This window comes from Leishmania martiniquensis, chromosome 7 (assembly GCF_017916325.1).
Source record: "Leishmania martiniquensis isolate LSCM1 chromosome 7, whole genome shotgun sequence".
Lineage (NCBI taxonomy): Eukaryota > Euglenozoa > Kinetoplastea > Trypanosomatida > Trypanosomatidae > Leishmania > Leishmania martiniquensis.
In genome coordinates, this window is record NC_090142.1 from 299,627 (window position 1) to 435,737 (window position 136,111).

General features: G+C 62.0%; 23 protein-coding genes across 23 annotated transcripts; all 23 read left to right on the plus strand.

Annotated features, from left to right (window-relative positions):
• Positions 1–2,525: 2,525 nt before the first annotated feature.
• On the plus strand, positions 2,526–12,404 carry LSCM1_07327 (uncharacterized protein; the record flags this gene model as incomplete). The annotated part of the gene is made up of 1 exon (XM_067324702.1): positions 2,526–12,404. The coding sequence occupies one exon, from the start codon at positions 2,526–2,528 to the stop codon at positions 12,402–12,404; it is 9,879 nt and encodes a 3,292-aa protein (XP_067181059.1).
• Positions 12,405–13,762: 1,358 nt separating this feature from the next.
• Positions 13,763–14,269, plus strand: LSCM1_07328 (uncharacterized protein; the record flags this gene model as incomplete). The annotated part of the gene is made up of 1 exon (XM_067324703.1): positions 13,763–14,269. One exon carries the CDS (start codon positions 13,763–13,765, stop codon positions 14,267–14,269), a length of 507 nt encoding a protein of 168 aa, XP_067181060.1.
• A 1,289-nt stretch (positions 14,270–15,558) lies between these two features.
• Positions 15,559–16,128, plus strand: LSCM1_07329 (uncharacterized protein; the record flags this gene model as incomplete). The annotated part of the gene is made up of 1 exon (XM_067324704.1): positions 15,559–16,128. The coding sequence occupies one exon, from the start codon at positions 15,559–15,561 to the stop codon at positions 16,126–16,128; it is 570 nt and encodes a 189-aa protein (XP_067181061.1).
• Positions 16,129–18,185: 2,057 nt separating this feature from the next.
• On the plus strand, positions 18,186–23,627 carry LSCM1_07330 (uncharacterized protein; the record flags this gene model as incomplete). Its single annotated transcript, XM_067324705.1, has 1 exon — positions 18,186–23,627. One exon carries the CDS (start codon positions 18,186–18,188, stop codon positions 23,625–23,627), a length of 5,442 nt encoding a protein of 1,813 aa, XP_067181062.1.
• A 1,943-nt stretch (positions 23,628–25,570) lies between these two features.
• On the plus strand, positions 25,571–28,303 carry LSCM1_07331 (uncharacterized protein; the record flags this gene model as incomplete). The annotated part of the gene is made up of 1 exon (XM_067324706.1): positions 25,571–28,303. The coding sequence occupies one exon, from the start codon at positions 25,571–25,573 to the stop codon at positions 28,301–28,303; it is 2,733 nt and encodes a 910-aa protein (XP_067181063.1).
• A 663-nt stretch (positions 28,304–28,966) lies between these two features.
• LSCM1_07332 (uncharacterized protein) lies at positions 28,967–29,545 on the plus strand (the record flags this gene model as incomplete). The annotated part of the gene is made up of 1 exon (XM_067324707.1): positions 28,967–29,545. The coding sequence occupies one exon, from the start codon at positions 28,967–28,969 to the stop codon at positions 29,543–29,545; it is 579 nt and encodes a 192-aa protein (XP_067181064.1).
• A 1,059-nt stretch (positions 29,546–30,604) lies between these two features.
• On the plus strand, positions 30,605–32,377 carry LSCM1_07333 (uncharacterized protein; the record flags this gene model as incomplete). Its single annotated transcript, XM_067324708.1, has 1 exon — positions 30,605–32,377. One exon carries the CDS (start codon positions 30,605–30,607, stop codon positions 32,375–32,377), a length of 1,773 nt encoding a protein of 590 aa, XP_067181065.1.
• A 1,031-nt stretch (positions 32,378–33,408) lies between these two features.
• LSCM1_07334 (uncharacterized protein) lies at positions 33,409–37,188 on the plus strand (the record flags this gene model as incomplete). The annotated part of the gene is made up of 1 exon (XM_067324709.1): positions 33,409–37,188. One exon carries the CDS (start codon positions 33,409–33,411, stop codon positions 37,186–37,188), a length of 3,780 nt encoding a protein of 1,259 aa, XP_067181066.1.
• A 765-nt stretch (positions 37,189–37,953) lies between these two features.
• Positions 37,954–40,320, plus strand: LSCM1_07335 (uncharacterized protein; the record flags this gene model as incomplete). Its single annotated transcript, XM_067324710.1, has 1 exon — positions 37,954–40,320. The coding sequence occupies one exon, from the start codon at positions 37,954–37,956 to the stop codon at positions 40,318–40,320; it is 2,367 nt and encodes a 788-aa protein (XP_067181067.1).
• A 1,929-nt stretch (positions 40,321–42,249) lies between these two features.
• Positions 42,250–54,015, plus strand: LSCM1_07336 (uncharacterized protein; the record flags this gene model as incomplete). The annotated part of the gene is made up of 1 exon (XM_067324711.1): positions 42,250–54,015. The coding sequence occupies one exon, from the start codon at positions 42,250–42,252 to the stop codon at positions 54,013–54,015; it is 11,766 nt and encodes a 3,921-aa protein (XP_067181068.1).
• Positions 54,016–55,065: 1,050 nt separating this feature from the next.
• On the plus strand, positions 55,066–55,527 carry LSCM1_07337 (uncharacterized protein; the record flags this gene model as incomplete). Its single annotated transcript, XM_067324712.1, has 1 exon — positions 55,066–55,527. The coding sequence occupies one exon, from the start codon at positions 55,066–55,068 to the stop codon at positions 55,525–55,527; it is 462 nt and encodes a 153-aa protein (XP_067181069.1).
• Positions 55,528–57,217: 1,690 nt separating this feature from the next.
• Positions 57,218–58,483, plus strand: LSCM1_07338 (uncharacterized protein; the record flags this gene model as incomplete). Its single annotated transcript, XM_067324713.1, has 1 exon — positions 57,218–58,483. The coding sequence occupies one exon, from the start codon at positions 57,218–57,220 to the stop codon at positions 58,481–58,483; it is 1,266 nt and encodes a 421-aa protein (XP_067181070.1).
• Positions 58,484–60,051: 1,568 nt separating this feature from the next.
• LSCM1_07339 (uncharacterized protein) lies at positions 60,052–63,987 on the plus strand (the record flags this gene model as incomplete). Its single annotated transcript, XM_067324714.1, has 1 exon — positions 60,052–63,987. The coding sequence occupies one exon, from the start codon at positions 60,052–60,054 to the stop codon at positions 63,985–63,987; it is 3,936 nt and encodes a 1,311-aa protein (XP_067181071.1).
• A 2,578-nt stretch (positions 63,988–66,565) lies between these two features.
• Positions 66,566–68,326, plus strand: LSCM1_07340 (uncharacterized protein; the record flags this gene model as incomplete). The annotated part of the gene is made up of 1 exon (XM_067324715.1): positions 66,566–68,326. The coding sequence occupies one exon, from the start codon at positions 66,566–66,568 to the stop codon at positions 68,324–68,326; it is 1,761 nt and encodes a 586-aa protein (XP_067181072.1).
• A 3,114-nt stretch (positions 68,327–71,440) lies between these two features.
• LSCM1_07341 (uncharacterized protein) lies at positions 71,441–73,135 on the plus strand (the record flags this gene model as incomplete). Its single annotated transcript, XM_067324716.1, has 1 exon — positions 71,441–73,135. The coding sequence occupies one exon, from the start codon at positions 71,441–71,443 to the stop codon at positions 73,133–73,135; it is 1,695 nt and encodes a 564-aa protein (XP_067181073.1).
• Positions 73,136–73,937: 802 nt separating this feature from the next.
• Positions 73,938–74,900, plus strand: LSCM1_07342 (uncharacterized protein; the record flags this gene model as incomplete). The annotated part of the gene is made up of 1 exon (XM_067324717.1): positions 73,938–74,900. One exon carries the CDS (start codon positions 73,938–73,940, stop codon positions 74,898–74,900), a length of 963 nt encoding a protein of 320 aa, XP_067181074.1.
• Positions 74,901–77,841: 2,941 nt separating this feature from the next.
• LSCM1_07343 (uncharacterized protein) lies at positions 77,842–78,894 on the plus strand (the record flags this gene model as incomplete). The annotated part of the gene is made up of 1 exon (XM_067324718.1): positions 77,842–78,894. The coding sequence occupies one exon, from the start codon at positions 77,842–77,844 to the stop codon at positions 78,892–78,894; it is 1,053 nt and encodes a 350-aa protein (XP_067181075.1).
• An 861-nt stretch (positions 78,895–79,755) lies between these two features.
• On the plus strand, positions 79,756–81,549 carry LSCM1_07344 (uncharacterized protein; the record flags this gene model as incomplete). The annotated part of the gene is made up of 1 exon (XM_067324719.1): positions 79,756–81,549. One exon carries the CDS (start codon positions 79,756–79,758, stop codon positions 81,547–81,549), a length of 1,794 nt encoding a protein of 597 aa, XP_067181076.1.
• A 20,758-nt stretch (positions 81,550–102,307) lies between these two features.
• On the plus strand, positions 102,308–106,351 carry LSCM1_07347 (uncharacterized protein; the record flags this gene model as incomplete). Its single annotated transcript, XM_067324720.1, has 1 exon — positions 102,308–106,351. One exon carries the CDS (start codon positions 102,308–102,310, stop codon positions 106,349–106,351), a length of 4,044 nt encoding a protein of 1,347 aa, XP_067181077.1.
• Positions 106,352–106,485: 134 nt separating this feature from the next.
• On the plus strand, positions 106,486–108,201 carry LSCM1_07348 (uncharacterized protein; the record flags this gene model as incomplete). The annotated part of the gene is made up of 1 exon (XM_067324721.1): positions 106,486–108,201. The coding sequence occupies one exon, from the start codon at positions 106,486–106,488 to the stop codon at positions 108,199–108,201; it is 1,716 nt and encodes a 571-aa protein (XP_067181078.1).
• A 2,719-nt stretch (positions 108,202–110,920) lies between these two features.
• LSCM1_07349 (uncharacterized protein) lies at positions 110,921–117,715 on the plus strand (the record flags this gene model as incomplete). Its single annotated transcript, XM_067324722.1, has 1 exon — positions 110,921–117,715. One exon carries the CDS (start codon positions 110,921–110,923, stop codon positions 117,713–117,715), a length of 6,795 nt encoding a protein of 2,264 aa, XP_067181079.1.
• A 4,010-nt stretch (positions 117,716–121,725) lies between these two features.
• Positions 121,726–122,265, plus strand: LSCM1_07350 (uncharacterized protein; the record flags this gene model as incomplete). Its single annotated transcript, XM_067324723.1, has 1 exon — positions 121,726–122,265. One exon carries the CDS (start codon positions 121,726–121,728, stop codon positions 122,263–122,265), a length of 540 nt encoding a protein of 179 aa, XP_067181080.1.
• Positions 122,266–130,508: 8,243 nt separating this feature from the next.
• Positions 130,509–134,699, plus strand: LSCM1_07351 (uncharacterized protein; the record flags this gene model as incomplete). Its single annotated transcript, XM_067324724.1, has 1 exon — positions 130,509–134,699. One exon carries the CDS (start codon positions 130,509–130,511, stop codon positions 134,697–134,699), a length of 4,191 nt encoding a protein of 1,396 aa, XP_067181081.1.
• Positions 134,700–136,111: the final 1,412 nt, after the last annotated feature.

A 136,111-nucleotide genomic window follows, 5' to 3' on the forward strand; every position in this document is an offset into this window, starting at 1 on the left:
GAGGGTCTGGAGCCGACGCCATCCGCACCAACGCCATACTTGAAGGACACGATTCGGTTGCCTCCCTGTAAGCCGCCTGTCTCTCTCAGGTGCGTGTGCTCTGCCCCCTTTTTTCTGTTCGATGCTCGACGTGTATGTGTCTCTGTTTGCCGTGTCTCAGCGCCTTTTCCATCTTGTTCATGGCCGAGTTCACTGCAGGGTACCACACCACACCACCCGCACTCGCCTTGTGCTCATCCACGGCATCCATCGTCACAGCCCCTCCCTCCCCTTCCCCCCTCCCCCTCTGCAGGTGAGCACCGTGCCGCCTCAGGATGCTTTCGTCAATCCTCCTGTAGGGCACGGCGAGGGGCCCAACCCATGCAGGAATGGAGGGGGGACCGCGTTCCATCAAAAGCTCCCTTCATGAGCAGCGACGGCAGCAGCACGCATGATACACACGCACACACACAGTAAGAGGAAGCGGAGGGCGCGAAAAGGCGCTTGACGGACCTGAGTGTGCCCCCATTGCCCCCCTCCCTCTGCCCTTTTTCTCGCCATAAGCTGGAGTCCGGGACGAGAGAGACCCTCCCCGCCTGCGGCCCATTGAAGCACGCGTACCTGCGCACATGATCATACGTGCGTGGCCTCTCTCTTCTATGTACGGGTGCCTCGTCTCTCTCTCTTCGACTGCACATCACTGTTGCACCCCCCTCTCTTCCTCTCTCTTTACACACACACACACACATCTTCGGCCTCCCCACAGCGAAACGGCAAAGCGCGACAGACGAAAAACACATACGAACATACACGAAGCAGTACCGCAACGCTCTTGTGTTCGCCTGTTCCACAGGAGTGTGTACTCTCCCCCCTTCTCCCGTGGGCGACAGGAGCTGCAGAGAAGAAGAGGAAGAAGAGCAAAACCCATCGAAAGCAGCAACAGCAACAGCAGCCGCTGCCCTACGATTGCATCCGCCGTGGTGGCTCTGCAGTTCGCCGCGGCCAAATCCCTTCCCTCTTCTCTCCGCAAACAGCGCGAAGACCGGCTTGTCTGTGCGCGTGCCGCTTTGTCTCTCCCTCATTCTCTTTCAATACGATCCCCTCATCACAGCAGGCCCCCCTCCACCTCTCTGTATCTGTGGCACCCACCGCGTCTTACCTCTACGCGTCTTTTTTTTCTCGCACGCGTCTGCGCCGTCTAACGTTCCCATTGCTGTGCCCTTCATCACTTTCTGCACGCTGTGCTCTTTTGCGGCACTCCACTTCTCTACCCCTCCCCTTTCCTCAAACCATCTCTGTGTGTACACGTCTTTTTCCCCTCCTCTGTACTTCCGCTAGTACGTTCACGGTGAGCTGGTGAGCTCGCGCTGCCGCCGCCACCGCCGTCGTCGTCGTCATACCAATTCTCCTCTCTCTCTGCTCGGCTTCCTTTCATGGCCCTCGGCGCTTATCTATTTCACACGCAGCTGCACCATCACCATCAAAGAAATTTTTCTTTCGCATAAGGGCGACGCCCAACGCTACCACGCACACGAGTACCCGCACGGACACCATTATCATCACCAAAGTCGTCATGACTGGCGCTGGCCATTGTGCACTGCCTATTGAACCGCGTGCTGTGGTGCCCCGCTTTCTCGGCCCTCTCGCGTCGCGCACTTTCGGTTGGGCGGGCTCGCTGTCTGGTCGACTGTTGCCCTTCTCGTCTTGAGGTTTTATTGCCGTTGCTCTTTACTGGGCGCCGTTCGGAACCGCCGCACAGCTCTTCCCCCCCTCTGCTTTTGTGTATAGCCCTCTTCTCTGCCGTCTGCGTGCTGCACACGCCTCCCCCCTCTTTCCCCTTCCCCTTTCCCCCCTTCCCCCCTTCCCCCCTTCCCCGCTGCTCCCCTCTCTTCCAGGATCTGTGTGGTGTGCCCTCCCTACGTGCCATTGGTGTGTGGGCGTCTCTTCTCCTCTTCTTCCCTCATTCTTCCCGTCTTGGGTGTGCAGAGGACCACATCGTGTTGCACCCGCGCCGAAACTCCGAGGCGCGGACGCGAAAAGAGACCTCTGCCACCCCCTCTCCACTCCCCCTCCCTTTTCCCATTTTAGCCACTGTAAAAAGAAAGCCGCACTGTGTGTGTGTGCGGCCGCTTCGACCTCTCTCTCTCACCGCTTGTGGGGGCTCCGCGCACTCCTCTACCATTTCTGTTACGTCTTTGCGCATCATTGGACGGCCGCGCGTGCTCTCTCCCCGTAAGGACACACACTTTTACACACGCGCACGCACACACAGGCAGACAGGCGCACGCACACATACACACACACATATGTACACACATTCAAACGCATCAACGATTGCCTCGCTTCGTGGTGTGCGTCTGCGTTTTTTCGCGCTGGAGACTCGTGCGTGCCCGCCGACGGACCTCCCTCTCCCTCTCCCTCCCCGAATACCGTATCACGAAGGTGCCTCTACAGGCGCTGCTTTATTCTTTGCGAGGGCGCCTCCGTAGCCCTCCCTTTTCCTCTTTTTTTCACGTTTGCGCCTCCTCCCTCCCTCCTGCTCCTCGATGAATGCGCTTACGCGTGACGAGCGGCGAGATGACTACCTTCAGCGCTTCGCCCTTCGCGAGCTCGTGGAGCACTGGCTGGATCGCGCTAGTCTCGAGCGTCCAGAGGACCCGTACCAGTACCTGATAGACGAGGCGCTGGCTCAGCGCCGCAGCGGTGGCGGTATTGTCAGCTGCCCAAACTCATGGTGCAACATGACAATGCCGGCCTCACAGTTCGAGACACACCAGAAATCCTGCAACAACGCGAGTAGCTGGGTGCGTTGTGTCCGCTGCAACATGCGGGTCGACGTGTCAAAGATGTCGCACCATCGGCTTTATTGCCGGCTCGAGCGATGTGCCTTGTGTGGGGAGGTGGTGCTGCCGCGCATGCTGCTCATGTGCCCATACCGCCTTATATCTGAAGCAGAGCGTGATCGACAGGCAGCCATGCACCGTCTGGAACGGTGCCGTGAGGGTGTACAGCTGGGCCCGGAAGCCGAGGCGGCGTCGCTTGCCGAAGCGGCTACCGCACCGACATTACTTTCGCCTCCGCAAAGCCCAAAGAGGGCGATGATGTCGGCAGTCAACAGCTTCGTCAGCCGCGGTGATACTCGTCGTGCGTCCTCTGCGACGCCCACCGCACCTCTCCAGGGCGCCGTCGCCCCCCCCTCACTTCCCCCCACCGAGAGAAGAACGACGCGGACGGCGGCCAGTGGTGACCACGAACGCTCGGCTGTCCCCAGCGCATCTGCGTCACAGTCTGCCATTACTGCCCGTAGCGCCGACGCCTCAGCATCCAGTAGCGACGCCGCCACAGCGCCGTTGTTAGCGACCTGCTCAGGGTGTACGTTAGGTGCCTCCGGGAGCATCCTATCGAGCTCGACAACGCGGTCGCTGACCTGCCCGTCGACCTCTGCGGCGCTGGAAAGCACGCTCGTCATGAGGACCTCTTCCGGTGGCAACGAGCGCGACCCTCCTCATCAGCTCGACAGTGAAAGCCATAGCGGGAGTCAGACGGCGATGCTGTCGGCCTCAGCAACAGCGGGGCGGCGTCCCTCCTTCGGGGCCCTCGGCGCCGCCGACAGCGGCCTGCGTGACCAGCTCGACCGCTATCCAAACCACTTGCTCCCCGCCATCCGCTCGCTTCAGCGCCGATGGCGGCGGAACTTCTTTGTGCACCTTTTCCGGAAGGAGGTGCTGGGTGGGGTGTGGCGGCAGCTGGACAGCGCGCAGGAGAAGGCGGCAGGCAAGAATGCGTACGGCATCGCTAACCGCATCGTGGACCGCAGGCTGCGCGAGCAGTGCCATTCCTGCTCGCAGGACATGGCAAGCGGTGCCAATGGCGTGGGTAGAGACGGTGGCGGTTGCGCTGATCGCGGGGTCGGCTTGCGGTCCTCGTCGGTCTTGTCCGTCCCGGCCGACGACCTTGTCGGGGATGAGACAATAAGCGCCTCCTTCGAGGCTGACCCGGTAGCTGTGTCACACGAGGAGTTGGAGAGCGGCGGCTACATGGGTGCGTGCGATCTCGAGGCGCTCACCCGCCACTTGGCGGCGCGCGAGGTACTTCCCCTCTCCCTGGTGCTGAAGATCGTGCGGGCGGCGTCGAAGCTGCTTGGAAAGCGCCCAGTCGTGCAGCACCTCTCTATCCCAGCGAGCGGCTCCCTCGTCGTCGTCGGTGACATCCACGGGCAGATGAAAGATCTTGAGCACATCCTGTGCTTTATGGGACCGCCCACAGCGGAGCGGTACTACCTCTTCAACGGCGACTTCATTGATCGCGGCCCGTACGGGTGTGAGGTGCTTGTGTACATCTTCTCCCTTCTCTGCACGTACCCCGATTACGTTTTTCTTAACCGCGGCAATCACGAGAACTACTCGACGAACACCGAGTACGGCTTCATGGCTGAGCTCTACGCCAAGTACGGCGCCCGCTCCTCCTACTTACTGAGCGCTATGGTCGACAGCTACGAGTGTATGCCGCTGCTAAGCATTGTTGACCACCGCGTCGCCGTCGTACACGGCGGTGCGCCGCGACTCATGTGCACGCTGGACGAGATTGAGGCGATTGGCCACGTACGCGACATCCCGGTAGAGCGCCAAACCACTCGCGCAGAGCAGTTGCTAGCGGAGCTGCTGTGGAACGACCCGGTCGAAAAGTTTCGCTCACGCCAGCTCGGAACAAGTCAGCAAGGGCCGGGGTGGCGCTCGAGCAGCCGCGGCTGCGGGGTGGAGTACCTGTCGAACATCACAGAACAGTTCCTCAAGAGGAACGGTCTGACCCTTCTGATCCGCTCGCACGATGTCAAGACCGCCGGGTTCGAGCTAGCCCACAGGAACAAGTCAATCACAGTCTTCAGTGCCTCGAACTACGGTGGCGTCTCTGGCAACCGCGGCGCCGTCGCCGTGCTGACGCGGAAGTCGGCGCAGCCCGTCTTCCACACGTGGTTTCTGCGAGAAGATTATCGCCAACTCCGCGCAGAGGCGCTGCTGAGCGAGGAAGAGAACGCCTCGTCCATGACGGCTCTGCCGCGCCACAACGACGCGGCGGACGTGTGCTCGGGCGACACTCTCGATGGACTGGGCAGCAACAAGATCGACTTGAACGCTGTGCTCGCGACACCGCCGTCGGCCCCGCCGAGCGCTGGATTTGTGCCGATCGTGCCACAGAAGCTCATTAGCGTCACCCACGTGACCGACTCCGCGCTCATGATGGATGATGAGTTCATTCAGGCGTATTACCTCCACAGCGACTTTGTGCTGCCCGAGGCGGAAGACATCATGAGCGTGCCGAGTGGTGGCTGCAGCCGCGCGAGCGCCCTCTCAGACGCGGGAAGGACGAGTGCGGAGTCGATCTCGGCCATGGCGTGCATCTCGGCAGACAAGAGGCTTAGGGCGCTGCTTCCGCAGCCGCTGGCACCCTCGCTGCCAAAGCAGTCGAAGCCGGACAGCGGCAGTGCTAACGCGAGAGGTTGGCGGGCGATACAGGGACTGCCGGACAGCGGAGGCCCATGGCGTGCAGCGCAGAGCGCCACTGCCAGCAGCACGAGTAGAGACGCCTTGCAGGCGCATCGCGGCACCATGGCTTCCATTTCGTCCCACTTCAGCCACTGCAGCGCACAACCCATGGCCCGTATTGGCCTCGGACTCAGCCAGGACCTCTCCATCGCCCTCCAGCTGCAGACGATTCAGCAAATACGAGAGCTCGTGTACTTCAACCGCTACGCCCTCCTTGCCGCCTTTAATCAGGTAGACGAGATGCGTACCGGCACGGTATACAAGGCCGAGTGGTGTGTCGTCACGCGCGACGTCTTGAAGCTCGATATACCTTGGTACTACCTCTGCCAGCACCTTGTGCCGAGGCTGGAGGTGAACGGCGTGCCGTCCGTCGAGTACATGCGCTTTCTCCGCCACTTCGATGCGCGCTTCGCCCTGGAGTCGCGCCTCAGCTGGCAGCGGGCAACTATCTTGCGCATCAGCGCCGACCTCGACATCCCGGAGGACATTATCAACACTTTCTGCGATCGATCGATGAAGGCAGTGAGTAGCGCCTCCAGTCAAGTCCACAGCACCGGCGGCGGACTGAGCCAGAACTCCTCTCTCCACTCTCCGCTGCCGACCATCTTGTCTCCTGCCACGGTATCCTTGACCGTCAGTGCTGCTGCCTTGACCGACTCCCCCCGCAGCGCGGTATCTTCGCTCGCACTCGGCTCGACACCCCCGGCTTCCACGCTGTCCCCGCTGCTTCCTCCGAGGTCGCTCTCCTCTCCCATCCCTTCAGCGACCACCCTGCTGGCGGCGGCGGCGCTACCGCCGGCCACCGCGAATGCCGCGCGGTGGGACGGCGACGATGCCGAGAGCGCCGCACACGCGAGACCTGCTAGCGAGGCGGAGAGGCACGCTCTCCTCCAGAGTGGCGCGCCTTCGTCGGACGACAGCTGGTGGCATGAGGTTCAGATCGGCTTCAACATGTTCGCGAACAAAGTCCGTGCGCTTTCGCCGGCGGCGGCCGCTATGGAGGACAACGAAGTCTTTGCCCTCTTCTGTTACTTTGATGTCGGCATGCAGGGGCACGTGCGCGTGGGCGACATCGTGAGGCGGACGACGGAGCTGCTCCAGGAGAGCGGTGAGGAAGAGGCCATGCTGCTCATGAGCGGTGAGCTGGACTTCTCTGCCATCCCTGGCGGGCCGCCGCGCGGGGCCGCAGCAGGCCCACCGGCCATGTCCTCCCTAAGCTCCTTGTCGACCTCCTCCCCATCCTCAGCGACGGACGTCGACGTGGGTGATGGCAAACAGGGTGCCACGGCAAGCGGCGCACCGGAAGCCGACGCTGGCAATGGCGGTGGCGGAGGCGGCGAACTGGCACCGCCACCGGGCAAACGGAGCAGCCGAGCGACGAACAGCGGCCTCGCGCGCTTTGGCAAAGGCGGGCTCGCTGCGAAGTGTCACGTGACAAGGTGCGGTGGTGGGGCCGGTGGCAGCAGCGCCGTCGATGGAACCGCATCGGATAGCAGCTCCGACACCGGTCGCCGCTGTGCTGGCAATCCTGTAGAGCATACGAGTGGTCCGGGGGAGGCCAAGAAAATGATGAAGTGGCCGGCAAGCATTGGCGGGCGTGGCACACCACACCGCAAGTCCACCTTAGACGGCGCCATTGGTGACCACGGCGACAAGGAGCCTGGCAGCAGCTTGGTGCGATACTCCCCTTCCGCAACGAAGCGGTCCCTGCCGTCATCCGTTCCACGCAAGATCAGTCGACAGCTGAGGACAACGCTGCCAACCCCAGCGATGGTGCTGCCGTTTGAGCCCGAGGACGACGGCAGGCGTCGCTCAAGCCAACAGGTGCACGCTGCGGCTGCAGGTGAGGCCAGTGGCGAAGTTAGCATGGACCTGAGTTGCGGCGCGAGCAAGTCAGGCCTCTCGTCTCTGGCCTTCGCCGCGGACCGAAGCAGCACACACGCAGCGGGGGTGGCACACACAGTTGCGCTCCCTCGCCTGCAAGCCGGCCGCAGCACAGGCAGGCCAGCAGAGGGGAGTGGTGGCAGTGCTCGGAAGAGCACCGAGTCCAGCCTCACTGTCATGTTCGGCGTCCCGAAGCCGCCATCCTCCGAGGTGAAGCGGGAGCCAAGCGTTTTGGGCCATGACGTCCCGACGTATAGACAGCCCTCCTGCGCCAGCGACTCGGCTCTGTCGGTGTCAAAGCCCTTCGACGACTACTGCGGCCCCGGCGACTTCGATGGGCGCCTCGCCTTCGACGCTGCAGGTGGCAGCGGCGTCAGCGCCACCGACAGTGACACGTTCCGCCCGCACTGCTCCTCTCAAGAGCACTCGATGCAGCATCAACAGCCACCGCGGCAGCAACGGGCACCGTCGCTGCGAAGCAAGCACTTGGCGACGCCACCATGGATCTTCTCAGCGTTGCTGCGGGTGCAGGAACAACTGCTTGGCGGCCACTCGCGTCTTCGACTCCTCTTCGCCGCGCTGAATCAAAGCAAAAATGGCCGTCTCTCAGAGAAGGAGTTCGTGTCCCTCATTCAGTTCATGAATCTCCTTCTGGAGCACCCCCTCTCCGATGAGCAGGCGCGTGAGTTGTTTCATTTTGTGCATGAGTCAGCCATCAACTGTGTGCAGTCCATGCTGAACCGCCAACAACGGGCCTCCGCTGCTGGCCCCCTTGGCCGCAAACGGGGCCACCACGCGGGCAGCACCATGTGGGGCGATGTGAGGCGGATGCCTGGCGACATTCATCTGAGTGTCTCGCCGATGCTGGCTGGGGCGTCGTGCGAGGCGGACACACAGGCCTATGCGCAGTCTCGCTTGCAGGCGGAGCTGCAGCGAGGGGGCGCCTATATCCTACTCATCGAGTTCATGGCCTTCTTCGGCGTGAGGCCAGTGCCGCACGGGGAGGAGGTCACGGCCACTGAAGAGCTCCTTCGAACCGGAACTGCGAGTGCGACCAGCGGCGGCGCCGAAGCGACTCGCTCTTCCACGACCGCACCGTCGGCGCTGACAATGTCTCTCTCTGGCGACTTGGCAAGTTCCCATCACCAGCAACTCCAGGGCTGTCGAAGCACCGTCCCGCGTTGCCAGCCGCCCGACGCTGACTCATCGGAGGGTCCGATGGTGCCGGGGGAGGGTGCCGCCACCTCGGTGGATCGCTCCTCGCTAGCCATGCAGCCAGCTATCGGCTCACTCGAGGCACCAGCGATCGTGCACGTGGGTGGCAGTCATGTTGGTGGAGCAGGTGAGCGACTCAGCAACGCCGCGAAGGCAACAGCAAATCTAGGCCCGCCTTCCTGCGATTTGCTTCACCGCCGGCTCGTAGGCAGCAAGGGAGATCCCGATCAGATACGTGGTGCCAGTGCGGTGCCGCAGCGGCCCCGCGAGCTTCTACTGACACCTTCTGCGACCGGTGGTGGCATGCTACGCGGACCAGGACGCATCAGCTTTTTGTCGCTAAGCACAGCCGAGCAGGAACTATCGGCGAGCGCAGAGGACAGAGGTGGTGCACCTCCCCCGGCGCACCTGCTGCTTCGGCCCGCTGAGAGTGTGCGGTCCGCCTCTGCGATGCTGACGGAGAGCACAAAAGAGGCGATAGCTTTACCCTCCTCATCCCTTGCCTCGTGGGGCAGCCTGCTCAACAGCCTTGATGCCACCCCTGTGACGCTGACGACACACACAACGGACCTTCTGAGTGTGCTCGCTGAGCTGCGCAACGTCTACGGTGAGCACGCCACGCTGAGAGAGCTGCTGCAGAAGCTGAGCAGCTCCTTACTGCCCACTTCCCATCCCGAGGCTACCGCCTCCCATTCGCAGACGCCGCTCTGCGGCACATCGACGTCGCTGTCGCTGCTGACAGGCCATTCATGCCCCCGCAACTCGTGCAGTCTAGCAGCCCTCGGCGGTGTGGCGACGCGGGCGGCAGGCTCCCCACAGCAACCGCCTGACCTGGCCGTGAGCGGGGCCCCTCGCCTTTCCGCCGCACCCACCTCCGCGGTAGCACCGGCTGTGCACCTCTCTTCAGTTATCAGCGCTGGTGCCTGCCACGAGGAGGCCGTAGTGGCGACGCAGAGCCACCATCTGGCTCAAAACTGCGGCATCCGCCTCGAGGGGGAGGTGGCTTCTCTTCTAGTGCCGAACAGCTTGCCCGGCGGTGCGGGGCCGCGGCGGCGTACCGTGCGCAGTCACAGCGGTTGTGAGGGAGACACGGGAGCGCCTTACTCGCCGCGCGTGCCCAACCCGCCGGCGGTGTGGATTGCGGCGGACAGCACTGTGTGGCGCTTCAGCACCAGGCTGGAGCCTAGCATCACGTCCACGACTCGGCCGTACATGCTGAACCAGCCGACTGAACTTCGGGTGACGCGGATGGCGGTGCACTCATGCTCGCTGCTGCCCATCCCGCTTGACGTTCCGCTTCCCTCAGAGCCTCTCATGGCGGCGCACATCACGGAGCTCGGCAATGGAAGTACAAGTACCAGTGTCGTTACAGCTGGCAGCCGTGGTTGCCCTCGGAGGTATTTCCACGGACATGACCGCAGGAGCCGGCAGCGCTTGAGCAGCGTGTCGCGGGCTAAACAGCCGTTGGAAAGCAAGTGGCTCCCTATGCCTCTGGCGCCGTACATGACGACCACACTGGCGCAGCGGCCGCGCGCCTGCACGTTCGAGGTGCTGGGCTCTGCCGCCTTCTCCAACTCCAGCTCATCCGACGCCTTTGTGGGGTCGAGAGTCGCGACTTCCGCCAACATGCATCTCCCTGGCAGCGGCAGCGATGAGGCAGGAAAGGGCTGCGCCTGCGAGGGTGGCGGCGGCGGCATCGCTGCTCCCACGTACGAGAACGCCAGCGACAAAAATGTAGCTCGCGGCGAGCCGTTTATCAGAAGCGGCCAAGGCCTGGGGCTCGGGCGTTGTGCGGAGCGGCCTCCGCCGCAGACGGATGAGAGGGTCGCGCCGAGCACCCCGGAGACACCCTCAGCGATCCCAAACTCTCTGCCTCGGGCAAAGTCCGCCGCCTCCGCGCTCTCTTTGAAGCAGTCGCAGCCGCTGCCTAAAGCGGTAACCCCTCCACAGCCGCGGGGAGTCGCGCTGGCGAACGCGCCCGCAGCCGTGAATGCCAGTGACCCACAGCGAAGCGCCGCGGCCGCGTCGATGCCGCTCCTCTCTCCGTGTCACGTTACCACACCCTCCCAGAGAGCCTCTGCCGCCCCAAAGGGTGAGCCGTCACTTCCAGCAGCTGCACCGGCTATGGCGTCGACGCCGCCGTCGCTTGACCGGCCGCTGCGGCCGCAGCCGAGACCTCCCAAGGAGAACGAGGCGTTGGCCGGGCCCGCGAATGGTACCCGCGTCGCCTTGGCGCCGGCGGTTGCGATGCCCGCCTTTCCAGCGCCTGGTTGGATGGGGTCGAAGGCCGCGGCGGCCGTCATTCCAGCACCGCCGCCGATGCGCACGATGCCTTGCATGACGGTGGCGACCTCCATCTCATCCTTTGCTGAGGCCGACCCGAGTTTGCCCGCCTCGCCGCACAGCGGAGCTCAGAGAGCGGCCTCTGGTCCTCTTAGTCATGATTCCAGCCAGCCAACCGGGGCGGTGTCGCTGGCCCCGGTACCGTATCGCGCAGACTCAGCGGAGGTGTCTGAAGTGCTTGCGGCAAAGCACGCGTCGAGCATCGTCATCGGCGTCAGTGCCGCCGCAGGAGACGCGACAGCCAACTGCCGCGACGCTGGTAGCTTCATATCGCTTAGCAGCTCCTTCGCTACACGACTGAGCAACACCGGCACCCTCCCTCCCATCGTACCCTCGCAGCCGCCTTCCGGGAGCACGAGCGCGATGAACAGCAATGTTTGGCTGACGACGCCGACGTCTACGGATCAACTGCCGTCTCTGCAGGCGAGTCATCCGCAGGGCTCCGCTGTGTTCAACTTGCCCGACGCCTTCGTGCTAGCGGCGCCGGGTGCGCGTACACCAGCGGAGGCACTTGTGTGCTGCATAAACAAGGACAGCAGTGAAATCGTCAGCAGTACTCAAACCGTGGCAATGTCAGCCACATCACAGACTTCGACTGGAGGGCTCGAGGGCACAGCGGTGCCTGCCCGCCCGGCCAAGGGCATCGGTGCCGGAGGAGTTCTTCGCAGCAGGAGGCACGGGGAGGAGTCTACGAGCCGCGCTTTCGGTGACGCAGCGAAGCGAATCGGAAAAGACGAGGTTTCATTGACGATGACTACGCCGCCTTTGTCTTCTGTGCAGGCAGTGCCGCCGCATCCATGCGCTACTGCTCCTGCATCGGCGGCGAACACCGTGCCGACAACGCCGATAACATGGGAGCGACTACCCGCTCTCTCTTCAGACACGGAAGCGTCGACTGCCACCCAGCAGACCGTTCTAACGGCTTCCACGAACACCGCCGCTGACGCAGGGGCTGCTGCAGCCCTCACCGGAGGCATATCGATGAGGGAAAGCAAAGCCAAGACCGCGCGTATTCCAGCCGCAGCTGCGGCCGAGTCGTCGACGGCGCCGCTGGAGGTGGAGGGCAGGCATACGCTTGCTCAATCGACACGAAAGGATGCCGGCAAGACGCGGCCGCCGCGTTCAAGTGGGGCGCGGGAGCAAGAAGGGGCATCTTCGCCGCCCAGTGTGACTCCGAAGCCGCGAGCTAAGGCCGACAGCGGTCATGCTGGCAACGGGGTGGCCGAGGATGTGATGGCTAAGGCAGCCACTGCAGCGTGCACCCTGGCGCCACCCCCACCCCCACTCCCGCCCGCTACCATTGCTCCCTCAGTAGCGGGGAAGGTACAGACACCCGTGACGACACCCGATCCGGTGAGCGTTAAACGGGGGTTAGCCGCGCGGGCGCGTGATCTTCCGTGGCGCGGCACAGCCTGGACTAGCACCGGCGGCGCGATGTAGCGCATCGACGGCACGGCAGATGGTAGTGGCGTCCCCGGTGGTGTCGCCAGGGGCTCGTTGACGGCCATACGCGCGAAGGCGTCTGCTGCTCTTGTCCTTGACGAGGGGTCCAGCCCAGCTGCTGTGGGGCACGGTGGAGCGACGCGCGTTGGCGAAGCGAAAACCACCCGGTTGCTGCGGCAGCCCCAGCCGCCTCCATAGCGAGCGGCTCGGTGTAGCGGCGGTGCTCACAATGCCCCCGCCGCCCTCGCAGGAGCAGCCGTCCGTGCCAGGCGTCGCGTGTCACAGCTCTACGTTCTCATCTCGCCCTGGGCCACGCATCCTCTCCCACAGTTCCGCCCTCATGCCCCCCTTGGCATGCGATACATCTGTAAGTGAAGAAAGTGCTGAGTGGCCGCGTGAAATCTCACTTGCTATGTATATATATATATATGAATGTGTACATGTGTATGAGCGTGTGTGTGTGTGTGTGTAGATGTGTGCCGGCCTCGCCTCTGGAGCCTGGCAAGCTGCGGCATGGAAGGGATGAGGGAGGGCTGCTGCACCACGACTGCCTCCGTCTGTTTTCTCTGTCTCTTCGCCTCCCTATTCCGGCCAGCCCGACCGCCTGCCTTCCCCCCAGCGCTTCACCTCCTCGGGCGACAGACGACGCTGCGCTGACTTTCTTGAGAGAGACCGATATGAGCAGTGCGGTGGTGGAGCGAACACCACTCAAAGCAGCAGGGCGGGAGACACCCGGATGGCCCCTTTGTGTCGGTGCGGTGCGCGTTCACCGGCGAAGCAGCCGCTTCCACCACTCCCCTCCCCACGGGTACTTCTCTCTCCACCTCCATCTCTACCGCATGGGCTGTATGTGCGCAGATGGCTTGTGTGAATGGATGCGTACGCACATGCACGTGGACACACAGACCGCGCCCACCCACTGGGCTGACTGTGACATGGCGCTGGTGCGCGTTATGGACTTCGACTGCCTCTCTCCCTCTCTCACAATCGCCCGTCGGCACTGGTCCCTCACACCTCTGTTCCTCCTACGCCTCTCTCCCCCTCTCTTTCCCTGCGCCTGTGCGTGGCTGTCCCCACAACGCTCCTTTGCCTCTATTGCATTCTTCGATTGTGGTGCTCGGCTTCGTGCTGGTGTCGACGCCGGTGCACTTGTTTGTGTGCGCGCACGTGGGACGTGACCGCTGCTCACTTGTGCACGCTGCGCAAGCAACAGGAAATACTGCAACAGCTCTGTTCAGGCACCTTTTTCTGCATCTCCTTTCACCTCCCACCACCGCAACGACCCACCAGCGCCGACGTTGCTTATTCCCAGAAGAAAAAAGTACGCGCCTACACGCACGGCCCTGTCCTTCGAAATGCGCGCAGGGGAGAAGGCGAGGCTGAGTGGCGGCTATGAGGGCACACTCATTGACCACATGAAGGCCTCTGTGCAGCCGTCCACGTCGACGGCAGCGGCGAGGAGTGGGGGCGCATCTCAATTCACGCCTTCTGCAAATCTCCGAAGCGGCTACAGCGACATTGGCGGCGGCTCCGGCGCAGCGGTGCCGCCGTCCAACACCATCGCCACCTCCTCTACGGCTGCGCAGCAGACCAGAGAGAACATCGAGCGTGCACTTCGCATAAACGAATCCACGAACAGCTCCGGCTACGCCACCCTGCAGTCGCTGGGGAAGCAGCGAGAGGTCATTCAAAACAGTCTGAACACGGTGGATCTGACTCAGCAGCATCTTAGCGACTCACGCCACGTCCTTCGAGACATCCGCATGGGCGTATACAAGGAGTGGCTCGTCAAGGGGTGCGTCATTTCATTTCTGCTGCTGCTGATCGTTCTCATCATCTATTCCAAGTTCATCCGGAAGTAGGGCGGAGCGCCGGCGCATGCGTCCAGCGCTCCGTGTGTGTGCGAAAGAGCGGAGGGGATGGGGAGGGGGGCGGTGCGTGGAGGGACAAGCGGTCGACGAGTCGCTCAGGCCGAAGGAGCAAGGGGCGGGGGCGCACGCAGGGAGGCCGCGGGGTGGGTGGGCGGGGGGGCGCATGGAGAGCAACGTGCTTTCCCATGGATATAGGAGCCAGGGGGGAAACATGTGCAGAGCGAGCGAGCGAGCATAAAGTTGTGTCCACTGGTTGCTCACCCGCCACATCAGCTTCATGCCGGCGGCGTGAACGCGAGCCCTCGTACCCTCTTTTGCCTCTCTCCATGCGTCCCTCGTCCTCTGCATGTCGCCTCTTTCGATTTCTCCTGAAATCGGCGTTCGGGGGTGCCTCGCTGGCAGCTCCGTCCACACAGTGCACCTTCACTCTCAGCGCGCCTTCCACCACCGCCACCAGCGCATTTTTCGCATCCTCCTCTCACTGCCTCTGCTCTTCTTTGCTTTGTGCTTTCCGTTTCTCTCTCTCGCTCTCTCTGCGTATGTGTGCGTGTGCGCCCGTCCCACTCTGCCCTCGTGTGTCTCTGCGTGTTTGCTGCCGTGTAGAGTGCTCCCCCGTGCGTGCGAAGCAATGACGCTGTTAGGAGGAGCGGGGGGAGGGAGTGGTGGTGGTGGTGGCGCAGCCAACGCTGCTAATCGCGAGAGGGGTGTGCCCGCGGACACGAGCGAAAGGAAATCGAACCAGCGCGTGACTATGCAGGCAGGGACGTAGTTATGCACACCCGCGGGAGTGCGAGGGGGGGACCTGTTATGGTGGGCTCACACGCCTCTGCCCTTTCCCACAGAGCGTTGGGCGCTTGCGAGAGGTGTGGCTGTGACGCAGCCCCCTGCGCTGCGCGTGTGCGGTCGCTTGCGAGTAGGAGGTCACAGAGGTGCATCCATCGCCGCCACGCAACGGGTGGTGGTGGTGGTGCCGGGCGGGTGGACAGGACGATTGCACCCTCTTCTCTGTTTCTCCCGACGCTGTGCACCACCGGCCACTCGATCCTCTGTCGTACCGCTTCATCGGCACCGATGCCGTCCGTTTGTCCATCATCTCGCCTGCTCTTTTCTGTTTCGTCTAAAACATTTTCTGTGCGCTCATCATCTTGGGCGAACACACTGTACACATATTCTTTCTCTCTCGTTGCGTGTCTGACGGCACTCCAATTACCGCCCTTCCATGCGGCAAGGTGACCCGTCTGTGTCGTCCCTCCCGCTTCTCAAGTCATCCCGTCAGCAGAATGCGCAACTACAACAACTTCAACCGCGTGTGGAAGGCGCCGCGCCGTCCGTTTGAGAAGGAGCGTCTGGACCGCGAGATGAAGCTGTGCGGACAGTATGGTCTACGCTGCAAGCGCGAGATTTGGCGCGTGAACATGACGCTCTCCAAGATGCGCCGCACGGCCCGTCTGCTGCTGACGCTGCCCGAGAACCACCCCCGCCGCCTTCTGGAAGGCTCCGCGATCATGCGCCGCTGCCACGAGTACGGCTTCCTCGACGAAGAGAAGGACAAGCTCGATTATGTGCTGTCGCTGACGGTACCAGATATCCTTGAGCGCCGCCTGCAGACCATTGTCTTCAAGGCCGGCCTCGCCAAGTCCGTGCACCACGCCCGCGTCCTCATCCAGCAGCGCCACATCGCTGTCGCCAAGCAGATTGTGACCATTCCCTCTTTCATGGTGCGCGTGAGCAGCGAGCGCCACATCGCCTTCGCGGATGCCTCGCCGTTCGGCAACGGCCGCCCCGGCCGCGTCAAGCGCGTGCGCGCGAAGGCGGCCAAGCGCAAGGCCGCTGGCGGTGACGACGAGTAAACCCCTCAGGTAGAGAATCCCGATGGCACGTGTCTCGCAGCCAAGTAGGGAGCAGAGGGGCAGAGGAGGGGAAGGGCTGCGATTGTGGCCGCCGTGAAGAGACGAGGAAACTAATTTAGTGAAAGATGCTGTGAGGTGGGACGCGTCTGCGCACGTATATGTGCCAGGTGTTCTGCCTGTTTGTGTCGAGGCCACTGCCCACGTTGCTCTGCGTGTCGTGCTCGCCGCCCCATTCCTTTCGCATTCTTGTACGCCCACCCATGGCGCTTGACGTGCCGTGGAAGGCCGCCCCGTCTTACAGCCCCCCTCCGCCTTCCCCCCTTCCCCACTGCCTGCGGTGACGGCGATGGACAGCCGAACGTTTTTTTTCCGTCCTTTCCATTCGTTTCGTCTCCGTTCACTGATTTTCGTTAAAAAAAAAGAAATGTGCTTGCGCTGCCTTCAGCGAAGCAAGCGAGAAATGCTGTCGCAACGCGAAACGGCGCGAGAGAACGTTTTCCCCGAGAGCGCACACACACAGAGAAAAGAAGGCGGGGACCACTTCGCACATCAGCCTCTCCCCTCTCCACCCCTCTTGACACAGAGGGGTATGCGCCGCTGAATACGAGCCATGGACTCGCCACGCACGCGCGCGCGCCATGGAGCAGGAGGTGGCTGTGGTGGTGGGGAGAAGCAGCAGGGATGACAATGGTCTTAACCAGCGGCTCTGCGGCACTGGGTGGCTTGTGTGTGTGCATGAAGGGGGCAACGGGGCTCATTGATTGCCATGCAGCGCATGAAAGGCGACAAGGGCGGCCCTCCCCCTTCTTTTTTCGCAGCGCTCTTAGTCTGCTCTTGCGCGACGCACACGACTGCCGTCCGGAAGAGAAAGGACAAAAATCTCTCTCTCCCCCTCTCCTGGCTTCATCTTTGTGCTCCCTCATGCATGCACGCACACCTGTCTAGAGTTCACCGCGACGTTTTTTTTTTCGCGTCATACTTATTCACAATCCGCCTTCCTCCTTTGCGAAAGGAGGTGCGTCCAGGCTGAAACGGCAGACAAGGGCAACAGCCTGCGTGCCTGCCTCCTTGCGTACGCTTACGCGTGTCAGTGTGTCTCCCATCTATCGCGCATTCATTCCCCCCTCCTCCTCTGGCTGTGTTTCTGTCACGTTTCTGTGGACGTCCGCCCCCCTCCTTCCCTCGCATAGTCGGCAGACGCAGACGCACACCCACCCACATCTCTCTCCATCTCTCTATATGTAGACGCGCACGCACATATTTTATTTTCGCTCACGTCGGTTGCTCCTCTGTCTCACTGCCGCGTCTCCCCTCCCCTGTCTGTCTGTGAAATGTAATCACATTTGTCCCTCTTTTAGTGTCTCTCTGTCTGTCTGTGTGTGTCTGTGTGGGTGGGTGTGCTCGCAACAAGCAATTAAAGAGGGTGTCAGAAAGGGCCGCGTGGAGGAGCACATTAGCGCTGATTTTTTTTTGTTTCGTTCGTCTCACCGCTTTGTTTTTTTCTTCTTCCCTGACGCTCGTTCACTGGGACGCGTCTCTTCCTCCGTCTCTCACCGCCAGCGAGAGTGCAGAGGGTGCGCGTGGCCGCGTCTGCTCTCGCACGGGGTCGTATACACCGGCCTCTCGGAAGCCGGCATTCAGTACACCTCTGCTGCGAGTAGAGCACAGAAACATTGCCGGCAGCGGCCGCACCCTGAACCAATCCTTTCTACGCCCTCTCATACGTGCACACGAGAGAGTCTTGCGCAACAGGTGCGCACAAGTCAGCGTCAGAGGGAAGTGGGTGGGGGGGAGCGGGGGAGGCGGAGTTTAGTCACCCGCCGCAGAGCACTGTCGTCATCCGCTTGCACGCGTGCGCTCGCCGAAGCGAAGTGGCCCACTGCGAACGCGACCCTGGCAGAGGGGGAGGCCCCGTGAATAATAATAAAAAAAGGTAGAGGACTGTACCGTGTTGCCTTCTTGCTCTCGCTGGGCGCCCTCACAGCTCACTCTCCTCCTCGCGCCGATCTTTTTTCTGCTGCGTTTGGGGCTGCTTGGAAAGATTTTGACGGGGAGCCATGCCCATGGATCCCTCGACAGCGTCGCCTGCGCCTTCGCCACTGGCCACCACTCTAGAGGCTCACGTCTCAAGATGGCAGACGTGTGGGCTGAAACAGGCCGGCCAGAGCGGCAGCGATGGAGGCGCCGCCGCCGCTACTACCAGCTCCTCGAATGCCTCAGCGGCACCGCCGAGCGTGTCGGTGCGATTCGTGATCCTGGCCGCGTTGGGCGCTGTGACGGCCTCTGCTGCAGTCCACTCCTATCAGGCGTTGACACGTAGCAGCTACCAGCGCCGCAGTCCCTCTGCGCCCCGTTCCCGCCCACGCATGGGGTGCAGAGAGGCCTCAAGCCCTTCGCTGGCGGGCAAGAACGCAACGGAGAGCGCCGGAGGCGCCGCACCGCTGCCGCCCGGCGTGGAAAGGAGGGCTTCGTCAACGGGTCGGCGCAGCAGCTTACCTGCTGCCTGCCTCTCTGCAGCCAACCGTGTTGCCCCTCGCGCGAATCCGTCGCCTACCGCGGCGTCAGCCAGCGAGCTCGGCCAGGGCCGCGCGCGCGTGGGGGACGTGAGGGCCGATTCCTTTTCGGTGACCCCCGCCACAGATACCGCCACTGGCGCTGTTGGGCGCTCCGACAACAATGAGATGCCCTTCACTCACTTTGGGGCGCCTCCCTCGCAGCTGGCGCACGACCACATTGCTGCAGTGGATGCGTGGCACACGACACCACCCGCCGCTGCCGCCCCATCGCCGCCGCCGCCGGCGACTTCCAAGGCGCACCTCAGTCATCAGTATGACTTGGAGCCGTACGCGCTGCAGGGCCTCGCTGGTGGCGCACACGGGTGGAAACGCGTTTTTGGCCTGCTGAAACCCCAGACGCGCCAGCGCGGCGGACACGATGGCGCAGGCGCCACGGATGGAGAAGCAGCCGCCACCGGCTCGGCTGATCCACACGTGCCGCGGTCACTGACGCGCACGTACGAGGATTCCCGCGTCACCACCATCGAATACCCGGCACTGGTGCGGGGGAGTCTGAGCCCAGCGGCGCCGGTGACGGCCGCTGCCGAGACGGTGTCGCCGGCGCGGTGTGCATGCACTGCCGCAAGCAGCAGCAGGGCTGTGGACAGCGACGTCTCACTGCACAGCAGGACACCGGGCCCATCGACGGTGGTAACGAAGCCGCGCCCGGCTCAGCCCTGCGAGGCCGAGAGGCGTCGCTCTTCCGTGTCCGAATCCTCCGCCAGGTCGAAAAGCGCTTCCCCACAGCGTCTGCACCCGTCACAGATCGCCGTCCCGCCGGCTGCAGCGGCAGCGGCGCCGCCGCCGCCAAGCCGCTTTCTCAGCTCCCTCTCTTTGCATGTTCTACAGCACCTCAACTTCTGCGCGAGCCGCGGCGGAGGAAGCGGCCCCGGCGGCAGTACCATCGCCGATGCGGTGGCCTCCAGGGTGGCCTGGAGAGGGGTGCATACGGCGCCTACTGCTAACACTTTCCCCGCTTCGGCGGCGTTAGCGCTCGCGCATCGCAATCTGCAGCGCGACATCTCCACCTTGGTGGCCGCGACAGCATCAGTGCGGCCGATGACTTCCGCACCTTCGCCCCTATCGCCCTCCTGCGCGCACACCGCGCGCTGCTCCGCCTTGCCGCCCGCGTCTGTGTCTCTGCAGGGCGCTTCCATAGCGTCGTGCAAGTCGCAGCAGCAACACTCAGAGGCTACGGCAGCGGAGCCCTGCCGGCTGCTCGAGACAGCATACAAGAGTGGCAGCTGCAGCAGCAAGCAGCGGGAGAAAGGCTTGCCAGCGGAGGGCGAGGCGGGGGTGGCCGAGGACGCTGCCAAGTCAGCTGCGCTTGCTGCGTCGGAGGAGGATGGGCAGCAACACGGTACGAGCAGCAGTCTTCGCCATGAGCCCGACAGCGAGCAGCGGTGCGACATCCATGTGATGGGGAGCGTTGTGGGACAGTGTGAACTGACAGCACGGGAGTCGGGGTGGGAGCACGACATACTGCTACTGCTGCCGCTCCCGGCACCCGCCGCCGCCGCAGCAGCAGCCGGCACTGCGGTCGAGGCGGTGCCCACGGCGGCATCCCACAATGCAGCGACCGAGTTGACAGGGGCAGCCTTTCCCCCTACGAGCAGAGCGCACCGCTCCACCATCGCTGAGCAGCTGGCCGTGCTAACGAGCCGTCGGGAGCAGCAGCATCGCTACACTCAGCAGCTGCAGGCGAGCAGAGGGTCCACTGGGCTGGCCACGGGCATCGAGAAGGCGCTGCCGTCATCTTTGTCCACCCTATCGCCTCCTAATTATGCGGACGGCGCTGCCGCATCGACAGCCATGGGCTTCCTCGGCGCCGAGCTCAGCAGGGACGCCAGTGGTGCGCACAGGATTCCCTCCGGGGCTTCGCTGTACTACACAGACACGACTTCAGGTACACTCTTTCCTTCCCGGTTGCTGCCGTACCACTTCGAAAGTCACGCCTACTCCGACGTTACGACGGAGGTGCAGCAGTGCAAGCGGCGGCGCCAGCAGGATCGCGCCACGAGCCTTGGCGCATGTACCCTCGCTGCTCCAGAGGGGGACTTAGAGGATGAGGATAAGGGGCGCGAGACGCGTTCTGCGGCGACGATGATGACGGCAACTGCAGCACCAAGGCGCCCCATGGAGGGTGCGGCAACTGAGGCAAGCCTCACAGCTGCAACGCAGGCGACGTCAGTGCAGAAGGCTTCTGCATCGGCAGGCGCTGCTCTACTGACATCCGTCGAGGAGATCGTGGCCCCGCTGAGCCAACCAAAGCCAGCGCAGCCTTGCAACGAGCGCCGCGTCGACGACTTGACTGTGAAGCACGAGGAGGATGGCTCAGCCTCGTACTCCATCTCCCTTACTTACCACGACAGCGAAACCGGCACCTCGCGCACGGTGAACACGTGCGCGCTGCCGCCGCTGCGCCGCTGCGACGCCGGCGCGCCGATCCCTGGACTTCTATCTCTCGCAGGCGGTGCCACGGTGCATGCGGCTACCCGCACAATGCTCCCAGCCACGACAGCAACGCTGGCCTCCAGTGCGCGTGGCACCACGTCCCCCGCTCACTCGCGCAGCGTCAGCGTTGGCGCAGTCTCTCCCGCACGCACTGCACGCTCGTCACCGGAGTCCTCCGCGGCTGTCACCACGACAGGGAAGTCACCGCTCCACTGGCGCCCGCGCCGAGCATCCGATGCAGAGGACAAGGAAGTCGCGTCGACGGCTCTTGGTCTCGCACAGGTGGCGAGGGCAGCCGCTGAGTGGCCGTGGCCGGCGACGCGCAGCGGCGGCCTCAAGCACTATAACTCCGTCTCGGCGGCGGCGGCGACGGCAGCTGGTGTGGCAAGCGGTAACTCCACGGGCGACGCGGTACCTACTGCTACCACCGGCGGCAAGGTGAGCCCCTTTGCTGCCCCATTGCCGCCAATGGAGCCGCAGCATGGCCCCCGGCTGCGAGGGGTCGCGGGGCGGAACGGTGAGATGGCGATCGGTGCCTTCCTTGGCGGTGGTGCGTGCGGCAAGGTCTATGAGTGCCTCAACACTGAGACGGGGCAGGTGCTGGCAGCGAAGCAGATCGTCTTCGACGCAAAGGACAAGAAGCTGCGGACGCGATTGAGGCAGCTGGAGCTCGAGCTGGAGGTCCTGACGCTTGCATCGCGCCATCACGTGCGGTGGATTGTGGGCTTCTTTGGAGCCGAAAAGCGAGGCCATTCCGTCCTTATGTACCTCGAATACTGTCAGCGCGGCTCGCTGCTGGATTACATGATGGAGAGCGACGGTGCCGCTGCTGCAGGATGGAACGCTGGCAGTGCCGCGGAGGTGGCTGCCCCAGAGCCATCAGCTGCCCCTGCCAGCCGCTGCGCGGGCAGCAGCTTTGACGCCAATGAAAGCTCGCCAGTGGCTGCCGCAGAGGCGTGGCAGCGGCACCGTGAGCACCGGAGCGGCGCCGACAAGTGCCTGACGACGTGCTCCACACCCCAGGGGCAACATGGGGTGCGCCCGCGTAGCGCCTCGTCAAGGGCCGCACGAGCGCTGCGTGCCCAAGCGCAAGAGCGGCAGGAGCAGCCGCAGGCCATATGCGGCGGAGTCGCCGCTGCGGGGCAGACGGAGAGGGGGGAGGGGGAGGAGGCCGCCGCTGCCGCCTCTGCTTCCGTTTCTGTGGCAGGCAGCTCCGTCAACGTGCCCGGCTTGGCGTCGGACACGATGCCGATGAGCGAGGCGCTTCAGCCACAGATGCCTCCTTTGCCGATTGAGCAGGCACAGCGTTTTACGAGGCAAATTGTCGAGGGTCTTTGCTTTCTGCATGAGCACAACTACGCCCACCTTGACGTGAAGACAGCGAACGTACTCGTTGCGGCGGACGAGGAGTGCCGCTTGGCAGACCTCGGGTGCGCCATGCGCCTCCAGCCACCGCCACCGGCATCGTTGTGGCAACGAGGGGAACCGCCAGGGACGGATGGCGCTTTGAAAGGAGGTGCCCACAGGGATGTCGACGAGGCGTTTCCGCCGCCGTACCCTGTGCTCGTGGACCATGAAGCCATCACGGAGCTTCGCGGCACGGCCCTTTACATGGCGCCCGAGATGATCCGCTTCGAGAGCCGTGCCATTGGCAGTCCCGCTGACGTGTGGTCACTGGGATGCGTTGTGATGGAGATGACCACCGGCTGTGCCCCTTGGCGGCACATTGCGAAGGACAAACTCAGGGTGCTGTACCGCATCGGCTCAGCACGCGACGAGCTGCCGTTGCCGCCGCTCATGTGCGCACAAGCGGAGAAGGCGAGACAGTGGCTGGCGCAGAGAGGCCTGCTCGCAACGATTTCTACTTCTCCGGAGCAGGGCGAGGAGGCTGCGTGCGCGATGGGGGTGGATGACGTGGCGCAGGTGCCTCGCAGTGTCGCAGGAGCCAGAGAGGATCGCAGTGCCGGCCGCGTTGCGAGGAGTTGCGTCGTGTGCGGAGACCGTGAGAGTAGCGTTTCAGGCAGCTTTGCAGAGCCCCACGCACAGCGCCGGCGCGTTGATCGTGCCACGCATGATAGCGGTGGGAGCGGGGTGGGGGTGGGGGCGATGCCGCGCAGTGGTGAGCAAGGGTCGTGGCCTTTCAGTGTGGCGGACGAAAGTTGCAGCAGCTGCGTGAACACTGCCACGCCATGCTCCTTGCCGTCCTCCTCCCCGACGATACCAGCTGCGCTGAGCACCTCGTCAACTGCTGCTGGCGCCAACACATCATCCTCGTCTTTCGTGCGCGTCCTCTCTGCGACGACTGCTGGCCTGCCGCGTGACGAGGAGGCCGCGGCGGTGGAAGCCGAGGAGCCCCTCTTCCGAAGCCCATGCCGCATCATGCACCTCTACGCGGCGCTGGAGGACTTCGTAGCTGCATGTGTGAAGGTGCGACCGGAGGACCGCAGCAGCGCGGAGGAGCTTCTCCGCCATCCCTTCCTGACTCTCTAAAAGGATGACACGCCGGAGAAGCGGTGATGCGCCTCATTACAGAGGGGAATGCGTGCGTGTGTGGCGTGTCTTCCTGTCGAGCGCGGCTTCGTGCGTTGATCGCTTCTTTCTGCCTCTTGCTGTCGTGCCGCACTCTTCTCCGCCGCTACGGTGGTGGCGGCTACAGAGAGAGCAAGCGAGCAAAAAGGCCCCCCTCCCCCTCCTCCTCCCCTTCCCGTGCGGGCGCCGCGCCCCCCCCCGCCCGTCGTCTCCCTCCGTGTTTCTCTTGGCCGCCGGGACTTCGCTGACGCTTTTGCCTGTACACTGTTGAGCCTCTTTTCCTTTTTTTTGCCCCTTTCTTCCTCCTCCGCGTGTGCGTTCTCCGCACTGATCTTCCCTGACACCAGTGAGTGTGTGTGCGTGTGCGCGTGGGGACGGATGTTGCACCTCTGTAGGCGTGCATTCGCCGGTCACCCTTTCTCGCTTCCTCCTCGCCTCAACGCCTTGCTGCCTTCGTGCCGAAGCGCGCCCGTCAGCCTCTGGCTCGCCGGCACGGCATCATTCACTCGCGACGTAAGCGAATGGAAAGGAAGAGGCCGAGGGCGGATGCCGCTGCACAGTGAGCGCCGATAGAGAAGTGCGGGCGAGGATGAACCGAAGCACCTGCGCGCGTGAGCGGCAGGCCAAGCATCGCCTGCTCGGTCACCGCCTCCCTCACCTCGCTGCTCGCCCCTATTCCCCCCCTCCCCCCGCTCTGTCTGAGTGTATGCGAAGGGCAGAGGGAGCGATGCAGCCATCGCCTTGCAGGTGAACGCGATGAAGATGCACCACCTGGTGCTGACCTGCACAAGCAACACCGTACCGTCAGCGCGACGGCCTGAAGCGTGCAGACGGGTGCCTGTATCTGCATGAGCACCCAGAGATGCTTCTGTGTAGCCGCTCGCCTGCCCATTCCCCCCCTTGTGTGGGAGTGAGAGTCGTCTCGGCGCGACTGGGCGTGGCTGCGTTTTTTCTTTTTCATTTCTGCATTTTCTCCCACCTCGGGAGGTTTTCACGTGCCGTTCCTCGGCATTCCTCACGTCAGCTCCGTCTGCTTGGCTGCACGGCTCTTGTTATTCCGTTGTCTTGTCGATGTGCCCGTGTAGGGGATGGCCTGTGCACTCTCTTGGTGGTGCTCTTCACGCACCAATGGTCATATTCACGCCGTAGAGGAGCGCCAGCGCCGTCGGTGGTGTCTGCGGCGCATCAGCGTTGCTAGTGCTGCTGCTCACATCGTGCCGCGCCTATCTCGCTCTCTCGCGCTCTCCGCCACAGCTCTGCCGCTGGCCTTGCTAGGCTCCGCCGAGACCTCACAAGAAGAAGGGGGAAGAAGAGGAGAGGGCGTAGAGAAGACGGGGCTCAAGTGGCCTGCAAAGCACAGGAGCCCGCCTTCCTGTCCGTCTCCCGCGCACGCTGTCCGCATCTTTGCTCGATGCTCCCTCTCATGTGTCGGAATCCGTGGCGCGCGGCGGCGCTGGTTTTGGTGCTGGTGCTGCAGGGGAAGGACACACAAAGGCCTACGTGCGTACAATCTCATGTGCCATTTGTGCGCGGCAGAGCTCTCATCACACTCTCAACTCCCCCTCCCCCGCTGGCACACTGGCCCCACGTCCTTGGCATGGCAAGCGAGGCGGCTCTGTGTCTTGTCACCAGTGCAGCCGCTCGTGTCTGCGACTTCTCTCTCTCTCTGTCGCACTCGCGCTGTCTCTGACGGTTTTCGCTTCTGCGCTTTCGCCCTTCTCAGGAGCGTTAAAAAATTTTTTTTGCTTCCTTACACACAGGCACACACACACACACGCATAGCGCAACGGAAAGGAAACGCAGAGGGAGTCCATCGGCAGCCCCCACGCGACCCCGCCTCGCCCCGCCCTCTCTCTCCCTCTCCCTCTCTTTCTCGCGCGCGCGCGTCTCACGCACCATTCGTAATGAAGCGACGTGGTGGCCGTGTCGTCAGCTCTGACAGCACTGTAGTTGACATAGGAAAAGCTGCTGTGACGCCGTCAGCGTCTGGGCTTCCTACCACGGTTAACTGTAAGGATGCACCCATCACCACCGGTGCGGCTGCTGCTGCATCGTCGTCACCATCCGTGGCGTCACCGACGACACCCGTAGTGAGAGATGCATCAGGTGTTCCGGGCAGCCTTGAGGGGGCTGAAGGCGTCACCGCGATGGGATCACCTCCGCCTACACTGACGATACCGACGCTTGACATCTTCTCGCGCTTTCAAAGCAAGCGGGATGACTTTGATGCGGACTGGCTACTGCTGCAGGAGGATCCTGCGACGATGGAGGAGAAGCCGCGCATTGCCGCGCACGTTGCAGATAAGCTTCGACGTCATCAGGCGCAGCTCGGTGCGCACCGCGCCGCGGCAGCAGCAGATCGAACTCGGCAGGACAGTGATCGCGCCCTCGTTTCGCCTGCTACCGCGAAGGTGTCGGGCGCCGTGAGCGGCGACGACCTTGGCGTCGTTGCGACGGAGGACCATCGGCCGGCACGCCGTCAGCGGCGTCCTGAAACGTATGACTCGGCCGAGGAGAGCGGCAACGACGGCGTAGGGGACGACGGCGGCGACGATGACGTCGAGTACGTGCCGGAGGATCGCGCGGCTTCGCAGTACAAGCGACCGAAAATGTCGCAGAAGGCGTCCGCCAAGGATCAGGGATCTGCCGGTGTGGCTGTGAGCGGTGGCTCTCCGCCTGTGATAAGGTCTGCAGGGCGCCCTGCTGGCGTTGCCGCTGCTACGGCGCCTGCCACAGATGCCGGGACGGCTTCCGTCGATCCGCTCAAGCCGCTATCAGAGGGGGAGGAGCGGGGGGACTCGGAGGCCGAACGCGAAGGCCTCACTGGCGACTACCTAAATTTCCACGCCACCTCCGCAGCAGGAAGGAAGGCAGTCGGCGCGGATGAGGTGCAGGCCACCGTACACGTGCAGTCTTTTGCCTCTCGCGGCGAGCATCGAAACGCTGGCAGCGGCAGCTCCCCTCGCAGCCAGGAGCAGCGGCGTCAGACAACCCCGACATCTCAGCAGGCGGAACGTGACCGTGTGCTGGTGGTGCCGCTCTGGAGCATCGCGAGGATGGAGCAGCACGGCGGTTACTGCACCAGCAGCCCCCTCATCGCCCTCCACCAGGAAATCACGGACCTTGTCGACTACCTTCGCCCGACAGAGGCGGAGGTGACGATGCGGCGTTACATCGAGAAGGAAATCGGCCGGCTGGTCGATCGACTGTGGCCTGGCAGCTCTGTTCTCGTCTATGGTAGCATGTACACCCACCTTTTACTGCCGCTGTCGGACCTTGACGTGACGCTGCTGGATGTGCCAGTGCCGGCGGAGGAGGCGCTCACTGCTTTGGCGAAGGAGATCAGCACGGCGGGCCTGTGCGAGAGTGCCTATCCACAAGTGATACTCAAGACGAAGGTGCCGCTTATCAAGTTCGTCCACAAGGACTCGCTCATCGACGTCGACATCAGTGTTGGCGCTGTGGACGGCAGGCGCAACTCGGAGTGCGTTGTACAGTACATAAAAATGTACCCCGAGGCGCTGCCGCTTATCCTGACGGTAAAGTACTTTCTCATGCAGCGCGGTATGCACGAGCCATACCATGGCGGACTCGGCAGCTACGCCACGACGCTGCTCGTCGTCGCCTTCCTGCGGCAGCATCCCATCTACACCACACATCCGGAGCAGCGGGGAATGGCGGGGCTGGGCAAGTTGCTCGTTGATTTCTTCCGCATGTGCGGTCAGTATTGGAACTACAGAAGGGTGGCTGTCTGCCTGGATAATTACGCGGCGCCGGGTGACGAGGCCGGCGCGATGGGCGCGAGCGCCAACGGCGAAGGCGATTTCCGCGTGCGCGCTGACGGCGGCGGCAGAATACAGTCGCCGGTGTCGCCCAGCTCCCCGCGCGGCCCGATGGGCCCCGCGCAGGCGTGGATAGAGGACCCGGTCGACCCCTCTAACAACGCTGCCAGCTCGCTGCGGCTCTTCCACTCCCTCTCCTCGATGTTCGCCTATGCCTACCTCGCCCTCACGGGAGACGTCAACAGTGCCGCTGCGGACGAGTCGCAGTCACAGCCGCCTACGTCGGCATCGTCTCTGTCATCGCCGTCATCGGACGACATAAGCCGCCGCCCAACGCTGCTCTCGCGCATCTTCCATGCCGACGCGGAGATGGTGTACCGTCGGCGGGCGATCGCCGCGACGTATGAGCGGCTGAAGGCCGAAATGCCCGTGTACGTGAAGGAGGTGCGACGCTTCCGGCGTGCCGAGGACGAGGCGATGCTTCAACACAATTGCTGCCATACAGCGTTTAGTTGGCGTGCACGACGGTTGCTGCGGCGCGAGGGGACCTCCTTTCTGTTTCCACAGCAGCGGAGCGTTACGTCACTCGAGGAGCGCTTGGCGCTGTCGCGGCTGCACGAGTCATCCTCGCCGCATCCGCCGGAGTCAAAAGTTGGTGGCGAGAAGCGCCAGCGCGAAGGGGCGCGCGAAGAGCGTCGCATGAAGGCGCGAAAGGGTTGCCGAGAATATTCCGCGCCGCTTTCTGACCGCAGCTCGCCGTCGTCGGTCCGATCCTTTGACTCCGGCAGCAATGCCAGCTCGGTGCGTGTGAGTGCAATGCGAAGGACGGAGCGGAATCGAAAGCTGCACCGGTAGTCCAACACCTCTTCCCCTCCCTTCTCCGCACATCGGGGAGTGCAACGGTGAAATCCACTACACAGGCACCCCACAACCGTCGTGTAGGGCGCTGCCGCACGGAAGGAGGAGGGGGAGGGCTAGCGGCGACGTGGGACAACTATTCGCACCCTGACCGCACGCGCTCGCACCTTTTTGCTGTGCTCGCATCGCTGTCGAGTGCACCTCTGTGACGAGGAAGGGAAATGGGAGGGAGCGCGCTTTCGCAACGGATCCGTAAAGTAACGAAGCAACACACATTCGACTGAACTGCCGACGTCTCTCTCTCGCGCGTACGCATGGATGCTGTGTGTGTGTGTGTGTGATGGACCCCCTCCGTGGACGGGCCCCGCGCATATGCTGTGTCAAAGTGAGGTGTGGTCGTGGCACACTCGCTCTCTGTCTCTTGGCTGCCTCCCCTTTCTCCCTCCGACACACACACACACCCATGCAGGAAGTACAACACCTGTTGTTCCGTCCCTTCTCTGAGACCCCCCACCCTCTTTTCTTCCCCCCTTTTCTCCCCCCAGCACACACATGCACACACACAAGCATCCGCACGATTCGTCTCTCTCCTCCCCCCTCCTTCCCCACACGAGCTGAAGGGCATTCGGGCTTTCAAAAAAAAAACGGAAGCGCCACGACATGCAGCAGAAGGGGGGGAGCCTCCCCAGCACCGCGCTGGTGAGGTCGAGCGCCTCCGCATCGAGCGCGAATGCCGAGCTCAGCAAAGAACAGCTGGAGGAAATCCGTGAAGCGTTCGACTTGTTCGATACAGACGGCAGCGGCACGATGGATGTGCGAGAGCTCCGTATCGCCATGCGCGCGCTCGGCTTCGAGCCCCGTAAGGAGGAGCTTCAGCAGCTCATCAACAGCGTAACCGACGGTGGGGGCAGTGGCACGCCTTCTGGGCATCCAGCGAGCGCCGGCCATGCGAACGCGATCAGCGACGTTATCAGCTTCTCGCAGTTTGTGCAGATTATGACACACAAAATGTCTCAGCGGGACTCGCGCGAGGAGATGCTGAAGGCCTTTGTGCTCTTCGACACAGAGGGCACTGGAAAGATCTCCTTCCAAAATTTAAAGCGAGTTGCGATAGAGCTTGGCGAGAACATGACGGACGCTGAGCTGCAGGAGATGATCGATGAGGCGGACCGCGACGGGGACGGCGAGGTGAGCGAGGAAGAGTTTCTCCGTTTAATGAAGAAGACGTCTCTGTACTGAAGGGCGAGGAGATAGAGGGGGGCGGGGGGGTGGAGGAGAGGTGCGTCAAGCACGTTAGATGTGATAGCGAGGACTCACGTGGACACATTCAGAGGACGGCACTGCTAGAGGGAAGGCGACGATGGTAGCGGAGTGGCCGGCGCGCGACGGCACGCATATGTGCGCGTCTGTAGCCGAAGCCCCCCCCCGCACCCCGCGGGCGTGACTGCTCCGTCCTGCTGCGCGGCTCCTCCTCTTTTTTTTTGTTTGGACGCCCTCTCGCGTGTTCGCAGCGCCTGCTAATTTTTTTTTTCGCTTGGGCTTTGGCGACTGCGATGTCACCCCGCTCCTCTGCGCCTCACTTCACTCTCACACACACACACGTACACACACACGGAGCACACAAAGCCCCAAAGACAACACTCGATGTACACAGGTCCACTTGTATGTAACCTTTTACGTGCGTGCAACCGATCTTCACACCGCAGGTGGACACCGACAACCCTCCCCCCTTTCCTTCCTCCCCTCTGCGCGCCCCATTCCTTTTCACTTTGCCGGTGGCTACACCACATGTTGTGCGATGTGTGCGCGAGGGGGGCGGTGCGATGATGACCGGCAGCAAGTGTGTGTGTGTGGCTGTTAAGTGTTGCTTCTTCCACTTTTGCTCAGCCGCATCTCTCCCCCCTCTCCTCCCCCCACACACGCACTCACACACTTCGCTGCAGTGCCCGACACCCCCATGCCCACCCGCCTCACTTCTTCTTTCAAGCGTTCCTCTGGTAGACGCCCTCGATAAATCCCCGCTGCTGCATCACCCCACCATTGTGCTGCCCTAAGCATCAGGGTGGTGAGGGCTAGGCTGGGCAACGCATGACGGGCCGGCACTATACATGTACATACATACATATGTATGTATATATGTACGCTTAGATACATTCACCTGCTTCCCTTCCCCCCCTCTCTTCCTCTCCCGTGCGCACTGCTCAGGCTGTGGTGTTGCCAAGCGTGATAGGATAAAGCACAGACACATTCGAACGCGCGGTGCCGCCGCTCGCACGGCCGCCACCCACTGTTACCATCATGGAGTCTGCCGTGGACTCGCTTCACAATCAAATTCGGCGCATCCAGGCAGAACTTCTGCGCTTGGGATGGCACAAGCACACCGGAGATCGCATCGCGTTCCCGAGCACACCTGTCGCCAACCTGGCAAGCGCAAGTGATCCGCTTGATGGATCGCCAGTGGAGACGATACAGTCGTCGCTGGAAGCGACAGAGCGCCGTGCGGGGGGCAGGGCGACCGAAGCGCTGCGGCCGCCTAAAAGCGTCGCGCGTGCCCCACCTACCCCGGCACTACCCGAGGTACTGGGTGAGCATGATGTGAATCGGGCCTTCAGTGAGGGTGACAAGTCCTGCCGCACGAGCCCCCTGACCGCATGTGGCGGTGCCGATGGGTTGAGGCGTGCTGACCTGCAGTCTTCACACCGGTACCACGGTAACACTGCCCGAGCAGTAGCGCTACCCACTCACTGCGGCGGTGGCGGTACGTCCCGCGCTGCCGAGCCTCAGATGTTCGTTCGGTACGTATGCGGCGATGAGCGCGACTCTGCGCAAGACACGGATGGTGTCCCGGCGCACGCCTCCTCCGTCTCGGTACTATCTTCGTCCACGGGCTGTGTGGCGGCTACTGGTGCATTCGAGGATCTCATTGCAAGGGCATGGGGAGGGGGCGACGGCGCGAAAGCGACGAAGGCAGAAGAAGCGGTGCGTGTGAAAGATAGACGTATCACATCGGCAGCGCTTCGTACTGAAGCCAGCCGCCCGTGGAGTCGTGAAGGGTGTGCCGCTTCTCCTGTTGCAGCCCCGCCGTTCACGGCTGAGGTGCAGCATCCGGTGGCGTCTTCTCAGAGAGTGATATCCCCGCCGGCCGCGTCCGTGCCGGTATCGTCAATCTTGTCCTCCACGGCTGCGCAGCCTCCAACGGCGACGCGCCTTCACGGCAGCGGCCACCCATTCAGTCATTGGACACCGCCCGTACGAGCGCCAAACGCGCGGATAGCATCACTCGTAGGCGCTGATGCTGCTTACCGCTCTAGCACCCGTGCCGATTGCTCTCCAGACGCACGGTGTGCCCAAGGACGCGACTCGGCCGCGGCTTTCCATGCGCCACCACAAGCGTCAACATCAAAGCAAGTCGTGGATGTGTCGCAGCGTCAACAGCGTCTACTGCGTGCTGTGCAGCTAGTGGATGCTGCCTTACACGGCTCAAGCGGCGGCAGCAGTGGGGGAGCGGCTACCAAAAGACTCGACCGACTTCATCAGATCCTCTTGACACTGAGAGACGCTTGCGGAAGGTCGATTTCGCTGCCGAGTGGAACGACTACGGCCGAGCTGCACCGCTTGCGGAAGCGACTAGTGCACGAACTGCTGCTCGGCGAGTCGGCACCGGGCGTGCTGCGCAGCTCTTCCACATCCCTGCGGATACCGCCGCGACGGTCACCGCCATCTGCCCCTCAGGTGGCAATACGAGACAGCTTTGAAGGCGGTGGCGAGACCGACGCGCACAGTGGCGGTGCTCTTAGTCTGACGCATGCGGCAGGCGACGTGCGAGTTGCCAACCCTTCCTCTTCCCCAGTGCCGTCAGCTTCTCCCCTTCGCCTCGCGAGTACCCACTCTGCCATACCCGTCCACGCCGCCGACACCTCTGCGCCCTCTGTGCTTCCGCCTTCCCCTCCTTCGCCGGCAGCCCAAGACCCGTACATGGAGTCACAGCAGCGGTTTCAGCTCGAGATGGCGTCTCTGCATCAGGCGCAACAGCGACGGCTGCAACTGCAGCGACAGCGCACCGCCTGCTGACGATCAACGCATGCCCGTATGCAGTTTCGACATGAAGAGGGGAGGGGATAGAGCGCAGGGGGGGGGGCGGGGGCGTTGCTTGACAGGTATAAACTCAGCCATGCAGCAGTGACAGGTGCGCCACCGCTGTGGCGTTTCGTGCGGAGCTGTTGGTGCGGCTTGAGGCTGCACGTGATGTTGCCGTTGCGCTGGTTTGGCGCGTGCATGCTCACGCACGCGCGTTTGTCTATCTGCCCCTGTGCGCTCGATAGCGCGCATACACACACACACACGCACACGCGCACATAGACATATATTAATAGATGTATGTGCGTATATGCGAACGCAGGCGAGTTGGTCTTGAGCACGTCGCTAACAAAAAAATTTCACACCTCACTTTGGCGGATAGACACCGTCTTTTCCGTTGTTGTGCTTGCCGCGCTGCCCCTCTCTGCCCCCCCTCCCCACACACCCGACCCGCCATTGACGGTGCTCAGAGAGAGGGATGGAGGGAGGAAGAGTCTGTGTATGCCTGTCTGTCTCTCCCTGCCTGCGCGTATGTGCGCAGTTCACTGGGCTCTGGCGAGCTCGGACTCGAGAACGGTGCCGCTGGCAGTGCCGTGTGAGCGCCTTTTAGCGAATCGCTGAGGCGGGGCGCTGTGGGCAAAGAGGGGGCGCACTTGCTGTGAGCGCTCCGCAGCGGCAGTACCATTGCTTTTCTCCTCTCAACATGGCCTTCGCGGCTGCTCCTCCTCTTTGCATACGCCTCTGCCGACCATGCCGTGTAGCTCGTCAGCTTAACCGAAAGACAACTCACCCCCCCCCCCGCCCAGGCGCAAGGCCCGCGCGCGGTTCGGGATTACATTCGTAGCAGTCGAGTAGAACAACCTCTTGTGTCCCGCAGCGGAGGCGGAATCGCGGCGGAGCGGCGAACCACCTAAGCGCTATCGCCGCTGTGGATGAGGTGGGCCCCTCGCCTTCTTCCTCCTTCTCCCCTCCCTCTTGTTCTCCTCCTCTCCCCCTCCCCTCATTGAGCGCGCGTGAGGGCAGCGATGCAGCGCAGTGACACTCTGTTCACCGCTGACGAGCTGAGTGATATTATTTCGCACGTTTTGCACCTCGTCGACAACACTGAGCGTCGCCGCAACGAGGCATTACTTACGAACGCGCTTCGGCAGCCCCCAAACGTGGGCCAACTGGTGAAGATTCTGTGCGGCGCTCTCGATGACACGCAGCCTGCGGAGTCGGCCGGCGTTCGCCAGATGGCTGCGGTGCTGCTGCGCAAGCGCGTCTTTTCTCTCTGGCGTGTGCTGACGACGGCACAGCAGCAGGAGCTGCGTCAACTGCTGCTGCAGCGGCTGGGCAGCGAGACAGCACGCCCGGTACGCTTTGCCATTGCTCACGTCGTCACACGGCTGGCGAAGGCCGCCGCCAATAGCGGTGGCGACGGGTGGCCGGAGCTACAGCACGCGATTCGTGCCGCCGCGGACGACGTGCGAGTGGAGATGCGCGAGTTGGCGATGGTGCTGCTGTACAGCCTTGGGGAAGTGTTCGCGGAGGAGAACGCACTGAGCGGGCTGGCGGCCGAGTCCGTCATGCGGGGCCTGGGTGACAGCGACGTGGTGGTGCAGGCCGCAGCGGTGAAGGCGGCAATGATGTTGCTGCCGGCTCTGCACGAGCACCCCACCGTGCGTCAGGCTTTTCTCGGGCACCTTGTACCCACTTGCGTCGGCTTGCTCGAGAGCGGTGCGGCGACGGAGGCGAGGGTGCCGCTGTGCGTCAGCGTTCTCGACCTGCTCGAGCAGCTCTTCCATGACCTGCCCGTGAAGAAGCACGGTGCGCTGGTGCAGGATCTGGCGCAGGCGCTCATGCGACTCATGGCGAACCCGCAGCACCACCCCCGCGTCCGCGAGAACTGTGGGGCAGCACTCGAGAAGCTAGCCGCGCTCAAGCCAAAGTTTGTGGCTTCACCTACGCTGCTAGAGCCGCTGGTGCAGGTGTGCCTCAGGCTCATGTCGGAGGACAACACCATCTCCATCTCGGACCAGGGCAGTGATAGCATGGGGGACGAGGGCGTGGGCGACAGCGACGATGACGTGGACATGCTCCACGTTGCGTCCCCCTGCGTGGTTGGCGGCCGGCTGCTGAGTGCACTTGCCACGAAGGTGGCCAGCAAGGCCTTTACAACGGTGCTGCTGCCACACATTTCAGCAGTGACGGACGCTCCAGCGAGCGTGGATGCCCGCACCCGCAAGGCGGCGATCATCGCACTCGCCTGCCTTGCCGAGGGACACCCCAGCTTCCTGCGTCGCCGCGTCGGGTATGTGCTAACGGTGACGCGCGACTTCCTTCGCGACGCGGATTCGGTGCCCCGTGAGGCGGCTGCCTTTGCTGTTTCCTACTTCAGTGCGCACCTGCAGCCCGAAATTTTGCTCCACCACGACAAGCTGCTACCGATGGTAGTGCCGCTGCTCGAGGACACAAACGACCTCGTACGCCGCCGCGTCGCGCAGGCGCTGGACACCCTGTGTGAAAACCTACAGGAGAAGCTCGACCGCTACGTGCCAACGCTGCTACCGGCCTTGATGGCGGCCATCCCGATCAGCTCACTCGAGACGCAGTGCCGCTTGTGCGGCGTGCTCTCGTCGATGGGCATGACGCACTCGCCTACTTTCGCGAGCCGCGGGCCTGAGCTCCTCGAGGTTCTGCGGCAGCCTTTTGGGCTGAACTCGCCGGAAACGATGGCACTTCGGGCGCAGGCAACCGAGACCGTCGGCGTCGTGGGCTCCGCGATGGGCCGCGCCGCCTTCGCCAGCTACTTCCCCTTCTTCATGCAAGAGGTCGTGGCGAACCTGCAGACTCGCCATGCCGTCGTGCGGGAGCAGAGCTTCGGCTTCCTGGCCAATATGTGTGAGCTGTTTCGCGAGGATTTCGCACCGTACCTGAACGACTCTATCCGCTGCTCCCTGGAGACGATCTCCGAGGACCGGACAGTGTATGAGAATGCGCACCTGCTGGCCAGCGGCGGCACCGGGGACGCTCTGGCAGCATTGGCGGCGTGGAAGGACGACGGCGGCGACGATGTTGAGGAGAGTGACGAAGACGGAGGCGACGACGCGGAGGAGATTCACCTGCGTGTGCGCACCGCCGACGTTGAGGAGAAGTCGTCTGCCGTGTACTGCGTCGGCGTGTTCGCCGACGTCATGATGGGCCAACTTGGGGAGGCGCAGACGGCCGCGTGCTGGGAGGCACTGACAGGGCTGGACTCGCACTATGACCCGAGTATTCGCTCCAACGCCCTCATTGCGCTCGCGAAGCTCGCCAAGGCGTCTGCCGGTCTCCCAGCGGAGGAAATGCAGGCGCGCGGCCGGGCTGCCATAGAGGCGGGGCGCATCAGTGGCACTGGCGGCACCGGCAGCCTCGTGCAAGATATTCTTCCGCTGCCGGTGCGTGACCGCATCGACGAGTTGCTCAGTCTGCTGCTTCGCACCATTGAGGAGGAGGATGCGGAGAAGGAGGTCGTCAGCGCTGCGTGCGAGGCGGTGTCGATTTTGATGAACTATTTCGGCACTCAGTGCGCTCTTGATGGCCCAGATGCGGTGCTGCGGGATGTGGTGCAGCTGCTGCGCGGGACGATGCCGTGCCAGCGCGGCGGCGACGAACTGGAGGACGACGCGAGCAGCGAGGATGATGACGCGGAAACCATGAGCTACGAGCAGTACCAGCAGCTGCGACAGGAAAAGGGAGGGGGGGCTGCGGACACCGACAAAGCGTACCGCCGGCAGGGCAGGGATCCGTTCTTTCGGCGCGCCGATGAGGCGGCTGAGGCGCAGGCTTCCGCGATTGTTGCTGCGATGGTGCAGCATACCGAGAATGGCGCCGCGGCTGCCCCGCCATCCACGCAGCTGCCGACCGCCGCTGAGTTGCCACCGTGGTACACGCTTGTTGCACCGGATATGGTGACGCACAACGTCCACCTGCCTGAGGATCACGACGAGGTCGTCCTGGACGCTGCCGCTGAGATGCTCGAGAGTGTCGCCAAGGCTTACGGCCCGCTGCTGCAGCCCTACATGCCCTACCTCGTCCCGCTGCTCGTCATACACGCCAATGTGGAGACGCGGCCCCCGGAGGGACTCGTAACTGCCACGGGTACCCTCGCCGCCGTGCTGCAGGCGTACGCTGCGGTAGACGCCAATGGCGATAGTGTCGCGTCCGTAGTGTCGGAGCAGCTGCTAGCGCCATTCGTCGAGGCCGCTGTTCAGCTGAGCTTCAGCGTCATGACGGGCTCAGACGAGTCTACTGCGAGGGCGAACAGCGCTTATCTACTGCGCGTCCTCGTGGAGGGCTGTCCGAGCTTCTTCACTCAGCAGCTCCACATTGTGCCACAGTGCCTGCACGCGCTCTGGTCCATCGTCGGCAATGAGGAGGACGAGATCCCCGAAGCGGTCGACAATGCGGTCAGCGCCACCTGCTCCTTCGTCCGCTGCCTTCCGCTGTCGCTGCTGCCTGTTGATGGGGTTATCCCGGTGCTCATGGCACACCTGCCCATGAAGATGGACAAGGCAGAGAACCCTAACGCGGTGCGCACACTGTGCTATCTCCTGGGCGCTGACCACGCTGCCTCGGCTGCGGCAGTGTCAAGCTGGTTGCCGTCTGTGATTGGCGCCGTTGCGAACGTGCTCGGCGCGGAAACTGTTGAGGACGCGGAGAAGCAGCGGCTGGTACAGCAAGGGGTAGCACTCTTTGCGCGGGCGTACCCACAGTCATGGCAGCAGCAGCAGCAGCGCTTGTCGAATGAGCAGCGCGCGGCGCTTCAGGTATGGCATCTGTGAGGAAGAGGTGCGGCGAGGATCTCATAGGCTGGGCGGCGGTCGCTGGCAGTGGTCGGCTGCACTTGCTCTCCGCTTTTCTCGTTGCAGCACCACCAAGCGTCCCGCTGACGCTGTCGTCCTCCCCCCTCCCTCCCCATTCCTTCAGCGATGGCGCATGTGCGACTCCGTTGGCCCTCCCGTCCATGCCACAGCGCTGCCGACGCCCTCCTCACCACTGCCCGACCGTTTCTCTCTGCTCGAGACAGTCTTGAAATGCTCTTTGAAGTGTAACGCACCGTCGATAACGACGTCTAATTCAAGACAGTCCCCCGCCTCTCTCTCTGTGCCATACGCATCACGTCCCCCGCCTTGTCCTACGCGTACACGGGAGGATCTGCTCTGCACTTGTCTTCTACCGTCTCCTCACTTACGCGGACACATCTCTGCTCCCTCCCTCCTCCTCTCGTCCCCCCTCCTCGCATGTGCTTATGAACTTTGAGCTGTGCAGCTGTTGCGGTGTTTAACCGGTATTGCCATCTTCGTGCCGCGCACACCCGCACACGGGGCACAGCGCCTACAGTCCCTCCAACGGGACTCGTCTGCCTTGACGGAACGCAGCAACACCCGTCGACACACACACACACACACAGAATCGCACCCGCACGCACGCATACGTGCCGTGACCGTGGGCACAGGAACGCGGGAGCAGCGATAAGAGTGTGCCCATTTTCGTCTGTTTCGCAGTACAGAGACCACCCCCTTGCTGCGTCTGCAGCTGTAGCACAGATGCGCTACGCTTATCGGTCTGCTCGCGGTGCCCATGGTGCTGTCGCAGCCACTACTAACAGCAGCAGCTCCCTGTCTCCCGGCACCGTGGAATGCGCCTTGCGGCACTTCAGTGCGCCAACGCGCCTATCGCGGTCGCAGCGACCGCTACTGCCAGGGTCGGATGCCACGGCGAATGAGGTGCGTGTCGCGCGATGGTGTCGGAGGCTGTGGGACCTGACGCGCAAGTCCGTTGGCAGCGCGGCCTCTGCTCAGCTCACTCCGCAGCACCACCTCGCTTCTGGTAGCTCAGTGGCAGCGCAGCTGTCGTCGCCGTCACCCACCCTCGCCAAACTACCGCAGGCCGACGGGAGGGAGGAGGTGACAGGCGAGGCGGTGCTTTACCGCCTGCGCCGCGCCATCCGCGGCGATCAAGGCCGCATCCCCGGCGTCATCGTGGAGAGTGTGTGGGCCGCCTTCGACGTGCTTTTACCATCCGCCGTCCAGCACAGCGTCACAGGCGACAGCATCACACCGGCCATGGAGGATAACTTCTTCCTGTTTATTTCAACCCTGAACGAGCTTAATTTCGACCTGCAAACAGTAGTGAAGGCGAGCACGCAGTTGATGGCGAAGGTGGACGCCTACACAGCCCTGCTGCGGCAGGAAGAGGCCCAGGAAAGGCAGCAAGCAGCAGCCACTGCTGCCTCGGATGCTACACAGGCCGCTATTGATAGAGCGGAGCTCACGGAGAAGCTCATGAGGGCCAAGGGCGAGGTCATGCAGTACTGCTTCGAGGCCCGCAACGCCGGCTCTCCGCTGTACTACACGTGGCTGTGGCACACAGCCTCCATGCCAGATGGTCTGCGGCGGCTCATGCACTTTCGAAAGCTGACCCACTCCTTCGAGAACTTGTGCAAGCGACAGATCCACACTCTCACACAGGATCAGAAGCGCTTGCAGTCCTCGTCGGCGCCTGCCGCCGGGGAATCTGCGGCGTCGCCGCCAGCGGTGGTCGCGGACGCCACGGCGCGCCATCGCTGCGCCGGCGAGCTGGCCAAGTGGCGCAGGCGTCTCGTCGAGGTGGGCCTCATTGATGGTGCCATGTCGCTTATCTTCCACGACTTCTTCTCCAAGGAGTACTTGGTGATGGAGGAGCTAACGTGGCTCTCGACGCCGCCGTCGATGCTGGACCAGATCATGCGCGCAGAGTCTGTTCATCCCTTTTTCCGTGGACTCGAGGACATGCGCTGCCGCCTGCAGCCGGCCCACCACCGTCACCTGTTCGTCTTCCTGCACCCTGCCGTCGTCGAGGAGCCGCTCATCGCCGTGCAGGTGGCGCTGACGCACGGCATTGCTAGCTCTGTGGACCACATATTGGGTCGCCCTACACCGCTGTCCGACCCGGCGAACACGTCACGGGCGGCTCTCCAACTCCGCGAGGCGCTGAAGTCGACGGTGGCGGTCGGCTGCGCCGGAGCAGCGGACGATGGCGATGTCAATACAGCCATCTTCTACAGCATCAACTCTGCCCAGAGCGCGTTGCGCGGCATGGACATGGGCAACCGTCTCATCAAGCGTGTTGTGCAGGAGGTGGAGGGCAACATCAATGCTCGGCGGCAGGCGCGCGGCTTGACGCCAATTCGCACCTTCAGCACCCTCTCACCCATCCCACTCTATGTCAAGTGGCTGGCTGACGAGGTGGCCGTGCTGGTGGCTGCTGCTGCTGCCACAGCAACTACAGCGACCGCGTCGACGATGGCGAGCGGCATCTTTGGCAAGCAGATTTCTGCAACCGAGGAAGAGGTGCGCTACTTGACGCCGCTTCGAGAGGCCGTTGTGGGCTACGCCAAGCGGCACCCCGACGTGCTGCCGGAGGAGGCGCGCGCAGTAATTTCGGCGGCAACTGCTGGTAGCAGCGGCAACAACGACCACGCAACCGAAAATATAGCGGTACTGCAGTACTTCGTGCGCCTCCTCCAGCGTGCACCTTCTGCTTCCTCGTTGCCGGGGGGTGGCTGCGCAGCGCTCGCTGCGGCCAGCTCCTTCACACAGGAGCGCCAGCAGCCTTGGTGGATGGACCATGTCTTCACGATGGCTCTCGAGGCGCCCCTGCTGCGCTCCGTGGCCACGTACCTGTGCACCGCCAAGCGCAGCGGTGATGGCCGTATTCTTGACCCGGTTGGCAACTTCCACGTGTCTAACGGCGCCACCGTTTATCGGCTGAACTTCCTCGGGAACACCACCCCGAAGGCCAGCCGTGAGAGCGCCTGCGTCATGGTGAACTACTGGTACGACCTGCCAAAGGTTTCGGCCAACGCCGCGCAGTACGAGGTGAGCCACATCGTGTCCCTCGGTGAGCCAATCAGGGCGCTGCTGGACAGCTGATGGAGAGCGGCAGTACTGGGAAGGCCTGCCGGCGCTTCTTCGCCCCCCCCTTCCCCCTCCCTTCGCTGTTTCGCCACCCACGTTCGCGAGCGCACACGCCGCAGCAACGACTCCGCCTCTTCGGCGGAGTGAGCACATTTCCCTTCGGCTTCCTCCTTTGCGAGAAGGACTCTTCCGACACATGTGAATGATACGTAGACAGCGCTGCCATGCGCGCAACAAGTTGGTGTGACAGCCCTCGTACCCCCTTTCTCGCGCACGCACGCACGTGTGCCTACCACGGAGGGGGCCGCGCCTGAGAAAAGAAGAGGTATGGGGAGCGGATAGAAGAGAGAGCGAGGGGGGAGGAAAGCAGCGCACGGCAACGCCGCGGCGAAGACCGAGGCCGACAGCGCGGCCGCTCGCAGACAGGCAATCGCACGCATCGCCAGCTCTGCTTCTCGCTCCTGTCGTGGCCATGCTTCACCTGTGCGACCCCTTCTTCTTGCCTCTTTCACTCCCTCTCAGCCGAACCTCTTCCCGTTGCCGTACCCCTTCGTCGGTCTCCCGTGCCACGCCATCCGCGCAACGAAGTAAACGCACGCATCTTCTCGGGTCAGCGCACAACGCGTACGTGCAGGGAAGCGCGCAAGATGTGTGGCTCGTTGTTGTGGGCACTCGTGTTGCCACTCTCTCTAGGCGTCTGTGCTTCTCCTCTGCGTTGTGTCAGTGAACCGTCATCGGACCTTCTCTTACATCTGCTTCCCTTTATCACGCATGCGCACTTCGCAGAGTGCCGCCGATTTGGTCAACCCCCCCACTACAGCTCTCCTTTTCGCACGCCGCCTGTGGTCCGCCCCGCGTACGGGCTGCACATTCGTTGGTGTTTGCGGGCGGCGGCGGCGGGGAGAGGCCGAGCTGGGCTGGACTGGCGGCTGTGTTGCAGCGACGTGCGCTCGTGTGAATACTTCTATTCCCTCGCGATGAGTCGTGCGGGCGACTCGGCAACGTATGCTCATTCGCCGCTGCTGCGTGACGGCCCTGCTGAGTGTTTCCCTGACCCTTACGCCTGCGTTATGGATGGGGGGTGAAATTGCAGCAGGGCGAGTGGCGCCGGGGCAGTGCTGGCCTGTCTCCGGTTCCTCGGCAGAGTCACCGCAGGGCAACAGATGCGAGTGCGCGGTGGTGGCACGCGCGTGTATCACCTCTGATGTGTGTGCGTGTGAGCGCTTCTATTCTTGCCTGCGTGCCTGCCGCCCCGCCAGGGAGGCCGCTGTATGGCATACGCGACCTCGTGCGTGCCGAAGACAGTGCCTGCGCTCGCCCTCGCCGCTTCCGTTTTGTGTGCATGCGCGCCTCCTTGTGCGCGTGCAATGCTGCCTCCCATCCCCCCTCCTCTCCTCTCCGCCTCTTCACCCTTCCGCTGCTCGCACACGAATCTTTTCCTTCGCCGCCGCCGCCCTGCACTTCATCCCTTCCATGCACCTCCGGCTGATTCCTCACACTGGCGCAGCCACCTCAACGACCAACACTGTCGCCTGCCAACGCGCGTGCATGCCCAACTGTGGAGTGAGCGAAGCGTCTCTGCATGTACACTAGGCGCATCTTCCACTGCTTCCTCCCTCACCGCCACACACGCATACACAGACAAGCACACGCACTCCCACCAGCGCTTACAGACAAGTAGGCGTTCCACTGCCCCCATCCCATCGAGCCCCCCCTCCTCTCCCCCACCGCTCTTTACTTTGACGGCAGCGGCGGCTCATTGTGCCTTTCTCCCGACGTCTTTTTGGCCCCTTCTCCTGCTTGCCCTCATCTTCGGTACTGCTCCCTTGGCGAACGGGACGCACGGCCCAAGTCGGTGGATGCGTGCGGGAGGGCGCTGGCGCCAACAGTCACGCGCCCGCTGCGAACGCGAGGAAAGCAGCCGACGTCAAAGGAAGAGCGCCCATGTCCTTTGCCGCCGCCGCTGCCACCTCCGTCTCGCCGTTGCAAGCCGCTGCCGGCGCGGCGGCCATCGCGTCTGCTCGCCCAGCAGCCTCAGGTCTTGGAAGCACCTCGCATGAGACCCAGATGGGGCCTGTAGCGCCCGCTGAGGCAGCGCTGAAGTCGCGTCTCGCTCCGCTGCCATTGCCCTCGCACGACGAGACGACCGCCTTCGAAGGAGGCAACCAAAAGCGATCACAAGACCTTTCTAGGACGTCCTTGACAGCGGTGCCAGCAGCAGTGGCGCTGCCGCCGAGGCCTTTGCCGTCTTCTGCGTTGCACTCCTTGGCCTCTGCTGCGCCCCTGCCGCCGTCGCCGCTCGCGCGACCAACAAAGAAGACGCTCAAAGAGGACGGCGATGGCCGTTCCGCTAACGTCTTTGGTGGAGCCTCGCTCTTCCGTGAGTGGTCCACAAACGCGGCGCTGCTTGATAAGGTCCTGAGCACGCCGTTCTTTGACCTGCTTGCTGAGGGCGCGGGGAGCACGGCTGAGGCAGGGCCGAGGCCTGCGGCGGCAGCAGCGATGAGAGCAATACCAACAGCACTGCCGGCAGTGTCACCTCTCGACCCTCCGCTCTCAAGTGCGATTTTCACCACCTCCTCCGCTCTGGCGGACACCGCACCAGGAGTGGAGGTGGACGCTCCTGCCTGGAAGTCATCGCATCGTGTCGTCCCACTCACCACCACCGATGCGCAACGGCAGCCAGAGCCGGTGGCGCCAGTGCACGATCCGACATTCCAGTCGGTGACTCTGCCTACTAGCGATGCACCGGTGCCGTCTATTCTCCTCACGGCTCTTGCAGACATGGATGCGCTGCAGCTGTCTTTCTGCGCGCACACATCCGTCACCCCAGTGAAAGGTCACCTTGCTGAATTCAAGCGACTCGTAGCGGCCTCGATGCGGTCAGAGCTGAAGCATGAGCGTGAGCGACCGCGCGCGGGGAACTTTGCGGCAGACGAACAAGCAGCCGGCGCTGTGCCTGGGGACGTTCCTGCTGACCAGAGCACAGCCGCCGAAGAAGGCGAGAAGGTGGGCGGCGCTCTTCTGGGCCGCCCTGACGTGGCAAGTGATCCTGCCCCCATCGCCAGCTCCCCGCAGGCGCGCGACGCGGCCGCACGGGCGGCGTTACGCGCCGCGCACGGGTTTCTCTATGGTAATGAAATGGTACCCATCGGCGTCCCGGCAGTGCACTTGAAGCGCGCTCGCCGAGAGTGGATTGTGCGGTACCGCATTGAGCACGTTCAGCCGCGTCTACAGAAGTCCCAGCGACGCCGGTACGAGGCATGGGTGCAACAACAGCAGCTTAAGGGCTTCACCGGCGGCGGCGGCGGCACCGGTGATGGCGCTTTTCAACACGGCGCGTGTGCCTCGCCGAGTGCCATGACAGCTGCTTCTCTGTATGCGGGGGTGCAGCCTTCTTATTGGCGGAGCGTTTCAATGAAGCAGCGAAGCTGTGTGTCCGCCATGCAGAACGCGACCCACCCTGCCTCTGGCGATTCGCCGCCGGTCCAAGTAAATCGGGCTCCTGGCACTCACGCCTTCATCCCGCCGCCAGCACGTCGACCGTTGTCGCCCAGTTCCGCACGGTGCGCCGCGCCAGTGCACTCTCGATCGCCAGCGAGGGCAGCGAGGGAGCCGGTGTTGTACACGGCAGCGTGGGAGGTGGACCTTTACGACGATCTCGGCTTGGCTGTGACAGCGGAGCAGCGTGACATGATGGCGCACCAGGCAACGTCGCGCACGGCTGTAGAGGCGATGGGGCTGGAGAAGGCAGGGTCAGAAGGTCTTGCATCGCAGCCGCTGCTTCTGTCGACGTCAGCGGCTGACGCTCCTTCTGCCTTGGCGACGACGCTCTCGGCGCCGCCGCTGCTGCTCGACCGCGCTGGCGACCTCACCCAGATGCAGCTCACCCTCCCCGTCTTTGTGTATGTGGTGGGCCGCTACTTATTCGTGGCGCACTACGCCGCATACTTCCCAGCGGGATTGTTCAGCCGCGCCCTCATCGACCCTTTCTACTTCCCAGACGCAGTGCAGTGCACACCTGAGTACGCGCTGCGCGCGGCTCCTGCTCTGCGGCGGGAGGCGCAACGCGTGTATATTGACTATGCCACGCAGCTGGCGGACGTGCACCGCTGCTTCCCTGACCGTGCGGACTCAACAGAGGTGCCGCTGCTGCCGACGGACATGTTTCACCTGTGGGAGCTGCTCTGCCCGCCGCAGCGGCAAGACGTCGCGGGGCGGTGGAGCCCCGTTCCGTGGGGACATCTGATGCCTGAGGAGGAGGAGGCACTCCTTGAAGAGGAGTTCAGAAGTGCGGCGGAGGCGGTTCGGGGGTCCGGCGGCAAGCGCGCCCTTTGCGGGGAATCGCTGCTACGGTACCCGTACGCCCGTGCGGTGCGGCAAATCTATCGGCGGCGGCTCCAGCAGCTCGCCCAGCACCCAACTCTGGTGGCTGAGGTCCACCGTGTCCTTGCCCAATGCGAAGACGTCGCCGTGCGGTTCTTCATGGCGATAGACATGGATCAGAAGGGATACATCACGTGGGAGGCCTTCACCAACGCCCTCATTGAGGAGGCAGACGTGCAGGATCATCACCGCAAGGTGCGTGAGCGGGCGGCGAATCTGACGCGCACCAGCGCCTCGGTATTCGACCGGTACATGGTTGAGCCGCTCGCCCCAACGCTCGTGCGGCTCGGGTACACGGGCAAAGTCTTCGAGGTGCGACACAGCCCTTCACTCGTCATGCTGGAGGGGGCCACCGACTACGCCGTGTGCGACGGCACGCAGCTGGGCAGCATTCACCAGCGCTTTCTCGTGCGGCCCATAGAGGTACTGAGCAAGGATCTCGAAGGGGAACCCCGCGACGCTTTTGGCCGGCTCATCCGAGGCTCCAGCGGCGATCTGGACAGCGGCGGCAGCGACAAGGTGGGCGACACACGCAACGCCCCCTCGGCCACTGGCGCTGCTGGCTACGACGAGGAACTTCGACAGCGGCCGTGGCGCAACAATCAGCGGCCCCCACGAGTGTATGTCCGCTACGAGGACGGCCGCCGGCTGCAAGATTTGACGGCGCTGAACCTGCTGCAGAAGCTGAGCACCTCCTCGGCGACGGGGGCCAGCGCGGCCGGAAGAGAAGAGGCTGGCGAGGGCGAGGAGGGGGGCGAGCTCACAAGCGCGCGAGCACACCAGCCGTCCAAGGCTGTCTTCCTCGAAGGCATCTTGGCTGTCGAGGATGTCGCGCCGTGCGTGCCGTGGCCGGTGTTTGTGGCACAAGGCAGCGACATGCTGCTGCGGCTGTACGGAACCAACCGGGCTCTTCAAGCGTTGCCGGAGGCAGGTGTCGTGCGGTGCACGGAGGCGGTGGCAAGCATGGAGTGGGCTGCCGGCGGCCGTCGAGAGCGACGCTCCAGTGACAGCAGCAGCTCCGCTCCATCTGCCGGAGTGGGGGATAGCGGGTGCGGCGAGAGAAGAGGTCATGGGCGCCACGGTGCGGTGCCCAGTGACCGCGTTTTCTCCTCTGCCGGCGCGTCTTCGCCGCCGCCGCACCGGCGGACGCATCGTGGCCGCATCTCCGTGCAACGTCAGGAGTACCTGTTGCTGGGCACCCGTAAGGGCACAATTGTTCTAGTGGACCTCTACACCCTACTGAGTCGCGTCCCGCGCCTCGCGACTCTCGCCGGCGTCCACGGCGGCAGCGCCGTTGGGGGGGAGGCGAGTGGCAGCGGAGATGGCGACAGCATGGGCGAGCTGGGAGACAACATGGAAGTGCTGAATGCGGTGAGGGCCGCGAGCGGCGCCATGCAGCCCGTATCCGAGCGTATCGGCAACTCCGAGAGCGCGTGGACAGGCTACCGCGCCCTCGCGCAGCGTACGTACTACAGCGAAATCGGCCCATTCGTCGTTGACACGCGACAGGTACACATGCCTAATACACTTGTGTCCTCCGTCGTGGCCGCGGCCACCAGCGGTTTGGTGGTCTCCAGTGGGCTCGATGGAGATGTCTTCACAATGCGACTGGCCTACCCCCCTGCGTGGCTCATGGGCACCGGGACGCCGCGAACACCGCGCGGCGGCGCTGCAGGTGTCGGGTCCGCCGTCGCCGAGATGGGCCGCCCGCTGGTGCGCATCGAGGTTCTGCACCGTATGCGTGTGTGCGACAGCGGTGTTCGGTGCGCCCTGCCCATCCCGTTTCTTTCCATGCTCGCCGTGCAGACGGCAACGAACAGGGTGTACCTTTACCACACCTCGGTGCTGCCAACGGCGCCAGCGCTGGTGGATGGCGGTCGTGGCGACGCGGCATCCACTCAGGTGCCCCCCGCAGTCCCCGCAGCTTCCTTAGCGCCACAGGGTGCGCCGGAGGTCACTGGGACGGCGGGTGGCTGTGACTTACCCCCCGTGTCTGCTGCGGCTTCAGCGACGCTGCCGCGGTTAGAGTTGTACGACGCCGCCGCGCCGCATCTCGGCAGCATCGTCGCCATGATGGTGGTGAAGGAGCTCGACCAGCTCATCACAGTCGACAGCAGCAGCTACGTGAAGGTGTGGTCGCTGCGGCAGACGCATCCGCTCACCTCCTTCTACGCATGGGCGCCGCTCGACGCCGCTAACAGCGGCAACGGCGTCGGCGAAGCGGGGCGGCCGACAGGGGGGGTACCCCGAGGTGGCGTCGCTGTGCACCGGGGTACTAATAGCTTTGGTATAGGCCCATCGGCTTACGGTGTTCCCACCGCCCCATCTGCGCTTCTCCGGACGACAAAGAGCAGCATCGAAGCTGGTTACGAGGCGGCTGAGTATCGCCTGCAGCCGTGCCGCAGCGCCGCGTACAACTACGCCGATCGACAGCTCTTTGTCATGGGCAGCAACAACGCCGCCCACTGCTTCTTCTTGAGTGGCCAGTCGAGCGTGCGGGCGCACACTGAACCGCTGCGGGTGCTGTTGGTTGACACGTCGACGGGCTTGCGGCTGGGCCGCGTCCCTCGTCGTCTTATCAGTCTCAGCAGTGCAGACTGTCGACTGTGGTCACTGCTCAGCGGCGCCATGGAACTTGGCATCCGGGCAAACAGCGCCGAATACCGTCACCTTTGGGACCACCGGCTCACCAGCAGCGTGCGAGGCAAATCTCAGTCCCCCAAGCCGAGAGAGCAGCAGCGACTGGAAACGAAGGGTGGCCGAAGTGCCGCGCGCCCTCGGCCGACCTATTCCAAGCGCACGCACAGCACTCCGGACTTCGCTACCCTGGAAGTCGCATCCTCCTCTGCCACGACGACGGGCGAGCCGCAGCGCCTGCTGCCGCCCTCGGTCGACGACGTCATGCGAGCGGTGACGGCGCGTCTGTCGAGCAGCCAGTGCAACTCGTACCGCCGCCCTGCCAGGTGGAGCGCTGCAGCGACTGCGTTGGGTCGGCGCAAGGAAGCGGCAGGGGATGTCACCACGCCTTCACCTCAGCTACTTACAGCGGTGAAGCATCCTCACAGTAGTGCGGCGGCCCTCGGCAGCAGCAGCGGCACTGGGGGCGCTGCCGCAGGCCACGGCGACGGTGCTGACGATAGCGCAGATGGGCTGGTGACGAGCGCGCTGCGTGATCAGAACCTGCTACTGAGCGAAATTCGGTGCGCTTGTCTTGGCCCTCGTGGTGAGTGGATCGCCTACGCGCTGCTGCACGGCGACGTGCGGCTGCACCGTGGTGACTCAGGACGCCTGCTGCACACCTTCACCACCACCCCGCCATCTATAGAGGATTTGGTTGAGGCGGCGCTACAGTACCAACACCTCTTTACCTTGATTGCCGCCGCGCCTGCACTACCGCAGATGCCGTCGTCACCGGACCTGCTGATCAGCGGGAGCGCTGCTGCCGCCGCCAGTGGCATGCCCGCTGGCATGGGTACGACCTGTGGCGTTGGTGGTGGTGGCGGTGGCACCAGTGGCTCACCCACCCCACTTGTACCGCTAGCGTCATCAGCGACAGCGCGAATGTCCCCGGTCACGTACGCAAAGGCGGTTGCGCTTGTTCTGCAGCAGCTTCTCGCATCCACGACCCGTGCTACCGACGGCACCGGCGTGCCCAACGACGGTGACACTCGCGTGAGTCGCAATGTGCACCGAGAGCCGCTGCACATGCTCTACCTCGACGCCTCGCAAGAGCTGCTCGTCGCCTACGCGGATGGTTTACTCCGCTGCTTCACATTGCTCGGCCACTCCAGCACCGCGGCGCGCCTGATCGTGTCCCGAACGCTGATAAACCGTGCTCTAATGCAGGCGCAGCGTGCGCTGGCGCCATGCAACCGCCACGCCAACGCCGCCCCACCCCCCACCGTGGCAGTCGCCGCCTTTCCGCAGGAGAAATCGCCGGCGCTGGTCGAATGCCTCTCTGCTGTTGCGCTCCAGGAGCCTCTCCTCGCCGGTGCCCGCGACGACGGCGGCCTCGCTGGCGCGGAGGCGAGTGAGGATCGCCGTTGCGCTGCAGGGACTAGCGACAGCGCCAGGCCTCTTTCGCGGGTCACACGTAGAGGCGGCGGCGCAGTGGTGCAGCTCAACATGCCGAATGCGACGGAGGCCGTACCCGCCGCTGCTGCCGCCCCGCCGTTGCCTGCGGCAATACCGGCGGATGCGGTGCGCGCCGTTATGGCTTCCCTATCCACGCGCCAGATAGAGCCCGACGTGGTGCTTCTCGCCACTGCCAGCCCGCCACTCGGCCTCGTCTGTCTCGTCCACGTCAGCGGCCTAATTTGCGTGCTGGACGTGCAGGCGTACAGTGAGAATAGCGGCGGTGCGCGGATGTGTACGACGCCGGACAACGCTGACATGATGAGCGGCGAGGTCAGCGGTGGTGGTGGTGGGGGGAGGCAGATGGCAAGCGGGCGCGGACGCGCTTATGCCGGCGTTGTTGTGCATTGCTTCATGACGACGGACGAGGTGACGGCAGCAACGTTCCTCGGCGCCTATCCTTGCCTTGTACTGGCGGATCGGCAGCGCCTGCTTTCCTTTCACCTCATGAAGGGCTCGAGCTTGCTTGCGCTACTGGGCGAGTTCGCTGAGGAGTTCGCGAAGGATGCAGCAGCGCACGCTGAAACCAAGGCGAACCTCAGCGTCACGGCGGAGCGAGCGCTGAAAGGTGCGTGCAGTACAACGGATGGCGGCTCTACCGCGTCGTCGCCATGGCTGCCGCCATCGAATGTGGAAGCAGATACAGGCGCAGAGCAGGGGATCAGTTCCGCAGCAGCAAGCTCAACGCTGGTGTGGAGCGTCTCCATCGACGACACGTGTGCGTCGCGACGCTCGCTGGGCACCGTGACGGCTCTCACATTCGATGCCCTCTACGCCACCGTGTACGCCGGCACGTCTCAGGGCTTCGTTGTGTCGTACCTCGTGCGGCGCTTTCTCTCTGCGTTTCAGCTGACCCCGGTGGTTCTCCAGGGCGCGGACGGCGTGGCTGCCTCGACCTATGCAGCAGAACTGCAGCGCGCCCTCGTGACGGCGCGTGCCGGAGCGTGGCCGTGCAGCGCGGGAAGCAGCAACTTCGTACAGAACTATCTGCGCGTAGTTTTCGACGTCCCGCCCACGGTGGCAGCGCAGGTGAAAGAAACGTGCCTTCAAGGTTGGCGCAAGCGCCACATTGGCTCGAGTGACAGCCCGTCAACGACCGCGACAGGGCTGAGCCTACCACCAGAGGAGCTCGGCGGTTTCGTTGGCGTGTACAGGAGCCACCGAGACCTCTTCCACGCCGCACGGCGTGACGTTAGCGGTAACCAGCGCAGCGGCGGTGCCAGCGACACGTCCGCGGCGGCACCGCCGCAGGCCGTTGACGTGTGCTCATCTGGTGAGGCCCTCATCGCCGCGGCGGTGCTGCACGATGCTGTGACGCGCATGATGACCGTTGCCTCGGCTTGCACCACCAGGAAGAAGACGTGCTCAGGCGCCTCCGCGGCACCAAGTGAGACGCGGCCGTGGTGGTGCACGCCCGAGGGGCGGAGCGTGCAGGAGTACGTGGCGCGCAGGTGTGGAGGCGACACGGCCCGAAGCGACATGGTCCAGAGCCCCGGGGCTGCCTCCACGAGTGCTGCCCGTCTCCGCTTGTCGTCAGACGTCGACCCGAGCCGCGCCGACCCGGACGAGTTGGAGCTGGATGCAGAGGGAGTGCAGCTGCTGCGTGAGTGGGCCGCCGCGGCGCTGAGCGAACACCGCCGCTGTCAGCATCGCCACGCGAGCGCCGCAGAGGCGCTATGGAATAGGCGCCAGCTGCAGCGGGACCCTTTCTCCCCTGCCCTCAGGGGCACTCAGAGCGGCTTGAGCACTCCCTCCAGCAGAAGCGGCCGCAGCGGTAGCGGGCTTACGGCACTGCCGCTGGTGCCAACGTCAGCCGACGACCGCGACGCCTCCGCTGGCGGCACCAGTGCTGTTGCTGCTGCTGCTGCTTCAGGAGGCGTCGCCGCCACGACGGCCTCGGAGGCGACCACGGTGCAGCAGATCGCGGAGGCTCTCGTGCAGGAGGTGCAGAAGGAGCTATTCCTTGGCGCGGAAGCCCCCGCGGCAATCTCGGCCGCCAGCGCCAGCGCTGTCTCGGTACCTGCGCTCACCACACCCATCGAGACTCCGCCGCATCCTATCACGGACGCCTGGGTTGAGTGCCTTTTCACCAGGCAGGCAATGTGTACCACCAGTCGCTCCCCGCTGTGCTTGCTGACGACACCTGCGATGCTCGAGCGAGCCCGGCGAGAGCAGCAAGACCGTCGAGGGCGGATGGCTGCCACTGCAGCAGCAGCTGCGTGCAGCGCAAGTGGCCGTGGGGGGGCTGTGCTTCCGGAGTGGGACTCCTACGTTGAGGGTGCGTTGCCCGACTACCTCGCCGACATTCTTAAGCACCCGAGCCAGGTGCTGACTGAGGTGGAGCGACAGGCGCTTCAGCAGCACTCCATCGCGGCTCTGCAGTGTCGACGTAACGGCTACCTCTGCGTCGGTCACGCCGACGGCAGTGTGACCCTGTGGACGCCGTACGCGTGCGCGCGGTTGGAGAGCCTTTGCCCCAAAACATCGTTAGTGGCGACGCTGGACCGACTGGCTGTGTCGATCAGGGCCCAGTTTTGCCACCTTCATGAGCGCGTGCTGCTGGAGCGGCAGCGACAAGCCTTCAAGGGAAGTTTGCACGGTACCGGGGCCACGGAGGAGGAGGGGACGGCCCACATGAAGCGCCGCATCCGTGCGATGCTACTGGAGCATCACTTGGCCCAGCTGCGGTCGGAGGAGACGGAGAGCGACGAAGAGAGGGAGGGGGACGCGGATACGCTGGCTGGGAGGGGCCAGGATACAAAGCTGAAGCCCATGCTATCGGCTTCAGGCACCAGCGCTTTCAACCTGCAGAGGGCGATGAACGCGCATGAAGAGCGGCACAGCGGCACGTCAACACAGCCCTTCTCCGGTGGGTCGATGGAGGTGGAGCTGCTGTCTATGCGCCCTCTCCTGTGCTTGCTCCTCGGTATCGCGTCTCCGGCGGAGCTGCGGGCCCGGCAGCTGAGCCTTGAAGACCTCTGCTTTCTCCCCTTCCAGTTGCGCAGCCTCGTGTCACTGGAGGCGTTCGACCCCCGCTGCTACGACGTGGCGGTGACGGTAGCGATGCGGCGGCTGCGGCGCGAACTTATCGAAGAGTTCGAGGAGATCGCCACCGAGAAATCGGCCAGCGCTTGCCAAGCCTCGCCAGACGCGCTCACCGCCGCCGTGGCGCAGGCTATGCGAACGATGGCTCCTGTGGGTACCTCTCCCCCCTCCCAGCTCTCGCTAAGCGGCAGCTCTCGCGGTGTGCGGGCGTTGCTCGGCTGCCGCCGCGGCAGCGCCGATCGCCTGCGTTGCACGCGGCTGGAAACCGTGTACGATTACTGCCTATCGTCTTTGGTGCGTGCCTGGTGCGGTGACGCCGGTCAGCTGCAGAGCAGCACGTCTCGTGGCGCGTTAGGGGCGGCAGCTTTTCCAGGGGCGCTGCGTCTACTGCTTCACCGAGCGATGGAGGGGGCTCCGGCGTTGCCGAGCGGCGCCGCCGCCGAGGACTCGGCACTGAGCGCCGCTCCTGCAGCGCAGACGAGCGTGGGCGCCGGTGCCGTGGCTGGCGCCGCTGGTGGCCGGCCGCCATCGCCCGCACATGCTGACATGGCGGATAGCGCTGCACCGGCGGACGGGGAATATTACCGAGTGTGCCACGCTCTGCAGGTGGCCGAGGTGCAAGTCGAGTGGGAGTGGGAGGTCGAGGAGCTGAGCCGTGCATGGGGGCGCCTGCAGGCCTCTCCTGTGGCGGCGACAGCGTTGCTCACACCCGCGTGCCGCCATCGGGGGCGTGACCGTGCCGATGCCGGCGAGGGCCCCCCCGCGCGGTGGGCACTTTGCAGCGCCGCAGCGGTGTCCTCCGCGGTTGACCATCAGGTGCGGCGCGGTCTGGAGGCGCACATAGCGGCACTGTCGCACCGCGCTGTCGCGGCCGTTCGCTTACGAAGCGTGTCACTGTGCTTCCGGCCCGCTCCCACGAGGGTGGCGCCAACGCCGTCCCATAGCCATCGAGGCAATGCTGTGAGGGGGGAAGCCTATTTGGCCTCGCCGCCGGCAGGCTCCCGGCGCAGTGGTGGGCTAGCGTGGCTTCAAAGCGTCTTTGATGAACAGGCGCGGCAAGCCTTCAAGGAGCCGCTGCTTACATGGCTGCAGTCCACGCAGTCATTACTCGCGCCCTCGCTGCCAAACCCCGCTGCGTCCCGTGCACGCTGTGGGGCAACACCGACCTACGGGCCGCTGCTCAGCCCATTCGCGTCGGCCGCGGCACCGGTGGCGCCCGCTGTCGAAGTGGCGCTGCCGTCTTCCTCGGCTAGCGCACTACCGTACCTGCACTCCTCCGCCTCTTCTCCCAGGAGCGGCGGCGGCAGCCCTCGCATGGTACCCGCCGAGAGTGTCCCGGCTCTCAAGACGATGGTGTTCCTCACTGAGGTGCCTGGCGACGTGACCGACGCTGGTGGTGCTGGCAGCTCACCTTACCGCGCCGCGGAGCGCGCGGCTCTTGATGAGAGCTGTGATACAACACAGATGGGGACCCCCAGGGTGAGAGGGAGGCAGTGCTGTCCGCTGTCCCGGTCGCCATCCGCGGTGGATCTGCTGCCGCTGTGCGACGTCGACGCCACGCTGTTGCCACGACACACTCGGTCGCCTTTGCCCTTGCCGCCGCCGGTGCGCCGGTGCGTCAGCGCCAGTGACGGGCAGCGCGCCAGCTCGCTCAGTGTGCATGGCGCGCTCGGGGTGGCTGATGGCGGTCGCGCGGCCGTCTCTGCCGTGCCCGAAACGGCGTCGCTCATATCGCGTACCGTGTCCATCACTTCGTCACTGGTCATGGCAAGTACACCGACGAACGGCGCTGTGAGCAGCCGCTCCGTCTACCCAGCGCCGCAGGTGCGACAGCGCACGCGGCACCTGGTTGCCTTGCGTCGGGCAAAGCTGTCACGCACCGGCAGCAGCGGTGGTGCCCTGCGTTGCCAGCGACCACTGACCGCGGGTGTGGCCGGTGGGAAGGGCGTTGAAGGCCGCAGTGCCTTGCTCACCGCCATATCACCCGCTGCCGCCGCGGTGACAGCGTCGCCGCTCGCAACGTCTGCTGCCTTTGTTGGCGGACTCGAGGGGGCTGGTGTGGGAGCGGGTCGAGGCAGCAGGCCGGCAACCACGCAGGCCCTCGCCTACTACTCGCTTCTCAGCCGAGTCGGCACCACCAAATAGTTTTTTTTTTTGCGCGTGTGGGGGCTCGAATGACTGTGCAGAGAGGGAGACTCGCGAAGGTATGGTTGTCTGCGCCGCGTCTCTCTTTTCGTTTGCCCCCCCCCCCCGCACACACTCTTCTCTGCCCTCTGTTCTCCTCTGCTCTGCTCACACTTCGCCCCCCCCCCCTCTCCCCCAGCCGCCTGCCGTCTCCATCCAGCCCTCTTGGTGGGTTGTGCACCGACGGCTTGCGGCTCTTCAGCAGCGACGTTTCCACGAGGAAACTTCTTCGCGTACCCACCAAGAAGAAGTACGTGTGCGTGAAGGTGTCGACCGGAGAGGGAGGGAGTTGGAGGAGGCAGAGGAGGGACCGTGTTGATGTCTATTAGCCCTACAGCGACCTCTCTACCTCTATAGGTGCTTCGCGTTGGTGTGATTCCCACGCCGAGAGTCAGCTCTCCCGAACATAATGAACGGCATCAGCTGAGGAGAGCACTCCAATGCGACGGCGCGGTGACTGCCACTCACATACGCGCCGAAGTGCGTGCGCGCGGCTGTTGCTCCGCAGTTGCATCGAACAGGGCGTCTTGGTGCTTGTGGGCCAGTGGCCGGCCCTCTATCACCAGGTCTTGGTGGGTGTGGGAGAGGCTTGTCGCCCTCCGCATTAAGCAGCAACTTCATGAGCCGCGGATGGCGGGGGGGCTATGATACCCGTCCTCCTCGCGCATGGAGGCTGACGTGCGATACGAAATCATGTTCATTGCCGCTGCCGCGGCCTCTTTTCACTCCTTCACTTCCCGACGCCACGCAGTACCTCTCTCTCTCTGTCGCCGCACGCGTTCTTTTACACTCGTCAGCGTTGGGGCGAACAGCGCTCTTTTTTTAAAATTCTGTTTGGCGCACCTGAGAAGACACGGTGCGCAGTCACTCCGCCGGCGGTACCGCCGAGCAGCCACCGACAGCATAGCGAAACGCGCAAGAGAAGCCGCTTCTACATCTCATCTCTCCTACCACTCCACAGTGCACTTAGACACACACACACACACACAAGTGCGTCCGTTGGAAGCTACCATGGACGCACTGTCTGTTCGCCAGCAGCCACATCGTGCGCCTCAGGCGGAGAGCCTTCTGCCGACGCGCACGGCTGTGCTGCACCTTCGCCCCGCTCCAGCCGTGGAGGAGGTAGCGCTGGTACAGCGGCAGCAAGATATGCGTGTCACGTGGAACCCTGACGTGCGTGAGCCTGTGAACCAGCGCGTGAGCAAGTGCTGCTGTGTCTTCCACAAAAAGAAGGTCTTCGGCGAGAGTAGCAGTGAAAGCAGCTCGAGTTCCACTGACAGCAGCAGCGATGACGGCGACGGCGACGGCGACGCTGATCACGAGGATGCCGGTGCTGGCGGCAACGGTGCGGGGGGCATGCACGGCCATGGTGGGTGCGGGAGTGCCTTTCAGAGCTCGCAGCAGCATCCTCCACGCAAGCATCGCCCCAAATGCACAAAGGAGCACTGCTACTGCGACACCCGCTTCCACTGACAGAGCGGCACAAGTCCACAGCAGTCGGGGACGAGAAGGGGGGCGAACGCGATACGTGCTTGAGCTGTATGCCGTCTCGTGCTCTGCGTTGATCCGCACAGAACGAGGCCGATGAAAGGCAGCCCTGCTCCTGCCTCTTGGCGACCCTTCCCCTCCACCGCTCTCACATCATCTCGGTTAGGTAGCTGCGCTATTTATGCTGCATTCACTCCTTTCAGTAGTTGCGCCGATCAGACTCGTCGAGACCGATACGCCCCCCCCTCCTCCTCTGTCTCTGCGGTTAGGATTCTACAAGGAGTGCCTGGCACGCCCTTCCACGCTCAGTCCCCCCCTCCTCACTCCCCACGATTGGCGCCCAGCTCACTCGCTGCCGTTACGCGTCGATCATAGCTGCGCTTGAAGCGGCGCGGCTGTGCATTACCCCTGCCCTTACTTTCACTCTTCCTCCTGCCTGCGGCCTCGCCATCGAAGATACAACGGTCCGCCCCCCCTCCTCTCCTCTGTCAATACCATTGCCTACGACCGAGCGCTTCTGCTTTTCAATACCGTCGTATATATATATATACATATATGTACACACACATATACATATATAAATATAAATATATATACATATATATATATGTGTGTGTGCATATATGTATATATGTGTTGAGGATGCCCGAAGAGCATCGTAAGAGCTCCTCCCCGTGTCAAGGGGAGTGACGGACCAGCCGAGTGTCTCTTCTTTACGTGCTGCTGTTGCTTTCATTCACCCCCCTCCCCCTCCCCCCAACCCCTCTCTCCTCCTTTCCATTCGCACACACACACACACACGCGCATGCAGAGAGATGGCGTGTGTGTGTGTGCTTTTATACGCTGCTCATATTTTAAATCGTGCCGATGACAAGTTTCGTGGGTGCCACCGCCGCTGTCGGGTGTCGGTGCGCGCATGCTTGATGGTGGATGTCTGCGCCTCACCGCAGTTTGGTTATCTCCGTGCATACCGATTTGTTTTTGTTTTTGAGGGGACGTGTGCGCAGGTGGCGGAGAGAGAGGGGGGCAGAGGGGATGGGAGGAGCCTTGTAAAGAGGAGGGCCACAGCTGCGGTGGAAAGTGGGCAGGTGTGCTGCCATACTGGCACGGAAAGGGGGAGGGGGAGGAAGAAGCGGGGGGGGCCTTATGAACGAAGTGGACCGAAGGAAGGCGTCGGTCGTTGGGAGCGCGAGCCATCTCTCTCTCTGTCAGTGCGCGACGGCCTCTTCCCCCTCCTCCTCGGCAAGCATCCGGCTCTATTTCAACTCGAATCACCACAAAAAAACACACATGCTCCGTGATAATGGCTGTGGGTGCAAGGAGTCACTCACCAGCTCTGTGCCTGCTGCCCTTTTTTTTTCGCTTCCGTTTCTGTGGCGTCGATGCGGGCAGCAGCATCCACGCCCCCTCCCCCCTCTCTCTCTCTCAGCGTCTTCTCCGGTCGACGGGCCACCGCGCCCTGAATGGTGGCCTTAACGACCGCAAAAAAAAAAACGGGGCGCGCCCCATTGACAAAGCAGGGAGAAGGCGCACGGAGGATATCCGCAGGAAAATGATGAGCATCTGAAAACTTCCCCCCTTCTCCCCTTCACCCCACCCATACACACGCGCATGCAAGCGCAGAACGAAGGGCGCGCGCGGGCTTCACACACAACAAAAAAAAAGACACCAGCGTATGCTGCCTCAGGTCCGCGGGCGTGCGCTACGGTTGCGCCAACGTGACGCTTTGCGGTGTGTCCATGGGCGGAGAGCTCCACACAAGGCTGCGACGCTGATGTTCAGCGTTCGGGTCTGCGGCGGCGCTGTGGCCATGCGTACCCACGCGGTCAGCCGCACTATGGCTGCTGCAGGGTGCTCGCATCGCTGTGTGAGTAGTGGCAGCTTGCAGCACCAGCAGCAGCCATGCGTCACTGCCAGCGAGCTCCTCGATGCTCTGCAGACGCTGGGTCTTAGCGAGGACAGTACCGATTTGGAAGTGAAGCGGGCCTTTCAAGCCTTTGCTATACAGCATCACCCTGACACGAGTGCTGCATCGGCGGTAGCGCAGTCGACCTCAGGCAACTCTGGCGGTGAGGGTAGCAGCAAGGCACACGCGGCGGAGCGCATGCGCCTTGGCACAGAGGCGTACCGTCTACTTCGAAGAATACCCTACGAGGTGCGGCAGCACATTCTTCGTGGTCAGGGGCGGAGTAGAGGCGGTGAGGACGGCAGGTCTCGTGGCCTGCGCGATGGCCACTTCGCGTTTACAGAGGAAGAGTACGCGAAGGTTCAGCGCGTCTACCAAGGTGACTGGAGTCGCCGGCGTCACCGCAGCGGTGACGCCGGCGAGGACCTCTTTGACAGCCGCACGGAGGAGGGCCGGCGCCGCATCGCACGTCTGAACGAATTTCAGGCCCGTCTTCTCCAGATGCGCCGGCGAGGCCTACGCGACGACCTGCCGCCATGGAGGGTCTTCGAGAGCGACAAGGGCGCCGGCGCTGGCACCGCGTGCAGTCGCGGGTCCGCGTCGTCGAACGGGGGTGACGCCGGTGATGGGCGTCAGCAGTGCGACGGCAGCCGCTCGCGCCACCCCCACACATTCAGGTTACACTTCTTCCGTGACACCGCAGCCCGCCTCGGAGAGCTGGGCGACCTCTACCGTAGCCGGCCAGAATTTGCGGGGATGGATGGCAGCTCCTACGACAACCCGCGCAGTGCGGCGCGCGTCGAGCCGGAGATCAAAGCCAACCCGCACCTGCGCCAGTATATCCTGATGAAATATCGCGCACAGGAAAAGGCGATCGTCGACCGTGCCGTGCGGCGGCCACTCCTGCTGTTCCTCTTGCTGGCTTCTCTCTCAGCTGCGATGGCGATGGCGGCGGCGATGGCTCGATGGCATCGTAAGCGCATGCAGAATGACGAGGCGATTTGTCGGCGTGACGAGGGGCGAGGCGGCGCGTGAGTAGTCGGAGAAAGGAGAGGGTGCGGGACAAACTGCGAGACACCGTTGCCTCCTGTGTGCGTGCTAGACACGAGTCGATCCTGCAGCGAAAGGGAGTCGTGGAAAGAAGATGCGGCCAGCGCAACGACAGGCAGGACTTATCGGTGGCAGCGGCTCGCGGGGTGGTTGGGGTGGACGTGTGGGATCGCCTGCGACTGTGTGTGGACATGCCAGTGAACAGACCTCACGTAGCTTGCGAGAGGAACCGGGCGGGCTCAAGCGGAAGTGCGTGAGGAGACGAGGTGTGCTGCGTGGCAACTGATTTCCTATCCCCTCTTGTCCCAGAGGTGGTGGGACGCGGAGGCACACCGCTGCACACGCACGGATTTCTGCCGCTTGGCTTCCTCTGCGTCTGCCTCGCAAGAAGTGGCGCTTTTTTGCTCGCTGACCTTTTCCTCGGCCGCAAAGTCCGCTATCCGTGCCTGTGATCTTCATTCGCACCCCCAAAAAAAAAACACACGCGCGCCATTCATCCGTGCAACTGTGACGCTTGACGCCATTGAACTGCGTTACCCCCTTACCCCCCTCCCCCCGCACACACACACACACACACTCGCCATTGACATGAGAGCATACGGTGAGAACAGCCGCAAAATTCGCGGAAGTGCAGCGCCCTGTCTACGCCGTATCGTAAGCGGAAGACGGTCAGAGACCTTTGCTGTTACGGGCATCTTCCAAAAGACGCCGCGCTTGGGTGAGAGCAGTGCCCGTAGTGACAGATGAAGTGTGCATGCGGCGCTGTTGTTGCACCCCCCCTCCCCCTCCCTCTGTCCTTGCCTGCACGCCGTTTCAGGCCGACAGACGATTCATCTGCACACCTCCAACCGCCGCCGCGCCCCTGGCCCCTCGTCACACCCGCTCCTCATTATTGGTCTTCCTCCCTCTCTCTATCCTCCCTCTTCCCTTCTTTACGTTTCACGCACACAACAGTCCTCCTCCCCCCTCTCCTCCCCCCTCTCCCCCTCTCTTCGATTACGCACCCAAATCAACGGCATATCAAAGGCGCGCGCCTCCTCCACTGGTCCGTTTAGCCACAGAAACGCATTCCGATCGAGACGCCTTTCCCTCTTTCACTTTCTTCGCTTCGTGGAGCAAGCAACAACAACAACAACGCACTCTCACTCGCTCGCTCTCTCTGTTTGTGTGTGTGTGCGTGTGTGTGCCCCCTCTCTCCCCTCTGCGTCACGATCACCATCGCACGGCTCGCGCAACTTCGACATCTCTCTTGGGTGCCGCCGCCGCCCTTGCCGACCTTTTTGCTTCTTCGTGCGTGTGTGGCTTTGTGTGCCGAGGTTTCTCGTCTGTGGATGTTGCGTCTCCGTTTCTTCACGTGGCGCGCGTGACTGCATCGTCCTTCGCTTCTCAGTCCGTGCCGCTGAACCGGTCTCTCGGCTCCACTTCCGCCCCCTCTCCCTTCGACATACGGAAGACATAAACAACAGCACATACATACACTATCGGTGTAGCCGCTGATCAACAAGACCGCCCTAACCCATTCTCCTCAGCAGGCATTGAGGGGCCTCGACCTTATGGACCCCCACACGGTGGTGACTTCACCACCACCACCACCTGGTGCCGATGCTGCAGCTTTGAGGAAGGATGTAAGGACACCGGTAACCCACCACGTAAATGCGCAACGCAGCAGCGGTAGCGCCATTGCCCCGCCCCACAGCAGTGCCAGCGGCGAGCGGTCCGGTGAACCTGTTTGGCCCTTCTGCTCCCTCACTGCCTCGGTGTCGGCCACGCCGGCTTCTTTCTCGGCGACGAGCCATAGGAACGCGGCAGTGCCTCAAGGCGCCACCTGCCCCACCGCGCGGTCCGCTGTCGATGTGGAGCCGCCTCTCCACTCCTCTTTTTCTCAGGCCAGCGAGGAGTCGCCTGATGTCGGTGCTACCACCGCCGCGATGATGCGACATAGCGGGTCGCGTTGCTGTAGCCCACAGCGGCATCACTGCTCCTCCACCGATTCAGGCGCGGACACCGTCGCAGCCGGGGGCCGTCTTCCCTGCGCGCACCAGGTGCGGCATGACCATCACCAATGTCGCCGCGCCCATCACGACACGCACGGTAGCCACCTGGCAGGGACAAGGAAAGCGGCGACAGCCACAGACACCGCTATCACGACTGTTCCGTCAACTAGTAACCGACACGCGCGCACTTCATCCCGAGAGTTGCTCCTGAACCAGGACTCCGGCACCAGCGACGTGAGCGACCGTGGCGCCTCGCTCTTCGTTTCGAGCGACATTGGCAGTCACAACACCCGCAACTACGACAACCGAACGGGACACCGCAGCTCAGAGACAAGCTTGGCAGTAGTTGAGGCATCGGCTCGTGCCATTCACTCGGGGCTTCACACGTTATCTTCCCAGGCGCTGCCGTGCGTCAATCAAGAGACCATCGTGGAGCGCATCATTGGACGTCGGCCGCGCCCATACCACAAGTGGGTGTGGCGCAAGGCAGAGAATTTCGAGGAGCTGCATGCGCTGAGTGTACACGGCAACGGATATCAGCAGCCGACCACAACCGCTGGCCGCCACGTAGTGATGCAAGACGAGGCAAACGATGCAGCCGCGGCGCACTCCTGCACAGCGCTCAAGGGAGTGCGGACCACATCGACGCCCTCGCGGGGTGATACGTCCGGCGGTGCTTCCCCCAGCAGTGGGAAGGTGCCCTTGAGAGTACCACCATCGATGGCGCCCTCGGACGCGTCCTCGAGCACTGCTCCCCGCCTCGTTGGGCTCTTGAACACCAGGGGAAGCACGTACAGCGCTGAGAGAGGCACGGCGGAAGCGAGCTCTGCACCAAACGCGGCCACGACAGCGGCGTCGCCGACGAAGTCCCCTTCCGACCTGAATGACTCACCATCGGCCGGCGGCGCGAAGTCGCCGCGCGTTTCCTCTTCAGGCACTGCGAACGACATGCCTTTCGAGCAGATGAGCCGGCTCTCCATGTATACGATCCCAACGTCGCAACAGGGGCCGGCTTACTTCAACACGGCCATCGAGGATGGCTCAAAGACGCTGGTCATCTTCATGATGGGCCTGCCCGCTCGGGGTAAGACCTTCTTGGCGCAGAAGATCTGCCGGCTGCTGGGCTGGCACGGAAGCCGCGCTAAGGTGCAGAACATTCAGGTCGCGTGGCGCCGTGTGCTACTAGACTGGGAGGCGACGCACCCGGAACTGGTGGACTGCAGCGCAAGTACCGGAGCACCGGATGAGGAGGCGGGCGCGTTCGCTGGCGAAACGAACGTGACGGACGAGGCACCAAGCGGCGGGCGAGGAGCGTCTCATGAGATTCTGAGGTCAGCAGGGGCGCCTGGCGGGGGCGCCACCAAAGCCTCTTCGCACACTGCAGCGATGGAAGCGCCGGCGTGGTCCGATTCCACTTCCTCGAGCTGCCTTGCGGACATCCGCTCGACGCCGCACCATGCGACGCGGGCCACGCCCGATTTGGTGACGGGGTCACTAAGCGCTTCCATACGGCGCGCTGTGCCTGCGAACATGAACGGCGGGTCCGCGGCGGCCTCGACCCTAAAGCCCATTGCAGCCAGGCCGACTGCGGCGACAACTACTATCACGAGTGCCGCTGCCACAGCAGGCCACAGCTGCAGCTGCAGCCTTTCCGACGGGGGCGTCGCGTCGGCGCCGCTGTCGCCGGCGAGCACCTCTATTGTCTGCCGAGACTTCAGCGCGTCGACTGTGTGCCCGTCAATGCAGGCGCACACGGCCGGCTCGCTCGAGGACGGCGCCCCGATACCCGCGGCCACTGCGGCCTGCGCTTCTTTCCTGCCGGGGAAGCGCCTTCCCGCTCATCTGACAGGCGACGCCATCGCGAATAGCTCGCGCGGCTCGGCCACGCAGCACTCACCGACCACCGCCACGCCAGCAGAGTTAATGAGCGTCGGCGGCATGCCGAGCCTCGAGGCTTGCGCAGAGGTGGCTCCAGGCACAACTGGCGGCGCCGACGACTCCCCGAAGTTGCCGGAGGTGCTGCGCGCCCGGCACTTCAGGGCGCTCATCGAGCAGCCCACGAGCGTCGCGCGGCGCCTGTACCGCTACGTGCTGCAGAGCTTTGCTAACGACTGTCGTCTCTATTTCCAATACGGGGGCGAGGTGGTTGTGGTGAACGATGACTTCATCACGGAGGAGTTGCGGCAGGAGGCGGAGCAGCTGTTCCGCCCGCTGGCGTCTCAATTGTTTTACATCGAAGTCATCCGCGACGCCGTGGAGGACCCGCTGGACTTTGTGGAGTATAAAATTCGAGACCCCGCGGAGTACCCACTCAGCGACATTGACCCCACGTCGGCCGCCGACGACTTCCGCGAACGGCTGCGGTTTTTGGAAAGCGCGTACGAGACGCTGAAGGGCGCGCCGAAGACGAAGAAGGGCGTGCGCCAGCCGTCGACTTCGTCTGCCGCGGACGCGGCCCCCGTGGTAGAGACCAGTGCCGACAGCGACCATGCCCACAGTGCCCAGACAGGGGCGGAGAGGGGCGCGGCTCTCCCCTCTCTGCCCACTACAATGTCCCACTCACGGCAGCAGCTCCAGCAATCAATGCTGCCGCGCAGCTACGTGAAGATCATAAACGCGAACACGATTGAGGCACACGGCATCTCGGGTTACCTGGCCAGTCGCATCATTTCGTATGTCATGAACCTGTCGCAGGTGAAGATGCAGCACCCCATCTACTTCGTGCGTCACGGCGAGAGCTCCTATAACGCGGAGAACCGCATCGGCGGCAACCCGTTGCTCACAGGGCAGGGCGTGCAGGACGCTGTGGCGCTGCTTGAGTTCCTTGGCTCGCTGAAGCGCCACCTCGAACACGTGGACCACTTGCAGCGCACTCACCAGCACAGGCAGCAGCTCCCTCATTCTGAAGCGAACGGCGGTGACGCCGAAAGCAGCTCGGCGGCTGCCGCGTCTCCTTCAAGCACGGCGAATACGCTTGAAATGTGGACCAGTCAGCTGCAACGCGCCATCCAGACGACCGAACTCAGCGAGCGCCTGCTGGGCATCCGCACGCTGCGTTGGAGCAGCCTGAACGATATTCACGCCGGCATATGCGAGGACATGACGTACGCCGAGGTGAGGCAGCAGTACCCGCTCATTGAATACTTCCGCAAGCGCAACAAGTACAGCTTTCGGTATCCTGAGGGTGAAAGCTACCAGGACCTTGTCGTTCGACTGGAGCCTGTCATCATGGAGCTTGAGAATGCCGACAAGGTCGTCGTCGTCGTGGCTCACCAGGCAGTCCTGCGCTGCCTCCTTGCGTACTTCGGCAGCACCTCGGCGGAGAGCAGCATCGACGTCGTGGTGCCGCATCGCACGATTTGGCGCTGCACGTATGACTCGAAGGGGATCGCTAGCCTCGACGAGTTGAAGCTGGATGCGTCTGAGGCAGACCATCACCTGCCACGAGGGAAGGACTCGCTGGTGACGTCGCCCACGAACATTGCGCTTGCCTGAGGGGCGACGGGCAAAGAAGGTTACTCGACGCCCACGCTGTTCTTCGCCGCCACTGAGCGAAGGCGGAAAGCGGCGTCGCGTGCCATCTGGGAGCGCATTGGGATCGTTTTTTTTCTAAAGCGGTGGAAGAAGCGAAAGGAGATGCACGAGAAGAAGCGGTGACGCTTCCTCGCCCCCCCCTCCACGGAATGCGCAACGTGCCCATGTCGTAGTGGTACGCCTCCATGGGAGCAAGCGAGCGAGGAGGCGCGGACCACTCATGCACCATGCCATCGGCATCACCCTCTTCGTCGATCCCACCTCCCACTCTCTCCGAGAAGACGAGTCATCCCTGTGGCCGAGCGCATCTGCTGGCGTCGCTTTCAACGGAAAGAGAAGAGTAAAGGGGGTGGAAGTGTCGGCCGTGATAGCGGGCGGTCACCGCAGCAGCGCAGGCGCCAGCAAACACATCGCAGAGGACGGAATGTCAGCTGTGGCGATTCATCTACGCCTCCCTCGCTTCCTCATTCTCGTCCTCCTGCACCCTCGCCTCTGAAGCAGCGGCAACCGAGACGCACACACACACACACATACATACATACACACACGGAGGTCTTAGACGGCTTGTAGCCCCCTTTCCCCTCCCTTTCTGTGTGTACGTGCGTCTGTCTGTCGGTCGTCTCGCTCTATGACTTCTCTCTCTTCTGTTTTTTTCTTGTGTGTGCCCATTACATGTAGGGGCGTGCGCCTCCCCTCCTCCCTCTGCCGGCCTCTCTTCCTGTCTGTCTGACGGTGTGCAGTTCTGCTCTCGCGTGTTTGTGTGCATGTATCTGTGCGCGCGCCTTACTTGCTTCTGTGCCCTGCTGGCTGTCTCGTGCCCCCTCTCTCCCTTCTGTCTTGTTTTCGCGTATCTTGCTCGGGTACGCGCGTGCGCTCTCTCTGCGTTGTGTGCCTGAATGTTTGTCGTCACGGTCTTGCGCAGGTTTTCCCGCCTCGCGCGTGCCCCCCTCCCTCTCCTTTACTTCCCTTTTTTCTCCCTCCTCTCTCCTCCACGCTATGAGCGCGTGTGCTGTTTAATTGTGTGTGTGTATGTTTGTGTTGGCACGCGTGCATCTCTGGGCGATAATGCGCAACGGTTCTTACTGATTTCGAAGTGTTTTACGTTTCCCTCTTCGCCTTCCTTTTTTTTTCCAGTTGCTGTTGTTGCGAGCGCACACCGAAGAAAAAAATTTATAGTACACCTGATGCTCTGCGCACCCACACCCACACACGCGCACTGCACATGCCCAATGCGAAACAAGCAGGAACCGGGGCAGTTATGGGGGCATGAGAAGTGGACCCCATTTTCCTCTGCCCCTCACTCTCATGCGGCTCACTGTCATTCCTCAGCATCACGGGCGATCAGAGGGAGAGAGGATGGGTGGGTTACACGCAGCCCTCCTTTTTTGTTCGTCTCTTGCCTGCCCCCGCCCTCCTCCCTCTTTCCTCTCTGCGAGCCCGTCTATAGCACACGCTCTAACCGCTGGAGACATCAAACTGCTTTTGCGGCGGCTGACATCTCGTCGCGTCTGATGCCTGTAGGCGCTCCTTGGCACTGCATGCTTGCGAAGGACAGCAGCCAACGGCGACAGTGGCACGTCCGTGCGCTCATGAATGATCAATCAGTCCCCGACTAACTCGTTCAGCTGCGCTTCTGCCTGCCTCTCTTCCCTCCCCCTCGCGTCTCTGCCCCTGCCGCTGCCGTCGTACCCCGACTGGCCATCCTTCGCGTCCTTCAGTACCCCCCCTCGCCCCATTTCTTCTCCTCTTTGGTCGGTACCACGTGCAGCATTCAGCTGCTGTCCATCAGCACATCTCTTGCCCTCATTCCCAACCTCACAGAACCGACCCTCCCCCAACACACACACACACACACACACACGCAGCGGATCTCCGCTGCGTTTGTCATCTCTCTTCGCTGCAAGCGAGCAGGCCCCAGCGACGATACCAGCAGACGGCCATCGCCCACAGCAACATATACAAATTTACAGACGCACACGTGCGTGCTCCACGCCTCTTTGGTGCAGCGGGACCTTTTGTGCTAGCACTTAGACCACATAACTTAACTGCATAACCGTAACCGGCTGGAGGGGGTCATCAATTGACCCTCTCCATCTCTTTGCCCCCCCCCCCCCCCGCAACCTCTTCCACACAAATACAGCGCCTGCCGTCATTGACGACCCGCACTCACATACGCCTCTCCTTCCCCCCTCCCCAACGCTACAGACAGTCCATACGCAGCGACACGGAGCGGCCCCCCTCCCCCCGCGAGCGCCACCGGCCGTGTGTGCACTTGTCGTTATTTGCGGCTTTTGTTACGATTCCTTTTTTATTTTCCCTCTCTTCTGCTCGTGCCGCCTCGCATAGACTTGGGTGGCTCGTCACGGGCTACCCTCCAGGGCCGCGACGCCGTTCCCCTCCCCCCTCGGGGGTCTCTCTCTCTCTTTCTCACTGCCTGACACACACACACAGAGTGTGTGTGTGTGTGCAGGCGTACGTGCGGATTGGCCTCGCCCTCTTCTCCTTCGCCCATCGCCTTTCTTTCCCTCGGCTTGATACGATGCGCCCCATCTTCACGGGGCCATACCCGGCACGCTTCTCGCGTGCTCGGTGCTGCACCGCCGCAGTCGACCTTGCTGCGTCCGCGCGCGGCACGGCCACCGGCGTCACCGTGGCTGCTACGAACACAACCACAGACGCTGTCGCTGCCGCCTCCGCCGCTCTCGCCACTACCCCACCACCGCTCCGTGCGCTGCAGCAGATGCGCAAGCTCACCGTCTGCCGCGGGCGTCGACGACGCGGAGCAGGTGCCTTCTCTTCCGCGCCTTTCTCATCTGTTGCCCCAGCGCCATTCTCGCTGCCGATATTGGCCGTCCGGGTGACAGCCGCGCAGGCGCTGAACAGCCTGGCATTACGGTCGGCACCGACCTCCACGCAGATGGCGAAGCTGCCGGTGCGCGTACTCACGCAGCTTGTGCAGTGGCGCCGATCACGCAGCTGCTGCGCAATCGTGTCGGTGTCTCCTGCGGGCGATGCCGACTCGTCTAATGGCCGCGCGTGCATGTGGGCTGCCCATGCCGGACGCGGGGAGGTGATGGCGCGCCTATGCTCCAGCATTGGATGGGTGGCGGCAGGAAAGCGGTTTGAAGCAAGGTCAAGCGAGCAGCCGGCGACAACTCCGTTGACGCTGCTATCTTCCGTCTCATCTCCCTCCACTTGCCCGCCCGCGCCGTCGGTCATTGCTAGCTCGGCAGCTGCCTCTGCGGACTCGTCCAGTTCTGGGGCCGCCGCCGCCGCCTCAGTGGGCTCGCTGCATACAGCGAGGCGCTGCTATTCCTCCGCTGCCCACGCCGACGGCCCTAGGCCCGCCACCGCAGCCGGATCGGCCATGTCCCCGTCCGAGGGTGCCGCTGCACAGGCGGCAGCTGGCAGCACGGCAAGTACGATGGGGTGCCGTGAAGTGCGCGAGGGCGGTTCCACTGAGAGCAGCGACAACTCACGGGAGGAGGTTACGGAGGAGCAGAGGACGAAGGAGGAGGGTGAAACAATCGTGGCGCCCTCTTTCGCCGAGATCTACACAGCCTTCCGTATTCTTCAGCTCGTCCAGGACGACGGACGGGTTGTGCACGAGTGGACGACGGCGCATGTGAAGCAGGCATATCGTACGCTGGCGAAGCAGCTACACCCCGACGTTGCCGGCGGCGACGACGAGCTGATGGAGCAGGTAAACACATCTTATCATCTGCTGATGGACTTGCCCGCAGCGTTGGCGGAGAGCTACCGCATGTGGCTCAAGGCGGGCGGTGAGGCAGAGTTGCAGATGTGCGCTCAGGAGAGACAGGAACTGCTACGCTCACGCTGGGCGTCCCATGACGTGGAGCAGCTCATGATGGTTGGATGGTGCTCCACGCTCTCTGGTTTCGCTGTGTACGCTATGTGGCGCGCCCTCTATGACTCCTCGCCGGCGACCAGCGTTGTGGGTGATACAGCTTCTGACGGGGACGGCGCTGCTGCTGACTGCAGCAAGGTACGCCGTGGCACGAGCGCAGCAGAAGTGCTGCCCGCTGGCACTCGACTGACGCTTCCGCGAGCAGGCGCGACGGTGTTGACCGCCGCAGGCATCCAATACGGCGTGGTAAGCATCGGCGGCAGCGTGTTGTGGATGCCACCACGTCTGTCCTGCCAGTTGTTGCAGCTGGTGCGAATGGCCGTGTCGCGCTACGCCCTGGCGGTGGCGCTAGCGCTGGCGGCGTGCATGAACACCATCATGCTGCAGCGCATTCTTCAGCGGATGCTTACTGGCGGCGGTGGCAAGTGCTGAGAGCAACGTCAGCGCTCGCTAACTCCTCGTTCTGCTCCTCGTCTTCCCTGCAGGCACGCACCTCTTGCTGCTGCTGTGGCAGCCACCACCACCACCACGCCTGCCACCGCGCTCTCCCCCCTTTCCCTCCCTCATCCAACGCTGCGTAGTGTGTGTGCATGTGCAGCGCCTGCTATCGTACAACCTTAGACCCCCTCTTATGGCCGATTCCGTCTGGTGGGACGTACGGAGGAGGAGCGGTAGCGGGAGCAGAAAATGAAGAGTGGGAGGCGCAAGCAACAGTGAAGGATAAGAGGTGTGTGCGTGTGTGGTGAGAGGAACGGCGTGAAGGTTATCAGCTCGACGCTTTCACCATTTCTCTGCTCCTCCTCATCCGCCATACCTTCTCACCTCCCCTCCCCCCTCCCCCCTTACCGGCTCACGGCCTCCTTCCCCTGTGCGTCTCTCTCGTCGGCACGGCGTCCCCCCTTTTCTTTTTTTTTTTACACGCTCACGGCCCTGACAACAGCAAAAAAAAAATCAAATTCATCTTCGCACAACCGTCTCCTCCTCCTCCTCTGTCAATGTGCTTGCCCCTCGGAGAGGCACAAATGCCCTTCACGTTCGTGGAGGAGCGGCTAAGGGCAGGAACGCAGCGAAGCGCAGAGAAAAAAATGGCCGGGGAGGTTGCGCTGCTGCGGCCGCTATCGCTGCCGCTATTGCTCTCCGCCCTCCCCACTTGCCAGCGTTCTGTGTGTAATGTGTGTGTATGTGTGTGTGTGGGCGAGGGTGGCGTATTCGGGCCGTCACCGCCGCTGGAGCAAGTTGTCCTCCATGTGGTGGCGTGCGTTGTTTGGCTCAGCTAGACGGCTCTGTTGTGCGATTGGATGCTGCTGTCCACACTGCGGTGGTCATTCTCACGACAGACAACCTGAATTCGTGCTGTGACGCGAGGAGACGAAAGAAAACAAAGAAAAAAGGCACCCTCGCGACGGGTGGGCGGCCACTGTTAGAATCTGCTGCCTCGGCTGTTGTCGCCGCTTTAATATGCGGTCTCGTCTACTGTTAACCAGCGAATCGTTTCGTTTTTATTTCCTCCTCCCATTTCGTTCTTTTCGCTTCAGTTTGTGCCGACACGTCCGCACAGCGGAGCCGCTCTGCCCGCTGCTCCAGCTGCTGTTCTCCTCTCACCTGACACGCGCCGCTCTTTTTTTTTCTTTTTTCTTCGTGTGCCCCGTTTCGTTCTCCGAACATGAACGTAAGAGTGACGTGCGCGAGGATGTGCCGTCCGTTCCGCTTCGCACCTCTGCCCTCTCGCCGCTTGCACGTTAGAGCCGTCCGAGAAGCAGGCGAGAGTGGGTGTCGGTGGGGGGGAGGAGGAGGGGCTGCTGCTGCTGCTCAAAGCAGCTCCCCCCACCTTCCCCAATCTGTGGCCTATGCCAGAGTCGCTTCTGGTCGTGAGCGGGTCAGTTTCGCACAACGCTGGGGGTGGGTGGGTGGGGAGTGAGAGCGGTGTATCACTGCGGATGGCGCTGGCCCGCTTTTTCATGGCACAACGTCGGAGCGACCTGCCGCGGTGAAGACTCTTGGTTCGCCTTCTTTCGACTCTCCATACAGTGCGCAAGTGAATCATCGTGGCCCGAGCGCATCTCATGATGCCCTTTCTGACTGCTGGTGCGGGGAGCGTGAGCCCTTCCCCTCCCCCCTAAAAGGGGATGCGCCAGGTGGCCACCTGTAAAGCCGCGTATGTGTGTGCGTGTGTGAGGCCTACGCAGAGTCGCGCGGCGCTTCGATGACCGAACGGTCGCGTTGGATAAACGCAGAGGCACAGCAGAATCGTTTATCCCTTCGCCTTCGCCCCCCTCCCCCCCCGCACACACACACACACACACACACACAAACACACACACGCCTACGCCTACGCATCCCGTGAGCGGGCCTGCGCGGGTGAAGGCGCCGCCCCCCTCCCCTCTCCCTCTTTTTTTTTTGGCTTTCGTGTGTGCCGGCCAAAGTGTGGATTTGCCGCCAACTCCCCTCTGTACGCGCACTCGCTGGTCGTCCAGCCACACAAACTGTGCGCGGGATCGGCCCTGCAAAGACCTCCATGAAGGGACTCGCACCCACTTCACCTCGCCTCCTCCATCGCTGACCTCTCCCTCGCCGGCGAGCCCGCGTGGCACCTGCGGCCGCTTCTCTACTGCCGCAATCAATTGCAGTTGAATGTGTTTCTGAAAAAAAAATTTTTGTTCCCGCCACGACGACGACGACACGCATCCGTCTCTTCATAGGGCACGCGTAGCAACCAGTACGGGCAGCAGCATCTCTTCCTGCGACGAAGCACCCTCGCAGCGACGCGTTAACGGAGGAAGCAGATACTTAAGGCAACGGTTCACCCTCCTCTCCCTCCCCGACCTACACACGCACACATACGCCGCCTAGCGCCATCCCCAATCCCTCCCCTCTTCAGCTTGGTGCATTACGCAACACCTTTGCTTCTTTCCTCTCCCCCCTTCCCCCCCATTGCCATCGCTGCAAGCGCTCTAAGCTGCCAGATTGCGTACCTCAGCGGTGGTAGCGCTCTTCCCCCCCTCTCTCGCTCCCACTCTCCATCGCGTCGCTCTTCCTGTGTACGGCTCCGTCCTTTCCTGGGCGTCGTTGTTGGATCCTCTGTGCCCGCCACGGCAACTCACTGCAGCAGCTGAAGTTGCACTCGCGACGCATTCCCACGCACTCGTATCTGGGAATCGGTGGTGTGCATCTTGAGGCGTGGCTCATCGATATTTTCCCGTGGGGGCGTGTCCATTGCACTGCCGTTTTCTTCCGCCACCGCCACCGCACTGCCGCTCCACTTCTCGCATCACACGCCGCGACTCTCTGCATGCATACTTAAGTTTTCCTCGCTCGCCTTTTTTGTCGCGCACGCACACAGAGAATATATATATATACGCTCATACACAACACCTCGACCACTCGCGGCTACCGCCGCAACACGGACGAAGAGGTTGCGCACGCGGCGAGAACTTGTGCGTACGGCGCTGTGCCGCTTCTTCGCCTCTTCCGCCTTCGTGCGTCTTGCGGGCTCGGAGCCCTCACACGTGGGGGTGTTCGCCTTCCCCCTACTTCGAAGCACGCGTCATGCCGTCGACAAGTAGTAACCTCGTCCCATGCCGCTCCTCCTGGTCTGAGGCCATAACGACAGCGAAAGGGGGCTCCTGTCTCGAGCAGGCATCGTATGCCGCTGCCGTACTCTTCCGCTCGGGCCAGCGCTGCTGCGCTGCGGTTAGGACGGCCTCTCTAAGCCGGATTTCTCTCCCTCTCCGCGCACTGCTTCTGACGACAACACGCAGTGACGCGGAGACGATGGCGCCACGGGTAACTGGTCCTCAGCGCCTGCGTGGACACGCCACCTCGGCCTGCTCCGCACAGTCGTTGCGGTCGCTGTCTTTGACCTCGTCGCTGTCCCTCGCCGCTTCCTCCTCGTTCGCGCACCGCTGCACCGCCATCGGATTATCTGTGGCTAGCGGCGGCCCCTCCACCGCGGCGGTGTGGTGCATGGCGCGCCGTCACGCCTCGACTGGTCGCCGGCCCACCTTCACCGAAATTGCAGAGGCGCTCGAGGCGCTTGGGGCCGCCGTCGATGAGGACCCAAAGGTGCTGAAGCAGAAGTACCGCGAGCTCGTGAAGAAGAACCACCCCGACGCGGGCGGCGACGAGGCGACGATGGCTCGCGTCACCGTCGCCTACGAGCGCCTCAGCGTGCTCACAAATAGGGAGAGGGAGGAGTTCAAGCTGCAGAAGAAGATGTTCCACAGCAGGGGCGGGGCGCCGTCAGCAGCGTCACGGCGCTACCGCCCTGGCCCGCCGGGCGGGTTCGGGTACGCGGCGCCCAACGAGCCGTTTCAGGCGCACGCGGCGAACATGTACGGGCAGTATTATCAGCAGGATGCGAACAGCGCTTACCACCAGGCACACGCCAAGGGCCAGCAGGGCTTCTGGAACCACTTTCACAACCGCAGTGGCTCCGGTGGCTTCACTGAGAACCCCTTCACGTCCAGCAGTCCGTTCAGCATGTATGCGCAAACTCAGCGCGCCCGCTTCATGCCTTCCAGCTCGCTACTCATCCAAGGGCTTGTTGTGTACCTCGTCTTGTCCACCGTACTCCTCTTCGCGTACCGGTCGTACCGCGACTGGCGCCACGACGACGGCTGGCGAATGGCGGAGAGCTTAGCGCGGCATGAGCAGATGGAGGAAATGCACCGTATTCGGCAAGAGCTGAACGAACGCGCGCGCGCCATGCAGCAGCGAGAGGGCGACGTGGCCTCCGCACTCTACGGCAGTCGGCAGTATGTCAGGGAGTCGCCCGAGGCTCGCGCGCTTGAGTACGCCCGCCAGCGCCGGATTCAGATGATGCAGGAACAGCAAGAGGCGGCCGCGAACCTACCGGAGCTGCGCGGGTGGCCCAAGATTGCGGAAGACAAGGGGCGCATCATCAAGCGTGCGCAGGACCCATCAGGTGTGGTGTTCTTCGAGCCTCGCAAGGAGGACAGCCGGCGTCGCCAGATTGAGAATCAGCGCAGAAGCAGCGGCTTTGTGCGCCGCCCTTCAGGCGAGTCCCCACCGCCACAGCTGAGTGAGGCTGTTCAAGGAGGTGCTCTGTCCGACACAGGCGCTCCAGCCACGGGGACTTCATTGTGTGCGGCAAACGGAAGCGACTCATTACCACCCGAGGCGAACGTCAGCTCCATTGTGATGAAGCCGGTCAGTAGCGAGCAGGAAGCAGAGGCGGTCATGCGCGGCATCTTTGGTAGCCTTCGCAAGGTTACCTCGTAGTGGGTGGGCACGCTTGCTGGCATCCTTCTCCTATGCTGCTGCTCTATGAAGAAGTGTGTGCGTCTTCGTTGTGCTTGACCCTGGTGCCCTTCGATGCTGCCCCCAATCGACTCCATGTGCGCAGTGATGCCGTTGGTATCCGGTTGCGCGCCCGGCGTCATGCCTCCCTCTGTATTTGACTGTGTGTGCGCGCATTTCGCGTCAGGGGAAGCGACACGACGCACGCGCTTGCCAATGAAAAACGAGGCGAACGAGTAGACGTTGATGAGAAGCGGGCCGTAGCGCACCTCCTTCCTCGCGCGTTTACGTCTGCGCTGCCGGCACTGTCTCAGCTGTTTATCCTCTCTCTCTGTGCCAGTGGCTCCCACCCATCGCGCATGCACGCGGAGGGGCCTCAGCGGGTCACCGCGGCTGCTGCGCCGCTCATGGTCTCTTCTATTTTCCCTGCCCCATTCTTCCTCTCCACGTCACTGCCACGTGTGTGTGCGTCCAGTTCGTGGCTCCCCTTTTGTGGTGGCGCCTTGAGCTTTGCTGTTCCTCTAAAGGGCTTCACCCCCCCTCCCCTCCTCTCCCCACGATCTATACGGTCAGCTCACTGTCCCTCTCTCCTCGTTGCATTCGGCGTCCCTGAAATTACCGCCTTCTTCCCCACCCTCCTTCGCAGCACACACGTACACGCAGGTATCTGCGGTTGCCACTCCTCTCCCCCAAAATCGACACACGCACCTCAAAGCGTCCGGGCGTACATTGCTTGCGCAGTGCACTGCGCGACGTCACACCACGCACGCGCTGTTTGCTGACAATGCCGTCACCCTCGGCGAGGCCGCCCGCCGCCGCGTCCTTGCCAGCTACGCGCGCCGCCTCACCAAGTGTCCTCACCTCTTCGGCATCGACATCGTGGGCATCCGCGCGCACTCGTCTGCCGCTGCCACCACAGCAGCAGGTGAGTAGCAGGAGCAGCGGAAATGATGCGCACGCCAGGCAGCTGGCACGGGAGCAGCAGCGGATGATGGAGCAGCTCATGAGCACCGGGCTGGTGCAGGCGACAGACCTTCTCGCGTTTGGCTTCAGCGTCGCGGAGCTTCAAGCCGCCGGGCTTCGCCCAGCATCCCCACACCACGGCGCCAACGAGCAGGCTGAAAGTGGCGGGGAGGCCGCGAAAGGCGGGTGCGCAGCGGATGACGGCAATGAGGATCGTCGCTGCCGCGGGGCGCCTCGGAAGCGCGCCTGGGGCTGTGACGCCGCACAGGCACCGCCGCTGCAGGACGAGCGCGCGACGCCATCATCTGCAGTCAGCGGCACCGCCACAACCGTGCTGCTCACTTTGGAGAAGGCCTGTGAGCCGCCAACAGTCGCAAAGGCTGTGGCGGTGCCTGCCTTGCTGTCGGAGAAGGCGCGAGAACAGAGTCTGTACGCTGCCAAGCTTATGGAAGATACGCAGCTCATGCGACCTCGCAAGGGCTCTCAGGACTGCGCCAGGTGGTTGTGCTACGACGATGCGGACGAGGAGGAGGCGTCTAGCGCCTCACCGACAGGGTCGTCCTCGGGGGACGCAACCGCGGCGGTAACCTTGAAGGTGTGCACGACGCGAGATCCGCCCAAGACGCGCTGCAACACAGCCCTCGCCTTCAGCGGCCTGGACGTGGCGGTTGTGAGGGAGATCGCGCAGCGGCTTCAGGAGAGCAGCGACGACGCTTATGTGGAGTGCCGCCGTACACGCGAGTACTTCGAGTCCCGAGAGGATGGCAATACACCGTACATGTAAGGGGGGCGGGGTGTAAAGGCAGTGATGCACTGCGTGCGAAGGGGGAGGCCCACACGCACAGATACATGCAGATGCACGCACTTCGAGGTGCATGCAGGACAGCTGTCGCGTACTTACGAGTACATTATCCAAGTCGCAATCACATCCTTGTTTTCTTTCGAAGCGGAGCCATTTATTTTGGCTTCCGCCCAGCCTTCCCCACAGTGCACACCGTGATGCGCGGCTGCGCCCCCTCCCCTCCACACACGCTCCGTAGCACATATTCACTTCCTCGCCTCCTGTCTTATGACTCTTCACCCGCACAGAGCCCTGCGACGTAATGCTGACAGAAAAGAGGGGGTTGGGCGGGGCGTGAAGACATGCACACACATACACAAAAGCGAAACAAAGGCGCAGCACACATGCGCGGGAGGGTGCTCACAGATGTACACACACTCCATGAAGCACTGCCCATCGTCTCTCAGACGTTAGCCGGCGCTGTCGCCTAGCATAGAGTCGCCCTTCCCCCCTCCCCCCCTCATCCCCGCCACGGCAGTGTCGCTCCCTCTCCTCAGCTTTATCACTGCTTTGTTGACGGGAAGGGGGCGGAAAGGAGGGGGGAAGAGAAGTGCCATAGACAGCCGCACTTGTGCGTTCATAGACGTGGCCCCATACGCAGACACCTGCCACCCCCCTCCCTTCCTCCACACACACATACACACGCACACGCACACACACATGCGCGCCCATGGTGCACTCCGTTTCACTCTTTTTCTCCGCCACGTCTGCGGTTGTGCTCTTCGTGCGTGCTTGTAGTGGCCGTTTCCCCACCAAGGTAGCGCGCAGGCCTCCCTTACTCCCTCTCTGCCGGTCTGCCGGTGTCCCACAGGTACGCTGGCTCACGTGCAAGGTGGTTTGGTGTTCACGCGTGCCAAGTCGACGAGCAACACCGTCGCCGTCGCGCATCCCGACACGTTTCACTTGAGGCATCGCCATCCTCGGCGCACCATGTGGCCACCCCCTTCTCCCTCTCTCCTTCCTCCATCTCCCCTGTCTGTCAAGGCAACGACTGCCTCTTCTGGTTGCGGCAGAAGAGAATCAGAATCGACGCCTCTCGCGCTGTTCACCTCTCTCGCCTTACGACATAGCCGGCGGCGCGCTCCCCCACCCCCTTTCCTCCCTGCGCACACATGCGAACATAGTGAAAAGCGTACTGGCTTGGAGTGTTCCCGCCCTCTGCTGCCTTCCTGTCGTTGCAGTCCACCCTGTAGCACCTCTCCTGATTTTCTTTACCTTTGTGGCTTGGTTGGCACCTGCTGTGTCGACTCGCCATCCGCACCCCTCCTCCTCTCTCTCCCTTCGACTTCAGAAAAAAAAAGGGCGCCGCCGCCACCGCAGCGCCAGTCGAGGACAGCAACTGCGGCACATCCGGCCAGTTTGGCAAGGCGATGCTCCACAACGCGGGAGCTTTCGGCATGGGCGGCCTGCTTTTTACGTCGTGTGAATGGCGCCGGCTACGCACTACACAATGGGGGAGCTGCCGACATGTCAACGGGTACGCCGTGGTGCTGAACGCAACGAAGCCGACCCCCCCCCCTGGCCTGTACTGCACCGGCGAGGCCGCTGCTGTGTGCGTGTGGGTGTGTGTACATGGAAGGAATCGGCTCAGCAGTGACTCGCGGCTGGGCTGTGCCGCTGTACGACGGCGTGACTGGCGGCGGCGGGGTCGTCGTGACCAAGTGCGTCTTCGCCACGTACCTGGGGCCGCTCTCGAGCAGCCTTCTGACGCCGACCTACTCGCCCTTCCCCCAAGGACCTGGGGCCGATATCGAAGGTGGCCGCACCCGTTCCCACGGCACTCGCCGCCAAGGCAAAGGTGTCGGCCGCCGCTTCCCAGGCGGCCCGCTGCGGGTGAGGAGGAGGAGAGAAGGTCTTGGGGTGCTGCAGGCGCGCCGGGGTGGAAAGGCACAAGGAAGAGCCTCACTGCCGGGGTGCATCGTTCGCAGCCCGGGGCTAAATCTGATGGATCGCGCAAGCGGCAGGCAGTCAGTGTTCCTGTACGCCGGCAAGGCCGCGGCCAGGGAATTCGGCCTCGCGCATCGCTCGGAGTTGATGGACACCTACGCGCCGGGCGCCATCGGTGACTCGGTGGACGGATTAGGCGCCCCGCATGCCCTCTCCACGTGTGCGCGTGGGGACTTGAAAAGAGAGCTCAGCGGAGGGGTGGCAGGTGCTCAAAGAAGAGGGGGGGCGCTACATGAGCCGCTTGCGCGTGCGCGCGGCCGGCTTCCGCGCATCGCCCAAGGCGCGGGTGCCCAGGTAGCCAGCCGCCACCCCCACAGACACACGCCCCGACGCACCGCCCCGCCTAGGCAGGCCCCACTAAGGCCCCGCGCAGAAAAACATCCGTGACAGGATTCGAACCTGCAACCCTCTGATCCGTAGTCAGATGCTCTTCCATTGAGCCACACGGACTTGTCCGTGGCTTCTACCTATTATATAACCTGTTGATGTATCTGCGTTTCTCTCGCAGGGGGGGGCATTTTTTTTCAAGGCAAGGAGGTCTGTGTGTGTGTGGGGGGGGCCAAAGGCGCCGGCTTTGTAACTGAGCCAGCGGCTCAATTGCTGGTCTATTGCAGGCAGGCAAAACTATCAATGTAAGGAAAACCTCCACGACTCTTACTGAATCGTGTGTACCGAGTAGCCCCCACCGCCCATTGCGGAAAAGCAAGACCCGTGGCATCGATGAGGGATAATGCGCGCTTACTGCTGCGCTCTCTCCGCATAGAAAACAATGAGGGAGGTGCATACACATCTGGGCTGGAGTTGACCCCAGCAAACCTGAAGAGTTTCCTTGCCTTTCTGTGCCAATGACATCACTCTATTCATTTCCCCTTCCTTCTTTCCCTCAGTCACGGCTAGTTTTCAGGCACACAGGCTTACCTTCGACGTGCCTTTCACCATGAACGGTAGCCGACAATACAGCTTTTTTTTATCTGGCATTGGTAGACACGTGAATGAAGATGCCGTCGAAAACTACTTTCGAGACTACGGCACCGGTGCTCGTCTAGAACTGAAGCGTGACAAGGATGGATTATCTCTTGGCTACGGTTGGTTAACATTTGATTACGTTGATGTGAAGCGCGTTATCGCCTCACATCACGAATTAGGTGGGTCGCCAGTGATGCTCAGCTACCAGCCGAACAAAAACTTGCCGCAGTCCAGTCCTGCTGCCCCACCCGCATCAGCATTGACTACTGCCCCAAAGGAACATCCAAGGCCGCAGGAGTACTCCCCACAGCGCAAAAGATATAGAGAAGAAACCCACAGGACGCAAGCTCCCACTTCATCTCGAACGACGGGGATCCTCAACGAGCGTATGCCGCCTAGACCAAAAACGCCTCCTTCGCCACCAGTACCGATAGAGGCTCGGAGGGCGGAGGCTCTATCATCTGTGATGACGCCGACCGCACCTTTGCAGTGTCACGTTCCACTCGCTACACCAGAGCCCGCTGCACAGCCGATTTTTGTCTGCATACCATTGAGTATTTCCCCCGGTGCGTTTTTGCACGATCCACGGGTGTTCTGCTGCACACTAGATCCTTCCCACGTAGGCAAGCTCGATATCATTGCTACGTCGATGCCGCACCTGGCTGCAGTGGAGCATCACTCTAATCATGCAGCCTACATTGCGCAAGGTGCTCCTCAGTCACAGTATTCTACCCATGGAAGTGTATATAGCGCGCAAGCACCCTCGCAAACTTCTGCCACTGGGCGGCCGGCGACTTCAGCCCTTACACTGTCGACACCTCCACCTCCAGGGCCACCTCCTCCGCAAGCGATTCCGCCCCTTCGCGAAACGGCACCACCACTTCGGGGCCCCCCACTTCCACCTCCGCCTCCGCCTCCGCCTCCTGGGCCGCCTCCTACCCGAAATCGCTCATTCGAAACTCGTCTTGGAGTACCTCCACCCCCTGTTCCGCCGCCACCCCCTGGCCCACCCCCACGGCGTTAGGCATGAGCTCTTCCTTCGCTCTTTCTCCAAGTGGTGCGTTTTCTTTTGTGTGCTTCTGAGGCGCATCGTGCAGGCATAATAAGGGTGTAGGCTTTATTAAGCGCTTTTAGTAGTGATCAAACGAGATAATGAGGTCCAATTGTAATATGTAGGTTTTGACACGAATTGAGCAGCCGCTTGGCGGAGCAAGGGTGTGGCAGCGCGGTTGCTGGTCTCAAAAGCTGCAGGGCTTTGTTGTGTGTCGCTCACCGAAGAGGAATGGTTCAGTCTTTTTGTTCTTAAAGCTGTGCCAGTCATACGAGGTGAATTAAAGCAAAGGACTAATGGTACTTCAAATCTTACACTTCCCAACTTCACCAATCATCGAATCCCCAAAAAGACGGAAGGCTACACAAAGAACGCTATTCTTCCTGCCTCTGTTTTCTTACCTGTAATACTTTGAAAATAAAAAATTGGGAAAAGATTTATGATTTTCCGTCTTCGCAGTGTGATGTCAGTTTAACAGACTGGCTGGGACGACGAAAGTAGCGCAAATTCGTGGTTACCGGACTTGTGTCTGTGGGCGAATTTCATTGTTTATGTATCGTGGGTGGGCAGCAAACGAAATAAGCTGTGCTAGGCTTCATCACTGCCTTCTCTTCCTTGGGTGTTTCTGCTATTCGTTAACATCAGCAAAAAAAAAAAGGAAACACATAAACATTGCTCAGATTCATCAGTCTCTCCTTTCCTGTAGCATTTTAGACTTACATTATTGCTGCTTTATTTCCGTCATGTCTTTCTGTTCAAAAAAAAGCATTATATAAAAAAATTCACCAGGCGAAATAAGAAGGGTCATACTGCTGAGCATTTTTCACTATCACAATGGAGTTCAATAAGGCGACGACATTGAACCCTAATGCTGTTTTCACTAGCATTTTTTTCGATGACTTGAAGGACATTATTGACTCAGAGTTTCCCCTGCTCCACGACCCTGCGAGGGCCCCACTGAACTACGGAACGGCAGGGTTCCGCACCCATGCCGGAATTCTTCCTCCTGTGGCAGCCCGTGTTGCTATGATAGCGGCGCTTCGGTCCGTGTACTGCCAAGGAAAGCGTGCCGCAGGGGGCAACGATGCACCCTGCACGGTGGGCATTATTATTACGGCATCTCACAATCCGTACGTGGACAACGGGTTCAAAATTATAGATGCCGATGGAGGCATGCTTGTGGCGTCGTGGGAGGAGTGGTGCACGCGCGCTGCAAATGCCTTGTCAGGAAACGACCTTGAGAAAGTAATTATTGACTGCTTGGCGCATGATCCTATCGCATTTCAGCCGAATTCGTACACATGCTGTCAGGTGCATTTTTCCAGGGACACGAGACCAAGTGGCAAAGAAATCGCAAACGCAGGGTTGAAGACGCTGCAGCTTTTACGCAGAACGAATGCCAAGCTGTACCCGCCAATGTCAACACCTTGCATGCACTTTGCGGTCGCGAAAGCAAACGAGCTCGGCTTGGCCGATGCGTCAGAGTATCTGTCCTATTGTGACGGGCTGTTAGCCGCTTTTGAGGAGCTGTACAGTTTTGCAAGCGTGCACTCGGAGACGCCTGAGAAAGCGGAAGATCGCCAGCAACTTGTTGTCGACTGCGCCAACGGCATCGGCTTTCTGATGATGAAGAAGCTCATTACGACGTCAACACAAAACACCGACTTTGCAGCATTGCCTACCTTTTTTGAACTGCACCAGGTCAACTGCAGGTGCGAGGATGAAACGATGCTGAACACAATGTGCGGAGCTGACTACGCAAAGCAACATGCAGTTCCGTCAGCTGCAATGCTCGAGTGGCCAAGCAGGTGTGCATCAGATGCAACTCCGTCGGCCGCGCACTTTTACTCCCTCGACGGCGACGCGGACCGCGTTGTCGCTTTTCTCTATGATCCCGAGCGAAACCCTGAGTGGATCTTACTGGACGGCGATCGAATTTCCGTTCTTTACGCAATGCTGTTGCAGAAGTGGCTCGGTGAAGAGCAGATGAAAGCGTTGGATGTGGCTGTTGTGCAGACAGCTTATGCGAACGGTGCATCCTCAGAATTTCTTGAGAAGCAACTTCGGCTGCAAGTTTACACCGCCGCCACAGGAGTCAAAAATCTCCACCCAGTTGCGCGCGCGCGCGATGTGGGTATCTACTTTGAGGCAAATGGCCACGGTACGGTGCTAATATCTGAAAAAGTGATCACTGAGGCTGAAGCGAAGGCATCGGAAAAAGCTGTGCTGCTATCTTCGATGCGACGGCTGGTGTCTCAGTGCTGCGGCGATGCGATCGCTGATATACTGATGTGTGAGGTTGCGCTGAAGGCTCTGAATATGTCATTTCGGGACTGGGCTGGCTTGTACGTCGATCGTCCTTGCAAACAGATAAAGGTGACCGTAGCGCACCCTGATCGGATCGCGAATACCCCTGATGAGCGCCGAGCGTTGTCACCTTCTGGTATGCAGGATGAAATCGACGCCGCTGTTTCCTCGGCTTTGTCTCGGTGCGAGGCGGCGCGAGCGTTTGTTCGACCTAGCGGCACGGAACCTGTTGTGCGTGTGTATGCGGAAGCCACTGACCCGCTAGTGTGCGAGTCTCTCTCCGCAGAGGTCGCCAAGATTGTTGAGGCATATTGCAATTAAGAGACGATTACTATCGGCCCCTTTTCATCACTGCTCCTTTCCTTATTTTTTCTCTTGGGAAGTGGGGAATGAAGGTTCACAAAGGGTGAAGAGAACGCTCTTGTTTGAAGTTTTTTCCTTTAGTTGCCTCTTTTGCAGGAAGAACGCAGTGCGGATACTGCATTAGGAAAAAAAACAATCAGGCAGCAAAAAAAAAAGAAGTGCTGACAGCAAAAGAGCGGAAATGCAAGCATTTCTTTCAGTTAACCTCCCTTATCCCCCACAGTCATGCTCATTATTTCTTTCTCTATGCGGCTATTTTTTTCGTGCATCGTATGCTTGTCGTCACTGATTCCGCTTACGTTTTTTTTCTTTCTCTTTGACAATTAAGTCTTGTTAGGGTGCGGTCGAAATAAACAGGCGCGCTGTACTCTTTTCTCCCTCTATCTTCAAATTGCAAGGTTGCTTCTTTCACATTTTTTTCATGGACTTCAGCCATCTCTGTCGATTGATAGCGGGAGAACATGCAACTGAGCAGACGAACTAAGGGATACCAACGGTGGTTGATCCTATCTTCGTCACTCGCAAGAAGATACTCGGAGAGGTGAAAGGGGGCGCATTCTATATATTCACGGTACTGCGACTTCCACGAGCATTGTGCCTTTTGCTAGCGTACATATTGAGCCTGCTGCCTCGGTGTTCAGCGCCGCTTAATTACAGCACACGTTGCAGCCACAGCTGCGCGAATCAATATGGATTCTTACGTCAAAATGTAATTTTCCCGCGCCTTTTCCACATCCTCTCCCCCTGCGTGCCTCTGAACCATGAGGCTCTCCATTTCGCGAAGCGGGGTGAGAGGCGAAAAAAAAAGGGGTGGAAACAGATAAGAAAAGAGCGCTACGCGCGATTCGGCTTTGCTGGCTCATGTATATGCGCTTCTGCTTCACATTCCCCCCACTGTTGCGCTTCCCTTTTCTGTCTTGTTCTTCTTTCCGTTGTCGTAATGCGTCGCGTCTGCTGTTTCTTCCGAAGAAAGGGCGAACTTTGAGAAGTGCTGATGTTCTGTCACTTCGTTCTTTCCTCTTGTTTGGCACGTCTGCATGTTTCCCCAGAGCCCTTAGTTCAACTGCGCCGCTTGCACAGGATCATGATGCGGCTGCGCCTTGCAACTCTGGCAAGCCTCGCTTGCACCAGCGTGAGCATGTGCAGGCGTCACCATCGTCTACTGACTATGCGAGCGCCACCGCCGCAACGCATGCTCTACTTACCCCTGGGGACTTTTTAAACCGTGCTGCTGGCAACGGCTTCAATGATCCTGGAGCTGTGGTGGCGTCACCTGCCCACGTCGCACCCATCAGCTGGCGACGGACTGTTGAGGATTATGGCTGTTGTTGCTGGCGATCAGAAAGCGTAGCGCTTGACATCGGCCGAGGTGGCGAAGCACAGAACAGAGGTGGACTGCTGAGTGCTATCACGTACATACTGCTGTGCGCCAGCGGGAAGCGCGCAATTTGTGCCCACACCGGCAGTGACCCGGTAAAGAGGTACGGCTAGCCTCATCACTTGGATGAAGTCGAAGCATACAACTTGAAGTCGGTCAGTGGCGTGCTCTCCGACTAAAAGAAGAGGACGGCTACCGCATAGACTCTCAGACACACACATGCTCACTCCCCGACACGCAGGGGACCCTGCTGAAAAAGAGAAAGAGCGGTGCGCAGGAGCGGATATAGCGGATGGGGGGCGGTGACGTCCACACACACACACCACCACCACAACGACAAATCCACAATGCTCCGACCTTGCTTTCGGCCCTTTCCACGAGTCTCTCTTTCTCTGGTGAGGCTCCGCTACACAAGTATACATCCATCAAGGGGACGTAGCACCGTGGGCACAGAGAGCCACGAATCCCCCTCCCCCGACCATTCCACTCTTTTCTACTTCCTCATATACTATATTGCTGTTTTTCATGCCCTCTGTGTCTTTGTTCTCTTCGTATTTTTCTCCAAAGGACAGTTTGGGACTCTCAACATTTTTCTTTGTATGTGCTTTTAGTTTAGCGCGCGTGTGCGTACACATGTGTCTGCGTGCCGAGTGATGAAGGGCTCCCCCGAATGTAATGGGCGGGGTTGATGGGGACGATGCCGTGGAAGAACGGAAGGAAAAGAAGGGGGAAGGATCGCAAACGTAGCGTGGACGTACACACATACACACACAGGGCTTCCATGATGAGTGTTCCTATGCTCGCTACGAAGGTATAGTGTGGGCTTCGTCAATGCGTGGACCGCTGTGCTCGCGGACGTCTCCTCCCTGGAGGGTTCCTGCCTGTCCTTGGGCGTGTGTACCCCTCTCTGTTTCTGTGTAGCTTGCGCCTTCTTTCGCTGGGCCTACGGCTTGGCTCACTTTGGTGCCGTTCATTTCATTCGCGTCTGTTGTTGAGATCGGCGCCAGGTATATATATATATATATATATGCGTGTGTGCTTGTGTTGCTGCTTTTCTGCTCCTCCTCGTTACACCCTTCCCGTCCCGCGTTCTCATCCAGCGCTCTTGCTTCGCCAGTGCCTTATCACTGTCTGTCTGTCTCGACACTTCTCCCCTTTATCTTATACTACATATACTTCTTTGATCGATTCCTATTAGTATAGCCTCCTCACCTCCCAACATCTCATCAGGTGTTTTTTTATTCCTTTCGCACCCCCGCACGCCCCCCTTCATCCGTGCGAACGGGGGTGCGCACGTATATGTGTGCGCGCATACGTGCGCGTTTGTGCGTAGGACGCTCTCTCTCTCTCCTCCATCATCTCCCTTTCCGGTGCGATCAACACGTGAGGCAAAACGTGTGCCGTGTGGATGAAAGGGAGAGGCCCCCCCACAAAAAAAAGGAACGTGGGTGGGTGGGACGACAAACATGCTCTCACTGATGAAAGAGCAGCAAGAGCAATGGCAGCTGGGGACACCGAATGCGCTCATGCTTTTGTGTTCTCACTCATTCTCTCTCCCTCTGTGTGCATCAGCGGGACCACTGCGTAGGCGTGTGTAGGTGGAACCTCTCACAGTATCATGAACGCATGCAGGTATAATCGCAGGAAGGGAAAAAAGGTTCACAGAAGAGGACAGCTAAGGGCTGGGGAGCGCCATTACCACAGACCCCTCCCCCCCTTCCACCTCCCCTCCCTTCTTTCGCCTTCTCCACGTCCCACCCTCTCTCTCTCTTTCTTTGTTTTTATCACTTTCAAACGGTACACACGCATACATGCATGCGCGCGTGTGTTGGCGTCGCGGTAGTGGCAGTAAACCGTTGTATGCGCTCCTGCTTACGAACGCGCAGTTGTCGCCTGCACTTCCCGCAACGCACCCACATACGACGCCCTTGCCTACCCCATTCGTCACCGCTGACCCTCCCTCTCCCTCGCTTGAGCGCTGCGCCCAGGGAAGAGTTGTCAGAGACCCCATAACTTGGAAGTTACAGAGTCCCCCCCCGCCCCCCTGCCACACATATTCACATCCGCTTCGTTCCAACAGATCCAAAAAAAAAACAACAGCAAAAACCGAAACGAAACGAGTGGGAGAGACAGAGGGGTTATTGAACAGGCCCCAAAACTGCCCGCTGGACACACAGCACATTCGCGTATCTCATTTGTGTTCATCCGGTACCATTGGTATCTCTGTCTCTCTTCCTCTCTCCCCTTTCCCACCCCATATTGTGCTGCTACTTCCTTTCGGCTCGGCTGAAAGAGCGGCGAGGAGCGCAACACGACTGCTAGTCATTGCGGTGCCTGATAAGAAAGCACGAAAAAAAAGAAAAAACAAAGAAAGCACTGCCCATTCTTTATCTGTGTGCCTCTTCATCGACGGCATTGCCGTGCTGCCATTGGCGTCGCTGTGCCGCCCCCTTTTTTCTTTTTCTTTTTCTTTTTCTTTCTGTTATCCAAAATTCTCACTTGTGTACTCTCTCGTCTGTGTACGTCTCTGTGTGTGTATCTATCAGAAGCGCGTTAATCTTTTTGTCCTTTTCTTCGCTCGTCTCCGTCCGCCTTTCATTCTTTTCTGGCGTTTCTTCTCTCTTTGTGTCCCCCCCATTGCATTTCATAGATAGATCCTGCCCAATCCATCCCATCGCCCCTCCTCTTCTCCTTTCTCCCACCTCTCCTCACCTCTCCCCCTTCGCCGCCGCACGCCCCGCGCGCCTTCATTTTGTTATTCGTACACAAGACGTGGGGGCATCGAAGGCATAGGCGATACGGAGGTGCACAAGAGTCTACAGAGCAGCAGCAGCACTGCACTGCAGGAAATCAGACATCAGGGGGCATGGGAGGCACGAAAGACGGTGCCCGCACGCACAGACACGCACATACACAACTACACATACATATACACAGGCACACACACAAACATCCGTTGCTTGCATAGGCGCCTATATGGTGGTGTGCTCGTGTGCGCATGCGTCGACATTAACCACCACACTCACTAAACACACACTCACTAAACACACACACACACACAGACACGCGCACAGACAGGCAGAAAGGTACGACGTGTACAGGTGTTCTTGGCCTATCCTTTGCCATTCCCTCTCTCGTTGTTGTTCTTCACCCCTCCTCTTTTCCCCTCCCTCGCCTTTTTTTTCGTTCCCGGCTTCTCTCATCGGGCACTCAGGGAGAGGTCTGCGGCTGCGCAGCAACGACGTTTTATTCTCTCTCTCCTTTCGTCTCTGTGTGTGTGTGTATTTCTTTATTTGCTTTGTTGTTGTCGCAGAGTGGGTGGATCTTTATTTCTTCACATCTATTCCTTTTTTTTCTGTGCGTGTCTCTCTGTGTGTGTGTGTGCGCGCTGACGTCTTTTCGGGATAGAGCAGCACCACTGCAGGAGAGGCCACCCAGGAGAATCTGCGCGGGGCAATCAAAAGAGTACACCAGGATCGCCTGAAACCTTCGCCCCCCCCCCCCCCCCCCTCTCTGACTCGTCGTCTTCGTCTCGGTCTCCGTTACCTGTGTGGACGAGGCAGCACCCCTGAGAGAAGACTAAAAGACGGGGGACGCTAACTTTATATATATATATATATTCTTCTCGTTCTTCTGGCTCGAAACCAGTCTGGTCGAATACGACTACGTCTACAGAACCTCCCCCCCTCTCCCTCTCTCTCCCACGATCATCACGTGTGTGCTGTGCGTTGGTTTGGCCTGCCTTGGCGCCACCATCTTCCTCAGTCGCCTTCATCTCTTACAGCTCTGTCTGTTTGTGCATTGAGCGTGCGCGTGCGCTGGAGTGGCCCGGCGACGACCGCAATCCGCTCGTGCTCGAGTCGTTTGCGTTCTCCTCTTCTCTCCTCTCGCCGCCCCGCCCTTTTTTTTTCTCCCTTCTCTTTTTGCGTTCCGTTTCTGAAAGAGTCTTTGTTCGGCCTCCCCCTTCTCTGTTCGCCCGCTTTTTTTTTTGCGTGTGTGTTTTCGATTTCATTGCTTTCGCTCTCCCATCATCTTTACTTGCGTATATGCAAGGAGTGCGCAACAGCGACACCGTTTTTCTACACACGCGCACACGTCCGCACCTATACGCAACGAGCACGTGACCATTCCCCCCCTCCTCCTCTCTGGCACGGCACGACTGAGGTGTTAAGCGCGTGTGCAAGCAACCTACACAGCGAGCAGAACACACACACACACACACACATAAGAAGCGACGGAGTTGAGACCGTCTTGGGATCAGCTGATATATTCTACTCGAAAGCGCGCACTCACACGTGCGCGAGCACTAGTCATGGGGCTGCATCACCCACTTCGCGCGGCAGCGCTCGTTTGTGCGCTCCTGATCAGCTGCGTGGCGTGCCTTGACGCTATTGAGGCGGATGCTAGGTCTGATGTAGTGGTAGAAGCGACGCCTGTATACCCGCTGCTGGATGTTGTCTTCCTCGCAACCACCTCGATAGCCCCGGACCGGACCCTGTACATCTCTACGAGCGACTGTAGCAGTCGTGTCTCGCCCATCTGCACGGTGGGCCGCGCACAACCCGGCGTGAACTACAACAGCACAACGTGCATCTTCAACGTGACGTCTGCCTCTCTCGGATTGAATGCAGCGACGGCATCGTCGATTCCTGCGCTGTACTGGTGCAGCAGCGCTACCGGCGCCACGCCCTTCGCGACGCTACGGATGAGCAGGGTACGAATGACGCCTGGCTATTCCTATTACAATACGGAGGGGACCTTCACGTTCAACCAAGCGACCCCGGTGGGTACCACGGTGGGGCTGTACACAGACGACAGTTGCTCCACGCTCCTAAATGGGACGTCATTGACAACGCTCCAGACGTCGCGCGAGGTGAAGGCGACCGTCGGCAGCCGAACTGTCACACACGTCTGTGCGTCTATTCCAACCGTGTTTAACAACGCCACCGTTATGGCAGCTCGGTCGGTGATGTATGGGGTCTCTCCTTACGCCATCTACACCACCCAGGGCATCCGCCACCGCAGCGTCGCCATCAGTGCCTCATCTTCCTTCTTTTACATTTCACTCTCCACCGATTCGCAGTGCCTGACGCTGGCGCAGCCATATCAGCAGACGGAGAAGGGCAGCGCCGTGCTCACCATCAAGGTGCCACGCGGCACCTACTACTTTTGTGGGGTCGTCGCCCGGGGCCTCGAGGGTGTCGGCGTATTTGTGCCGTCTAGCAACACCTTTGAGGTGCTCGAGTACGGCATTCAGCCGCACACGATGTATGCCGCGCATGCTACACCGATGTCCTTTTCGCTCGACGCTGCGGCTGTGCAGCTAAAGCTTCAGGGCGCTCTCTTCACCAGTGCCGACTGCGGCTTGAACGGCAGCACACCCGTGATGAGTTGGAGCACGTCGATGACGTGGACAGTTGGGCTGACAGGCACCTATTACGCCTGTGTGCGCACAGGTGACAGCATCCTCGCCGCCGGTGTGGGCTACGTAAATCAGGTCGTGGTCTCCAACATACCGACCGTGTCTCTCAGTCGCCTGCCGGCCGTCATGGGCCTCGGCGAGCTGGCGACAGTGACGCGCAGCGCCACCGACGGCGCCCCTCCAGCCGTGGTGACGGTCGGGTTGTCGACCAGCTCGAGCTGCGCTACTCTCTTTACCGGGGGAAACACGACGGAAACGGGCAGCACAGCCTCTTTTTATGTGCCCGAGAACTCGCCGAGCAGCGTCTACTACTGCGTGTCGAACCGGCTCACGACGGACGCGAGCGGCGGCGACAGCAGCGAGCCCACCACGGCAGTCTACTACCCACTTGGACCTCTGGAGCTGCGCACCTACGGACTCTCCTACCCCCCTCTACGCACCCAAACGACGATGGAAGTCGCTCTCGACAGCGACGTTGCTTTCGGCAGTGGCACCTCCATGTGTCTGACACCGGCGCTTATCCCCAGCAGCGGCTCCGCCGCAGATGACACCTGCGACGCAGCAATCACCGCCGGCGGCGAGCTCGCCATGACATTTCAGCTGACCAGCATTATTTCCCAACTGTCCCCCGTGCTGTTCCCCGTGGCGGGTAACTGGCTGCTCTGCGTGCGGGAGCCTGGCATAATGGGCAGCGCGTACATTCGACTGCGCACGCTGCCGGTGTACGGCGACGCGACCGTGATACCCGGCGGCGTTATCGCTAGCATTCCAGCGAAGCTCGCCATCGCAGCAGTTCCGCCGTCGACGACGGTGAGCCTGACTACGGACAGCGCCTGCTCCACAAGCATGCGAGTGGTGACAACGACGCAGTCCAGCCTGACTGGGACGGCCTCCTTGTCTTTTACACACAAGGCTGTTGGCATCCTGCTTCTCTGCGTCGGCTACCGGGGCGAGGAGATGTCGCAGAGCACGGAAGCGCAACTGATGGCTGCTGGCATTGTGGAGAGCACGAATGTTCGTGTCGTGCCCTCTGTGGCCGTCGATTCAGTACAGACGCAGCTAACCTTTTCGGCTCCGGGTGCTTCGTTGCTCAGCGACTACACCGCACTACTGGTGCCACCCAACACTGCGGGTGGCAGCGCTCCGACCACCTGCCCGACATCCGCAACCGCCGGGCTTGTTCAGCTCCCCATATTTGTGCCTCCCTCCACCGTTCCCAGCGCCATCGCCGTTGCCTCCTTCACCCCTGCTAGCAGCATGGTAGGGGCCGCCTATCTCGTATGTGCCGGCGCAACCGGCGCGTTTGTCCCCGCCGGAACCGTAACTGTCACCGCTACACCAGCCGTGGCTACTGATCCGTCGCCGCTGGCCTTTGGATTCCCTGCCTACGTGACCTTCAGCAGCACGATTATGTCCCCCACTCAGGCAAATATCTTCACCGCTATCAAATCCACAGACAGCTGCACCTCAGACTTGAGCTCTGCGACGGTGCTCGCGAATGGCAACGTGACCACCACCACAGGGGCTGCGCAGCCATTTAAAGCACCCCCAGCGTCCAGTGGAATCACGTCGGTGCGGATGTGCGTAGCGCCGAGAAGCCAACTTGTCGGCGAAACACTAGGGTACGCAGACGCAGGCATTACAACATTGGTGGCCTTCACCTCCATCACACGATATGCACAGCGACAGCGTCCCAACACACTGGTTGGCAAGCCGGTCCTCAGCTCCGCAGATCTCTACCTTGTCAGCTGCACCGGTGCTGGATGTCGCGCTAGCAGCGCGGACGCGGAGTGTTCCTCACCCAACGCCACCAAGTTCACTACCTCGAGCCACTCACCGCTCGCTGCACCGACAGGCACGTACTTTCTGTGCCAGAGCGACTCTAGCATGAACGCTGTGATTGGCTCGAACACGACGGTGGAGGTGGTGGAGCCGTTCCGGATGAGCACGTCGGCGAACACGTCGAACCTGCGCCTGCACGTGCCGTTTGGCGTGGCGATGTCTGGCGGCCCTTCTAAGTCAGGAGCGCGCGCCGCAAGCACGTACACGGTGGTGGTGCAGCCGGCGTCTACTCCGTGCGGCGAGAGCGCTGCGGAGTCGCAGCGCTTTGTCATTGGTGGCGGCACCACGCAGATTACCATCACGGACATCGAGCCGGTGCAGGACATCCGATTCTGCGTACAGCCGTCAGCAGTAGACAGCTTCGAGGTGCTGACTGGGACGCTGCGGCACTACATGGCGCCTGCCGCTGTGATCGGCGACCGTGCGACGACGCTGGTGTCTGGCGGTGTGCGGAGTGGCGCCACAGCGGTGCTGTCGCGCACGGCGGACTGCCTCGGAGTGGTGGTGGGCGGCGAAGCTGCGCCGATTGTGGACGCGAGGGTGACGTTCACTGTGGCGTCGTGCGGCGCGAACGCGGCGCTGACGTCGCTGTACTACTGCGAGAGTGCTCGCGGGGGCGGGCTCGCGTCCCGCGGGGTTGTTGGGCTGCTGCGGTCGAGCGGGTGCAGCGGGGGCGCTGGTGCGAGCATTGCTGCGGTGGATGTTGCGCCTGGTGCTGCGATCGGTAGCTTTGGGATCGACTCGGCGTACCTGGCGAGCCCGCGGCTGTGTGCGTCGTCCGACTGCGGTGCGCTGCTGGACGCTGCCGTGGCGCGCGTCGGGTACGCGCCCGGCGTCGACGAGGACGCCGTGTTCCACGTGTGCGCCGTGCTTGTGGGCGACGCGAGCGTGATGTTCACGACTGCGCGCCCGACGCTGCGCGTTGCGAACTGGGTGCTGTCGCCGACTGCTGCCTTGAGCCGGTACAACGAGACGCTTGGCGCCGCTGCTGGTGTGGCGCTGCGCGTGGACTACGCGACGCCGTCGAGCGAGACGTTCATGAGCACCGCGCGCGACTGCCGCGTGCGGACGGCGAGCGCTACGGGGCTGAGCAGCGCGTCGAGGACGACGACGTACCGCACGACGGGGGTGCGCGGGCTCGTGTACGTGTGCACGGTTGCGCCTCTGAGCGGGGAGACGGTGGCTGTGGCTGCGTTCCTGTCGGTGACGCCGCCGGCTGTGCGGCGTGTGTCGCCTGCTGTTGTGCGCGGCGGCGAGTACGGCGCGACGCTGGTGGTAGACGGTGTGCCGCCGCTGTACTCGATGGTGCCTGGCGCGGACAGCGGGTACACGTACAGCTCCTACTACACGAGCAGGAGCCGCGCGGTGTACCTGTCTGCGGACGCGTGCTCGAGCGTGCTTGCGGGGACGAGCGCGGCGACGGTGACGCCGAGCGGGAGCGTGTCTTTTGCGACGGCGGACATTGCGGCGAGCGTGAGCGCTGTAGCTCTGTGCGCGGGGACTGCTGCTGGGCCGGCGGTTGTGCTGTCTGGCGTGACTGTTGCGCGCGGCAAGGTGTACCCGACGGTGCTGGTGTCTGGGGCACTGGGCGCGCCGGTCTTCATCCCCAGCGTCAAGGGCGCCACGGTGCAGCTGAGCGCGTCGGCGAGCGGGTGCGGGTCTGTTGCCGGGATGCCGAGCTTCACGACGGACGCGGAGGGCTACGGCGCTGTGGACCTTGTGGGCGGCGACGGCGGCGCGCTTGCGGTGGGCACGTACACGCTGTGCTACGCCGATGCTGCTGCGCGCGCCGTTGTGGCGCTGGAGTCGGTGGCGCTTGTGCGTGCGTCGTACTTCGACGTGCGCGGGACGACGTTCGTTGTTGGGGTCGCGAGCAGGATGCTGCTGCTGCAGGACCTGACGAGCGCGGCGCTTGTGCCCGGGTTCAGCACTGTGCGCAACTGCACGTCTGTGTCGAGCGAGCAGGGCGCGTGGGCTGCTGTGACGAGCACGTCTGTGTCGGTGACTGCGGCGAGCGTGTACACGGCGGGGCTGTACCTGTGCGCGCGTGCGCCGGTGAACGGGACGCTTGTCGCGCTGCCCGGGCGGTGGGCCGAGGCGCGGGGCGTCCAGTTTGTTGCGTCCTCGATCCAGCTGCCGTCTGCTGGGTGGGACGTGTGCACGACGTACACGCTGGACCACTGCTACCCGCCGGGCGCGAGCGTGAGCAGCGCGACGTCGGTGCTTGCTGTGGCGTACGGGGACTGCTGCAGCGCGTCGAGCCGGAGCGCGGTTGTGGGGGAGGCGAGCATGGCGAGCGGGACGTGCGAGCTGAGGCTGGACTACGACAAGGTGTCCGCGCACCCCCCGGGGTCGACCTACCACGTGTGCGTGTGGGACACCGCGGACGACTCTGTGTGCACGACTGTGGGCGAGGCGCGCGTGCGCACGAACTGCACGTCCGGTGGCGGCGCTGGCCGCGGACTGAGCCGCGAAGGTCTTATAGCACTCATCATCGTCTGCGTAGTGGCGGGGATCGCGCTTCTCTGTGCAGCTGTGTGGCTGATGTGGTGCTGCCGCCACCGTCCGCCGGCGGGGACTGGAACGGGGTCAGAGGAGAAGAAGCAGGACCTGCTCGCTTTTCACGAGTTTGGGGACGACCATCTCGTCGGCTACGTTGTGAGTGGGCGCCACCCGCTGCTGTACTACCCTTCCTGGAGTGCGCGTGCCGGTCGTTCGGGTAGTGCGTCGGTAGGGTACCCCTCCGTTAGCGGGTCTGGAGGCAGCGCCTTGCTGGAAGAAGCGGAGGACGAGAACCGCGACCATGTGGCACTCAAGGAAGCGCGAGCACGTTACAACCTGCGGCTTCTCTTTGCGGAGGGGCTGCAGCTGCTCGAGCTAGCGGAGAAGAACGCCGCTGCAGATGCGGCTGGCATGGACACGACGTGGGCCAGCGGAGACTCTTATCTCAACGGCGTAGCGCAACCAGAGCGAAGGCGCGTGGAAAGCATCTTGACCGAGGACGAGTCGAGAGGGCTCGAGATGGAGCTCCCTGCTCGAGTGAGGAGGCCGCGCCACGCCGGTGCTAACGAGCTCGTGTGTGCTGCCACGGAGGTACTTGAGGAGTGTGACATCGACTTGACCGCAGGCGCCCATATGTCAATGGCAATGGACCCCGTCACAGGCGAGTACCACAAGGTTAGCAGCCAGTCCATCGAGAGCGCGCCACGCCCATGCCTCTCGCCGGTGGAGAGCTACTGGACCAACGATGACCTCGAAGAGCGGGAAGAGGTGGGCGAGCGGAGTAACAACGTCGGGGTGGCGATGTCTAGTGCGGAGCTGAGTGGGCAGATGCAGCCACGGCAAGATGGTGGCGACGAGGAGCCACATCGTCGACTGGCCGTTCGGCATCTGACGAAGCTGAAGCCGCCAAGGTCGCGACAGAGTGGCTCGCTGAGCCGTGGGGGTAGCGGCAGCTGTGGGCGTAGCACCACCAGCACTGGGGATGAAGGCGGAAAGAAGAGACCGCACCTGGACCCACTTGCTGTGGTGGCGGCCGCGGCGCCAAAGACGCGATCCGCATCGAAGGACCACCTGAACCACATCCTGTCGCCGCACGGTGCGGAGAACAGGAGCGCATCAGACCTGCGGACGAACACCGCGCATGGCGTTGAGAACGTCGCCGCCGCCGACTCGGTCATTTTCTCTTGCTCCCCCATGGCCCAGGCGGGGGCGAACTACATATCGGGGGAGGCGCTGCCTGCCAGCCTTGCCGGCTACCCGTCTGCGGAGGCCATCGGTGAAAATGAAGGCAGCAACGAGAGTGAGGAGGACTTGCTTAGCTTCACGACGACGCAGCGCTTCTACGATGAGAAGCGCTTCCTACTTGAGCAGGAGGACGGCCGGCGCCAGCGCCTGTGCAACTGGGAGGAGGAGGAGCGGGCACAGCTGGCACAGGATGAGCTGAACGGCTATATGGCCCTCTCTTCGCTTCCTGAGGCTGACGGCGACACTGTTCAAGTCTCTTCTGGTCGCTCCGAGAACAACGACGCTGATTACAATGCCGGCGGGGCCTCGGGGACGGACCACCACCACCACAAGCCTGCGATGGAGGGCGAAGTTGAGCAGGTGTACCATGCCCCCCGTGTGCCAGTGGCGCTGCCGTCGCTGCCACCGGCACCGCGCCCGAAAACATTGCAGAAGTATGGCTACCGCGTAGTCCCCACTAGCGGCACTCATACGAGCTAGCTCAGAAGAAAGCCGTGCACCCACACAAGTAGGCCACTTGTCCGTACCCTTCCCTGCCCCTCTGTCTATGAGGGGCCCTACTTCACTCGAGCGGTCACCTCTGGCGTAGGCTTTCTGTTGGTCGCTCTCGCTTTCACATAGCCACCCCCCTCCTCCTCTTGACTACTCCCGCGCGTCCTTGACAGACAGCTACACCTGCGCCCTCCCATGAGCACGAACAAGACTCTTCCGCTGATTTTCGTTGACGATGGGTCTTACTGTCGGTCGTGTGCTTCCCCCCCTCATATGTTCCACGTCTCCCTCTCTGTACTGCTGTCCCCATCACCCATTTTCCCCCGGCCTCGTCCTCGTCTCTCCCCCCTCCCTCCCCCTCTCTTCTCTGTCTTCTGTTTCACCGTCCCCCCTCCCCTCTCTCTCTCGCCCTCGCTCTACTTGAAACATCGCCAATATATATATGTGCGTGTGTATGTTTATGTATAATATATTCATTTATGTATTCGGCGTCTTGGTTTCTTGCCGAATATTTTTATTTTGTGCCTTCATCTATTCCCATTGTACCGCCTGACCCTCACATCCTATCCTCTGCCGGTCTCCCGTGAGTTCATGCGCTTCCGTTGAGGTGGGAGAGAGGGAGGGGGAGGCAGAGCAGCAACGAGGGCATGAAAGCGTGCTGCTCACTTCTTCTGTTCTTCCCTCTCCTCCCCTCTTCGCTCCTTCCTCGCCAACCACATTTCCTTCCCTCCCCCCTCTCCCTCCTCCTCCTCCCCTCCCACACCTGCCTCTTTCGCAGCTCAAGGGCACAGACGCTCCTGTTTTCATACGAACAGCCAAACAGAGTGCGGAAGGGGAGAGGAGCAACGGTGTAGGGGGGTGGGGGTGGGGCACTCTTTTTTTTTTCCGTTTCGCCTTTGGAGTTGTATGGTGTATGAGAGCCGGCGCGAGCGCGGCGTGTGTTTGTCGCCGTGGACGGCCACCCCCCCTCTCTCAGGAACGTTTCATCCATCCTCCTCCGCCTTCTCCCCCCTTTCTCTCCTCCTGACGGGCAGCTTCCTATTCCGCCCCCCTCCCCCCCTCCGCCCCTTCCGTGCTGTTCCTCTTTCATTTCATATTTGTTGTTGGGGGCTTGCGGGCTGGAGGAAGGAGATGTATCCGCCTCCACTGTCGTCATGGGGACGGTGCACGGGGGCAGCGGAACGCAGGTGTGCCGAAAAAAGGAGAGCGTAGTTATGTCGCCGCGCTATGAACGCGATGGGTGCATGAGTGCGGCTGCGCGAGTGAGGGTGTACCATGACGCGTGTGTGCTTCTATACATGCCTTGCTGTCGTACAAGGCCCTCTTATTCTTTGCCAAGCGTTAGACCTTAGCGGGCTGCTGAAGTAACTGCCGCCCTACTTCTTTCTCTCTCTGCTGCTGTGCGTGGCGTGTTCGTGAACCCTCGACGCAAACGATGGAGATGGGTGGGGGTGGGGGATGAAGGGGGTGAACGCGGCGCTGCATCCCGACTTCCACCCTTCCCCCTTTTCCTTCCAAACGTCCCGTTGCCATATTCGGGCCTCCGCCATAAATGCACGCCCCGCCTATTCACGTGAGGTCAGTCGCCATGGAAGATGACACACGTACACACACACAGACACACACACACACATACACCCGACAGGCGCTGCGGATTTCCTCGTGTGAAGTGGAATTCGGAGGAGGTGCACAGACGCTCGCTTGTGTTCGCATAGTTTCTTCTTTGTCGCGATTTGGTGGGCATTTACGTCTGTCTGTCTGTCTGTCTACGCGCGTCTGTCTGTCTGTGTGTGTCTGTCTGTGTGCACTTTGGATGGGTGAACGTCTGTCTCTTTGGGTATGGTGTGTGCAACTTTGAAAGTTATTTTGGGACACACAGACACACACACAGACACAGACACACAGACACACGGACACAGACAGACGCGCGAAAGCCTCGCCATCATCCCAAACACCCCCACCCCCCTTAGATATCTATTTTAAAAGTTCATCGCTTCTTTCCTCTCCTCGGTACTCTCTCCCCACCTGTCCACCTGTCGACTGCCATTTGGCCTCCTCCGCCTCTCACTCCTCATTTCTGTGAGCCTTTTCAGCTCCGAGTGGTTCAGCGCTCTTTTTTTTCTCTCGCTCCCGAGCGTTTCTTTTTTTGCCATCGAGTCCACCAGTCGCTCATGTGCACAGCCCTTACCCCCTCTCCTCCCCATCGCTATCTTTTCGAGTCCAGCCGCTTGAGGCGCCTTCTGGGGAAGCGCGGCATGCAGTCACGGCACATTCTCTTCGAGGTTCCTGAGCGGGCGCTGACCAGTTTCCCACTCGAGTTAGTGCGGCGTTCGCCTAGACCACCCCCTGCGAACTGAGCGTCAGACGCCACTGCTTCTGCGGTAGAGCAACGCCCCGGGAGCGGGTTGCTTGGGTCTCGAAGCGGAGTCCGACTGAGTCTGTCTGGTGCCGATGACGCATCACGCACTCGAAGAAGGGACGAGGAAGGGCGTGCGGAGCTGGCTCAACAGGCGCCCTCAAATTCAGCGGTAGATGTTTCGTCCCAGACAATGAGGGGGGCCCTCGACCGCGGTGCATAGCAAGAGCCCCGGGGAGCTGTGGGCTCACACGTGTCCATGCTGCCTCGTTCACGGGTGGAGCGACACGCGGAAGCAGCAGCTGCACAAAAAGAAAGATATACTTTCTTTTATTCAGTTATGCATTCGATGCGCTTTCATGAGCCTCTGTGGCGCCCGTGACCTGTGCGTTTCGCCTCTTTTTTTTTTTCGGGAGTGGATGGGATCGGGTGATGCGCCGCGGCCACGGCGGCCGTGGCGGTGAGGAAAGAGAGAAAAAAGTGTCAGAGGACTCATCGAAAGGCATTCATCCACAAAAAGAGAGTGCGAACGTTTAGAAGGGCGCGCGCACACACACACACGCACACGGAGAGGGAGAGAGAAGGGCAGTCGCCAGAAAAGGGGGGGAGTCTGATCAAGCAGCCTTCCCGAAAAAGGAGATGGCAGTCGAGGAGATGCGGCACGGTGACGCGCGCGCCTTCCACCGTAGGTGAGCGCGACAGAGGAAGTGGAAGGCAAAAGAAAAAAGAAACTGCATGTGCAGCAGGATCAAAGGAGGTGGCGAGCGCCCCGAGGGGTGGGGTTCCGCCTCGGTGTGCCCCAAACGCCTCCCACGCCCCTCTCGCTTGATGCAGCTGGTGTGCTGGGAGAGAGAGAGGGGGGACGCGTCTTTGTGAGTGTGCCTGTGTGTCAGCTCGCTGGTCTGTCTGTCTGTCTGTCTCGCCCCTGTGCACTCTCATTCCTCTCTTCGCCCTCCTGACCTCCCCCCCACGCCTCCCAAACAACACGCACTGACACACATACAATCTCTCTCTATACATATATGCATACTTCCCTACGCAGACACTAATACTTTTTTCTTTCTTCTACACAAGACACCTCGTAAGACCCCCCCGTCTCTCTCACTATCCCTCCATCATCCTGGCCGTCCCACCTCCAGCACCGTCCCTCCCCCCCTTACACACACACACACACTCGCCCCTTCTTCTTCCTTTGGCCCCCACTTCGGATTGCTGGCCGTGTACGTGCACATCCCCGCAAGTGCCTGTGCACTCACAGGAGGCCAGCCAAGTGACAAGCATTGGAATTGGTGCGGCGGGGGACGATAGGCAGCGCAACGTTACCGCGTCGCGACTTCTCCCTCCACGTGGCAGGAAACCGAGACACTTACGATAGGGCTCTCGCCATCGCCCTCCCCTCTCCCCCGACTCGCTCCTCTCCACGCACGGGGCTCGCGAGAGACACTCCGCCTAGCGAATCGCAAACCGAAAGCTGAACAAGAGACGGGCACCCAAACGAACACTTGCCAAGAAGGAGGGGGAGAGGGGACTCTCACAGAGGCGACGACCGAAAAAAAAAGGAGCCGCCGAAGGCGAAAAGGTTCTCTGCCCCCCTTCTTTGTCCCTCTTTCGCCCCGCTGCCCTCGCTCTGTCTGTGTGCCTGTGCGCCTCTATCGCTTCTGCTTTCATCAGGCCTCCCCCCTCCCTCCCTCCCCTTCCCACCCCTCCCCCGACTTCCCTTTTTTCTTTACCATTCAGAAGCTCTCACCTCCCCTCCCCCCTCCCCCCAAAAGCTCACGCACAGACACCGAAAAAAACAACGACAGCGGCAACATTTTTTTTTCCCCCTTCTGTCCTCTGCTTCTCCTCTTTCTGTTCCGTCATCATCGCTGCAACAGCGGCACAAGCACACGTAACCGCATCGCAAGACGCAGACGAGCGAAGGGTTTCTTTGAAAAGGCGAACCGCCATTCGTACGCAAAGGCATACACGAAAAAAAAAGGCGGCGGTGGGCAAAGCTGAACCGAACGAGCAGAGTCTTTTCTTTCTTTTGCTTGGTGGCTTCAGCTTTACATCGAGAAGACGGAAAGGTGTACGCTGCCGCATCTTTTTAATTTTCCGTCGCTATCGCTCTTTCTCAAGGCTTGGGCCTGACCTCTTTCCTCTTCTTTTTCGCTTTTTTCTCTTTGTGCGCTCTTCTTAGCAGATTGAGAGGGCACGAACGACCGAGAGAGGGGTGGTGGTGAGCACACCAGAGGAAGCAGTGAAAGCTTCGACATGGCGCGAACGACTTCCTGAAAAAAAACAAAAAGAAACTCTGCTGAATCTCAGCCTGGCTCGTGTGTGTGTGTGTGCGCTGCCTCTTCACCAAAGTGAGGAAGCGGCTCAGCAGACGTCCCATTTTCTAGTCGTATTATTATCGCACGTCTTTCCCACTCCTCCTGCCTTCCCCCCCCGCTTTCCCTCCCTTTCCCCTTTGTCGGACCAGCGAGACAAGCGGAGAAGGGCAAGGTGAAATTTGCGTCGGTCTTTTCTGTTTTTTTCTTTTTATTGTTTAGCGCTGCGCTCGCACTTCCTCTTCCTCTTTTTTTTTTTGAAGTGTCTCCCGCCGAAGGGCAGGTGACCCTCTCCCCCTTCTCTTCCCCTCCCAATCTAAATACCTGCGGCAGAACATCAGCCACGGCCATCGCCAGCTACGTGTGCATACATCTATCTATCTCTCTCTCTACATCGATATATCCTCTTGGCTTCGCCTTGCCCGTACGACTACGCGGCAGCTGCGCCGTTTGCCTATCTCATACGTTACGGGAGGCGCGCTCTGCACTCGGCGAAGGCCTGAGCCTGTACGTCTCTGCATACATATCTGTATATAAATATATATATACATATACATATATTTGTACGTGTATGTGTGGTGGTAGTGTGAGTTCGCGATCGACGCAGACACGACAGGAGCAGCATTGGCACGCGCTGATAGCGGGAGACGCACAGGCAGACAGAGGCACAGAGTTGCATGGAAGAGATTTTTCTTCCTCTCTCTGACGCTCTCTGACTCTTTCTCTTGCTACAGTAGCGTGTCCTTGCGGCTGAGTTCTTCTGTGTTGTACATCGATTCAGACGATTGCGACAGGAACAGCGACCGGGACAACAGTCCCACGAAGCACCCATAAAAAAAAAGGCACAGCCCTTTTCTCTTTCGTCAGCAGCCCTTCGCCCTCCCTTCCCCTCCCCCTTTACTGCAGAGCGTTCGCCACTCCCTACAAAGGAGCTTTCATCACGACTGTCGCCGTAAAGAAGGGCAGACGTGTGCGTGCTTCAGCTTTCCTCTTGATTTTCTTTGGCGTCGGCCCCCTTCCTCCCTCCCCTCCCTTGTTGCCTTCTCATTGATCCGGTACGCGTTTCCGCGCCCACGCTATTTTTTTGTGCCTCCCCACACAGGATTTCACCGCCCCTTTCTCTTTCAGCCTGCATCCATCCTCGCAGCGTTGGCTTCCTCTCTCTCTCGGATCTTATTTTGGTTGGTACACTACCCCCCTTTTTGAGGCATTTGTGTGCATGTGTAGTGCCGGCTGTGCATGAGTGCTGCTCTCTTCAACGCTTTCCACTCGCTCTCTCTCTGTGTGTGTGTGTGTTGATGAGTGGCACCTGCTCACACAGGTGATGGGCTCTTTGTTTTTCTATCTCGCGCACACACACACACACATACATATACATTTATGTGCATTGATGGACTGATTTCCTGTTGCTCCCTATTCTTTTTTTGGTTTCGCCTCCTCGCTTTGGGCTCCGCATCATCAGCATCAGCCGACGGCCTCCCCCCCTCTTCACATTTCTCTTCCTTCCACCTTTACCCCTCCCTGCGTTGCAGTTCGTTCATCGTGGGCCCTCCCTTCCCTTACTCCTCCTTGCTGCCTTTTTTCTTTGCCTTCCCTCTCTCTCTCTCCGCTCCCGTAGTTTGGCCTCGAGCGCCAACAGCGACGACAGCGCCGCGCACAGGCTGGCACTATTTGTGTGGGGAACTACTCCCTCTCATCCGGTCGCAGGGGCCCTGAGGAGACAGCTCTGTCGCGAACTATTCCTTGCGCAACTGTTATCGGGGGCCCTCCGGTCAAATCCGCCGCGTGCGGCTCACCGTCGCCAGCTGAGGTGAGGGGGCGTCCGCTTCTTTGGTTAGCGTGTGTGCACACTACGTCCACTGCAGCCTCTCTTCTTCGCCTCCCCCTCTCCTAATCGATTTCGGGCGGTGCTGACTATTCCTTTGCCGTCATATTTCGTTCGCTCCGTTCTCTCCGTCTTATCCGCTCTTTCTCACGCGAGTGTACGTGCGTGCGTGCGGGAGCGTGCGTGTGTGCGTGTGTGTTGGGGAGGGCGTCCTGGCAAAGCGCTTTGCCGTTGCACCTGCGAATTTCGCAGCCGCTTCCCCCCCTTTTTTCGCTTCGTTGACTTTCGCCGTCCCCCCTTGGGACGGCTGCGACTTTTCGATTCTCTGCACTAATTCAGCGTCGGGCTGACTTCACCATTTTCTCTGCGTCTCTCTCTCACCTTTGCGGAGCGCCGCCTGTGTACATTTAGTTTCTGCGCCGCTGATCGCAGCTCGCTTACCCTCCGCTTTTCCCTTTTCGTTCGGCATCTGTGCCCGGGGGTGTGCCCGGGCTCGCGTGTGGGCGCCTCCTCACTGTTTCTTTGTGAATCCCCTCTCTGCTCTATCCACGCCTCGTCAAATCTGACCTGCTCTTACGCCCATCACGTGCGTCTGCTTCTGTGTTGTTTATTCGCTCGTGTCTCGGGTGCGGGGTGACTGTCACGCCGATTGCGGACATATTCTCTTCGGGTACCTTTTTTTCTTTCCCTTTCTACTCCCTGCTTGGGTTGCGTCGGTGCGACGTGCACGTGCACACGCGTGTCTGAGTGTGTCTGCGAGTGTGTGTGTTCGTGCGCTTGCGTGACCCTCCACGCCACCTCTCCCCTCTTCTCTTTTCTTCACTCGCCCGATCTTTTTGGACTCTCGTCTGCACCCCTTCCGCGGCGAAAACAAATTCGCGAATTCTTTTTTCTTCTTTCTCCCTATCGAGACGTCTCGTCAACACAGTGCGCGGCGTTCGATTTTTCTTTGTTTTCTGTATACGTTCTCACGGTGCGCATTCTGACATCTTGTCGCCTCGCCGCGCTGACTCGCCTCATCGCAATCGCCGCTCTTACGCGCGCATGTGACATCTTCGGGGTCATCCGTCTTGTTCTTATTGGCTGTCTTTCCTCCCTCTCCAGCGCAGCGCTTGAGGGAGGGAGGAAGAGAGTCACACACAGCGACCTGTCAGAGTCGCCTTGATCATCTGTGACGCCGTTGTGCATACCCCCTCCTTCGTGCGCTTTACGGTGCTTGCTGTCTCTCTTGGTGGCTTTGGTCGGCTGTGTGCGCTGAGCCCTCCCCTCCATCTTCGAACTTTTTCCTTCCTCGCGCTGCCTTGCTCTGCCGACCGCGGTGGCGTTGTGCTGCTGAGAGATGAAGGGGCGAATATCAGCCCGGCACGCCTTCACGTGTGTGGCGTCCGCGGCACTGGCGCTCGCGCTGCTCGCCCTGGCAGCGCATGGCGCCGCTGGTGCTGCTGCGGCCCCGACGACGGTGGCGACGACGCCGTCGCTGCCGCTGCTCGACGTGCCGTTCGAAGCGACGCCGCCGAGCCCTATTGCATGCGATACGCTGTTCATCTCCCGTGGAGGCGACTGCAGTGGCGCCACGACGGTGGGCGGCAGCGACACGATGAAGGGTAAGTGCGTCTTCAATGTGACGAGTGCGGAGCTGAACATTGACCTGTCAACGCCTGGCTACGCGGTGCCTGCGCTCTACTGGTGCAGCAGTGCACAGCGTGGCGAGTCGGTGGGCGCCCTTCAGATGAGCGTGGTGGCTGTGTCTCAGCCATTCTTGTTCGTCAACGTAGAGACGACTGTTGCCTTCAACGCCGCCACGCCAATCGGGGCGACCGTGGGTTTCTACGTGAACAGCATGTGCATCACGCCCCTGACGATCCCCAAGTCATTTACCGTCCCGGCCACCCGCAACGTCACCCTCACGGCAACGGGCGCCGTCCTCATGTACCTATGCGCTACGGTCCCGTCCATCAACGCCTCCGTAACGGCACTCGGACTTCGAGGGGTCGTTGCAGGGGTGCACCGCTACACCATACAGCCGACGACTGGGGTGCGCCATCGCACCATTGCGATGACATCAACGGCGACAAAAAATGCGAAGGTGGCGCTTTCTCGCGACCGCGATTGCGGCGCATTGGCGCAGCCTGCGCAGCTCGCGGCGCTGGATGAGCGCTTCCGCATGCGCATCGATGCTCCGGCTGGCACCTACTACTTCTGTGCTTCGATTGAGAGGGACATTTACACGCCGGCCGAGAGCATCTTCACGGTGGTCGAGTACGACGTGCTGCCGCACGCCATGTACGCGACCCTGGCGACCCCGCTGACGTACGGCCTGGGTGCCATTGGCCTGGAGAAGCAGCTGGAGGTGGCGCTGTCGACGACGACGGGCTGCGATACAGGCTCGCTAGTGATTCCTTGGGGGGCATTGCTGTCGTGGGCGGTGCCCAAGGCGGGCACGTACTACGCCTGCGTGCGAGACCTTGGCGAGGCGAGCACTGCCGGGTACGCGTCCCAGGTCAATGTCTCGCTCGCACCCACGCTGACGTTCTCGAGCGACGCGGTCATCGGCGGCCTTCCGATCACGGCCACCCTCCACCACGCCAACGCGGAAACTGCGATGTTTGACGTGATGCTCTCCTACGAGGCCGACTGCGTCAGCACCTTCTCCGTTGTCCGCAAACCCACCGGCACCGCCACCGCCACGCTGCCCACCGCCTCTGCGCTGCAGGGCAACGTGACGTACTGCGTATCGAACCCGCTCGTCACGGATAAGGACTTGAGTGCTGCCAGGTACGTGATTGGCACGTTGCCGACACGGCATTACCGTGTGGGCCACGGCGCATTGCGTGTCGATTCGGCACTGCGCATCGTACTGGACAGCGAGGTGCTGCTTGCAAGGGGGACGTCTGTGGTGCTCGTACCGCAAGCCCGCGTGGGCTCCTGCGCTGAATCGATGGCCATTGCAGCCGCCGTTGGTGAAGAGAGCGGCATGATGGCGTTCACCGTGTCGGGCACGGCGGCGATACTGGCGCCTGTGGTCTTCACAAAGGATGCTAAGTGGCTCCTGTGCTTGCAGCCTGGTGACGGCAGCCAGCTCGATTACGTCGAGCTGCGCACGCTTCAGATCCACAGAACGCGCGCACAGCTCTCCGCCGACACCATACTCGCTCACGTCGAGACGCTGCTATTTGTTTCCGGGGTCGAGAGGGACTACAACGTGGCCGTGACGTCCAGCAGCGCGTGTAGACCGTCCATGGTGTTGATCGCCACCGGCACTTCAAAAAGCGGCATCGTGACGCTGAACGTGCAGGCCGCCTCGGCCGGGGTGCTGCTTGTGTGCGTGGGGTACCCCACGGCGTCGGAGTCGTCGGATACTGTGGGCGTGGAGTACGCCCGCGTCGCTGACTTTCAAAGCGCTGTGGCCCGCGTGTACCCGAGCACTGCGTACGTGAGCGAAGTGACAACGCTGCGCTTCGCTGGGATCGGCGGCATGTCGCTGGAGGGCTGCTACGCTTTCTTCCTGCCCGGCGCGGCGGTGTGCGGCGAGCCCGGCGCGGCGGCGTTGAGGTGGCGGCTGAACGGACCGGACGGGACGTCGGCTGTGTCGTACGGGACGGTGGATGGCAGCGCACTGGGGCGGGGCGCCGTGTACCGCGTGTGCGTGGGGCGGTCTGTTGGCGGCGGCTTCTGCGACGCGGGCGTTGTGGCGGCGGTGGAGGCGCCGACGGTGTCGACGGACCCGCCGGTGCCGGTGCGCGGGCTGCCCGTGCAGCTGTGGCTGCCGCCGAGCTTCACGAGCACCGCCGCTGTGACGTTTTACGTCGTGGTGGGCGGTAACGTGACGTGCAGCGGCGACCTGAGCGGGGTGGATGTGTACGGAAGCGGCCCGGTGGACCGTGCGAGCGGTGCTGCCGCCGCGTTCGTGGCGCCTGCGCGCGCGAGCGGCGCGAGGGTGGCGCGCGTGTGCGTCGGGTCGAACGAGAGCCTTGTCTCGGAGAGCCTTGGCTACGCGCTTGGCGCGACGCTGCAGCTGGAGCAGTTCCACACGTCGATGGTGTACCTGCAGCGCGGCGTGCCGAACGTGCTGTCTGGCGCGCCGATGGTCTCTGCGGGGTCGCTGTACGTTGTCGCGTGCAACGGCGCGGAGTGCAGCGCTGACGCCGCCGACGGGGTGTGCCGTGCAAAGATGTCGCAGGGCGCGACGAGCTCGGCGACGGTTGCGCTGGATGTGCCGCTAGGGCGGTATCTGCTGTGCCAGCGCGCGACGATGGGCACGGTGACGCCGGTGGTGGGCTCGAACACGACGGTGGAGGTGGTGGAGCCGTTCCGGATGAGCACGTCGGCGAACACGTCGAACCTGCGCCTGCACGTGCCGTTTGGCGTGGCGATGTCTGGCGGCCCTTCTAAGTCAGGAGCGCGCGCCGCGAGCACGTACACGGTGGTGGTGCAGCCGGCGTCTACTCCGTGCGGCGAGAGCGCTGCGGAGTCGCAGCGCTTTGTCATTGGTGGCGGCACCACGCAGATTACCATCACGGACATCGAGCCGGTGCAGGACATCCGATTCTGCGTACAGCCGTCAGCAGTAGACAGCTTCGAGGTGCTGACTGGGACGCTGCGGCACTACATGGCGCCTGCCGCTGTGATCGGCGACCGTGCGACGACGCTGGTGTCTGGCGGTGTGCGGAGTGGCGCCACAGCGGTGCTGTCGCGCACGGCGGACTGCCTCGGAGTGGTGGTGGGCGGCGAAGCTGCGCCGATTGTGGACGCGAGGGTGACGTTCACTGTGGCGTCGTGCGGCGCGAACGCGGCGCTGACGTCGCTGTACTACTGCGAGAGTGCTCGCGGGGGCGGGCTCGCGTCCCGCGGGGTTGTTGGGCTGCTGCGGTCGAGCGGGTGCAGCGGGGGCGCTGGTGCGAGCATTGCTGCGGTGGATGTTGCGCCTGGTGCTGCGATCGGTAGCTTTGGGATCGACTCGGCGTACCTGGCGAGCCCGCGGCTGTGTGCGTCGTCCGACTGCGGTGCGCTGCTGGACGCTGCCGTGGCGCGCGTCGGGTACGCGCCCGGCGTCGACGAGGACGCCGTGTTCCACGTGTGCGCCGTGCTTGTGGGCGACGCGAGCGTGATGTTCACGACTGCGCGCCCGACGCTGCGCGTTGCGAACTGGGTGCTGTCGCCGACTGCTGCCTTGAGCCGGTACAACGAGACGCTTGGCGCCGCTGCTGGTGTGGCGCTGCGCGTGGACTACGCGACGCCGTCGAGCGAGACGTTCATGAGCACCGCGCGCGACTGCCGCGTGCGGACGGCGAGCGCTACGGGGCTGAGCAGCGCGTCGAGGACGACGACGTACCGCACGACGGGGTGCGCGGGCTCGTGTACGTGTGCACGGTTGCGCCTCTGAGCGGGGAGACGGTGGCTGTGGCTGCGTTCCTGTCGGTGACGCCGCCGGCTGTGCGGCGTGTGTCGCCTGCTGTTGTGCGCGGCGGCGAGTACGGCGCGACGCTGGTGGTAGACGGTGTGCCGCCGCTGTACTCGATGGTGCCTGGCGCGGACAGCGGGTACACGTACAGCTCCTACTACACGAGCAGGAGCCGCGCGGTGTACCTGTCTGCGGACGCGTGCTCGAGCGTGCTTGCGGGGACGAGCGCGGCGACGGTGACGCCGAGCGGGAGCGTGTCTTTTGCGACGGCGGACATTGCGGCGAGCGTGAGCGCTGTAGCTCTGTGCGCGGGGACTGCTGCTGGGCCGGCGGTTGTGCTGTCTGGCGTGACTGTTGCGCGCGGCAAGGTGTACCCGACGGTGCTGGTGTCTGGGGCACTGGGCGCGCCGGTCTTCATCCCCAGCGTCAAAGGCGCCACGGTGCAGCTGAGCGCGTCGGCGAGCGGGTGCGGGTCTGTTGCCGGGATGCCGAGCTTCACGACGGACGCGGAGGGCTACGGCGCTGTGGACCTTGTGGGCGGCGACGGCGGCGCGCTTGCGGTGGGCACGTACACGCTGTGCTACGCCGATGCTGCTGCGCGCGCCGTTGTGGCGCTGGAGTCGGTGGCGCTTGTGCGTGCGTCGTACTTCGACGTGCGCGGGACGACGTTCGTTGTTGGGGTCGCGAGCAGGATGCTGCTGCTGCAGGACCTGACGAGCGCGGCGCTTGTGCCCGGGTTCAGCACTGTGCGCAACTGCACGTCTGTGTCGAGCGAGCAGGGCGCGTGGGCTGCTGTGACGAGCACGTCTGTGTCGGTGACTGCGGCGAGCGTGTACACGGCGGGGCTGTACCTGTGCGCGCGTGCGCCGGTGAACGGGACGCTTGTCGCGCTGCCCGGGCGGTGGGCCGAGGCGCGGGGCGTCCAGTTTGTTGCGTCCTCGATCCAGCTGCCGTCTGCTGGGTGGGACGTGTGCACGACGTACACGCTGGACCAGTGCTACCCGCCGGGCGCGAGCGTGAGCAGCGCGACGTCGGTGCTTGCTGTGGCGTACGGGGACTGCTGCAGCGCGTCGAGCCGGAGCGCGGTTGTGGGGGAGGCGAGCATGGCGAGCGGGACGTGCGAGCTGAGGCTGGACTACGACAAGGTGTCCGCGCACCCCCCGGGGTCGACCTACCACGTGTGCGTGTGGGACACCGCGGACGACTCTGTGTGCACGACTGTGGGCGAGGCGCGCGTGCGCACGAACTGCACGTCCGGTGGCGGCGCTGGCCGCGGACTGAGCCGCGGCGCTGTGGCAGGTGTTGTGATGGCGTGCGTGACGCTAAGCTGCAGCTCGCTCAGTCTGCTCCTGTGGTGCTTCTGCTGCCGCCGCAAGGAAGCCGTGCCGGCGGCGGGCTTCGTGGTTGATGTCTCGGGTGACTCCTCCCGTTCCTTGAAGCCCTGCGAGGTGCCCTCATCGCAGTTCCGCTGCGCTGTTGGCTCCCCTGTAGCCTCTTGCAGAAGCGGGAGGTGCTCAACATCGACGATGCTGACGGAGGTGACGCTGGCAGTGAATCCTCTAATGGTGACCGCTGCGTACAATAGCGGAGCGGCATTGCTTCCCGACGACCTCCCAATCATTCCTGTGACTCTCGATGATAAGATAAGGACCGTGCCGAAGCTGGAGTGGGAGCACCGCCGGCGCTTGGCGGCACGCGAGGGGGAGGCCCGGCGTGTGCTACGGCGCCATCTGGAGGCGACGCTGCAAGAGGCGAAGGCCAAGGCAGCGATTGGGTTCATGGCTGGCAGGCACCCTATGGAGGGGGCGTGGGATGAAACGTTTTGTGAATGAGCGTCAGCGTGCGCCTGCGGCTCGCGGGTTATGTGGCGCAGGAGCGTGGCAAATGGGGCCACGGTGTGCGGCCGCGCTCAGGAGTACGTTAAGGCGGCCTTGCGCGCATGGAGCGTGTGTGGGTGTCGTGGCCGCTGCGGACTTGCTCTCCGTGTGCTCGTGTGTCTCCGTGTGTGCGCGTCTCGTCTGAAACGGGACAGCTTCCCTCGGCAGCGTTTTTTTTTTCGCCACTCACTGCTGTCCTCACCGGAAGGTGGAGGGGTGAGGGAAAGGGGGGGCGGAGGCTGAGACTCAGGCAGACCGTATATATATATATGTATGTGTGTGGGGGAGGGGGGGAGCGGTGGCCGGGGAGCTGCCAGCGAATGCCGTTTCGTCGAAGCCTTTATGTTTTGGTGTACGTGTCCTCGTGTGCTCCACGATGTCGGGTGGAGGGTGTGAGGGGCGCGCGTCTCAGCGGCGCCGCCTTTCGCCCCCTCGTCCTCGCCGCATGGGCGTTGGTGATGGACTCACTGCTCTTCGTGCCCACTTATGAGGTGCCGCCGAGCGGCATGCGCCCCACTTTCTCCCGCAAGGCCGCCCGCTACCTGTCCCCCTCGTCACCAGTGGTTCGATCCGCTTCTTTTTTCGAGCCGCCCTGTGTGGGTTCATGTCTCTCTCTCCACTGCTCATGAAATCTGTACGCCTGCCGGTGCGTCGACGCAGTTGAATTCGCCACAACTGTCACGTCAGCGTCTACGAAACTGCACGAAGGAGGACGCTTACCCACCACGTATACCCACGCAATCAGCGAGAGGGGAGGGGGCGGAGGAGTTGTGTATGCGGGTACGAGAGAAAGTGTTGCCGCAGTAACGGAAACAAGAGCGCACAGCGCAGCTGTGTCGCTTCCCTCCCCCTTCCTCTCCTCTCCACCGCCACAGCTTGCACACACGGTGACAGTAGGAGGGAGGGAAGAGAAAACAGCAACGGGCCCCATTCTCATCTCCGAGCCGGTGGCTGCGTTCGCAGCTCCCTAACCCCCCCCCCCCATCCTAGTCCCTTCCGCTGCTACGTCCTTTCCTCTCCTCTCACCCCTCCTCTCTCGAATCGGGTGGGCACTACACCTCCCCACCCCCGCCCCCCGCGGCACATACACACGCACACATATGCGCATCATCTACGCATGTATGCTTACATACGCTGAAAGTGGCAAAGGACGGCAGCCGTGCGTACCGCGCCGATTTTCAGTGGCGCCGCTTCTCTTCTTCATTCTTACGTTCAACTTTCACTTCACTTTGTGTGCCATTTAGTGCCCAAGCGGCATCTGACTTAGCCGCCGAGTGCGAGCGTGTTTGTGAGTGAGCGAGGAAAAGGGCGAGCCGGCTAGGCGGCGAACGATTGTCGGAGGAAAGCGCGCGGGGAGGGGGAAGTTCTGTGCTTCTGCGCTTGTGCCTACGACCCTTGCCCCCCTTTTTCCCTTTGGTGCGACTTGAGACAGCAGCGACGTAGCCGTCGACCACCTCTTCTTCGCTTGTCATCCGCGTCTACTGCCTCGCGCGACTCGCATACACCACTCCCACAGCTCTGAGCACGCACAGCCACGTGCTCGCGCGGATTTCACCTCCCCCTCCCCCCAAAGTAAGCGCGCGGTGCACACCTGTGCGTATGTCTTCTCCCCTGTTACCCGAGTGACTTTTTTCTTTGGTGTATTCTTTTGGTGTGCGGTCGGACATCGGCCACTGAGACACTTAACCCATCCATTGCATTCACCGTGTGCGTGCGTGTGTCTGTAAGCTGTCTTGTGCTGCCTTTCTCGCCCACATACGCCACCTAACGTCCATCCTTCCATTCGTTGACTCGCTCACCATCCTCTCCCCCTCTCTTCCCCTCGACGTAACAGAAACGATTACTGTTGCCAATAACAGATCTGCTCTCTTTCTTCTTCCCTTTCTCTTCCTGCGCGTTTTTGCCTCAGCGCACGTGTGCGCATCTGTGACTGCTCGACGGAGCGCTGCGCTCGTTTCGAGCGTCGCTGGTGTGGCTGCGGCGCCCTACTCCGACGAAGCGCTCTGGCCGTGCTGCTCTGTTGGGTCGCTTTACCTTGTGCCTATTTCAGCCCTCTTTTCTCTGCTTTCGAGTGCATTTCTTCTCCGCGCGTGACTCTCTATCTTTTTTGTGTGCGCGCTATTCTTGGCGGCTGCATCTTTTCCCAATCTTTTGCCTGAGTGCGCAGGGGCCTCCGTGTGTAAGTGTGCATGTATGTGCCTCGTCTCCTCTCCCCCTCCCCTCGTTTACCCTCGTTGTCGTTGGCTCTCTCTCTCTTTCTTCCTCTTGGCGCTGGCCGTCTCTTGTCCGTGGCGGGGGCCCCTGTCGCTTCCCCACCGCATCATCCTCGTCACGCCGCCGACTCACTCACCTGTGCGGACGCTCCTCCCCCGCTTCATCCATTGCGCGCACTTGCCCGCGCGTTTGCGCGCTTCGCGTAGCTGAAGTCTACTCTGCACAGCGCCGCACGCGAGAAGCCGCTGCGTTCGTCTGCGCATCTGTGCTTGGGTGGGCACTCGATCGCTTTCGATACCACAGGCTCTCACCTTTGCTGCCTCCGCCTCCCGTTCGCTTGCCCGCGCAGCAGCCACACAGCAGCTGCACCGCCTTCTCGCCCTTCGGCCGCGTCGCGTCGCTGCCGTCTCCCTCGCGCTGCCTTGCTCTGCCGACCGCGGTGGCGTTGTGCTGCTGAGAGATGAAGGGGCGAATATCAGCCCGGCACGCCTTCACGTGTGTGGCGTCCGCGGCACTGGCGCTCGCGCTGCTCGCCCTGGCAGCGCATGGCGCCGCTGGTGCTGCTGCGGCCCCGACGACGGTGGCGACGACGCCGTCGCTGCCGCTGCTCGACGTGCCGTTCGAAGCGACGCCGCCGAGCCCTATTGCATGCGATACGCTGTTCATCTCCCGTGGAGGCGACTGCAGTGGCGCCACGACGGTGGGCGGCAGCGACACGATGAAGGGTAAGTGCGTCTTCAATGTGACGAGTGCGGAGCTGAACATTGACCTGTCAACGCCTGGCTACGCGGTGCCTGCGCTCTACTGGTGCAGCAGTGCACAGCGTGGCGAGTCGGTGGGCGCCCTTCAGATGAGCGTGGTGACCACGATGCCAGCGTTCTTCTACAGAGGTGAGGACAACGAGCTCACGTTCAGCGATGCCACGCCTTTTGGAAGCATCGTCGGCTGGTTCTCGGCTCCCGATTGCGGAAGTCCGTTGCCAAACCATGAGAGAGTCACGCTGGGCAAAGGCCGTCTTGTGCCCCTGAAGTACAGCGGTGTGAATGTGCACGTGTGCATCACCATCCCCACCGTGCTAGGGAGCATGACGGCCATGGCACTCCGAGCAACTTTGACAGGGGTGCACCGCTACACCATACAGCCGACGACTGGGGTGCGCCATCGCACCATTTCGATGACCACGACGATTACGGAGGCCTATTCGCGAGTGTCTGTCTCTTACGATCCGTACTGTCGCTCACTTGCGCAGCCAGAGAAGCTCTATACCTCCCTGACGTCTTTCGATTTGCTGTGGAGTGTTCCTGCGGGCATCTGCTATTTATGCATCATCACGTCCGCATACGTGGCCATACCCTCGTCGAACACCTTCACGGTGGTCGAGTACGACGTGCTGCCGCACACCATGTACGCGACCCTGGCGACCCCGCTGACGTACGGCCTGGGTGCCATTGGCCTGGAGAAGCAGCTGGAGGTGGCGCTGTCGACGACGACGGGCTGCGATACAGGCTCGCTAGTGATTCCTTGGGGGGCATTGCTGTCGTGGGCGGTGCCCAAGGCGGGCACGTACTACGCCTGCGTGCGAGACCTTGGCGAGGCGAGCACTGCCGGGTACGCGTCCCAGGTCAATGTCTCGCTCGCACCCACGCTGACGTTTTCACCACTGCCGGCAGTGCAGGGGATGCTGGTCTCAGCGACGGTCAACCACGCGCTCAGCGGGAAGACGGTCTTCAGTGTTCGCCTCTCAAAGAGTGAATGGTGCGACGCGGCGGGCGCGACAGCTGCGACACCGCATGGCAGCGCGACTGTGAAGGTGCCGGTACCGTTTGGGACGTCCGAGAAGGTAACGTACTGCGTGTCGAACCCACAGGGGGACACTAGGGAGGGCACTGTGTACTATGCACTTGGGTCGCTGCGCACACGGAAGTACCGTGTGGGCCACCGCGCCCTGCACACGAACAGGAAGCTGACGATCGTACTGGACAGCGAGGTGCTGCTTGCAAGGGGGACGTCTGTGGTGCTCGCGCCGTCGGAGGATAGTAGCGGGACTTGCCCTGAGGCGACAGCGGCTTCCACTGCTGCCGGTGCGGAACACTTCATGACCTTCACCGTCTCTGGTGCATCGGGAGCTCTGTCGCCTGTGCTATTCTCATCCTCGGGCGCGTGGGTAGTGTGCATGCGGAACGTTCTCGGAGGTGACTCCGGCTACACCGCAGTTGCTGTGCTGCAGGTGTACAGTGATGCGGCGGCTGTCTCTACGGCCATTGTGCTCACTGGTGTGAGCACACAAGTGATCGTGTCCCGCTTGCCACCTTCTGCGCCGGTGACGGTGACGTCCAGCAGCGCGTGTGGACCGTCGACGAAGCCAGTGGGTACCGGCACGGCAAACAGCACCGGCATCGTGACGCTGAACGTGCAGGCCGCCTCGGCCGGGGTGCTGCTTGTGTGCGTGGGGTACCCCACGGCGTCGGAGTCGTCGGATACTGTGGGCGTGGAGTACGCCCGCGTCGCTGACTTTCAAAGCGCTGTGGCCCGCGTGTACCCGAGCACTGCGTACGTGAGCGAAGTGACAACGCTGCGCTTCGCTGGGATCGGCGGCATGTCGCTGGAGGGCTGCTACGCTTTCTTCCTGCCCGGCGCGGCGGTGTGCGGCGAGCCCGGCGCGGCGGCGTTGAGGTGGCGGCTGAACGGACCGGACGGGACGTCGGCTGTGTCGTACGGGACGGTGGATGGCAGCGCACTGGGGCGGGGCGCCGTGTACCGCGTGTGCGTGGGGCGGTCTGTTGGCGGCGGCTTCTGCGACGCGGGCGTTGTGGCGGCGGTGGAGGCGCCGACGGTGTCGACGGACCCGCCGGTGCCGGTGCGCGGGCTGCCCGTGCAGCTGTGGCTGCCGCCGAGCTTCACGAGCACCGCCGCTGTGACGTTTTACGTCGTGGTGGGCGGTAACGTGACGTGCAGCGGCGACCTGAGCGGGGTGGATGTGTACGGAAGCGGCCCGGTGGACCGTGCGAGCGGTGCTGCCGCCGCGTTCGTGGCGCCTGCGCGCGCGAGCGGCGCGAGGGTGGCGCGCGTGTGCGTCGGGTCGAACGAGAGCCTTGTCTCGGAGAGCCTTGGCTACGCGCTTGGCGCGACGCTGCAGCTGGAGCAGTTCCACACGTCGATGGTGTACCTGCAGCGCGGCGTGCCGAACGTGCTGTCTGGCGCGCCGATGGTCTCTGCGGGGTCGCTGTACGTTGTCGCGTGCAACGGCGCGGAGTGCAGCGCTGACGCCGCCGACGGGGTGTGCCGTGCAAAGATGTCGCAGGGCGCGACGAGCTCGGCGACGGTTGCGCTGGATGTGCCGCTAGGGCGGTATCTGCTGTGCCAGCGCGCGACGATGGGCACGGTGACGCCGGTGGTGGGCTCGAACACGACGGTGGAGGTGGTGGAGCCGTTCCGGATGAGCACGTCGGCGAACACGTCGAACCTGCGCCTGCACGTGCCGTTTGGCGTGGCGATGTCTGGCGGCCCTTCTAAGTCAGGAGCGCGCGCCGCGAGCACGTACACGGTGGTGGTGCAGCCGGCGTCTACTCCGTGCGGCGAGAGCGCTGCGGAGTCGCAGCGCTTTGTCATTGGTGGCGGCACCACGCAGATTACCATCACGGACATCGAGCCGGTGCAGGACATCCGATTCTGCGTACAGCCGTCAGCAGTAGACAGCTTCGAGGTGCTGACTGGGACGCTGCGGCACTACATGGCGCCTGCCGCTGTGATCGGCGACCGTGCGACGACGCTGGTGTCTGGCGGTGTGCGGAGTGGCGCCACAGCGGTGCTGTCGCGCACGGCGGACTGCCTCGGAGTGGTGGTGGGCGGCGAAGCTGCGCCGATTGTGGACGCGAGGGTGACGTTCACTGTGGCGTCGTGCGGCGCGAACGCGGCGCTGACGTCGCTGTACTACTGCGAGAGTGCTCGCGGGGGCGGGCTCGCGTCCCGCGGGGTTGTTGGGCTGCTGCGGTCGAGCGGGTGCAGCGGGGGCGCTGGTGCGAGCATTGCTGCGGTGGATGTTGCGCCTGGTGCTGCGATCGGTAGCTTTGGGATCGACTCGGCGTACCTGGCGAGCCCGCGGCTGTGTGCGTCGTCCGACTGCGGTGCGCTGCTGGACGCTGCCGTGGCGCGCGTCGGGTACGCGCCCGGCGTCGACGAGGACGCCGTGTTCCACGTGTGCGCCGTGCTTGTGGGCGACGCGAGCGTGATGTTCACGACTGCGCGCCCGACGCTGCGCGTTGCGAACTGGGTGCTGTCGCCGACTGCTGCCTTGAGCCGGTACAACGAGACGCTTGGCGCCGCTGCTGGTGTGGCGCTGCGCGTGGACTACGCGACGCCGTCGAGCGAGACGTTCATGAGCACCGCGCGCGACTGCCGCGTGCGGACGGCGAGCGCTACGGGGCTGAGCAGCGCGTCGAGGACGACGACGTACCGCACGACGGGGGTGCGCGGGCTCGTGTACGTGTGCACGGTTGCGCCTCTGAGCGGGGAGACGGTGGCTGTGGCTGCGTTCCTGTCGGTGACGCCGCCGGCTGTGCGGCGTGTGTCGCCTGCTGTTGTGCGCGGCGGCGAGTACGGCGCGACGCTGGTGGTAGACGGTGTGCCGCCGCTGTACTCGATGGTGCCTGGCGCGGACAGCGGGTACACGTACAGCTCCTACTACACGAGCAGGAGCCGCGCGGTGTACCTGTCTGCGGACGCGTGCTCGAGCGTGCTTGCGGGGACGAGCGCGGCGACGGTGACGCCGAGCGGGAGCGTGTCTTTTGCGACGGCGGACATTGCGGCGAGCGTGAGCGCTGTAGCTCTGTGCGCGGGGACTGCTGCTGGGCCGGCGGTTGTGCTGTCTGGCGTGACTGTTGCGCGCGGCAAGGTGTACCCGACGGTGCTGGTGTCTGGGGCACTGGGCGCGCCGGTCTTCATCCCCAGCGTCAAGGGCGCCACGGTGCAGCTGAGCGCGTCGGCGAGCGGGTGCGGGTCTGTTGCCGGGATGCCGAGCTTCACGACGGACGCGGAGGGCTACGGCGCTGTGGACCTTGTGGGCGGCGACGGCGGCGCGCTTGCGGTGGGCACGTACACGCTGTGCTACGCCGATGCTGCTGCGCGCGCCGTTGTGGCGCTGGAGTCGGTGGCGCTTGTGCGTGCGTCGTACTTCGACGTGCGCGGGACGACGTTCGTTGTTGGGGTCGCGAGCAGGATGCTGCTGCTGCAGGACCTGACGAGCGCGGCGCTTGTGCCCGGGTTCAGCACTGTGCGCAACTGCACGTCTGTGTCGAGCGAGCAGGGCGCGTGGGCTGCTGTGACGAGCACGTCTGTGTCGGTGACTGCGGCGGGCGTGTACACGGCGGGGCTGTACCTGTGCGCGCGTGCGCCGGTGAACGGGACGCTTGTCGCGCTGCCCGGGCGGTGGGCCGAGGCGCGGGGCGTCCAGTTTGTTGCGTCCTCGATCCAGCTGCCGTCTGCTGGGTGGGACGTGTGCACGACGTACACGCTGGACCAGTGCTACCCGCCGGGCGCGAGCGTGAGCAGCGCGACGTCGGTGCTTGCTGTGGCGTACGGGGACTGCTGCAGCGCGTCGAGCCGGAGCGCGGTTGTGGGGGAGGCGAGCATGGCGAGCGGGACGTGCGAGCTGAGGCTGGACTACGACAAGGTGTCCGCGCACCCCCCGGGGTCGACCTACCACGTGTGCGTGTGGGACACCGCGGACGACTCTGTGTGCACGACTGTGGGCGAGGCGCGCGTGCGCACGAACTGCACGTCCGGTGGCGGCGCTGGCCGCGGACTGAGCCGCGGCGCTGTGGCGGGAGTGGCTGTGGCGAGCATAGCTGGCAGCCTCGTTGTCGGTGCGCTTGTAGCAGGCGCCGTATGGTATTGGTGCACCCGCCGCCGGTCTGCGATGGCGGTGGATGACGGACACGAGAAGAAGAGCAGCACGGACACCGATGGTTGGGGTACTCGAAGTTGTGTGTGCTCTCCCACGGGCGAGTGGGATACGGCATACAGTACGCTGGAAGAGAGTGCCTTTCCAATGGAGGGTCACGAGCTCGGCGAGGAGCTGGAGCGTTCGGGTGTGTTGGGACCTGCGCTAGGGGAGCATCCCCTCATTCGAAGCTCCTTGGGCAAGGACGTGTACGCTACCGACGCCGTGTTCTTAGGGTGGAAGGCGGGGCTTCCGCAAGCGCCCGTGACAGTAAGGCATGTGAAGCAGCTTATTAGGCTCAGCGGCAGATACCGGCCGTCGACGGCGGGGCAGGTGGAGGTGTGGCGGCGCGCTGTGAAGCCCTTTGGACTACCGACGGAGGTCTCCTCTACTCCGCACGAACGCAGCTCGGTGTCATGCGAGGCGGGGGCGACGGCTCCTCTCAAGCCGCAGCTGCACCGTCCGCCGACTCCAATGCCGCCAACACAACGGACTGCGCAGCGTCTGTCAGGGCAGGCGGTGCTGCAGGCGCATCCTGCTGGGGAGCCGAAGTGTCCTCCTCCTCGTCCTCAGCGGCGGCGCTCCGCGTCGACCGGCAATGAAGTGTTTTCGCTGTCGGGTGTGCCCCGAGAAGCGTCGCCGAGGGGGTCGGCCCCTCTCGTCGTGCTGAGCGGGGGCAGCGGCACGGATGTGGCGGACATGCGGAGTGTGAAGCGCTCTCCGGAGAACGCCTCGGAACCATTTTCGAAGGGCGAACTAACGACGCGGCATGAGCGCGCGGTGAGTGAGGATAGCCAACAGAGTAAGCGCTGCGACAAGGACGATTTGCAAGAGTGGCTGCATGGCAACTTGCCGGCACCCAAGGCAGAGACGTGCGCGGCGGAGCTGGCCGCCAACGCGCGGAGCTCGGCGCTGCCGGCGAAGGTAGCGCCGCAGAGTCTGGCCAATCAGACGACCCCGTCGCCGACCTTGGCGCCTGGAAAGCGCACTCCTTCCGAGAAGACGCAAACAGTGTTTGCACCGGAGGGCGCTGTGCACGGCATCGAGCGCGCCAACAGCGTAGTTGCCGAACAGCAACGGCTTGCGCCGCCGCAGCGTTGGCCGCAGCCGTGGCCGCTTCCAGAGTCATGGAGCTCATCGCTGGGGTCCGACTTCGACTATGTTCGGACACCGACCCCTATTCATAGCGACCACGCTTCCTTCAACGTGTTCGTTGACAGCGGCGGCCACACTGAAGGTGCTGCCGTGCAAGTCCGCACCGGCGGCGGTGAAGGCGACTCCGCTCTCGCGGAAACACAGCGTGCTTCACATTCCTGACGTGCGCTCACCATCACGCGAGTGACCGCCGACGTACTCGAGGTGCGGACCGCTATCGCTAGCAACTCCATGCATCATGGAAGCTGCTGCTGCCTGGGTGCCAGCGGCGCGTCGTCCCGCAGGCGTTGACATCGCAGAGGGGTTTGGTCGGCGCGAGGGCCGATCGCCGCAGTTCCCGAGGTGCCGCCCGCTGGCGCTCTCTCGCGCGTCGCTCCGCCTCCGCCATCGCATCGGGCGCGGACGCGCCGGGGCGCACTTTTCTCCCGTTTTGTGTGATTCAGCGCCGCTCGTATCGATCTTCGCGGACTCCTCTGTCGGCTGTGCACGTCCTGCCTCGCCCACTGCACCGATCGCTCTCTCTTGTTTCGAACCTCTTCATCCGTCGCCCCCCTTTTCTCACATCTCCTGGTCATTCGCCCCTGACACGCGGCGCCGCCCGGAGGAAAGGCTCTGCTCTCAGCTCCTGTGCTATGCTGGTGACGGTGTGCGTGTGTGGTCCTGGGTGAGTGCTCTCAGGCGCGAAGGCGCCCCATCGCCATCGCTCCCCCCTCTTCCCCGTTGCCTACCGAGCAGCGCAAGCCCGGCTGAGGAAAGGAAACAGAGATGAGGCGGTCTTTCTGTCGCTGCCATGCCTTCGCCAAGTATCCGCTTTTCTATGCACCGCGTCAGGAAAGAAAATACAGAAATATATATTTTCCGTGTGCGCGTGTGTGCAGAAGCGCTTTAGGGCCCCTCTTTGTTTTATTTATTTATTTGTGTACCGTGGTGGGGATTTTCCAGCGTGCAGGCCTTCTGCGGACGCTCTTCCGCTCAAGGACAGTGTGCCCAACACGTCCTGTCAAGTAGCCATTTCTGCTGCACCTCTCCTCTCCTCTTTTAAAATGTGTGTGTGTGTGCCATTCTCTCTCTCTCCTATTTGAATACCGCTTGACCGACGAAGAAAAGAAATGTTTGTCGCGCACTCACTCATTCTGTGTTTGTGTTTGTACTTTTCCGGTCGCTTTGTCGCGTTTTCTCTCCCCCACCCCTCCCTCTCTCTCTCTAATGGCCTTCGCTTCCTCCCCCGGCCCACCGCATCCTCTGACCTGTCCCTCTCCCTCTTCTGCCTTCTTCTACTCACACGCGTGACATACGCATCATCCCATGTTACACACGCCGTCACTACTTCTTTCACTTCCGTTTCGAGTCTCTCGGTCGCCCATCCCGACCAGGCGTGACCGCACTTTTTTTGGCCATCGCTGTGGTGGTGTTGTGCAGGCGTGCTTCATGTCAAGTGTCCCCCCCTCTCTCTCCCTCTTTGTGTATGTATGCGAGTCTGCGTGTCCTGTTCCGCGTCCATCGTTCCACTCTTCCCTGCCGGCGATCACCCTTCTCCCCCCTCTCCCTTCTCTGTCTCTCGCTCTCCGCCTCCCTTGTCCACCCTTTCGTCGCGCCCCCTTCGCCCTTCGCCCGTTGCCCTTCTTTTTGTGTGTCTGCGCTTCCTCTGCTCTTCTAAAGCTGTGCTGTGCGCGCTGGCAAGTCTCTCTCTAAATGTATATATATATATATATGTGTATGTGTGTGTCTGCATGCGCATGCGCTTTTCCTCCCCCTTCCTTTTTTCGCGTTTCTGTGACGTGTGAGGATGCGGGTGCCGTTGGCTGAGCATCCCCCCTCTCTCTCTCTCCTCACCTCCCCCATCTTTTGCCTCCCTCCCACGCATATTGTGCGGTGCTGTGTGCACTCGTGGCCCGCCGTCTTTGCTGCTCTTTTCGGCTCGGCTGCCCTTTAGGTGTTCGGCCTCACTCTTCTCTCGTGTCCTCTTTGACCGCGCGTCTCTTCTCCCTCCCTCCCTCCCCTTGCCATGCCGCTGTTATGCGCAAGCATGCGCGCGTTCAAGCACGCTGCTTCTGCGGATGCTGCGGACCAAGACGAGGGCATCCCTGCGTGTTTTTGTGCCGAGGTGAGCCTCGACATCGTGGCGTTGGAGGCGACTAAGCGTCCCTCTCACGGTTGATTGTCCGGTCTCCTCTCTTTCTGGCTCGCCTCCCTCGCTCCTCTTCGCTCCCTGCCCCCTCCCTCCTGTCGCTCTCTCCTGCCACCCATCCTCCTCAGAATCGAATCGCGTGCATCAGCTGCTGCCCGAGGGGAATATATATTTTTCTATACATATACACATGCATATATATATATATATATGTTCCTCGCGCACTCCACTCCTCTCTCTTTCGTGCCCCTGCGTGCGTGCCTGTGCGCTTAGATGCTTCTGCGTTGGCGCCGCCCCTGCGCCAGCTGTGCTGAGGAGGCGACTCTGTGCGCCGCTTTCGTTTCCGCCTCACGCCTCACTCCTCCCCCTGCCAACTTTTGTCTGCCATCGAGGCGCTGCATACGCGGGTAAGGGGTTAGATGGTGGAGGGGAGCGGCGTCAGCGGGGACCGAGTTGGCGGAGGAAGGAAGGGGAGAGGACGACGGTGGGGAGGGGGTAGCTGCCGTTGATGTCGGCACTCTTTGTTTCACACCGCTGCATGCCAGGAGCACATATATATATATATATACATAGCTAATATCGCCCCCCCCATTCGTCTAGCGTTAGCGGCGGACTCCTAAACGCGTCTCCGCCAATGGACGTCGTTTCTTCTCTTTGCGGGCCAGCACTGCGTCCGGCACTTCCTTCTTCTGAGCTCATTCTGTGTGCTATCATGTGCACTTCCCCCTCCTCCATCTTTCGGTCGCATCTCTTCCGTCTTGGTGTTGCTCCATTTTCCTCCCCCCACCGCCGTCACACCACCACACCGTGGCTGCGCGAGGCTGTCATTAAGAAAGTCTGAGGATCTGCGCTGGCGCCTGCTGTCGTGCCTCTCGCATGCCTATGCGGGCCTCTCGGTCGCTCTTGCTCAGCCTCTCTCGGAGTGCGCTGCCCGGTGTGTCTGTCGTGTCTTGGAGCACTTCGAAAGCAGCACACGCCTTGTGTGCATGTGCCTATGCGCGAGTGCGCGTGTGTGGCTGTGTGTGTGTGTTTGTGCCTGTTGTTCCTCTTTGTTGAAGCGCTGCCTTGCCGCTGGCGGTGATGAACACGACGATTGGCGAGGGCCGGTGTGTGTGTGTGTGTGGGCGGTGCATATCGCCTTCCAGTGCTTCTGTCTCCCTCTGTCTCTGCCCCTCCCTCTCTCCTTCTGACACGGTGGGTGGTGTGGGCGCGCCCCGCTCAATGAGGATTTTTTGCCCTGTCTGAGTGATACCGCGTCACGTGTTGCTCTCACTATCGTCGCCGTTGGCGTCAAGTACGTGCGCGTTCCTCGTCTTCACGAAGACGCTGTGGGAATGGCCGCGTGTAGCTTTGCGCATTGTCCTCCCTCCCCGCCCCCTCCCCCTCTTCTTGTGTTCAACCGACGTCCTTTCCGCGCGCAACTTCACTCGCATACCAACAGAGACGTCACGCAGCGGCTCCAGGCCACATCATGCACCGCTGGACAGGCTTTCAACGAGAGCGAAGTCCTGCTGGGCACGAGAGCTTCTAGGTGTGTGTGGTGTATGTAGGGGGCACGCCTGTTACGTCTTGCGACCTCCCTCCTCCCCTCCCCTTGGCGGCTCTGGAAGCAGCCACGCAGCGAGTGCCCGAGTTGTTGGAGGAATCCGATGAATGTGGAGAGCGCCGAGGGAGGAGGAGGAGAGGAGGCGGGGGCGCACTCCACTGAGATTCTGTATCGCTCCCTCTCCTCCTCCTCCCTCGGCGCTCTCCGCGTTCATCGGATTCTTCGCGTTTCACTGACTCGTTTACTCATGTCACGCAGCCTGCGATGCCCTCCTCACGCGCTATCTGCTGTGCCTCTTCTCCACCTCTGTCTCTGTCGATGTGTCCCCATCTGATGGGACACTTCCTCTGTTACAGCACAGCAGAAAAAAAGGCAAGACACACACACACACATACGCACAGGTGAGGTGAACTGCTCCCCTCCTCCCCCTCCCCTCCTCTCACTACTCATTTCTATACCAACAGGCGTAACGTAGCCGTCTCGCACGCACGCACTGATATGCCCAACCCACTTGTACGGCTCGGCAAGGAGCTGAAGGAGGCGACGGAGCACCCCGACCCGGATATCCACCTGGAGTTGTATGACCCCGCAAAGGGCGACGGCGCCGGCTGCCGTAACCCGGATGTCGCATCGCCGCCCTCGCCGCCGCCCTGCCTGTACACGTGGCTCGCCATTCTCAAGGGTCCACCCGACACGCCCTTCGAGGGCGGCAGCTATCGTCTGGTGCTGAGCATTCCTCACGAGTACCCCCTCGTTCCTCCCAAGGCGGCCTTCCTCACCAAAGTATTCCACCCAAACGTTGAGTTCAGTACGGGCAACGTCTGCCTCGACATACTCAGGAAGCGCTGGTCGCCGGTGTGGACGCTGGGTTCTGTGTGCCGCGCGATACTGAATCTCCTTGCGGAGCCGGAGTCGGAGAGCCCCTTCAACTGCGACGCCGGCAACCTCCTGCGTGCTGGGGACCTGGAAGGCTACGCAAGTCTCGTGCGGTACTACGCCATCACCGAGGCAGGCGCGCCGCCGTTCTCGGACGGCTAGGTATGACCACTGGAGAAGAGCCGAGGTGAGAGAAGAGTGCCGGTGCGGGGTGGGTGGGGCGTAAAACACTGCAAGGAGACTCGGACAGACACAGTGTATGTGTGTGGGGGGGGAGGGAGGGAGGGAGGGGATCTGCGCTCGTTGCTCAATCGTGAGCTGTTGTCGTTGCTGTTGCTGCTGAATGCTTCGTTGTCTTTCGTCTCACGCAGTCCTTCTCAGAGGGGTGAGGGGGGAGGGCGTACAGGAGTTGTCTGAAGCAGCGCACGGGTGGTTCTATGATATGTTATTTTCCAAAGATACCCGCATGGGGGTGGCTGTCAAGGGAGCGTGACGTGATGCCGTGTGCGGCCTCGGAGGGAGTCACGGACGGTGTTTCCGTTCTGCTGCTGCAGGCAGGGCGCGCGGTGCTGCGCCAGCTGTATTCACACCCGCACATCTCCGCCTTCGCTGTTGCTTCTGTTTTTTATTTTCTTTCGTGTTTTACCCTCGGAGCTGCACCTTTCCCCCACCGCGCCGTCTTCAACGCACGCACAGAGAGAGAGACAGACTCATGCCATCACCACCATCATCAGAGAGAGGGAGAGGGGTGATCAGGAGAACCGAGAAAAAAGTGGCGTGCTGCCAGTGCCGCTGCAGAGTGAAGCAACAACAAAAAAAGAAATGAGACTCCAAAAAAAGGCTTGTGAGCAAAGCAACGCTCAACAACAAAGTCCGACGCACCATTCGCGGAGGGGCACACCAAAGAGAGAGGTAAAGAGAGCATAGCCAGTACGGTCCTGCGTGACTGCCCGTTCGCGCTTCCTGCGCCTGCTGCACCACACACGAAGCCGGCGGCTCTCTCTGCAGGTGCCGCCATGACGCGTGCGAGCAATCATCAAGTCTTCTTCCCCTTCACTGAACTCTGCATGCGTGTATCTCGCCAGTCCCTCGTGCCCCTTCACCTTCTCTGGCCTTTCGGTTGTGTCTTCGTCCTTCGTCGCGCCGCCCCGCCTTTGCCGCGCGCGCGCGCGTGCCCATCGCCAACAGAGCATCATCACAGAAAAAGGGGGAGAGGGGAACAAAAGAGGCGGTCTGCCAAAGTTGGTTTCGCCTCTCTCTCTCTTTCGTTTTTTTTTTCTCTCTCTCTCCTGCGTCGGTGTGCGCGCTTCTGAACGCGCTCGCAGTGGCTGCAGCTTCGAGCGTAAACGAGCGCCTCTACTGCTTTCATAGCACTCTTCCGGCACAACAGTATCTCTCTCTCTCTCACGCTTCAGAGCCACGCAAGCACACCATCCGGTACACGTCTGCTCCATTGGCATACTCGTGTCTCTCTCTCTCTATTCGTCTCTGCCGTTGAGAAGCGTCTCACATCTTCTTGCCTTGTTTTGCTGTGCTTCTGTGTACCGCACATCTGTTGGTTCCAGTTCTCTGTCGGCTGTGTATTTGGTCCTCTCCTCTCGCTCTCTCTCGCTCTCCCTCGATTCATCCACTCACTGGCTGACAGACAGGCACACACAAGCGCTTTCTTTCCCCTCCCTCCCCCTTTTTTGTTTACAGGGCTCTCTCCTCTTTCTGTTGAGCGTCTGTACATACGTGTGCGTGTGTGTGTGTGTGGGGCTCGTGTGCGTCTGAAAGTTTGTCTGCGCCCATCGCCTCTCTCCTCTCTCTCTGTGCGTGTGTCACCGATTTCTCTCTGGACGTTTCTGTGCTCCCTCCATCCCCCCTCTCTCTCCACGCACACACTCCCTGACCTTTTTTTTTGTGCGTCTGCTCGCGTCTTCTAGTCGAGTCTGGCACATCACCTTTTCTCTTTTACCCTCTCCTTCTCTTATCTCAGTCCCCCTTCGCCTCCTCCCTCGTCTCACGTTTGCCTCTCTCTCGCTCTCTCTTCACCTCTCGCCCTTATATATGTGTCTCTGTCTACGTTGACGCTCACATCTCACCTTAGCGCCCCCCCATCCCATCCCTCTGCCCTCTCTGCGATTTCTGTCTGCGGGGTGCGCACACGTTTGTTTATGTATTTGTATTGTCCCTTCTGTTTCCCTTAAGCATTATTCAGGTGCGCTGTGTGCTGCAGAGTCGTTCTCTCTCCCCCTCTTTCCTCTCTCTTCACGCACACACCTCTCCTCTTTTTTTGCTTCCATTGTTTGCGCTCGTTCTCCGAGTGCCCTTACCCTTTTTGCTTGCGGGGTATTCTCAGTTTTTTTTCCGTTGCGTGTGCGTGTGCGTCTGTCTGTCTCTCTCTGTGCGTATGCGTATCACCCCGGCACCTCTCTCTCCCTCTTTCTCGTCTCTTGTTTATGCATCTCTCCCCCGCCTTTCGGCGACACTTTTCTTCTTTCACCTCTGTGCGACCTTTTTTTTTTCATTATTGGTTGCATAACGGCTTTACTCGATTTGTGTTCCGCTTGCCGTGTCCTCTTCCCCTCCCCCTCCCCCGGTCTCTCTCTCTCTCTGCCTCTTCATCCTTTTTTTTCTTCGTCCTCTTCCCTGTCTCTCACGTCCCGCGTCTCGCCTCTCTTTTTTACCTTTCTGTCGCTCGGCCTCTGTCACTTGACTTCCCCCCTTCCTCCTCTCTCTAAAGATTGGCACCGACCGCTATCGTGTTTCTTCCCTCTCCCCTCACCGCCGCCTCGACACCTTGTAGGACACGCCCACGAAGCAACAGGCAAATCCATTATAGAGGGGCGCTGCTTCCTCTTCTCCCCTCCCGGATTTACGCATCCCTCCCGCGAGGCGCACATACACCCACACCCCGGCAGCATACGCGAGCGCGTGCCAGGGACGGGACTGCTGCTGCGACGCCATCACGTCGCACTTCTTCTGTTTTCTTACCTCCCCCCTCTCTCTTTTCCCCCTTCCCAAGCAACTCACATTAGATTAGCGTTAGCTGTGCTTCCCTATTCCCCTCTCCCCCTCCCGTCCCTGCGCCTCTTCCCACTCTTCTTTCGCCCTCTGTGGTGCTGTCCGTTTGTGCTTCGTCCTTACGACTGTCCCTTTCTCACTCAAGTCGTGCATTGCATCATCGAATTCTCCTCACGCTCGCGTTTTCTCTCTCTCTCCCTCTCTGCCTGTGTGTGCGTGCGTGCTCCACGCTCTTGCGCTCAGACCGCTGTCCTGGTGCGCTCAGGCTCTGTTGGCCATCCCCTCCCCTCCCTTCCCCCGACTCCTCCCATTCGCCTTTCCTTCTGTCTTTATCCCCCTTTCCTCTTCGGTTCCCTTCCAAGCAGGAGCCGCGCGCTTGCGCTCGCGTGACGGGCTAGGGCGGTGGGGGTGCCTGAGAGAGCGGCAAGAAGACTCAGCCACGCACACGCGCGCTGATATTAAACGCAAACGGGAGCGAGCGAGGGTGACGTGGCAGGAAAAAGAGAAGCGTCGCCTAAATCATCAACGCCGTCACTTCCCCTCCCCCTTTTTCGCTCCCTCTTTCCGTGTAAATGTGTGTGCGTGTGTTTCTGTGCGTGCCTTAGCATACTTCTTCCAGCTCAGTTTTGTTTTCCTCAAAGGGTGCTGTCTCTCTCTCCTTTTTTTGTGCGCCGGAGGCCTTTTCTCGTTTGGGTGGGCGTCTGCTGAGTGCTGCAGCGACTAATCTTTCGTTTTTTTTCCTCTTCGTCTTCCTCGTGTCTTCTTATCGAGTCTTTGCGCTTAAGGGGGCTCCCCCCTCCCCCCTCCACACATACACACACGCACCCCTCTGCCTCTCTCAATTTAGGGGACCTGGTAGCCTTCGCTTTCTTCACTACCACCTCCGACTCGCTCTTCTCGGCTTGCTCCTGTTTCCCACGCAACGCTTCGCACGCCACACGTTCGCCGCGCGGGCTCTCTCCTCTCCTCCTCGCCGATACACTTTCATCGCCATTCCTTTTAGACTCGTATGCATCTCCCCTCCTCCTCCCAGACATCCCCATCGTTTTACTTGGGTAATTACGTCAAATCGTCCGGCGTGTGCGTTTGTGCTTGTGTGTGCTCTCTCCCTCTCTTTCGCTTCTTCTTTGCGCCGTTGTGTATGCGCGAGCGTGCGTGAGTGGGTGTGTGTCTGTCTATCCGTGTCCGTGCCAGCGTAGCGTCTTCTTTTTTTCCTTTTAGTTCCTGTGAAAGACGGGCGTGCCGGTCTCTCTCGCACTCACGCACTCACGCTTTGAGGCGCCCGTGTCTGTCGTTTCTTTTGGCTTCGCACACACAGACATATATATATATATAAATAATATACGCATATATACACACAGATAAATAAATAAATAAATATATATATATACTCTGCGGCGTTGTCCCGTCCGCCGCTTCCGCCAAGAGAAAACAACAAAAGAAGCGACAGAAGATTCTTTTTTTCCCTTTCGCCTGTTGGTCGTGTGTGCGTCTCTCTCTTTCTCTGTGTGTGTGTGTGCCTCTTCGAATCCCTCTTCGCGTGTGCGCGAGGTGGCGTGCCGCATTTCCTCTTCCAACCCCCTCCCTCGCTGCACAGCGTACATATACACACGTATACACCCCCCTTCCCCCCTACCACCGAGACGCTGACGGAGTGGCACACACGCGTGGCCTCCAGGTGCCAGCTTACGAGAGAAGAACGAGAGAGGAGGAAAAAAGGTGTGTGTGTGTGTGCAGAGGACACCCAACACGATCGAAAAAAAAGAGAAGCGTGCAGCGCTCTTTCCTCAAACGGATAGCTCAGTTTCTGACGCGCACGCATCACTTTTCTCCCTCTTCTTCTCTTCCCCAATCGTTTTTTTCCCCTTCTCAGGGCTGGCCGCTGCGACACCCCTTCTGCCCCCGCATCTGCCCTCCAGTCTTTCTCTTTGCTTATCCTTTCAACGATATCTCCGCTTTTGAGGCGCCGAGGGGCGGCGCCTATCGCGCGCGTCGCTCTCTTCGAGCTCCCTTCAGCGTCACGAGTCGTGCACCGGCGCTATCGCTCTCTCCTCCTCGCCACGGCTCCTCCGGTTGCTCCCTTTTTTTTCGCTTCCTCACTCCCCCCTCCCGTTCCTCTCCCTTCTACCACGGCGATCACCTCCTGCACCCCCGTCCTCGTCTTGCTGCTTTCGACTGGTTCGCGCACACGAATCGACTCAGGGCATCGGTGCTGCTGGAAAACTGCCTGCAGCGACCTTCCCCCCTCTCTTTGCGTTGCTTTCAGGGTTCATTCGTTACTCTTTTTGGCCATCAGTATTGTATCGGCGCGTCGAGGCCTTGTGCATGTGTGTGAGCCGCTTCCCCGTACATTTCTGAACCGTGCCCCTCTCCCTCCCTTTTTCGGCCGTGTGCTTGTCTTCCCCCCTCCCCTCTGTCTGTCTGTCTGTCTACCTCTCTTCTGTGTTAGCGAGGGCGTGGTCGTTGTGTCGGCCTCCATCTTCATCCCCTTTCTCCCTCACTACTTCTCCTCCTCACTCCTCCTCCTCTCTCTCCTTTACCTTGCGTTGCGTCTCGGGAACTTTTTTGTTCTTTGACTGCCCATCTCCTTCCGCGGTTGTCTTCGTCGTCGCCTTCCCGCCCCCTCCCCTTCCCCCCTCAAAAACCCAGTCGGCATCATCGAGAGAGGAGCACACCCAAACAGAGGCATCCACCCTTCTTTATTTTCCCTCACTCCTCCTCCACTCTCGGCGTGCACAGCGAAGGAAAAGCGAATACACGCCATATATTTTTATATAGATAAAGTGTGATTGCAGATTGTGCTTGACGTGCGATCCCCGGGGATCTGACCCTTCACGGGCGCTTCTACGCGTATTCCATATCTCCTCCTCCCCCTCTCTTTTCGTGGTCGAACACGAGCGCCGTTTCGGGTCCGACGGCCGTTCTCACTCTATTGCTCTCCCCTCCCGTGCATGTGAGGGTGTGCTCTGTGTACTGCTCGCGCTTCTTTCCCTTTCGCTCGGGCTCTCTGTGCCGCCCCCCTCCGCGGGCAGCTTTTCCCTCTTGTGGCGCGCACTATTGCGTCGCGTCTGCGCGACTTCTCCGTCCCTTCTCTTCCTGGAGCTTTTTTTCTGTGAAGCTCTCGTGCACGCCTGGAGCATCTCCGCCCAGGAGCGCGTTTTTTTTTTTGCCTTTCCGGTGTGCAGCGTTTTTCTTGCTTCGTTCTTCTTCGTTCTTCTTCTCGCACGTGCAGCGGCGCTGCACGCTCACCCGCACACGCACCTGCTCTCCCCCTCTCTCTCTTTTGGTCTTTCTCACCCGCACACGCACCTGCTCTCCCCCTCTCTCTCTTTTGGTCTTTCTCACCCGCTGCCCGCCCGTTTCCCCCTTTTGCGTTCGCTGTTCGACTCGTGGGCCGCGTCGTCGATTGAGTGAGGAGGGAAGGTGAGAACGCGAAGACGCATATAGAGGTATAGGGAAGCTTGTGCCTCCTGCCAGGGCGTGGTGCGGCCTCTCTCTTGGCCAGTCGGTCGGCTCGTGCGTGTGTGCGTGCGTGCACTACAGGGATCCCGGTGGCTCCTGACGCTCTCCGCCTCTTTGCTCATCGCCACCATCGCTCGCATCTGCACATCTGTCTGTGCCATCTTTTCTTTTTTTTCCCCCGTCCTTTTCGCTTCACTCGTTGGTCTCTCTGGGTTGTTTTCTTCGCCCAAAGGCGAGAGCTCTCTGCCACCGCTACGCATCGCGTATAGCGCAGCGCCCGCTTTCAGATCCGTGGTGCTTATCGGGCACCCCGCCGCCTCCATTGATTTTGGCGAGCCGCCTCTTCCTCTCCTTCCCGCGCTACAGCTGGTACGCTCTTTTTTTTTCGCGCCGTGTCGTGCTGCTCTTGCGCTCCTGTCCGCTGTTGCTCGCCCGCTGTTAGGTGCGGTGTGCTGATCTCCCCATTCAGCCGTGTTCTCTGTTGCGGCACCGTCCCCGACTCGCTCTTCGCAAGACGCCCATTGCCGCGCCCCCCTCCCCCTCTGCCGCCCTGCACCTCTCCATCTTCTCCGCCTCTCCCACCTTTGCGTTCGCCTCATTTTCGTCGCTTTCCGCTACGTCTCCCTCCTCCCTCTTCCGTTCCGTCCGCCTGACCGGTGTGTGTGTGTGTGTAGTGGGCCTCGGGGCTCTATCCGAAGTGTCCCTGCGTGCCAATAACTTCCCGTGCGCGCTTACCCCCTCTCTCTCTCTGACTTCCCCCTCTTTTCCTTCGTTGTCTCCGCTTCGCGTCCCCTTCCCCTCCGCCCTTATCGCAGACTTGCTGATTCTCTCTCTCCCCTTCTCTGCCTTTATTGCCCGTTTCCGTCTCTCTACGCACGTTGGCCTTCGGAACGACGAGAAAGACTCGCGTGCGAGGTGGAGGAAGAGGAGGAAAGAGGCGGCGGGGAGGGCGCGGTCTCGTCAGTGCCTTTGCAGTGGATGTGCCCACTTGTCGGCTCGGCCATCTCACGTGCAGCAGCGGTTATTTCTATTCTTTTTTCTTCGGGTCTCACATTTCTTCTCGCTTCCCTCTCTTCATCGTGCCTCTTTCTCTCGTACTGCAGAGCTGCTGCCACAGCTCGCTCTTCGCTGACTTGCCCCCCTCCCGCTTCGCCCCCTTTGCGCAAGTGCGCGTGTGTGTGTCAGTGGCTATCTCTCGTGAAATCCTCTCGCTGCTGATCGTTGGCTCTTTACGTGCGCGGGCTACTCTTTCTCCGCATTATCTCTGCATTTTCGCCGCTTTTTCACCGCTCCGTCGCGCAGACGCGCCAAGCAAGATCGGCTCACGGGCACCGCGTGCTCTGGCACATCACCTCCCCCCATCCTCCTCCTCATCCCTCTTCTCCCTCTCCGCTCTTGTCTATTGCTTCTCCGCGGGAACCGCATCGCTCGCTGTGCCCCTCTTTTTCACCTGCGCTCCAGTGAAGTCGCGCCGCGCGGGCGCGCTCGGTGCCCCGAACGGGGAGCAGAGCGCGAGAAGAAAAGGGGAGGGTGTGGGTTGGGAAGCAAAGCGCAATCGCTCAGCAAAGCGTATTTTTTTTGGGGGGCCCGCTCAGCTGCCCCTCCCTCTCTTCCCTCTCTTCCCTTCCCGTCCCCTTTTTTTGTTATCCCTCTCTCATTGTGGTTGCCAAGGCGTGAGTGCTTACGCCATCCTCACGCCCTTTGCCTTTGCATGGCCGATTCGGGCTTTCCCCCCACCCCACTCCTCCTCCTCTCGTTCTCTCCGCTCCGGTCATCGACTGAGTGTCGCCGGCTTGTTGCCGCGTGCGCGTCTCGTCTGAGAGTGTGTGCGCGCCGTTCAGTTCGAGCACGTTTTCGCGGCTTCATTTTGCTTGTATATATATATATTTCTGGAAGCCGTTCCTCTTTTTCCCCAGAAAGCTCCGCAGAGCTGCTCCATGTATACCTCTTCCACCGACACGGGTGAGGAGTCGCCCTCCGCGTTCGAGTGGCGCGTATGGGGCTCTGGCTTGAGCGCCTCCACCGCTGCAATGCCGCGCAGCGGCGTCAAGCATACGCCGAAACGCGTCACGATGGCAGTGAACGTACCGGCTGCTTCGCTCTGGGGCGGATCTCGAGACGGTGGAGGCGCCTCTGCGGTCTCTGTCGCAAAGGCCTTGACGGTGACGGCCGAGTTGGCGCCGTTGGCTTCTTCCGCGTCGCCATGGTCGTTGGTGACGGTGGCGAACAACACCCGTGGCGCCCGCAGCGCCGCATACAAGGGCATACGGACACCCAGTGACCCAAGCACGCCAGCAGAACGGGCCGCGCGCGGCAGCGAAGGCACACGTACACCTTCGCGACAGTCAGCGGCCGTGCCAGAAGACCTCAGCATGCGCACCGAGCGTCTCGGCGGCGGTGCGGAGGGCTGGACTGACCTGGATACCTTCAGGTGCACGACTGTGTCGTCAGAGGTGCAGCCGCCGCCGCCGTTGACCATGCCTGTCATCCTGCACGACAGCGACGACGGAGATGACGATGCGTTTAATACGATCAAGGAGAGCATCAAGCACCAGCTCGTCAGCATCGAGGAAGATGACCGCGCTAGTGAGGCGGCGCGTGGCAATGCAGGGGCTGCCGAGCGGCAGACACTTCAGCCGCAACCGTATCGCTACTTACCAGTGCAGCTGCCGAGCACCGACGGCGATGGCCTCATACGTCACACCACTGGTGCTCCTGCGCCCCCTGCGCCTCGGTCGGCAGCTGCGGCGCGGCAAAGAGAGACGGCAACTACCCGCGTCTCCTCTTCGTCTGCTTCGGTCCTGGAGCAGCTGGCGGCCACCGTCGGACATTCATCTGTCGCCAGGGCGAGCGGGCCTCTCACGAGTGGAAGCGGTAGCGGTGCGAGCAGTTTCCACTCGCAGCCCCCGCCCCCGCCGCCACATCTTCCCCCGGAATCCACTCAGACGGCTTCTCACTTGACATCGCAGGCACAGCAGCCACAGCGACAGCAATGCCATGCCCAGAGTGTGGTGTGCCCGCGCAGTGTCGCGGCATCCCGTGCTACATTGTTTGAGCAACAGCGCCAGCCCTCGGCGAACGGCGTTGGCTGCGCGGCTGGCAGCGAGGACGCTGGCGGTGATGCAAAGACCCGCACAGGTGGTCTGCACATCCCACTACCGATTTCTCGTGCTCGTCCTGTTGCTGACAGCCGCGGCTTCGGCGGAGTCGCCGCCATATCAACCTTCGCCGAGGGCGCCAGTCGGCCTTCCTCCCACCTGGACCCAAGCCGGGACATGGGAAGTGGCGCGGCGGCGGCCGCGAGGCCATCAGCAACACCATCGACAACCTCGTCGTCTTCGGCGTCAACGGCGCGACAGGGCGGCCGTTTCTCCGCTGAGTGCTCGTCGTCCTCCAAGGACGAGCCGCTCAGAGCAGGTCGCAGTTATCACCCTCATTCCAATCACCAGTATTCCCACCAGCTCCGCCCAAGCTCGTTTGCGTCGCAGCCTAGCCACATCCTGCAACTGCATCAGCCCGATGTCCCGTCCCTACAGCTAGAGGGCTTACAGGAGAAGTACGCCGCGAAGCACCAGCAGGCGTGTCTTCATGAAGACACTCAGAGGCACCACCAGCCGCAGCCGCAGCCGCAGTCGCAACCGTCTGCACCGCTGCCACCACCCCCGCCACTGCAGCTGCCGCACCAAAGCCATGTGCAGGCCTCCCCTTTGACGTCGCATCAGGACGGCCCTCGGCAACCCAACCTGCCTCCACACCTTCGACCTCAGGTGCCTCCGCAGACGCAGCAGCAATCCCATCCCCAGCAGCTGCTGCCACAGCCGCACCCCCAACATTCGCAGCAGCAACAGCAGCGTGGAGGGCCTGCGCCTTGTCCTTCCGCAGCTATGACACCCGGGAAGACGTACGCCGCCACCCCGTATGGACGGCTGATCTTGCTGACTCCTGAAGGCGTCCGAGCGTCAGGGGCGCAGCCGCTGCAGCAGTCACTGCCTTCGCCACCACCACCGCCATCGCCGCCAAGCGCCACGGCCTTTGCACTCACCGGTAACTACGTTACTGCCAGCAGCTGCTCTGCTCTCTTCTGCCGCAACAACCCGCTGCACTCTATGCGTTACCCCGGCTCCGAGTCGGAGAGTGCGAGGCAGCTGGGATGCGATGCTGGTCGTCTTGCGAACGGAGCGATCAGCCTGGCGACACCCTCCAGCCATATAGAGGATCCTGGAGTTGACGTGTGGAACAGGACCGCGAGCCTTGCGGCATCGGAGCAGCAGGCAGCGGCTGGCATCATTGCAGGACAGAGCCCCGGCACTACGGCGGAGAACCAAGCTGAGGCCCGCGTCACGACCCCCACAGTGGTCACGAATGGCAACTCGAGCGTCGAAGTGCCACCCTTTCTGACGCGTAGTCTGGCTGCAGCAGCTGGCACTTCCGTGACAGCACGCAGCTCAGCTGCTACGGGTGGCAGCTGCGGCTACAGTGCGACGGCCTCTGCGATTCCTGTCAGCCAACCGTCCACCGACTCTTTGGCGTCGCCTCTCACTCGCTGCGCCCACGGCAGCGCACACAGCGCCTCCGTCGGCGAGCTCGTGCAGCGTCTCGGATCCCATAGCAGCGGCGGCGATGTGGGCTCGATGAATCTTCCGCTGCAGCTACCAGCGTTTGTGGCCCGTGAGGACGTTAGCCGCACCTCGCCCGCGGGCGGCGCTCATCACCGCAACCTCCGCCCTGCAGCCGTGTCACCTCTATCCAGCGTGCGAACGGCGTGCGTGGGCCCTGAAAGAAATGCTGAGGTCGGCACACCAAAGGCTCTGGCAGTGCTGCCGATCAGCTCCAAGTCAGGCGGCAGCAATGCGCAGATGGCCATGCCTGGAAGCGACTCTGGCAGCCACGATGTCAGCAGTGTCGTCGTAGCGATCGGCTCCGAGAGAATTGTGGCGGTAGCGGGGCCGATGGCGCTAGACAACAACGCACGTGGCAACTCGAGCGCCTTCGCGCGCCTGCCTACTGGGCTGGAGGTGCACAATAGCGGCTTTAGGGTAGACACCACCGGTGCCAGTGATTGCGCTCATGGTAGCTACTTCACGCACTCGACACCGCAACCGGCGGACTCGCCCCTTGCGTCCGCTGCATCATATATCCCACCAGTGGCGGTTGGCTCAGTAAAGGGAGGCGGTAGCCCCATGCACATCTCGGTGCAGGCGGCGCTGTGTCAGGAAACCGTTGGCAACAAGCGACCTGCTCTGAAAACGGACGCCCCTACTCACGCCGCAAAGCCAACCTGGCCCGATACTGTCTCGCTGCCACTCACGCAAGATCCGGCAGGGCCACCGCCGCCGCCGCCGCCGCCACAGCAGCGGAAGGCAAAACAGCAGCAGCAGCAGCAGCTTCACATGCGAGGTCCTTCTTCGTCCTCGGCATCGCACTCTTCTGCTAGTGGACGTCTCCACGCGACAGCCGATGACTCCGTTGTCGTCGCGATCCCTGTGACGACCGCCGACGGCACCATCACGGCAGCCGTCATCACCGTACCGCCCCCATTCGCGCACACAGAGGCCGGGGTGCAGCAATACTGTATCGCAGTGCTTCAGCACCAAAGCCCCCAAGAGCAGCGGTGGCTCCAGCCACGGGGGCACCAGCAGCAGCCCTTGCCACCAACTTCTCAGCACCAGCAGCAGCACCTCCCTCGCCAAGGCCCGCTGTCGGAGGTGCAGCCGAGCGCGGTGGGTGCGGGTGAGGGGGAAGAATGGCGGCGGCAGCAGACGCTGCTCACGCTGCAGCTTGAACAGCACCGCCGGCGTCTTGAAAGCGAGCTGCGCCTCGTGGAGCTGCAGCAGGCGCAGCAGCAGCAACAGCAGCACGAGCGACAGCATCATCATCAGTCTCCGTCGCCGGTTCGGGCAGCCATGACCACAATAGATGGACGCCTTTACCGCATGGCGTCAGCCTCCTCGGTTGAGAGCTTTGGGAACAGCGGTCCCTCCGGCCACAACCTGCACTCGGTCGGCGGGGACTCACTGGCCCGAGACTGCACCACAGCGGTAGCAGACGACTACGCTGACGCCGCATCTCCTCACCTGCAGAGCCACCCCGGCGTGCGAACGCACGCCTCCCCACAGGCCGAGCTATGACCATTACCGCGAGAGTTACATGTCGTCGCCCCCCTCCCCCGCCGAGGAGGGGGCAGGCGTGCGTTTGGCGAGTCCAGTGCTGTGGCTGCGTCACGAGAAGAGCCATCGGCGCCTGACCCCCCCTCCTCCTCCCCCTCCAAAGCCATGGCGGCCAGGCAGGTGGCGCGCCCCTAGCACGAGGTGTGGCACACGCACTGAAGGCGTGCGTCTTTTCGTGTTTGTGTGCTGCCGGTGCGCGGTGGATAGCAGGGGCGAGAGAGGGGGGAGGGAGGGCGTGGGGGGGGGCAGTGTACCCGCGCCCATCGTTTCATCTTCGCCTCTGTCATGTTACGGCGGCTACGCGCACTGCTTTTGTGAAAGCGTATTCGCCCCCTCTCTTCGCTTCTGCGTCACCTTTAGGGGGCCGTGTCAGGCAGGTCCTGCTTGCATGACAGAAGGTGAAAAAGGGGGGAGGTAGCGCAGCAGCGATGTGCCCCAGAGGCGCTTGAAGCGCACACTCGGCAGTATGTGGGAAAGGAAGGTTACCAAAGCGCACGTTAGCGCCCAGGGCCGCTGTGCGTAGATGGTGGGCGAGCCCTTTTTGATTGCGTACATGACGATGTGCACCTCGCTGGTGTCATGGGGGCGTCTCCTCGGTCGGCAGTGCCCTGGATACGCCTCTCCCTCCCCCTCTCCACTTTCGCCAGGGACTGGCGGCGACCCTTTCCCTTCCCTCCTTCGCCGCACCCCTTTTTGCCTTAACCAGAAAAAAAGTGCCTCTCGCTTCTTCGCAGGTCGCTCGTCTGCCTCCCCCTCTTCCCGCCCCAAAGACAGCCCGAGCCCCACGTATTTGCGCACCCAGGCGCGGAGGTGTGTGGGTGGGGGACGGCGCTCATCACGCCAAGCGCGGGCGGTGCTTGAGCGGATATCCGTGGTGGTGCGGGTTCGATCGCGAGCGCGTGTGCATGAGTAGGTGGTTGCGGTAGTGAGGGAGGCAGGGCGGGAGAGAAGTTCCTGACACCAGCATCTCGATCGCTTCCCGCTCCTTCTCACGTGGACAGGCGCCGGCGTCCTTGTCGACTGGCCCCATGTCGCCCATGCCGCCCATGCCGGCCCCCTTCCCTCTTCCTCAGCGTTGACGGTGCAGGCGCCCCCCCTGTTCTAACGTCTTCATCGTAGTCAAAAGAAGCGAAGGAGCGAAAGGCATCGACACGAAAAAACGGGAGCGGCTCGCGCGCGCGAGAGTGTGCATGAGAGAGAGAGTGGACGCGTCAACCGCTTTGCGCCGGTCTCCATCACGGCAACGCGGGCGCCATCCTCCCCATCCTTTCCCTCAGCTCTTCATCGCCACCCTCGCTGCGCTGCGGCGACAAGAACACACATGCGCAAACAGGTGCAGCCCTCTCTAGTCGGCGCGGTGCCCGCTGCGCGCC